This window comes from Tyto alba, unplaced genomic scaffold (assembly GCF_018691265.1).
Source record: "Tyto alba isolate M040663 unplaced genomic scaffold, T.alba_DEE_v4.0 Super-Scaffold_1000006, whole genome shotgun sequence".
NCBI classification, from domain to species: domain Eukaryota; kingdom Metazoa; phylum Chordata; class Aves; order Strigiformes; family Tytonidae; genus Tyto; species Tyto alba.
The window spans coordinates 11,075,583-11,219,761 of NW_024881272.1; the positions used below are offsets into that span (position 1 = coordinate 11,075,583).

At 36.2% G+C, this 144,179-nt stretch overlaps 1 long non-coding RNA gene across 7 annotated transcripts; it reads right to left on the reverse strand.

The window, feature by feature from the left end:
* Positions 1 to 235: 235 nt before the first annotated feature.
* On the reverse strand, positions 236 to 66,014 carry LOC116963498. 7 transcript variants are annotated; one of them, XR_004408212.2, is made up of 10 exons: positions 65,666 to 66,014; positions 34,949 to 35,319; positions 31,016 to 31,092; positions 26,196 to 26,311; positions 23,893 to 24,018; positions 3,632 to 3,767; positions 2,031 to 2,129; positions 1,303 to 1,376; positions 1,148 to 1,219; positions 236 to 1,063 (listed from the first exon to the last, which is right to left on the reverse strand). It is a non-coding gene; the product is annotated as an uncharacterized LOC116963498 (long non-coding RNA). The 7 variants fall into 7 exon arrangements; XR_004408207.2 differs by adding an exon at positions 15,169 to 15,233 and having other exon boundaries at positions 2,031 to 3,767; XR_004408208.2 differs by having other exon boundaries at positions 2,031 to 3,767; positions 35,208 to 35,319.
* Between the last annotated feature and the right edge of the window lie 78,165 nt (positions 66,015 to 144,179).

Here is a 144,179-nt window from a genome sequence, read left to right on the forward strand (position 1 = left end):
ACTCCAGTATTGTTAATAGACCACCACCCTCCCACCCCCATTATGAGGAGGAACAATATGAATGTTGCATGATTACTTAACTTAGAGGTTATGCAGTAGGAATTGCTACCCAGAGTTGCACCATATCTAAAGGCAGAACTTACCTTGGATGGCTGTGATGTGAGAAATGTAGACTGGTCCTTCTGTGTGTCTGACCAGGTTAATAAAGGGTTGTAAGGAAATAAGGACCAAGTTGTGAGGTTTATTTACACTTTTATTTTCTTATTACTATCAGCAATATCAAGAGTGTGACATAGGCACCCAAAGTTTACAGTAATTTTATAATTTAATTACCGTTCCATTATTATTTCTGGATATACTTATATCTGTCATCTTTCAGATCCCTAAAGAAGGCAAATGTAATTTTCTATCTAATAGTACTTATTTAGCTGCTTAAAATCAGTTTCATATAAACTTAATCTTTTATTTTACATAACATTTTATCTGAATCTTGAAGTTTAACTCCCATTTGGTTTTGTCATGACAAGTGTAGAAGAAATTTTTGAACTATTCCACAACAACTGGTTAAAATGAGATTTAAATATTCTTTCCTTTTAGGCTCAGAGCCCTTAGGAGTGGATATACACAAGATTCTCTGTATTCTTATTTATTTCCACATACATACTGAATAAGAATTTTTGTTTTCAATGATGCTGAACCCCTGGAGGATAATATTCCGTGAAGAAGCAGTGATTTTTTTTTTTTTTTTTTTTTTTTTTCTAGTCAGCTGAATTAAACTTAAAAACAAGCAAGCAAAAGGTGGATATTCCCAACTGTTTTTTTTGACCAGAGAAAATGTATCCTATAAGTGTTTGCTTCTCACTACTGCTTTCGGAGCTGATGTTCCTCTCAACGGCAACTGTAAAATGTGGGGCCACAGTTGCATTCATTGTTCAGTGAGCTTGTCCACATAGTTAAACCCACCGACAGCAATGAATGTTGATTGTGACCTTTTTTGTAAAGCTTGGCAGGGTGGGGGAGAAACATCGTGTGGTGGTTAGGTTGCTATCTTCGGTGTTAAGGCCTGAAAGCATGAAGTAAGGAGGAGGATGGTTAGCTGGAGGGTACAATCAACGGTCGATGGTTTTCACTTTAATTACAAACTCACCGACAGCGTTGAATGTTCACTGAAGCAACCACTACAACAGAACTCCATTGACTTGACAGCATCCTCAAATGTCTGAAAGGAGGGGGGAAAAAATCAAATTTCACACAATGATTCTAATCATACAAATGATGTAACTTCAGTAATTTTTCTCTTACCAACATCAACAACCTTCTCTGCCCATCTTATTTCAGCCTTTGTGCAGGGAGCTGGCAGTTTTCCAAACTTCTTTCTATGAAAAGAAAAGATATCTCACTTATTCAGGCTTTAACAATAGATGTTGGGGATCCAGGCACAAGTGGATTAATGTTGTCTGTTATTTCACAAAACTGAACCTCACAGCAAAACAAAACCCAAGATCCCATATATGAATAGAGCTGGACAAGAGATCTGTGAATCAGTGTTGCCAATTATAGATTGCCCAGTTGAGTAAAATTTTTTGCTTACATCGTTCAATTGGATTTGAACTTGATTAGGATTGATGAAAGCTACATTTTCATTTAAGAAGGCTTAATTTCTCAATAACTGTCTTAAAGCTACTTCTGTATAAATTTTCATACATGTAGAACCTGTTATGATAATTTTCAGGAAGAAAAAGGTGAATGTATATGAATACTTAATGACCTAAATTTCTTTTCATATGTCTTTTTTAGGTGGCAGCATACTGTCCATCTCATTATACCATAAAGAGCTTATTTGTAAAAATTTCCACAGTAGCACAACATTTTTCCAATTTTCTCAGCTTTCCAACTCAATTGTCCTCATTTTTAATATAAGTATTAAAACAACCCCAAACACACACATGTAGGGTTGCAATTTTCATGTTATAGGGAAGGGGTTTAGAAGCTGCATCAGAAAGCAAAACATGGTAACCTAGGTATTTTACCTTATTTTCATTTGTGAGCAGAGTTCTCCTGAAGAAGGTGGTCTTGCAGCTCAGCTGGTCTGAATTCTTTTTTGCTAGGTCCACTCTTATCTTGCTGCACTGGAATTGTGACTGATTCATTAGCTTCTATGCTCTGTTGTTTGTCTACCTCGTTCTTTAGTAAAAAATGTCTTATACTCTTTCTCATCCATTTCTGATTAATTTAAAAATATTTATGAATGCTGGGGGTTTTGTTGAATTTCTTTGTACTTGCATAAAGGGAACAAGCACCAAAAGATGTAGGTCATAAGTGTGCTGCCTGTGTCTATTTTGTAAACAAACACCATGACAAGGACTTTGTCCTAGCTGTTTCAACTAATTGCTCTTCATGTAGATGTATTTATTATATGATTTAACTCAACTGTATTTTCTATCAAATATATCTAGAGGACAGAGTCATTAATATAGCCTGTTAGAGAACTAGACAAGAATGGAATAAACTAATTTTCTCCTTTATGGTAGATTAGATGTTCTATGTTTAGGAAGGCCACTGATTATATGAATATATCTGAATTTTAACCAAATGTGGCAGTAAACATTTTTTTCTTTTTTGCTGCTACAGAAGCATGGGATATTTGCTGCCAATATTTTATCTCCAAAGCCTGATATTTTTTTTTTTTTTATTTTTCAATTTTTGTACCAGCTTTTCCATAGTTTAATTCCAGGAATTAATTCCATGAAAGGAGTTCCTTACACCAGCATGAATGATGAGAGAATAAGGTTCTCCAACTCATTAGTCTTCTGTACATCTGCATCTGTTCAACATTGTTCTAGCCAAAGGAATAGACTTTATGGTTTAAAGTTGCTCATATTTAACATCAGCCTTATTATAAACTTTATTTCTGTATACCATTTCTTTCAGTACTTATTCCTATGCTGTTATTCCCTGCTTCCATCTTTCACTTGATATTTCAATATGGGGTCATGCTGGGCTGATACCTGGCAGTTAGGTATAGGGCAAGGAGAGGAGCTATGTAGAACTTGCAGCTGGGTGGACTGCATCTTAGAAGGAATTACTTTCACAGGTGGTTATTATTTCCTCCCCACCCCCCATAATGGAAAAACATCAGTATTTCCTTGGTTACATATCCTCTGTTGAAACAGGCTGAAACTTGTAAGTACAAAAACACAAAAAAGTGTTCCTGAGCTCCAGCCATGATTCCTGATGTGTGCAGGTTATGCAGGGTAAAAATGCTTTCATCTTCTCTCATCTGGTTTTCATTTTTTTTAAAATCCCTTACTGGGCTTAGCTAGCTGTTACACATGCCAGCTTTATTTTAAATTTTATTTCAGATCTGCAGGCTTATGTGAACATTCAGATTGGATGTATGTTTTTTTTTTATTTAAGGTTAGTAGGTCATAAATAAACCAAAGCACTTTCCTTGCTATGAGCAATAGGGTCATGATGTACATGAAATATCGCTTTAAAAAAATTGGAACCTAACATGAATTGACAGAGGTACATGAGGAAGTAGTTCATTGTGTTGCTGTAAAGGCCATAGGGATTTGGACTGCTAGAGCTGCCTGTCTCTAGGAATAGATTAGGTATCTTGTTTGATGACCTGTACTTAATTTAAGTGTCTTCCTTTGCCAGTCCTTCCAGAGGGCAACTGTGTGAATTAGAGCATCTCATCTTCAGTCTTCAGTCCTTTTCCTCCTCTTCATGGCCTGACCTAAATTGAAGATATGGGTGTTGTGCTGCACAAACAGACAATTACTTTAATGCTATGTGAACTGTATCTTCAGTTGTAATTAGTTAGCTTTTCCATTTTGTCCTTGATATATTCAACTTCATTGTATTGGTTAATACTGGCAACTGCTATACAGTACATCATGTTTAACAGCTGCCTTATGTAAAACAATAATAAAAGCTCCCTCTCCGTACTTAGAAATGGTGGCTGGAGCTGTGAAGTACTACTCTGCCCTGCTTATTACCCCACCTCTTCCTTTCTTCCTTCTCCCTCCCCCACATAAATGTTTGATGAAATATAAATAAAAGATGTCAGACAGGTCTGGCTTGCAGGCTACTTCAAACAGCTGTTTTAGTACTTCTAACAACCTTGCTACTTGTACAGCAGTGAGACTGCTTAGGAACAAATACTTAGGTGAATACACAGATCTTGGGTTTGTGAGGTTTCTTATGATTTTAGATAAATTCCCTAATGATGCATTAAAACAGTCTATTCAGATTGTACACTGGTTAAAATAGTATGTTAACATAGTTATATGGTAGATACTCTGCATGGCTTAGAGTATCTTTTTTCTTTCACTGGCATTGAATTACTACTGGAAGGTGGAGTTAAGACTTTTTGAATGCAAATATTCATTTGTAGAAAAGACAACGGAACAATAGTGTTAATACTCATATTGCAGTTATCTCATGGATACAGTTGTTGGCTATTTCCACCTCCCGCTTGCCCTCTCCCACAGTCTGTCAACAGGCTTTCAGTTATACACTTGGGGACAGGAAGAAATGCATTGCATGGATGTATTTTTAATTGTGTTGCAAAAGTGAATTCCAGTGGAAGTGTCTAAAAATGGCACTAACACACTTGGGATCAGATTCTCAGCTAGTGTAAACTGACACAGCTCCACTGAGGTCAGTGGCATCTGCATTTACACCAGCTGGCACCTGGATGCTCATCTGGAAAAAAGTGAAGTAGAATGATCAGTTATCAGTTCTTATCACCTTTTCTATTTTTTGTTGCATGTTCATCTTTTTATTAAACCTTTCTCAAATGACACATTTTCATGTTGTATTGACATTTTACCTGCAATAATTTAGCAGTAATACTAAATCTCAGTAAGTATTGACACTGCTCTGCTCCCACCAAATGGAATTAAATCCAACTGACTGTAGTTATTAGAAATTCAATTTATTCCTGGATGCCTTTGAGTTATATGTTGAAAGTAGTAAACCCTCTGCAGCTTTCAATAAGAAGTCCTTTTTCTGTCAAAATGGAAAGTGTTCATTTCTACTGTCATATTAAAACCTGCAAGAACAGAATCCAATAACCTTCAATGTAGTCTAGGACTCTCACTGTACTCTACAAACACTAACTGTAATTGTTTCTGCGGTGCGTTAGAGTATAGCATCCGCTCCCTCCTAATTACTTATCAGTGATTACAAAGCCAGTGTTTTTCAAGAAATTCAACTAGACAATCACAATGTTTTCACATTGCCTTCAACCTATGGAAACATCTTTGTAAACCTCTGCTGGAAAAAAAAGATGTTTTAGGGAGTATTTCACCATTTACTGGAGTACAGCCATCTCTGGAGAAAAGTAGCAGCTGCATAACATCTTGAAGCACTAGTGCATGCCAGCCTGAGACAGGAGGGAAAATTGTGATTGCCTCATTTAAATTCCACATTCTACAAGGCTGCTTTTTTGTACATTATGGTATAAAGAAATCTAAAGTTATGTAGAATTATCCTAGTTCTTACTCGTGAAATAAGAGGGAGGAAAAATCTTGGCACACTAGAAAACACTTTGAGGTGAAATAATAACCACAAGACTGTTTTTTAAACTAAATCAAAACTTGTTTGACATACATAGCCATCACAAAGCAATCTGCAGTTCACTGAGTCCTATCAGAGTTCTGTTGGCCCAGAAACCAGGACATCTACAAGTATGTTAGTTCATGTGTTTGTAGCTTTTGACTAAGTTTTTAGTAAGTCTGCTGTTGACTGTGCTCTTGAAATTAAACTCATCAGATAATATTACGTGTCTACAACACAGGCTATGAGGTGGGATGCTGATTAGCCAAGTTAATTGAGGAGCAGCAATGATATTAGTTCAATCAAATATTTGATTGCAATGCCAGAAATAATTTGATTGTGGAGTTCAAAACTGTGCTTTGCCCCTTAGAATTTTACCTGATTAATATTTTGTTAAATTTTGATATTAAAGACACTTCCAAAACAAAATTAAATGTAAAAATACCCAAGGCAATATTTGCTTTTTGCTTACTGCTTTAGACTTATTGTACCTCAGTCAATACAAATTGTTACTATTTATCAAATCATAGTTGCATTCATGTGTTCTAAGCAGACTTTTGTATCTGAACCATTGAGCCTGACTACAATTTATTACTTCATCCTGTTAGTACTTTTTGAAATTGTAAGAGCTTTTCCAACAACAGGATTGAAGCACTGGACTTATAAGCTTTGTTTTTTATTTAAACCCAAAGAATTGGTGAATAAATTCCAATACTGCCTGCAGTTTCCCAGCCTTTTGGATGACAATTCTCCACTCTTTGTTACTGGAACATATTACTATTTATGGAAGATATGCACATATTTCAGTGTCCATAAATCATATGCAAACATCTGTTCTTTAGATCAGTAGATGGAGCATGGTAACTGCTTTTTACATTAATATCCATGAAGTAATGCTCACCTACTGACATTATGCTTAAACTTTAATATTTTAGCAAATATTTCAGTAATTTAACTTTTCAGACAGTGTAAGTCAAAACAGTAGACATTGCAAACGCAGTCTGGCATAGTTCTGTGTGGTCTGTACCCAAAAATGTCAAACGGAAGTTGTGTGATAAAGGGGGTAAATACTAAGAGCAACATGATCAACTTGGCTAAAACACAAGAGGTTCTGTTAGTAATTCTCTGTTCTCATTACTGCCTTTGAAGGGAATTTCTTACCCTTACCCTTCCTATAACAGCCTTAAACAAGCATCCTTTTCTTATTTGATGAATCTGGATTCTGTGTAGCAGTTTAAATTTTTGTCTTAGTAGTATGATCTATTTCCCATATAATCCTGCAGGCAAGATTCTAAGGCCAATAACTGTGAAGCTGCACTCAGAAAACATATGGTATGTGTGGAAACCAAGACTGCATACAAGTTAAAATGTAAGATGTGGTAAAGACAGTGTTGCATGATAGGATGGGTGCTGGATTGAAAGGCAGAGGATAAGGGTTTTCTTATTCTGTTTGTCTTCCACCTCAATGTTAGTATTTTTTACATGAGTGTTTTCAGATATAAAGAATCTTCAGGATGTATCCTGTTTAGCATTTGTCAAGCGTTTATTTGGTTGTCATATGAACAGAGACTGTGGATTCATTGGTTGTTTTTCAACATCTCCTTTGTCTTTTTATGGGTATGGAGACTTGATATTTTGAGGCTAGACTTGTAAATGTCAGCATAGCAACTGAATTTTCATGGAATGAAAGTATGTATAAAAACAGAGGGTAAAAATATTCTGTATTTCTAAAAGTCGAGTCCTACTGTAGTTGTGTTAGACAACAAATTGCAGTGTTTTACCTGCAGAAAGTGGGCTGATTACTTTTAACTTGCCTACTAATCCTTGTGATTTTAAAAACCCAAACTGCTTCAGAATGAATGGGGATCCCAATTTTAGGATTTCTGAAGCATTTCAGTACAGTTTCTGTGTTGTATTTTAGGTTCTTCACAGTGACTATATGGCATCCATCCAGAAAAACATTTTTGAGGTCTATTAAAACATTTTGTTTAATTTGTGCTTTTGATTTTTAATTCCTTCTTAGAAGTTACCAGAAAAGGTGCTGTTTGAGTGCAAGTTAGCTTAGGGATTCTCAATGTGGCTATCTCGCTGCTAGAGCAGAGTGCAGTAGCAACTGGCTTTAATATCCCATCCCCCTCTTCTTTCTGAGTTACCATAGGAATGGACTGCGAGAATTACCAAATTCAAATAATTATGGTCCTGCTGCACAAAGTTTCTTTTGATCAAGAGCGAGTCATTTGAACCCTAATGTTTAGTGGGTAATACTTACAGCCTCATAAAAGTGCAGTGATGGCTGATATCTCATAGTGCTTTGAACATGTGAAGTGCTATATAAACAATATAGGGCTATTGCACACAACTCAAGCTATTAGCATTTGAGGCACACTGCCCCAGGCCCTTAGAGGGGAAATCACATCTTCACTGGAAAAGAGGCACCTTTGAGTTCTGTCTGCTTCCAGATGAAGTATAGGGGGTTTTCTAGGTAGCACATAGATATGAAAAAGCATGTTTTTTTCAAAAACTGCATTTATTACATGGTACTGGATGCTAACTAAAGGCAATCAGCACTTAGAACTGTGATTCTGAAAATGTAAGGATGGTAAACCATTGCCTGTTTGCATTATTTCCTTTGCTGTTGTAATTGTGTTTTGGCGTTCTTGTGTTTTCCTTTGTGAAATTTGTGCATGTAAATCTAGTTGTCGTTAACATACCCAGTATTTCTCATGTGTAATTTGAAACAGATGAGAGATTATGTTTCATCTTTGTTCCTAAAAATATCACTATACTTTACAGAAGTTAGACCACAGATGCAATTCGAGAGTCGTTGAACACTCCATGGGTGTCTGTGTGGAAATGTTGGTGAAATCTTGTTCTTAAGATATCAAGATAAATTAAGAAAACAGTAGAGGGGCACTTGCTAAACAGCTGATGTAACATCTGTCTTTTAGATCTGGAGGTACTGCTCAGATAGGAACAAAGTTTTCATAGAATTGGTGGAGTTGATTGATTTGTTTCATTTTGACTCTCCATCACATTCTGTATGCTCTCCTAAATAAAGGCTACTGCCTAGGACCCACAAGATATGCCTATCTTGCAATCACTACAATGTGCAGTCTGGGGTAATAGAAAGGCTCACGGCTATGTTCAGGGAGAAGAGGAAATTCCTTGAAGTCTTTTTATGCCAGTCATTTCTCTAGCTGAAAAACAAAACAGGTTTTGGTCCAAAGTTGGCAAAACATTCTTTTTGCCTTTTGATGGTGAAACTTATTTTCAACAGCAGAGACCATTCTGAAGAACTGCATTTTTCTGCTTGCTTCATTTCTTTTTTGTCTTGAGCTAAGCTTTTAGGCATGCTAAATGATGTAAACAAGTTCTGGATTTTTGTTACTGTTATCTAGGAACAACCATTCAAAACAAATATGCTATTGACTCGACCCTACAAAGCTCTGAACACAGAATAAGCTCAGACTTTGAAGGACTGGGCACACAGTTTAAATATTTAGCATAGCAAAACCCATTGCAGTACAGTTACTTGTACTGGATCCAATGATTTACAGCACAAATGCAAAGCATAGTCCTGTGTATTGAGGGAGCAAATGTCTAGTTCGTTTACTGTTTTCTCTTGTGGGACTTGGTTTGGTTTGTTTTTTGTTTGTTTTTTTTTTTTTTTTTTCTTTAATAAAGACCAACACCCCACCCCCACCCCCCCACCCCACACACACACTTATTTTCTGCCTTGGAAAAGGTATTTTTAAGTAATATATATTCTTCTAAAGAAAAATAGCCCACAGTAAATAGATACAAGATTGCAGTAACTGTTATAAAAGCCTTATCTTTTCTGAAAAATGATGTACCCTTCATGTTTTTAATCTGCCTGTATTTTTGTAGCAGTCTCAACATCCTCCTCCCTGTCCCTGTTGAGCTCAACTGGCCTTTGAAAAGCTCTTTGTGCTCCAGTGACCACTTTAAACTTTCTATTGACAAAATTAAGCTGGACTCTTAATTTATTTTTCCAACAGAAAGTGTGAGTTCAAAGTGATCGTTGGTCCAAAAACCTATGGTGAGAGCGAAGATAATTTTATTGAGAAGGGGGAGTGTGATGTTTGGTCTCCTTTTCTGTCCTTCAATCCCCTTCTGCTAAATTCTTATAACTCTATTGCTTTCTCCCAGAGGTCTGGGAAACTGCAGTTCCTACATCCCTTCCTGAAGTTTCCCTTTTCCAACCCCACAGCAGTGAGATCTCCCTTTTTGCAACTGACTGCTACAGTAAGGAAGGGTAGTCCAGGAAATGATGTTTTTGGGACCTCGACTGAAACTGGTTTGTGAATCCACGTTCTGTCTCAAGACCATGGGAAGGCTGACTGGAAGATTGGCAATGAAGTAAATGAGTGAATGGGATGAAGGAAAGCATATATAGCCAAATCAAGAGGGGGTTATTAAAACACTCCTTTTACTTCATGTATGCTTATATGTGTGTTAAATACATGTAAACACACATGCAGACATAGTTTAATGTGATGGAAGAGAAGGAAATGTTTCTCCTAAGAGTTAAGGGGATCGTATTTGCACATCTGTAACATCCAGAAGGCTCAAACTTAATCAAAATGTATTTCTACACAACTAGGTTTTGCTTTTTTGCAGTACCTAATACATGTAAACACTTAACCTGTAACGAATTAATAGTTTTTGGAGTAAGTGGATGGTATTTTATGCAGTCAGCAGATGGTAAAGATCATTACCATCTCAGTAACCATTCCTAATCAACAAATCATAATCTTGAACAATTGTAGGTGACCTTGGCTATTCTGAGAAATGTTGTTTCTGCATCAATACCTTTTTTGATTTATAAAAACCCTTCTTGTTTAGGTTTTCTTGCTGAGGGTAATCGGGGAGTTTGAGGCTCACACGTTAAAATTTCTGTGCTGCTTAAAGGTGGTCTGTTTGTATTTTTTCTTTAGAAAAATCGGAATGAAACTCCATTTGGTGAGAAGGCTCCATGACTTTAGTCCTATGGTAACTCTATACTCCAAACACCTAATGCAGAGACATTATTCTGGCTTTTAGCAGATAAAGTGAATTTTGTTCTTAGTAAATACGGCCCAGGTGCTAAAAAGCTATAGCTGAAAGTGCTAGGTTAAAAGCACAAGTCAGCTAGGTACATAAATATTACATAGCTATATCTTTAATGGGTTCCTGTCGTAGACTTGCTTTGTTTAAAGATTTCCATAACCCTGCTGATTTATTACGTCTTTTCTAGAAGTATGCTGTTAGCAGGAAACTCGGTTGAAGCACTTTCAATCATGTTGGAGGATCATTATACTTTCACTTGAATAACTAATTAGTTGCAAGAAATTAACCACTGCTGTTTAGCACAAAAACACTTCCAAGAAGGGCTTTCATTTTTGTTGTGGAAAATGACCTCAGGCACTTGAGGAGGTGGGCAGAAGGGCGAAATAATGATCCTGCTGTCTTTTAATATAACTTTTGTTTTCAGTTCAACCTGATAACTAGCAGGCAGCATAGCTGTCTGAATAGAACACTGCACTTGGACTTGGGATAAATATGTTCGAATCTTGCCGGTCCCATGGATCTGATGGCTGACCTCATCCCATTGATTTAAACTGGTTTAAGGTTCCAAATACTGTCCCTAAAGGCTGTGGGAGACAGAGGAAGAAATAAATTAGCGAATAGGATGGAAGGAAGAATATAATATGACCAAATAAAGGATATGGCCTGTTCATGTCTCTGGAACCTATTTTTCTTGTTGTAAAGTGTGGATCACACGTAATTGGCATATGAGGGTCCAGTCTGAATGTCTTGCATAAGAGCTCAATATTATTGTCATATGCTGTTCATAGCACTGCTAATATAATGTAAGACACAGTGAAGTGAGGAAAAAGAATGAAAACAGCTAAAATACTTAGCCATTTGCTCCACCTCTCCTAGGGCAAAAACTGGAAGGAAATTGGAGACAAATGGTTTCTGAGATCTCAATTCTTCTCTAATATATGAAATCCTTTTAATGAGGCAATAATAGTGACAAATACTGGTCATTTTTTTCTATGGAACTGCAATTTCACCCACACTATTTGAAAAATTTACATATAAAATATATTTTTAAAGTATGAAATAAAAAAATAACTTTTGCTGCTTATGCAAATCAATCATCTCCTTGCAGTCTTCTCATTCCTCTATTGCAGAGGCAGTGAATTCTTCAAGTATTTGGTGAAAAATATTGTCCAGTAATGAGGGCAAAGGGGGAGGGGAAGCTTATGGGTATTTCTTGCTCTCACCTTCCTTCTCTCTGCTCACGCTTGCAAAATTAGAAAGTTAAGTCCTCAATATGTGTATCTGAGATGTGGTGATACATAAATGCTGGGAATTATTCAGTGCAAAAAGGGAGTGGGCTACTGTAGTCATGACAAACTCCTCCTGAATATCCAAAATAAGGGTAGCACTACCCCATTCCTATAATATTTTTAACACTTTTTCCCTCTCTTCTGTTCTTTGCCTTCTTTCTAAGGCTTAATCTCAGGCACCTATTTTGGGTTCCTGATGTTAGGATCAGAATTGCATTCAGCTGTTTATATTTGGTTACCTGCATAGTATATGTGTCTTCTGATAATATTCGCACAAACCCAGTACTTGCTGGATGTGGGTTTTTCCTTTGTTTTTGGCTAAGTTTACAACATATTTTATTTGTATATGAGAATACAGGAGAGGAAGGTCATGTCTGACCTTTTTTGTGGGGGAAGTTTGCATATGTGCATGCCAGGAAAACTAACTTTATGTAGAAGAAAAAAGCAGAGCTGCCTTCTAGAAAGAGGGCACGACCAATGACATAACATCTTCAATCAAACTCATGATATCATTTAACTTAAAGAGCTATGGGGCAGACAATTTCAGATTGGGCACGCTGCCACTAAAACAAATTGGCACAAGAGCTTTTTCTGTGATGTGTGTATTTACACATGTCCAAGTCTGCTTCGGGATGGTTGTGCATAAGAGCTCATTAGGAAAAAGGCAGGGAGAAGGGCTTAGTGAAAGTTCTTTACTACTTTCTAGAAAACTACCTACTAGGTTTTCTAAAACAGTACGTTACCCTGAAACTTCATGCAGGGTATTTCAAAAGGACCGAGGGATTATTAAAGACCCCTTCCCTTGACACTCAGTCGAATTTCTACTAAAATTTCCAGTGCTTTTTTGTGCACCACTGAAAAGTTCAATCTGAGTGCTAGAATATCACAGAAATGTGTTAAATTCAATGCAATGTATCTTTCAGATTAATATTACGCAATAGCCTAAGATTATTTAGTTCTGGTACCTTTGGCTCATCCAAACTATGTAGACACACGTTATAGTAATTATGATTGAATAACATGTGACTTAATATAAAACCATTAACAGACATCCAACTTATAGGCTGTTGACAGTTGTCTCAATTTTCCTTTCTGAAAATGGACATGTTCTCTGGTTTGCTCCCATTAACTAATTTTGTTTTACTTGCTCTTCCATTTCAGTCTGTAACTGTTCAATGAACTTAATCTGTCTTCAGATAACAGGTGCTGACTTCGAGTGTAGTTTCGAACTTCAGTTTGGCCTTCTGCCTGCAGTTCAGATTGAGTTCATTTGAGTTCTTACTCAGATCTAAATCCTGAAATTCCTTCCCACTTGGATACTCTTGTTAGTGCCACACCAAATATTGACTTTCTAATGTTCAGACATCAGCTGTTCCTACGCTGTGGAAAATATATGGTCCTTCATAGTCTTGTATAATCAAAAAATGAAAAAAATGTAGTCTAAAAAAACCTAAATATCTAGGGAGAAGAGAATGTAAGACTGCTTTAAAAGAAAAACCTTTGAAATACAATTAAAAGAAATAGGCAGCTATTTGTTTGCTCCCTTGCGTTTACATTTCAGTTATTGGATGAGATTACAAAACACAAATGCTGATCGTGAATGAATCAACAGCAGTATAACCCTTTACTGAGAAAAGGTGTCTATACAGACTGAATATGTTAAGCCAAGACAAGACACTGAGGTACAGGCAGAGAAATACCACTTTAAGTGCATTATAGGGTAAAGCATGTAACTATGTTCCATTTTTTCCATTAGGAAACTTCTATGCAGTGGTTGTATGTAAACATAGCTAATTTTGTATTTCACTATCTGTGTATGCACGCAGTTGAAAAGACCAAGTAAATGAGAAAGGGAGTTGGGTTGGCCATGCATTTGAGAATCCTTGCTTTGCTTTGGCCTATACTGAGTAAACCAAATGCGAAGGAATTAGATGTTGAAGTGTGTTCCAGGTGATTTCAGACAAATGGAAAGAAAGTTTCACTGTGCAAATTGAAAAAAGATTCCAAATTGGAGAGCATGCTTGGTTTTGGCTGGTGTAGTCCAGTAAACTTTTTTTGCTCTTTCCTCTTCTAGTAAGGATATAAATCAACCTTATTTGTAGTCTTTTCTAGCTTCCCAAGGTGTAAGGTCTTTATGCTAATGAGTAAATATGTTTCTGCAGAATTTTATAATGCACAATCATTCAAAATTTGTGCATCACATCAATTGGTTCCATTTTGCTGTTCAGCAACAAAACATGGCTGCTTTTCTCAAATGGTCAGCAATTTTCCATACAGACCTGGTGGTGATGAGTTGGGATGTATATAGTTCAAAACTCCTTGTACACATAGTGAATGAGTATAAATTCACTTTCTTTATAATTACAAAAACTCATTGGAGTTTTACAATTCTGAGTGGAAACAGGGATAGTTTTATGGGTCAAAGAAACCCTGTACTTTGCAGATTATACTGTTCCATGAAATGAGAAGTAACAGTCTTTCTTGAGTTATGGCTTCTTTGTGCCTAATGTGTTTGATATATATTATAGATGCTTGTCAGAGATGCATAGTCAGAAGCTGAATGTTGAACAGGGTGTGCATTCCATTGGCTCTGGCATTCTGCCCAGGTTCCCCCCCCCATCCTTATTTAAAAAAAAAAAAAAAAAAAAAAAAGGAAAAATTCTAAATTGAAATATCTTGGGGCTTAAGACCTACTCTTTCTCATTCCTTCTTGTGATGGTTTGAGCCTTTGTATAGCTCTAGTATTGCCTATTCAATCAGCATCTTTGAAAAGTACCTACCAGGCTGCCAGATTCCTGATGCAGAGAAGCTAGATGGTGCCAGAAATCAGTCACTCCGTGCTAAATATTGCTGCTGGCTCCACTCCCTGTCTTTCAGAGTCTGCAGAAGTCTAATCTTCTGTTCTTTGGTGAGAGGATGGCAGGTTTTAAAAACGCCATCTGAAGTTGCTGTTACATAAGAAGTGTCTTGCCATCTTGCACGAATAAGGAGTTAAACTGGTCTCTGGTCTCAGGTGGTTGCAAGGTCCTATTTTTTTTTCCCCATTGATGTTTTCTATTACATGGAATGTCTTTATGGTCAGCTGCTGTGGTATTTGTCATTCTGTTCTTTACTTGCCAAGACTTAAGCTTAGTGAATTTAGATATTTTTCTATTTTAAACAAAGTGTTTTGCTGCCTATTAAGCCTAAACATCTACATCAAACTGCCTTGCACTGCAAAGAAAATCAACCAGCAGAGTACCTGTAAAGCAGTCCAGCTGCCCCGAGCTTTCACCACCCAGATGATGTTTGTACAGAGCTGGCATACTGAAAATTAAAATGGTGTAGTATCAAAACTAAAATCAGTAAAAGTAATGCTGAAGCTAATGTGCAAACAAATTCTTTCACAACTGTAAATGCATCTTCATGGTATTTCCAGTTTATATAGCATCCAGGGGCCTTTCCAAAAATACCAAATCCATTTGATTGCATAATAAAGAATAGAACGACTTTTCCAATCATGCTTACCATATGCAAATAATTTCTAGGAGGAATTTAAAACAATCATTACAAAATTAGCCTAGTGTGTAAACCCGATCAAGCTGCATTATTTTGCTTAAATGCATTCCACAGCTGGCTTAGGTGCTTGTCTACCACACAGTACCTAAATTCAAAATCTGAATCCTCAAAACACCCTATTTTGTGTTTGTCTCGCGATGGAGGTGTCCATAGTCCCTGGCTACCAAAGTATCTGCCAGATGAACTCCCTGTTGCTTAGGCCAGGCTGGCGCTGAGCACTGCTATGCAGAAGTGCCCTGCTGGCTTCACTTCAGCATGTCTTGCACAACAGGCTAAAAGAGCATGAGGTTCCTTTCCCCTGTGCTTTCGGCTCCTATGAGCAGTCATTGGAGCAATTCCTAAGGATGAGGGAGGTTGGTGTCTCAGTTACCAAGCTGTAGCTGGGAATATTCTCTATTGCAAATTCAATATTTAAATGTTCCTTGCAAGTTGTGAAAACTGATTGAGGAGGCATTTGAGAGCATCGCTCAGAGTAGCTGGTCATAGGTAGCAGGGAGATTTGGGTTCAAAATCCGATTGGTAAAGCAGGTCTTCCATGCCCTGGGTGGGTAAGATATTCCTTGAGGAAGGTGGCAGTGAAAGTGCCTGCTCCTTTGTCAGTTGGGAGAGGAGTGTTTTCAGGGCCAACCTCCAGGAGAGAGTTCCTGGTCATTGTGCTATAAAGGCAGCAACATTAAACCTAGAGTTTCAAGGCTGCAGTTCTAGGCCTGTGACTCCCTATTCCCCCACCTAATTTAGGAGCACTCTCTTCAACCTGCGGACTTCTGAGAGTCCTGTTATATGTGTAGTTCTTTAAGCAATATCTATAGCTGCCTAGATATAAATCTCTATCGGTATTTTGGGTATAGAAGCTTAGATAACTCAATATTTATTATTTCTATAACTTCAGTCCTTTGCTTGCTCTAACTTATCTTCATGGCTTCCCTTACCCCCTGCCCTTCCCAATTAGGAAATGGATGTAATGATTGTGAGTTTTGCTTGACTTTTATTCTTAACTAAGAAGCTAATATATTCATTGCTGGATGTTCTGCTTTCTTTTTAGGCCTAACTTGATTTTGCTCCTTCTGCTGCAGTGACAGCTCCTGGGTGATGTGTGACACAGCACAGCCAAGAAATCTGTATTCGGGATGCATTTTCTCCAGTTGGATAGCTCTCCAGAAAGAGGTTTAGCAGGTAAACCAGACCCACAAAGTCTGTTTCCATTATCAAAGGGTTTAGTGTCAACTGCTAATTCTAGACACATAATGTATGAACCCAGTATATATGCATATCACTTAAAATGTTAACATACGAATTTGAGGGCTTAAGAAGGATCTTCAGAATGCAGATTAGCTTTTAACTCAGCCACACTAAAAGTAAACCTGAGAAGATAAAAGAAAATATTCGTATCTACCAAACTGCAGAGTTTATTTCTATTGGTTAGTCTGCCAGCAAGTAGTTGGATGGCCCAGATGAAAACTGAAGGTTTATTATATCTTACAAGTTCTTGGGAAAGAGCTCTGAGAGAGATTTCTTGGTTTAGGATCTCTAATATGGAGAATTACTAGTGGGAGCAACCTATAACCTTCAAGGCACTTTTTCTCCTGTGTGTGTTTTAAAAAAAAAAAAAGCAAACCCAAAACACCAAAAAAACAAAATCAAAACCTACAAACTTCGATAACTTCTATTTTGATGTTAAGATCCACCTTCAATGTATGTGAGTCTTAAGCCCTGCTTATCTGCAAAGCTGAACCTTAAAAAGTTCTATGCAGTTCTCTTCTACTCTGAGTATGCCAACTAGAGTCTGTCTTTAAAAGGGGGGTTTTATTTTTTAGATGGGGATTTTCTAAGAAGGGGTTTTCTTTTTCAATTGACTTTGGAAGGAGTTAACTGCGTTTTGAGCTTCCTTATCCATGTTCTACCTGATTATGTTGTTAGACTCCGTTATTACTGAAACTTTATGCTGATGTTTTTGGTTTATTATTCAGAAGACCAAGTAGTAAAAAATAATCTAGTTACTTCTCTCTAGATGCCTATGGAGATACTTGGAAAAACTAATTGTAAAAATGTGTTATGGTATGAATCTTGCTGACTTTCATTTGATTTTTTTCATTCGTTAATTTGAGACAATGAAGGAGAACAAATGTTGCTTATGTAAAATGAGACTGGGTGCAGAAACATGGAAAACGTGCCTATTCTTGTGAGAGGTGTGGTGTGCAATAGCTTATGATGCGGTGCAGTTGAAGAGCTGTTATGACTTAAGATGGATCCTGCCTAATACAGGTCTGGTAGAGCTACTGTTTCTGCTAATGTATTTCTTCCTTTCACCTTCCCTGCTGTTTTTACCACCACTGCAGCACTGTCCTACATTTTCATTTCTTGGGGAGGAAGAGTTTATGGGGGAATACTAGTTGGCAACTGAAGCGTGCTTCCAGCTGGACTCTAATGATAACTCAGAAATATGTTGGGATAAGGGAAATAATAGCTTATGATGTGAACTGTGGCAATGTAGATTGCATCACAAGGGTTTATGTGTCTGTGGCTTATGACAAATTGGTAATTATAAACTGAAGATAACTTGGTGCACTGTTTAAATAATTTCTTGTTAAACTTGTCACAGATATTCACTTGAGATGTGATTCTATTTAGGTTTGGCTTTTTCATCATACTGTATTCATATAGTTTCTTAGTCTTCTTATGTTTGGAAAAAAAAAATAATCAGAAAGCTTGTCCTAGATCAGGCAATAGAGGCATTTTTTTTAAGGACCAGAATGCAGGCACAGATGTTTCTATGGGTTTGGGAAGTCTTTCGGGGATTGTTTTTTGTTTCTTTCCTCCTGAAGTATGGCACTCCACATTTTTTTCAAATCAGACTTGGGTATTTAATGAAAAGTGAATATTTTAACTGCCAGGTATGTGATTAAAAATGTGTCAAAATTTACAGTTTAAAAAGAGGTCTCTGGATGAGCTCAGCTAAATAGTTCACAGATTATGCTAATTCATGTTCACTCTAGAGAGAGTATCTATGGCAAATTATCTGATTATAAAAGTAATTATTAAACTGATATGGAAGCTCTCTCTACTGTGGTAGCTTAAATTTTATTCTAATTCATTTGGTTTTCGTATCACTAAATCTACAGTGCTACTTAAAAATCACAGGTTTGGTAGCCCAGCTACAAGTTTCTCTACAGCCCTATGCATTTGAGTGATGATAAGCAGTGAAAAGCCCAGAGTGGACAGATAGTTTCTATTTCATTATCCCCTTCAGGCCCATCACATGTCTCTGGATATAGGTGTTTGCTACTTGACTATGCAAGGCAGTGATTGAATATGTATGGATGGACTTCTGAATACACAAATTAGGTATTTCAGACAGTAGTGCTACTCTTGCATGCAAGTTGAAAAATGGAAGACAAGGAATTTATTTAGAGGAAACAGGCCAAATGGAAGCATGTAAACATGACTACATGTAAGCAGATCTGGATAAAGGGGAATCTTGTGAGACATAAGCATAATAGACTTTTTTGATGGCAAAGAGTGAAAAAGGATTTTACAGCATCAAATATTTCCGTCTGTTTGCTGGACCTCCCAGAGCAAAAACTTTCTATGTAGTTCAGAGGCAAAGGCTTGTTTCCATCAGCACTCCATAAATAATATCTGCTTGAAAATGTACAGACTTAAGTGTTTAATTTTGTGTCTTCCTATACAAGTATTGCAGATTACATGTATCGGAGAAGTAGTATACCTATTTAATTTTGATACATCCTAAATAGAATAATAAATGGTATTTTTCTTGGATTTAAAAAGCAAGAAGATATGAAAATACGTATATAACAAGGTATAAAATGGAATGTATTTAATCATTAATATCCCTGACAATCATGGAAATATATAGTCCATTGAGACTTGTGATTCATAAGAAGGGATACAGAGGGTGCAGATCATTCTCACTTAGTTTTAGTTTGTATTTAAATGTGCAGTCCTCTCCCTATTTGGTCACAATAATCAGTGAATATCTATGAGGTCAACAGGGACGTACCAGTAAGTTTAAAAATGGTCCTGATTTTCCAGTTCAGAGCAGAGATTAAGGGGCATGTATTCTAATGTTTCCCCAGTAAGCTCTTTCATTTTATACCTGAAACACAAATTACAGCCTGCTAGGGGTCAAGCATGAATTAAATCTTTGGCATGTAATAGCATACCTTTCCAGGCAGATGTCTGAAGAGAATACCTAGTATTTTTACCCTTATTTAAGAGCTAGAGACCAAAATCTTTATTGAAGCAACTAAAGGAATCAAACTATTCAGATCTCCAGTTCTTAAGTAATCAGATCTAGCATCTTTTAACAGATACTTTTGCAGGGTTGTCATATTCACTTAAAAACAGTGAGTTGTTTCAGGGGTAGCTTTGGGCTAAACAGTGTGTCTTCTGAGTAGATTTCCAAAAGGGACTAATGTTACTTTACTTTGCTCTCAATTAAGTTTAATGGGAATGTTTATGCTGACATTTAGATTTGAATTTAGGAAAGGCTAATTACTTCTGTGCAAGGACGGTGTTCAGATTAAATCATCAGAACCAAACCATCAGTACTTGGAATGAATCGAATCCAGGCCAACTGTACCAACTTCTGAAGAGACTTTGAGGGAGTTATAGCTAATGATGTTAATTTAAAAGAAACTAAATGTTAGTACGTCATTGATGACTGGTCAGATTAAAATGATGCAAAAACTAAAAGTATTTTCAAAGGATAATCTATGACTAGATTCAGTGATCATTGCTGTCATTTCATGTATGGTTACATAGTGGTCTAGACTAAATTGAGAGCATTTACCAGGAGTTACCACGGGGTAGTATCTGACATACCGCAGCTATTTCTTTTTACAAAGGAGACCATAAGTCATGAAGAACAGTTAAATACTGTAGCTAAAATGTAGATATTCTTCCCCTTTAGTCATTGTCTGATGATTGCCTATATGTGGAGTTGTTATTTAATAAGTGTTTAAAATTTTACCTCAGATTATTACTGACATGTCAGCAGAGGCTGGTATCTCCATTCTTGGTGATTTTTAAAGATTGATTGGAGAAGACCCCCGGCACAAAATAATGCCAGGTTTTGCTCTGGTTTGACCAGGACACTGGACCTAGGTGAAGTATTGAGATCCTTTCTGACCTCACTTACTTCAGGAGTCTCTCTGATTTTGGTTATTCTGAGTATATATTGATGAGGCTTGATAGAACTGCTTCAGAGGTACTTCCATTGGTAAAATTACTTCAGACATCTCAAGATTTTAAGGTAGATCTACTTCTACATGGTTTTTGTCAGCTATTTGAGAATAACTTGTATATCTGAAGGATGCTCTGAGCTTTCTGTTCTAAAGGTCAGGAATAATAAATACATCTTTTTGACTATTGACACTTTAGAAAAAAATTACATTTGGGATCTTCATACGTGTACATATTTTTCTCCAATGCCTGCAGTGTGGTGAGCCTTTTGTTGCAGTTGTTTGACTGTGAGAAGGGATGAGTGAATAGCTGGGGGGAGTTGTGTTTTGCTTTCATTTGGCTATCCAATGCCAAATTGTAGTAGCTCAGGATGATGTTCAAAATGGAGTGTAGGGGGAGATAAAAGACATTACATGGGAGGGAAAAATAAAAGAAATTAAAAAGCTAGGTCACTCTTAAAATACTACTTTCATTTAAGAAAAAATTAAAATAATTTCTACATTTCAAAAGAAAATTGTAGGCTGATTTTTTTTTTTCTATTCACTCCCTTCCTGCCCAGTGGAAGCAAATCTAAAAGTTTAATTAAATTGTTGAATAAGTTCACTTTTCCTATATAGTTTTGGCAAGTTTAGAACATGCTCAAAAGCCTTCATGGATTCCTGGGATTTGGCTCTTCTGAATTGAGACTATGCCTTTAACTTTAACAAGCAAAAATCACTATTCTGCATATGGCAATAGAAATAAGAAATAAGCCAATATAGAAGAAAACTACCTGAGTGTATTTTAATAATGTAATTTGTTTTTTTTCTTAGTGTTAATACTTTCAAACTCTAACTTCACTAACCTGAGGGTCTGAGTGTTCAGACTGATGAACTGAATGTACTTTACATTGCAGAAAATAAGAAATCATGAAATCTTAAATTCTTCCTTAAATAGATAAATCCTTTCATCTTAAGTGGAGCTGGCTGTTGAGGGCTGTAAGGACCAGACCCCCCTGTGCTCTACCCCCCCAAGCAGATTTGTGACTGAAACAGCTTCTTGGGGGGGGGGGGGGGGGGGGGGTTGAGATGAAAAAAAAAAAAGCTTTACATGCAGGCCAAAAATCTCAATTCAGTACCTAGCTCTGTTAGTGACTTCGTATGACTTAGTTTAATTTGTTAGAATAATTTAGAAAAATAAATGTCTCGGATTTTGTCATGCAATCGTTTAGAAATTTTAATACATTATCTCTTAACATGCCATCAATGTGCAAATTGTTATTTAATCAGTATTTGTTATTGTGAATAACTGTATATATGCAGAGATCAACAAATACCTGCTTCTGGAAAACAGTGAAACAGTGTTTCAGTATATCTGGAATATTTTACTGAAAGTCGGAACAAAAAACACCTCCTATTTAAAAAAAAAAAAAAATAAAAAATTCCACCTGATATCGTTTAGAAGTTAATTTGTTTAAAACACATTATTTCTATCTGACTCTCTAACCGTATCCTATGTGTTCATTTTTAATTCTCCATGAATGTTTTTTAATCTGGCTCTGTACTATTTGTGCCTCTAAAATTTCATTGGTGTAAACAGGGGTCTTTGCAGTGTGATAAATGAACTGTTGCAGCTGTCTGAGTAAGAAATTTCAGTGAAGTCTAAAGATGGACTTGTCTCTTGCATCTATTCTTTGGCAGAGAAAGAGGGTAATTGACGAGAAGTACAGTAAATGAAAGAACAGTTAAAACACAGACACACTGACATTATAATACAGTGTCTCATCGGGTGATGTGGTGTTTTGACTACACGGCTGCAGCAGGTCTATAATTTAAATGCCATTAATGGCACAAAAAGCAATAGCATGGAGACAGGAATACTGTAAAATCTCTGGGTCTGTGCTTACAATGCAGATAAAATAGCCCTTTGAACTTGTGATGCCAAATGTTGTCCCAAGTTACCATTCTTTCACAAGGAAAGCAGTTTTTGTTTTTGTGGTGTTTTACTTCTTCCCTTCCTCCTAGCACAGACAGACATTTTCTGTTTGGATCGCTTGGCTTGTGTCACTACAAAGATCCCAGGCAAAGGGAGGCTACTCGTGTTTTGCCTAACTCATGTCCCGTTCACACATTCAGTACAGAATCCGCTATTGTGATTAGTCATGACTATGTTTTCTTTGTCCTCGTTGGCTTTTGAATATACTTCTTTATACTTTTACTATAGTAGTACACAGAACTAATTTCATCAAAAGCTATGGTGTTTAGCTGTAAGAGTTACACATCATCCCGTGACTACATCCTATTTATATCTCATTTGTTTCCTGTTGCCTGTTGTAATGTTCTCTGCCTTTTAGACTTGTTTTCCTTTCCCTTACTTTCCTTTTTTCTTGTTCTGTTTTTATCTCCATTTTAAATTATAACTGACTTTGTTTTGCTTATTCAACTTAACTTGTGGGTAAGCTCATGTTTCTGTACCCTCACAGAAGCCAAATATTTAATGCACCTTAGTGTAATGTATGCTGTAATTGTTTGCCAAATTGGAGTGAGTCTTTCCAGAAACAGTTCCTGATCTTTGAGAACTTTGCAAAATGTGTACAATATGTTAATTGTGAGGCTTTTTTTTAAGCATGTATTTCAAAATAAAAGAAATGCTGTGTAAGTGAAACTTGCTTAAAGCTCTTGACCATTTCTGGCAGGAGACTTGTAATAGTTACATTGTTTCTTCATACTGATAGAATGCAAACAAAAGAATAAAATCTTTGTAGATTGCATTTAGGCTTCCCCCCCACCCCCCACCCCCCCTTTAAACTGGTTCATTGTATATAAGTCTGGTGCTATACCACATATGTACTAGCTGTTTCCAATTTTGGCTAAGTGACTGGGTTCTTTTCAAAATATTCATGCAGTGCTAGCAAAGTTTAATTCCAACTTCTATTCTGTGAATGAAACAAAACTAAATAGTAATTGTTAAAGGGATAGGTATAGGGGCTGAGAAAAGCTGTCCCCGTGGTACAAACATCACATTCTAAGTGTGGTAAATGTGTGTGTATGTATGTCTCTTCTCACTTAAGAATAAATCGTACCTAAAATTCAACATGTATTTCTCTGCTAGAAAATATGACCTGGATATACTTTATACTGAAGGTAAAGAGAAGTGAAGAAAAATAAAGCTACTGCATTAATTTAGAAAAATAGGATCTTGGCAGAACTTATTTATTGAGAATTACCTTTATCTGGTATCTGTCATATGTAGCTACTTCTTTGAAGTGGAGTCCTTGAAAACTGTGATCATCAGAATGGCTTTCTACTGATCCTGTGCATCCACATGACTCAGATTCTTCTAAAATCTAGTACTAGAATGTGAAAAAAGAGATCTTACAACTGCTTCAGTTTTGGAAGGAGTCTTAATCAGAACAGTCAATAAAATGCAAAAAGATACATCAGCTAAGTGAAAGCAATTGTCTGTGTTTATTCCCATCTGAATACTAGTGAAGAGATTTCACTTAAAGCACTATGCATGGCTACTACAATGAGTACTTTTTGATTTTGTCAGGGGGCAGAGGGGGATTCTTCAAAGAAGTGTTTAGTAGCTCTAAATAAAGTTTTTATCAGACAATCCAAGAATTTTAACTAGAAATTATGACTGTGAATTATAAATTCTGGAAGGTTAAGTTTTCTCTACTTAAAACAGCAAATGCAACAGATCTAACCCTGGAGTACGTTGGGCAACTGCACCACTTCTATCATCTCTTGTAGATGTTGTTTTCTTTCTTATCATTATTTGGAAGTGTCATAAATAAAATATCAAAATTCTGGCTCTTGAGGTATAAGTATTGAGGAAACGTGTTTTCCCTATATCTCCTCTTCCTATATTTACTGCTAGTTTCTTCTTTTTCTGCCCTGCCAATGTACTAATATTTCATTGTTGTTACAAGTTGTCTTTCTGATTGATAATGCAACAGAAATCATGCAAAGAGAAATGAGATTATTTTTTTGTATTTTCAGTTCCACTGTACATTTATTTCCTTGCTATCTCAAAGGAATCATTACTTATGAAATCCTTTAGTGTGACTGCACTTTCTCACTATAGTTAGTCACAGTGATTAAGGCAACCTATTATGTACCCACTATTGAAAAAACAGCAGCTCAAATAACTAGAGGCCTCCAACTTCTTGTGCTGAACTTCCCAGATTCAGTATTCTGCAAATACTTGTATGCATGTGTCTGTGCACGTAATGCAGGATTTATCTTGTACTATTTACGTAGATGTGCATCCTCCAAGTGTGAATTTCGGGTAAACTTTTGCTGCTTTAATTTCTACTATGTCTTTCCATGTAAGATAACAATGACAGGAAATGCCTCTACTGTAAATGTATATTTTACATATGTCAATTAGTGAAAATAGTGTTGAAGAGGACTATCTACTTTCAGAATTATTACAATTTTGTTTGTGACTTTGGAAAAAATGATGATTTCCTTGCTCCCTTGTCACAAAAGCTTGGCATGACAGGCTAGGAATTCTTTCTGCTTGATCATGAAAGCCATAGGAAACTAGAATTTACCTAGAACTTAATCACCTATGCTGACATCTCCTTTAAGTTAGTGAAAGTGTATGTAGGAATAGTAAGAGTCAGGAAGAGTTTAAGGGTGTTGTAATAACTGCTCACAAACCAAATTATGAATACCTGTGAGGGATCACAGACTTTGAAAGAAATGTCCAGTGTTTTAATATTATAGGCATAATCTTCATGTCTCCAAGTTGCAACATGTTCTAGTAGGAAACAGGGGAAATGATAGAAAAATTTGCAGCATATTTGCATCACTTTCTGCCACTTAATGTTCTTCATAATGCTCAGAGGGATGTGGCATAAGTACCAGATGATTTTTAAGAACAGAACTTTGAAAATAAAAATATTAGAATGTTTCAGAAATTATTATATGTTTGCCCATGTTAAATTATTAACAGATTTGAAACTATCAGCTTGATTAGCACAGAAGCAGTATTCTGATTTCTTTATCAGCATAATTTGTGCGCTCTCAGAAAATACATACTTCATGGAGATGGACTGGTGCTGATCTCATAACTGTAATATTGTTACTGATACTGCTTCAAAGACTCTGAATGGGAGATGGATTTATGATCTTTCATGTTGCATCTCCTCCTTTTCTGTACTCTGAAAACTATTGTAACAGCATAATTAGCAGGAAAATTAATCAGTGGCTGAAAGAAGTGGAAAAATAAATACAAAGAAAACAAAAAACCTCAGGGATTAACTACCAATTTAGTTAAGAGTTTTTGGAGATGCTAGGATGGTGTGCATGCACTTCACACAGAATAGACAGGTAGTATTTAAGTAGCCTCTAGTGCCTACAGTCCTGTGGGAATCTGTGAAGCCAAATGAGCAGTAATGTAGCAGTTGTGTGATTTACCTGCACAGAAGAGAAAAATGTGTAAAGGTGTGCATGTGCATGGGTGTTAGTAAAAGCCAGAGAGGGCATGACAGCTGTTATGGTAATAAGTTCATCTTACCTGGATTCATTTACTTGCCATGGATCAAGGTTGCAAGTGTTCACTTCCCTGTCATATAACAGAATTCAGCTGAAGAGAAATGAGTAATTTTTCTTGCACTTGTTGCCACAAAGCCTCTGTGAGGAATAACATAAAATCTAAGCATGACTTGATGTAAGTAATAGCTAGCATTTTCCCAAATTGTTTTTAAAATAAAATCAGAACATGAATTAGTGAAAAAACTCTTCTTAGTAGCAGGTTTGGTAAAATCAGTGTTAGGTATAATACTATTTTTCTACTTAAGAAATAAATTTTGAAATTGAAGGGAACTATTCTTCATGCTCAACTGGATTTTAAACATAGAGTGAACATGAACAATTTCTCCATGTCATACAAGCACATTATACACTTAAATAATTTTTCCTAATAAGTGCCTTATGCAAGTAATTCCTTCAGTAACCAAAATTGTTGTTACTTTTCTGCTCAAAGTCCTGAGTAACTTCTGTAACAATTAAGACCCTGAGGAGAGCACTTACTGATAGTCCCAGTTATCCTCACAAGCAGAATTCCAGATGTTCCTGTTTTGTTGTATGGAGTGGTTCTGTAATTGTTTGACAGCAAGGTTATGATTTGGCTATCTGATAATGTTGTATCTGTTGAAATACTTTCACTGTGGTTGTAGTGATGTGTATATACAGTATGAAAGAAACTATATTATAGATTGCAGTCTTTAAATGCATCCATATTGCTCAAGTGAGTGCAAGAAGCACTTGTATTTGAGGATATAGTAATGGAATCTTGAATCCCATGTAAGGGTGTGTGCGTGTGGAATTAGCTGTTGTCTAACGCAGCATATAAGGTAACATAGCCAATGATTTGAACTTGCCATTCATAGAATCATTTAGGTTGGAAAAGACCTTTACAATTGAGGTCCAACTCAGTTAGCATTGCCAAATCCACCACTAAACCATGTCCCTAAGCACCATGTCTACATGTCGTTTTAATATCTCCAGGGATGGTGACTCAACTTCTTCCCTGGGCAGCCTGTTCCAATGCTTGACAACCCTTTTGGTGAAAAAGTTTTTCCTAATATCCAATCTAAACCTCCCCTGCTGCAACTTGAGACCATTTCCTCTTGTTCTATCATTTACTTGGGAAAAGAGACTGACACCCACCTCACTACAACCTCCTCTAAGGTAGTTGTAGAGAGAGACAAAATATCCTCTGAGTCTCCTTTTCTCCAGGATAAACAACCCCTGTTCCCTCAAGTGGTCCTCATAGGGCTTGTTCTCTAGACCTGTCACCATCATGCTACCTGCTTTAGTGATAATTAGAGCAACACCATAGGGTGTGTGTTTGATGACGAGATCAACATGACCTGGCAGTGTGTGCTTGCAGCCCCAAAAGTCAACCATATCTTGGGTTGCATTAAGAGAAGTGTGGCCAGCAGGTTGAAGGAGGGGTTTCTCCCCTTCTGCTCTCATGAGACCCCACCTGCAGTGCTGTGTCCAGCTCTGGGGCCCCCAACATCAGAAGGACATGGACCTGGTGGAGCAGGTCCAGAGGAGGCCATGAGGATGCTCAGGGGGCTGGAACACCTCCCCTGTGAGGCCAGGCTGAGAGAGTTGGGGGTGTTGGAAAGGTCGGGAGGGACTCTTTATCAGGGAGTGGTGGGATAGTACGAGGGGTAATGGTTTTAAACTAAAAGAAGGTATATTTAGATCAGATATGAGGAAGAAATTCTTCCCTGTGAAGGTGGTGAGGCACTGGCCCAGGGTGCCCAGAGCAGCTGTGGCTGCCCCCTCCCTGGCAGGGTTCCAGGCCAGGTTGGAGGGGGCTTGGAGCAACCTGGTCGGGTGGAAGGTGTCCCTGCCCGTGGCAGGGGTTTGGAACTAGATGGTCTTTAGGGTCTCTTCCAACTCAAAAAATTCCATGATTTTATGATTATATTGCATATATAGAGGGGAAGAAGAAAGACCCATTTATGGAATTGTTTCTAGATGTTCAGCTCTGGTGTTTCTCTCACTGTTTCAATGAGGCTGTTTTTATAGGACACTAAAAGCTTAACAAAGCTTGGATTCATTAAAACTAAAGAATGTGAGAAAAACTTCAGTTGTGGTTATCCCCATCTTTTTGGTATTCTTTAAAAATATATTAACGACTGAATGTGTATGTGTTCAAATTTCTTGAACGTGTTCACGACTGAGATGGGGGCGGATTCTGGATTACTTCCACAGTTATTGAATTAAATGCTGTGGATATTCTGAGAGTTATCTTGGTTTAAATCACTACAGATCATTTAAATGATTTTAAATGCAATAGCAAGAAGTTGATCAAGGGCAGAAAACATCTCAGGTACGAGCTGTAACTGCCACTTGTGGCAGAAGAATTACCACCAAACATTAATTTATTTTCTATTCCCAAATGCTGTGTGGCCACTTTGCCTAATCTGTTTAGCCTGAAATTTTTTTTTTTTTTTTTTTTTTTACAAGATGTAGCAAAACAGGGCCTTGATTTCTGGTGATGATGATGTATTATTGTAATATAAAATTGCAGTCAAGATATAGTATACTGTTGACAGTTACAGCTCTTTTAGGATGAGAAAAATGGAGATGATGATTCTCAGATCCCTAGAATCCTACGTTGTTAGTGAAAGACTGGAGGGACTAACATGGGCTTAGGAGTATGGAGAAAAGGATCTTCTCTCCCTTCTGGGCATGTAGACTTCACTATTCACTTTGCTTTGTGGTCTAGGTTTATTACTAAATGCTCAAGCAAGCCTGGAGGCATTTCCTAAATGAGGCTGCAACTGTATAGCTTTTAAACACAATTAGTCCTGTTTTCTGCATACTGCATCAATTATAATGGAGTTTACTTGGCTATGTGAGAAAGGAAGGTGTGGGGGTTCATGAAACCAGACCCCTTCTTTCCCCACAGTGTGGTGGAACAGCTGCATCTTAATGTGGCCCTTTGGCAGCAGCATGTACTGCTTCAGATTCTTAAAAGGGGGGCTGCTGGAAAAAAAAAAAAAAAAAAGTAAAATCATTTCAACAGCAGAGAAATGATAGTTTACACCACCTGATGTAAGACTCCTTCACAGTAGAAAAAATACTGAACTGGGCTGTGCTTTGTGTAATACTGACATGATAGTTTGGTCCAGTATGTTTCTTCCACACAGCAATCTTCTGAGGCTTGTTGTCTTCTGTATAACATAGACTTGAGAGAAAGCAGTCCTATCACAACTATTACTAATACTAAAAAAAAAGTGCCTGAAGAAAATTGCTCTTCACAGGAATAAGAACAAATTAAAATGTATTTAACAAAGCAGTAAAACTGATATGTTACCATTTAAAAAAGTAACAACAATGAAGACAAAACACCTAAGAACCACCTTAAGGAAAACCCCCTTTGTTAGGTTACAAGCACAAGGAAACTGTTGGCCTGTTTTGAACAGCAGTGTTTTTATAACATGCTTTTGTTGGATCACAACCTTCTCTCTTTTCTCTGCTTGATCTAAAAGTCCAACTGTGTTAATTTAACAAATTAGTATAATGCATTAAGCTTGTAATATGATTAAAGGTATTACTAGAACTTTATAGAAAGAATGTTTTTTTCTCATTCTGTTAGGAGTTTTCCCCTGCAATTGCAGATGTATACAAAACTGTAACTATATCTGGTTGAAAATTTAATTGATTTTTTTATTTTCCCCCTGTGGGGAAAATGGAAGATGTTTTGAAGAATTATACTTTTCAGTGGACATTTCTGGGAAGGCCTTTTGCATGAGGAAAAGAAAAAAGACCCATTGCTATCCCAGAATGGTTGATAGCCTGGTGGTTTTGGTGTGCCTCTGGAATGTCAGAGCTCTGTTATTGTTGGAGAAGGGCCTGGAAACCTGGGTTTCCGATACTCTGTGTAAAATGATCAGACTCTGTCTTGGTTATCAGACTACTATCCATCTGGAAAGTGATGATGCTGCCTAGTTTTTCTCCTCCTCTTTTTTTTGCTATAACCTCCTTTCCCCAAATGAAAATGAGAATAATATAGACATACCTGTCTTTAACACAGAATAAAAAATTGCAAAATCTCTTTTTCTCTGAGAAATAGATGTTCTTTTCTAATCAGTCTTAACAATGGATTTATGCATTACTGTTCATGTTGTCTACTAAAGAAAAAACTAGAATACTGATATAGAGCTTGTCCTTAGCGGTGAAAAGAAACAACTGTACATATATGGAGAGAAAGGTACTATAGCTGTGGCTGGAGCAATGGAAAATTCTTGCATTTATTCCACTGAGTCTTGCAAAGAATCATCTTCCTGTCTGTACACTTGTATATGTACTTAATATTTTGCTTTATTTATTCATAGTGAAAACTAGAACTAATGATGATGTGAGGGCTGCTTAAAAAAAAAAAAAAAAAAAGGGGGGAAAAAAAAATAAAGAAAACAGGAAAAAACATGTGAGGAAAAAAATCCTGTTCATAAAGCCAAAGTGACTCTTTATGGAAGAACAGAAAATAACCAATTTGATATATCTGAACCTCTCTTTTCCAGTCATACAAAAGCATGCGAAAACTTAGTTTAATTTTATTGTTGACTATTACAGCATCTCTTTTGAAGTATAAATTCTAACAAATCAGTAAAGCGTATTTCAAAAAGTTCAGCATGCATGCTAAGATATTACAGGTTATTTTATGTACTTGAACACAGGTATGTCTGATTTGCTTTAAAGCTTCTATCAGTGGGGAAAGAAAGGTGATGGTTGGATCATGCTCCCATAGGATGCACCTCATTTTCAGTACTTAAATATGTTTTTGGGTGTACTTCTGAATCATTACTTTACCAAAAGAAACAGACGTTGTTATCCATCTCCAGATGGGTTTCTACCTTGTTCAAGGGTTGGTGTTTTTCTTCTTTATTCTTTAAAAAAAGATAATTTTTAATTAGTCTGCTTTCCAGATAAGCTCCTCTTCATTTTTAGTTCAAGGGAATGAGATGACATAACACTGAGGTATATTTGATCTTTTTGAAATATTTCAGTCTTTAAAAACTTAGTGCTGTAACTTTCTCTTGAAAGGCTGCTGTGATATTCAGATGTTTGTTGGCTGGACTTGAAAGTATGCTTTGGATACTGTTTAGAAAAATCTAGTGCCCCATAAGTGCAATACACGATAAAAGGAAGTAATGCTCAAGACCTATTGTGTGTGGATTGCTGCAAACTGCTTTTTCTCCTAATGCTTTCAACTTGCTGACCTGGATAAAAGGTTATTTCTACATTTTATTCATTATCCATGTGTAATGCTTTATTTCAGGTCCTTTTTGGTTTTGCTTTGACCTGTTTTTACAGTTTTTAGTGCTGCCTGTTTAACACATGTGCAGTGAACAGCTGCACTACTGAGTGCCTGCAGATGTTGTGAGCCAGTATGATTTTTATAACTACCTCTATGATGTTCAGTCATGGAAGCCTTGATTTAGGAAAAAGAAATCATATTCAGTCATGGATGTCTTTTAAATGTCCTGACCTAGACCTAGAAAAAAACAGTATGGTATTTTCTGGCACTCTGTACTGAGCTGTCTGGGATGGTTTTCTTCTGAGGCTCCTAAACACATCAGATAAAGTTTGGAGCCATCCAGTAATTGCATGTTCCAAGTTCCTTTTCATATCTACAGCAATCCTGTTAATGTTACCTCTTTTAAAGCTCTTTGTTAGTAAATATCATCAGATAAAAGGCTACACACTCTGGATTTCTGCTCTGTAAAAGTCCGTTAAATAAACACAGTATTACCAGCTGACTGATTTCTGAGCTCAGTTTTACTGAGGGTTTTAGTGGGCTGTTAACAACTACAGCTATGGCTTTTTTGACTTCCTGATTTGGGTGGAATTTTGCTTATCAGATCACCTCTGTTTTCCTGATTACTTCACGTATGAACTTGGCCTAAAGGACAGCCATGTCTAACTACATTTGCTTTATTAGGAGTTCAGAATACTTTCTAAAATTATTTTCAGATCAATGGGAATTCCACTGTTGAAATAGTGGCCATGACTCTACTATTTTGTACCTGTACTTTGGTATAAGAGTTTAATATATTTAAAATTCATAATTGAGTTTCAAGATGAATTTCAGAAAGACAAACCTTAACCAGACCCGTATTGGTGTGCCTTATCTGGGAATTAAGTTGAATGTTAGTACTGTACCATAGTGTGTATATCTGGAGGGGGGAATTGAATGGTATTGGCAGTCTTTCACATGGGTGTGCTATGCAGTTGTTTGCAGGACTTAGTATCTTTGCATAGGTTTCAGCTGGGTTTCTTCTCCTTCCCCTGGAAAAGTGTTTTCTGTGGTGTGTCCTAGACCTCTTTCATTTCTCCCATCTCTACCATCAAATCACTGTATCATAAGTATATATGCAGGACTTTTTTTTCTTTTGATGGCAGTTGCTAAATATTGCTGCCAAGTTTGTCGAGTCAGAAATATAATCAACTCTCTACACAGAGTTTTTTAGAGCCTGAGATTGAGAAGAAAATAACAAAATTGGCACTGCTGGTGTAGTTGCAATGAAGTGTTTTCTAGGGGAAAGAATAGTCACAATAAAGCTAAGACTTGTCAGTCCTATTCTCTGTGCTGGTGCACAGCACTTTTTTTTTTTTTTTTTTTTTTTGTCCCTTCCTTGTGCCCTACGAAAAAACCTTGGCTGCAGGCCTCTCCAGTTTTGGGGAATTAGAAATATAAAGATTTAATATTCACTCTTTAAAAGTAATTTTCTAGCTGTTTTCCTTGCTAAGGTAGAATGGAAACCATAAGTTAATGATAAATGTCAACTAACTGCTAGACTTGAAAGAACCAACAGCTGGCTTCTGCCTATGAAGCATAGAAACTGCGTGGGAGGAGATGTGAAGAACCTCCTCAGATACCCACTCTAACAGAGGGACTGGGGGGGGGGGGGGAGACTACTGAATATGGGACTTAATCTTTAGCATTCTTTTGCTGTTCTCTCATATTCTTAGATTTGCAATAAAATTCAAAATGGCAATCAATTTGTTTCAGATAAATGTATCGGACAAAGGCCTTGTGCCACTTAATTTTCATTTCATGTAAGAATTGGGGCACTTAATTTGCCTGTATCAATTTTATGTCTGTAAAAGATTTATGGTATGAATCTCAAATATTTTTGAAATTTATTTAATGAATAATTGTTTGCAAAGAGCTTGAGTGTGTCTCAAATCAGATGCAACGTTTCAATTCAGCAATGTTATTAACAACATGGTCAGGGTAGTGCTGAAATAGCAGCACTTAAAAAATGCATCTACCACAAATCTAAAATGAGGGGTTTGTTTTGAGTACAAATAAACATAGGGGAAATAGATTGGCTGATATTCATTCATGATGTATAAACTGAGATCAAAAATATTCCACAGGTTTATGCTAATATAAATTGAGACAAATTCTAGGTTGGCAACACTGATCTAAAAGCTGTCTAGGCAAGGCAACTAACATTTCTTCTTCTAATAGGAAGTCCATACCTGCTGTTGAGGAAAGACAAAGGGTTGTTTTGGAGCATTTTTGTTGGTTTTTAAGTAATTTATTTTTACACTAATTCACAGTTCCTTCATTAGGTTTCTGATATGGAATACAATATACAGCCTCATTAGTCATAGCACAGTGACTTTAAACATTTTTTTAAAGATTCAGGGTAAACAGACTAGAAAATGAAGAAAGAAGTCTTTCCTGAAAATAATGACAAGCCACTTAATCAGTGTATCTGAAAAATGTGGTGGCAATCTGTCTGGTTTGTAATCGGAGAACTTTCTGTATCTAGATGCTGATTTTACTGGGCAGATGAAACAGCTCTCAAGGAATGGTAAATATTGCTCGGTATGAGAAGATTGTTTTTACATGTTTGATGAACAACTCTTATATACAAAAAAAAAAAAAGTGTAGAACTGCAACTCTGTTATTTCACCTGCTTTTCTTTTAGAAGTGTCTTTTATTGTTTACTGACAACTCCCACTATGGAGCACTTGTCCACAGTCCCAGGAATTACTATTAACTCCCCAAGATGGGGGTGGGAAATTAGAACTGGTGAGCAAGGGCTGGAAGGGTACCAGCTGGAGGATATTTGTGACAGATAAGAATAACAGGAAGAGAGAGAGAGAGAAAAAATGGTCAGCACTTTTGGCTTTTTAAAAGTGGGGTGCAGATGACTTGCTGTTATGTTTTTGCAATGTCTTGTTTCCAGACTGCTGGCTTAGTCAGCTACATCTTTAATTTGCTCAGTCTATAACAGCTGCTTCTGCTGGTACCACAGAAAGTGAAATTATAGTTTCCAAGCTTTCATTTCATCCCTCTTACCTATAATCCTCAAGTTCCAGTCTGTCTGACCACTTGACTAGGCTTTTTTAATTAGCAGGTCTTTTTGGGGGCCCTTAAATATGTTTTACATACACAGAAAAACTAAAGAGCCTTGGAAACTCTTGATGAGATGAAAAACATCCTGCTGGGAATATAAAATGGTGCATCGTGCCTAGAATAATTTCCATAATTGAGATTTTCATGTGCTGTGTTAGAAGAAATGACTTAGCTGGGGTCTTTTTCTTATGAAGAGAAAAAAAAAATATTTAGTCATTTAAAAATTTGTCTGTTTAATTCAGTCTCTGCACTGTTTTGTTGATTCCTCTGAAGAAGACTAATGGGTTTGGCATGAAATACACAGAAAGCCTGAGATGATAAACAGCATTCAAATATTTCTGTGCAATCTGTGGTTCTGAGGTACTTACTTGATTTGTCCAAATGAGGCAGGTGGAGTTCCGTAATGATCTTTTCATTGTACCTGAGGCCACTGTGCTGCCTGATCGTTTGGCTGAGGTGATACATTGTTAATGAAGTGCTAATAAACAGCATGATTTGGGAAGGTACACTATTCTGTAGAAAGCAGTGGCTCTCACTGCTGCAAGTATCTCAATGTAATCGAAGAAAACAGCTTGTTTTAATCATTTGCTAATTGTATGGCACAACCAACTAATCTCTGGGATGTACCTTGGAGACCTGATAACATGTTCCATCGACTTCTGCGGAATCAACACAGATGATGTTGGTCAAATTGCCCTCAGTTCACTTCATTTTCTGGTCTGTAGCTCTGATGATTTGTCTAGAAGACAAAGAAATAAAGGATTTTGTGTGATAGTTTAGGATATGCTCAACAGATTAGCCAATAATTGGTCTTCACATTACTCAAGGAAAAATTGTTAGTGCCACTATAAAGGTCTGAGTGTTTTTATACTGATTGTACTAATTATTTTCTTTGGATTTTCAGGTAAAATAGGTTGTGCCTCAAGTTAGCTCTGAGTGAAATTAGGTTATACAGAATACTAAACTGAGACACAGTACTGTGAATAAACCTTATATTTTCAATAATTTAAACACTATGAATACATAGGTCCATGGTATTTTGTTTCATGCTGTTCTAGTTTGCTGTTCTTATGAGATTATTCAGACATATAGAATGATAAAAATTTGCCAGAAAATTAGTTCTGTGTTTATTTTTCAGTGCTACAGATAAGTGTTGATAAGATCCTTCTCTGAAAACTCAAATATTAAACACTCATACACTGGTCTTTTTTCATAATGTAGTTTTGAATTCATTTTCTGTTTTAAAAATAATCCCACTTAACTACTCAAATACAGATCTAGGTAGTAGCCCGATCTTTATTGATGTACCATCTAACAATCCTGATGAAATCTGCAAAAATCCTGCAGTTTTTCAGTAGCTCTGAAACTTGTTCCAACCTTAGCTGGCAATGTTCAAAGGCACCCAAGGAACTATATAAATGACTGTCACCTGTGCCTGAAGTACAGTTGGTTAGGTGATGGGATTCCCCATTTCAGGACTGAAATGCCAGGGTTCAAGTGTTGAATATTTGAGTTGTTTGTTAAAGCCACTTTATTAAATTGGACTCATGTAAATAAGTCTAGTATCAAGTAAGTATGGTATATTAAATCTAAAAATAAATCTTTTCAAATCTATACTTTTCAATGGTCTAGTGATTACTTTTTGAAGAGCAAAATACTGCAAAATACTGTAATTCTACAACATATGCTTAAAAAGACTGGTCTGTAGTATTAACATTAATGCAGTTTTATGGAAGACATTTTGAGAATTTTGGATCCATCTTGTTTAGTTGCACCTTCTCCATTACGATTAATGGAGGAACATGAAAGTTTGAATTCTTCAAATAGCTTTGAAAAATCTCTCATTCGTTATTTGTCTATTTTACAGAACATGAAAAAAACCCCTGTCACCCCTCAGGGAATTAAAGCACAGTGCTTTAATTACATAATTCCCATTAATGCGAATAAATTTTATGCTAAAGACCTATGCTGTACCAGTGCCAACGAAAACATAAGTCTTCTTCCTTTTCAAACCCTGTGCCACATATTGCCTGGACATGAGGTCATTAAAGTGAAATTGGTTGAAACGACAGGTATTAGACAAAGATGCAATATTTCATTTTGACTTTCAATGACTTTTATAGGTTGAAATAATTCTAGGATTTGATCTTCAAGTAATTTTTAAAAGCATTCAAATACGAATGGTGTTAGCCGAGCAGAGGGAGGGAACAGGCCACTATATATGTGAAATCAAGTGATTATATTTTTCAACTGCTGCAAAGTTTCTATAATTTGATATGACTTGAGTTTTCTCTCAAAAGATTCCTTTGTAATGGGAGTCTAAAGAATGAGTTTACCAGCTGTATAAGAGAAAGCATGTTTTTAACTATTCATAAATCTTGTTTTATTTCATTTTCTGCTGTGTATATCTCACCTAGTTGATAATTGCAGCCCTTCTTTCTTTTTTCTTTTTTTTTTTTTAGCTCTGCTGTTAGTAGTCCTTTCAGAATTTGACCCCAGAACTAAGTCTCCTTCTCTTGGGTTATTTCTGGAAATCAGGCAATCAAATCACTCTTGATCTGTATTAAACTGCATTAGTTAAACTTTCTACAGGTGGAGTACAGGAACAAGTTGGGATCCACGTCTAAGAATTTGAAGGAAAAAAGAATGTATCAAAGGATCAAACTGGTAGATGCAGGCTTTTTCACATCTCTATATTGAGCCAACATTTAGGATCCCTTTATGCTAATGAAATGAAAATATGATGGTGGTTTGGTCTGGTTGAGAATGGAGACCGATTGGGAATAGTTGTGCACCAGGAGGATAGCATTTTATCAGAGCAGATCAGGGCATTGTGTGTCAGCAGGAACATGAGATGAGGAGGTGATGAGTGATGGTTGAATGGTAAAATGCATTTAAAAAACAAAAAAGGATTTAGATACTCTCTGACTATGAAAATTTAAAAAATGCCTAGATTTATCAAGTGAGAAGATAGTGGGATCGGCCAAAGAGATATGAAGAATAAATTCAGTGAAAAATAAATGTAAACTTGTAACTAAATGTATAATGTCAAGGTTTGTTCTCATCTTCCCTGTCCTTAACCTCAGATGTAATAAGAATAGGGTTGTTTCTCAGTATAATCTTTGTTTATTCATATATTGTTCTAGGCTATCCCAGTCCCTGTATAATGATCAGTGGTGATATCCTGAAGTGGTTTTATTAGTTAGTCAAAGGATTACAAGCCCTTTCTTCCTCAAGGCTATCAAGAGAGCATCCTTCAGTAGCAGACAGAAGGAGAGAGCAAGGCCTGTGAGGCAGTATGTGGGTTCAGAGTGAGAACTGTGCTACATCTTCATGGCCTGGGTCTGGGTGGGTGAGAAGATGCCCCAGTGTGTGGCTGGGCTGCAGGGAGTGGGAGGAGAGAATGGAGAGCTGTGCTCAGTGCCTGCTCTGCATTCTGCTGGGCAGGGGCCCCTGGGAGCCCTCTTGCAGAGAGCTCTCAGTGGTTGTATTTTACCCTCAATCACAAACCTGTCAATTCAGGGCACTAATCGCTATTTTTAGTGTTTTCATTACACAATGTTTTCTATGTTCTGTTTACACTGCATTAGTGTTTCTGATGAAAGACTGGAAGACTTGGGCTGAATTTGGGTGACTCTGCCACCAGATATGTAGAAACAGCCTCACACAAAAGAAAAAAGGGCTATTACAAGCAGAGGGTTTGTAAGAATGATGAGCAGTAATTACCAGAGCTAGGAGCATTTTGAAAACCTTACTGATGACTAAGCCTGCATTTTACACCTTTACTTCCCAAATTCCCAGTCTGATAGGATCTCATGTTATTTTTAACAGTAACTACCTTTGCCATTGAGTCCTAATGGATTGGAACCATGTTTAAAATAACTGATAGTTTCTCATCTTATATGATGTTATTTTTAATATCCTCTGTATCTTTAAATTATTGAGAAACTTGAATTGACCCAAATCTTCCCACCATCAGTTGCATTTTTCCCCAACTTTCTGACTAGTTTCAAAGAGAAATCATGTTCTTGCCTTTTCTTCTGCTCTGCTTGCTTGTGTTCACCTCGCTGCTGATCTCCTTGCTCACAGGCAGACCCATTCCAGCTCACTGATGAGTGCCAGTCATGATAGTGTAAGAAGCCAAAAGTAGTAAACTTGCTATGAAAAGCTTGCAAACTTGGAAGTGCTTAGGTGCCAGGGTTTTAAACTCATTGCAACTTTATTAATGATACCCTGGGGGAAGAATCTTTTAATAGTAAACAGATTGAAACAGATTTGAGCTAAAAAAGCTGTATTTGCTTTGTTTTGGTCGCATGTGTACTACAGCATTATCAGGAGATGATTTAGAGCAACCGCGGTGAACTCTTAGCTTGGATCATGTTGAACTGAAGGTTCTTCATGACTGAAAATGTTTTTCCTGCTTTGTGGGAGCTTCACCCCTCCCATCCCCTGTAGTACTTTGCAGTTTAAAGAGAGCTGTGTGTTAAACAGCATTTGTTGAGCTTACTGAATAATCAAATATGATTTCCTTTTTTTTTTTTTTTTCTGAAACATTTATTCCTGCTCTGCTTTTGAAATGACACACGTGCCAGCGTGCTATTCTTCTCCCTGGTAGTTTCTGCATGAAATCTATTTTCCTTGAGAAAATGGAATCTTTGTGTCTTTGTCTCCTCGCTAGCTTTCAGGCATGTTTTGGCAGGAGCTCCGACTGTCGAGGCACTGGAGAGGAGGGGCCTTGCACTCATTTGTCAGCTTTTCTTGCATCTGTAATTTTTGTCCACTCAGCAGTACTGCAGGGGCTTAAAAAAGGGGGAGAGCTTGTAGCTGTTGAAAGTCAAACTCTTGAAATAATTGCCAGACTGTAACAGTTTGGGGAAGGCGGGGGGGGGGGTGAGGGGGAGAACTAGAAATGTTTTGGCTAAAACCAGCTTTAGGTTTAATGTTATAGTAACTCTCCATTTCATGTAATTACATGCCTTATCTCCATATATCTGTACAGGCAATGGTACTGTGTTTATAGGTTTGTTTATGGCATGTTGATAAACTTTTTTTAATGGTGATGAAATTTATTTCACTGGTGTTCAAGATCTGGTTGCTTCCAACCAACAACTTAATTTGAAGCATTTAAAGTCTTCTCTAACTTTTGTCCTAGTCCTCCACTACAGTCTTCCTTTGCAGGCCATGTGCTTTCATCTCCTTGTGTAATGTAACCAAACAGAAATTTTTTAATTTTTATTTTTTTTTAGAAGACATATCCCTTCGTACTAAAGAAAGCGGTTTTCTTCTTCAGCTTTTTATGGAATATTAACGTTGATCTCTCCTCATTTCAGTAGGCTATTTAAGCTCAGGGCTCATACTGTGAGCTGTTAATTAATCAGTGTGACAGATGAAGAAAGTATCCAACTATGAAAGAAAACCTTAATTCAGTGACTAACAATAAGGATGTGAGCCCGAGTGATTTAAAGGATTTTTTTTTTTTTTGTGAATGTGTGATAAGGAGACTTAAGCTGTTTGAGGTAACAATGTTGTTTTCACTCAGTTTGTGTCTCTGCACAAACATTAAAGGGCTCATCAATATTTTGTCTTGAAAAGTCTAGACAGGAGTTAAAAGAGCCTCTCCTACAGTTTGAAGAGATCCTGTTTGCCATAATTAATAACAGGAAGCAAGTAAATAAGGCTTTACTGACAAATGAAACTGCAACAGTAAGGTGTACCCAGAAACATTAGCTCCTAGCTGAGAAATGTAGCTGAGGTCTGTTGGTTTTAATGTACAGGAGAAGATTGATGTCAAAGTGCATTAGAGCTTTGTTCAAGTCTAATTCAGTTATGTGATAGCAGACTAAAAGTCCAAAAGTAATGATAATGTATTTTAATCATTGAGAGTGATTCCTGACCTTTGTTTACATCTTTGTTATAGTCCAAGAACTCTTCCCCCATCATTATTTGAAACTCTTTGAACTCAGAAGATTTTCATGTTTATTTAAAAGCTACCAGAAGGCATTTCAGACATTTCCTGGAACAAACTGTATATATGTATTTTAAGAAGATAAGAAATGAAAGGAAACTTGAGGAAAAGCTTTTAATTTTCTTCCTTTTTGAAGATTGTGTTTTCCCTTCAAAAATGCCTTTCCAGAAGTAGTTGGAAACCCTTCCCTCCCCCTCCCCAGTTCCTCCTGTTAAAATGAGTTAAACAACAAAAGGGGAGTTAGATCCTCATCTCTTCTGTACCAGTGTAAAACCAGAGCAGTGCTATTTATCTCACTGAGCTGTTAAGGTCATTTCAGTAACTCCACATTGCGATGGCAAAACTTCAGTCTTGCTCTTGCCTGCCATACTTACAACTTTCTTTGGTTTATGTGTTACATTTAGGGAAGGGGGGAGGGAGGTTGAAGTAGGATGAAAAAGAGGAGGTTTCTGTGTGTGTGTGGTTGGGGGGGCGGTTGTTTTACTAGGGAGCAGCAGTGACTGAATGCAATATTCAGAAGCACTGGAAAACACATTTAACTCTGTGTTTGTGCTGGACCTTAAGTCTGAGCTTGTTGAATTACAGGGTTGGTCTGGCATGTTGACTATATGATACAACTGTGTAATACAGACTATATGTCATCTTAGTGCTGACCTTGAAAAGACAAGAAAAGTGAATTTGTTTCACTGATTCTTAGATACACTAGACAGTAAATTCCTACTTTAGCGATTTAATTTAGTTAACTACTAGAATTATTTTTTTTTTTTTCCCCTGTAGAAAGCCCAACAGCTCATCTAGTAAAAATGACAAGATAGGCCAAAATAAGCCTGTTTGTCAAGCTAATGTTTTTCCTTTCCTGTACATTTTAGAAGATTAACAGCTGTTGCTGTACAGGAACATGGTGATGAATACTAAATAGTCTGTCCATAAGGCATTTTGGAAGGAATTCAGTAAATTCAAAGAAGATATCCCAATATTGTATCCCGTTACTTCGTTCATTTTTTCCACTGACTGTAGCTAATACTGTGAAAGCAACAGACTATATCCAAAGAGAAGACACAATATTTAAAATACCTTGTCAGGTTAAAACATTTACTGGCAGATATTCTTTTACTGTTGACTGATTAAATAAGAGGTTTGAGCATATATACCTAACTTTAAGCACAGGCTTTTATCATTCAACTCAATGAGATTATATATTTCCATGGTTCATAATTGGACTTCTGTTATTTTCTAAATGCATTTCCCTCCCCTGCAAGGTACTGAGCTCTGTCACCTTGAATCATACATGCCAGAATCCAGCTGGATTTACAGCTTTTAAATGAGACAGGTTATGGAATATGGTGCTACTTGACACAAGTGCTTGTATTCTTACTGCAAATAAATATTTCAGATGTCACTTCAAATTACTGTAGTAATAGGAAAAAGTCAGAGACAATTGTTGAAGGTGTGATTTCAGAGTAACTCTAAGGTTTATGTCAAGTTTTTTCCCTACCTCAGAACTGTAATAACTACTGAATTCATGGGGGAAGTTTATTGTGGACAAAGTGCATTTTCTTTACCCCCATAAAAGTTACATTACACAGCAAAGCTTTGAAGAAAACTGAATTTTTCATTTACCTGGGACCTTGGAAAATCAAGTGTTTACATGCTGTACATAATAGATCCAGGGTTAAAAATTTCTCTAATGAAAAAGAAAATACACAAGATTTTTTAATAAACAATTTGAGTATCTTCAATATAAGAGAATTTTCATATCAAGCCTAATCTTTGTGTTCAACTATAGATGTGTGTTTTGCATAACTAAGGGGGAAATTTTAATGTGTAGGGTGGTTCTTTTGGAAAGAAAGGTAATCCATCAGCAGACAGTTTGAATTCTTTGAATTGTCAGATTGTACATTACTGGTATTCTGTGGATGAGTACATGTAGACTGATTAAATACATATTTCAGTGAGGTTAACAAGTACAGTAAATAGTAGAATAGTGTAAAATAAGGTTCCTGATACAAACATAGTTTAATCTAAACGATGTTAATATGAAAGACTAGTCGTAACAGAACCGGGTATTGGTAGCAGAATACCATATAGGTACTTAGTTTCCAAGTGAAATTATCTTGATAAGTAGCAGTTTCCAGGATATTATCTAGATTTCCTGTTTATTTTAAGTAGTATTGGAATTATCATCTTGTGCCTTTATCCAGAAGGATAAAGACTTTTTTATAGAGTATTAGTCAAAGCCCAGTCTCTTAAAGTTGCTAGGCTCAAAATGATTGTAGGTACCCTGATATAAGGTACCACACCTTTTAACACAGTATTTCGTTTTGTCCTCTAGGATTTTTAATTCCTTTGAGCATATTTTCCTTTGTATGTGTTTAATTGGACCCGATGCATTTCTTCTCCACCATCTTTATATATTTTTGATTCTCTAATGTATTCGGGGTAAAGTGAAGTTTATTTCTGATTCAGCAGTAGGCTCCTTATAAGAACCTTTACTAGAATAAAGTGAAGGAAACTGCATTTGCATTCAACTTCAAATATTAACGTTTCTAATTACATTCCAGACCATTATTTAAGTATTCTAAGGGTTATTTTTATTGTGCTTCACTTTAAGGTTGGAACTCTTTTATAAATCCCTTTAATTCACAGAAGCTGGGAAGCTCTGCTTATTTCTTTTAAGCAATGACCTAATTTTGGCACACAATTAAAAGAAGGTATTCCCATTCATCCTCCTTTTAAATGAAATAATGATTGTTTAAGTGAAAATACTATAAATTACTGTGAATGTATGAAAGTGGATGCATGCAGATGGATTACAACTTAAAGAATTTGCCTGCAATGTTACTTCTACCATGACTAATATTGGCCAGCTCTTGGGAAGTTCATCCTACTGTGTGCAGGAGCTCTCTAGGCTGCCAGTAAACAGTGCAAAAGAAAAAATGTTCTAGGCTACCAGCAGGTAATAAAAACTATGGATTTGCTAATAAAATATGTGAGTTCAGGTATTTAATTTTCAAAAGTGTTCACTTTAAAGATTCAATTAAAAAAGAAAAAGCTTTAAACTTTTGGGGTTTTGTTTGTAAAATATGGAATGGAAGATACCTGCTAAGGTTAATATTGTTAAATATATAGTTTAAACAACTATTTAAAAAAAAAAAAAAAGTAAAATTTTTTGTGATACCCATTTCAACCATCAAACTGACATGCAAAACTGTCAATCAGGAGGAAGTAATAACATGTAGTAAGGAGTTGGGGGTTTTTTGGCAGCAGAGCAGTAAGGGAATACTTGCTGCTATTATTATTTCTTGATCTCCTAGTTTAAGCTCAGACTCATCAAATATGTTTGATGTTCTTACTCCTTTAAACACAACTACCTGAATTTTTTTGAAAAGCTGTGAGATGGGAATATGTGATGATGAAACTGGATTTTTGTTCGTTTGCTTAAATGTTCTTGAAGTTTTTTATAACTACCTTGGGATGTGTCTGTACAGAAGCTTTATTTCTCCCAGGTAACCTAAATAAAATGTGACCAGTTAAATGAGTGGATTGTTTTCTTTCTATAGTAAAGCACCTAGAGAGACAGAATAAAGGTCTAGGATACTTTCCTCTTACACAGCTTTTTTTTTTCCTGAATGGGGATAATTTTCCATTCTCACAAACAGAAAATTATATTCTCTTTTGTAAGTAGCCAGCACTCTTTCTTTTTTCTGAAAGTTCCTATCTGTGTCAAGTATACAAGCTAATAAAAGATGTAGTAGAAGCCTTAATTTATGATACAGGAAGGGAGTTTTGTTAAATAAGAAATCTAGACTTTTACATTTTTTTTTGCCAAGCTCTGTACAGTATTTTTTCCTTGAGTAAAGTTAGTATATAACATGGGACTGTTATGGCAAACTTCTTCCTTGAGCTCATAAATCATATTATTCAACAATAAATTTTTAGTAAATAATTTTCTTCACTGTATGCCAAATAACTTTTGGGGGCATTCAGTGAGTTTTGCTTTTGAGTAGTATAGTATATAATACCTTAATTTTACTAATCAAATTAGCATATATAGAAATTACCATGTAAACGTTCCATGCCTTCAAGTTGGGACATGAAATAATTTTCAGTGTTTTTTCTCCATCCTGTTTTACTTCCAGAACTTAAATCTGTTCTTCACCTGCAATAAGGTCATAGTTGGGAGGGGAACAAAAACCTACGGAGGCATACATTGTTGTACACTGAATTTTGTTTGGTTGAAAAAATTTGGCTTTTGGTTCTGTTCCTCTATCACAAGTTGCCCCAATAACAGTGGCAGAACAGCGTGTGCCCTAACAAATGTTACTGCTGCTGCAGATACTATAGCCTGTTGCAGTGATGTTGGCTCAAGAGGTTTTAACAGATATTTTTAATACTTTTAACTGGGGAAAAAAAAAAAAAAAGTAATTCTGTATCCAGCTAAAACATTGTACCTCAAGACACTGAGTTTTGACATTGCAGAAGAGTGCTATTACTCTGCATTTTGCACGTTTCTAGACAAAATTCCTCTCTGCAAATACAAGTGGTACTTAGCAAACTAAAATCTGCTCTGTATTCATTTTGCTACTTTGATTGACTGTTAATAACATTTTTCTTCTTAAATGTGTAATTAGATATCTTTTTAGTGATTATTTCTTTAAAATTTTTATACAGGTCCTTCTGCCTTAAAATCCATAGAGAACCTTCTGTATAAATCTCCATCATAAAAAAAAATGAACAGCGTAAATTACCAGAATTCTTTGAAGTATGTATAAAAAGTAGAGTGTATTCAAGTTTTACTGATTGTTTTTTAATATATTTTTAATCTAGAGATGATTAACTTTGAGACTCCCATCAAATTAAATTTGAGCCAAGAAGAAATTTTAGTCAATCTCCACCTTATATTCCCAAACACAGTGCAATATTCTTGGCTTGAACTTGATTGAGGAAGACACATTTTTAAGTATTTGCATAGGTCTTAATCATAGAAACATTTCTAATTTAATGGGGTTTTGTCATTGTAAAGAAATAACTGTCTTCTGTTGGACAATATTATTTTTTATGATACTTCAATGAACAACCAGCTTTTATCTTGTGAGGCAACTTTGTAGTGTTAAAAAACAATGAAAGCGAGTCCAGTACATGATTCGCAGCGAGAAACTCCTTTTATGGGATTTGTCTTAAATATTAAGATAGCTCAGAACACATACAGGTTTCGTACATATCAGATCTTACCAGTCTTTTTTTTCATTCCACACCTCAAACAGATCAGTCTTTACAGATCCTCTCGAGCATTCCCCATTTTTTTTCTCCCAAGTGTATACCTAGCCCTCTTAAAAGATTTAAAATGGAAGCTGAAGGCTGTGGTAATAGCTAGGCTATTCTGCTGAATTCCTGTGAAATCTGGTGTCTTGCTCTGTGAGAAGTCACCTGCAATGCCTGAGATCCAAACAGCACAATTCCATGACTCAGAAAATGGCAGCCTGCCATAATTTTGTTAATGGTTGAAAATGCTTTTCAACAGGAGTGGCATCTCTTAAGCCTTGTTATCTATAATACTGTGATGAAGGTTTCAAAGACCTAGTAAAATGTTATTGAGTGTTCTTTGTCAGCTACGTATTTGCTTGGCTCTGGTCATGGGCAGAGCCTGAGAAGACCGTCATCTTGTTTGGTTTGTTCCAGGTATTGCCTGTTTTGTGACAGCAGTCTTCTGGCAGCAAAATAACTATTTTAAATGCAGAGCTGACTCTTATTCCTTTTCCTCTTCCCCCTCCCCCCAAAATTGCACTAATAAAAGTCTAAAAGTCATCATTCCCCTCCCTTGTATGAATTTGCATACCTCTAAACAATTGCAATTTTCTTTTAAAATACCGAAAAAGTAGATTTGGGTCTGGGATGTGATGTAGTTCTATTATTAAAATTAACTATTTCATCTGGAGGACTTGTTAGAGCATTTTTATATTTTATTAAATGGTTTTACTGGATATTTAATTTGAAAAGTTCATGTAAGTAGTTGTACTTATTCAAAATGGACTAAAAGCATTTTAATAGGAATTATGGAGTAGGTACTGTTGTATATAAGATTTATTGCAAAAGTTCCCCAGAAACTGGGCATTTAGTTTTATCTTGCACTGTTGACTATGCCAAGCAACTTTGAGGTACTTCTGTCCCAGTATATGAAACACTAAACTTAGTAGGAGGCCATGTTGTTGTTATGCTCGTATGAGGGTGAGATAAAGTAACGTGACTCGCTATGTTGAATACATGTGACCACCGAATGCTAGGTTGCTAATTTATATGAAGTCCTTCACATATAAAAATGAATCACTGTAAACCATTCATTGCTATTTTTTTCAGCTGACAAACTGATAAATATTTCATGACCACAGGTAAGCAGAAAACTCCCCTTTTCTAGCCTACGAAATTTTGAGTTCAAAACTAGTTCAGTTCTACATTAAATTTCAGCGAAATTTAGGAATAGTGAAGAGATTTGTCTAAAATAATCCATTTGCTGCTGAATGGGAAACAGCTATTTTGCAGTCACTGTGTCTGTTTTTGACTATAAATACCTTTTTAATCCTTAGAAATGTTTTCTGAAGTTTTCTTTAAAAATGGTACAACCCCACATGAAGTTTAACTTCATGAATCACCATCTTCCAGCTTGACAGAAAAGCTGATATTCAAAGACTGCACTACTTATGAATTAGGAGTCAAATATGAAGTGAAATCTTCTTACGTTTTTGGTGAGAAGTGGCACTTCACCCTTGAGGCAAACAAATTCACTTCAACCTACATGACACATCATATCACATTACTAACAAGTGCACTGGCAAGGCTATAAAATGAAATGCCACTTTTTGTTAAGATAAAAGTAGGACACATTTTTTTCTATTTCTGAAAGTTCTATTACTTCATATAGTTGCTTTTGCAAATGAAAAATGGCAATGGTCCTATACAGAAGTGGTCTATGAATTACAGAAAAGCAGCTTATGCTGAGTAGTGTGGCACAAGAAGATGCCAAGCATTTCATGAGGAGAGAATACAGCACAGTCATGCAGAGATTAGAGCCTACAGAATTTAGTTATGCTAAGTCTCTCATTCTTAACTAGAGAGGAGGATGAATAAAATATAATTATGGTTATATTTTTATTTTAGCAAGCTTAAGGAATACGGTGACCTTGCAGATGGTCAAGATACACTACCTGGACAAAAATACAGATAGGAAGAGAACATATGGGGGTTTTTTAGTTTTGTTAACTTCATATGTTTTTATCAGTATTCTGATCTGGATTACTACTGCCAGGTTTTGAGGGTGACATACAACTGTATGTATGATATACCATACAGAATTTCCTAGGTTTCTTTGGTATTATATAGCAGTGTGCAAAATAATCCCAATTTGCTTTTATAGTAGAATGAATAAAGGGAAATACCTTCCCACAGCCTGGCAGTCAGGGAATGAGCAAAGATGAGTTTCATATTACATCATTCTCAATCTGGCACAGGAGTCCAGATGAACCTTGGTCTCCTGGCTTCACCAGTAACTTGCTCTTTCATTCCCCAAGATGGGGAAAAGGAAGCTTTATAAGAGTGTTTCAATCAATACTAATAGGTTTTATTTATTAGCTATTTTAATGAAATTCTGGTGTCTGTTGGAATTGTGCTCTACATATGGATAAAAGCAACTAAAAGGCTCACCCATAGAGGTAATGGAGTGAATGAAGAGAATTTTGTTCGTTCTTATATAGTTTGATAAATTGCTTTGTTATAACACTTTTGTTGTTGTTGTTTTAATACCTTTGACATGATTTTCAAGAGTTTGAATAAGTGGAAGAAGAAAAACAAAATAAGACTTAAAAACAAGAAATAAGATGCAGAGAAGAATGTAACTCTAGCTCACAAAAGCTTTTGCTTATAATAATAAAGACTGGAGTTGTAATTAACTTTTTTTGGAGTGTTTTTCACTCCAGCTGCATGAGACAATACTCTGACTTGTAGTTAATACATAGACATATCTACTTATTTTCCTTTGCATTGCAGCATGTGTACTTCCCTAATTGGCAGCTTGCCATTTATATGTGGAAAACAAGATTGTATTAACAAGAGGGAGAGGCTGAGATTTCAAATGTCTGCAGTGCACAAATATCGTAGTTACATGAACAAAGGGAGAAGAGATTTAAGTTTTCATTTAGTTATTTGGATCATAACACACTTAGAGCCTCCTTAAGGCTAGCCATTAGTTACAAATAATCAAAGTCCAAGTTAGAACTCAGATTGCCCATACAATACTTCATATTAGGACCACATGTTAGTTTCAGTTAATGGTGGTAGCTATTTGTAGATATCCATCAAGAGTCAATACATTCAATAAAGCCACTTATTTTTCTCTTAATGCTGAAACTTAAACTGTTGAGATAATCCTCCCCTGCAATGCAGAATAGAATTGTGAAGGCACTCTATTTTAAGTAGTTAAACATCATAGGTAGGAGCAAGATGACTGAATATAGCGTTCTAGAAAAGTACTCCTTACCTCATGCAGGAACTAAAAACTTATATACCACACTTTGTCACAAATCAGAGATCAACTGATGTAGTAACAAGAGTTCTCTCACATACTGTATTACTGCCCTTTTAAATGGATGTATTGCTAATTTTCTTGAGGATCATTTGGCATCGAGTTTGCCTCAGCTAAGTAGGCTAGCGTGGTCTAACTTGGAGTAAAGTATTTGAATGAATTCTGTCTCCTTTGGGAACTCTTGCTACCTCTTCAAGTTTTTCTTGCTACATCTGAGAATAAACCCATCACGAATACAACCAGCTGTAACTCTAAATGTTGTATGAAGTGAAACATTTCCACTATAAAAAGTCGTTCAAAATACTTATATGGAACCAACTAGATTTAACCAACTGCCTAAATTCTAGAAGACAGAAATTTTTAGGTTCTTGCCAAGCAAGGATCTTGCACGCTTTTCATGTCGTAAGGCCACAGAAACATAAAATCTTTTAAAAGTGCTTTCAGGCAGACTCAGTTTAGGACTTCAGTTTCCTGAAGTCCCTCTTTCTGTCTAGTGCATAAGTGCCTGTAATAATTCAGGTGTTAGAGATGATGGAGAAAGGTACATAACATTCTCTATGTTAATAATTACAGAAAAGTATTGTGTATTTTAGGGAATCTGTGCCTGTCAACATAAGGAACTGAATGAATAGGTTTTAAGTACTCAAAAGCAATGCCTTTCTAGATAGAGTACTTGAATTAGACAAACAGACTGTGAAGACTTTGTGACACAGGCTGTCTGCTATAGCTTGCATAAATCTGCTGAATGAGTACTCAACCAGAATTACTTGAGAAGGGCTGATAGAAGTTAATGCCAAGTGAAACAAACAATTCTCTCTTAGTTCTTTAGAACCAAGGTGCTAATCAATGAACATAGTCACTAATATACTAATGATTACTCATTCAATATGATAGGATTAGTAGGACACTATTAAAACCAGCAAAGTTGGATCATCTCTATTCCAATCTTGGATTTTATAGTTCTTATAATGAATTACTGAGTTCAGTAGCTTCCCTGCTGTAATCATCTAGAGGTGACACTGAATCCTTATAATCCACTGGTTTAACAGTCTTTATGATCTCTATAAGTTTAAATAAAATCTCCAACTGATACAACTAACCTTCAACCCAGCTTTGCTGTGAACTTATCCAGCTCCTTCCCCAAGGAACTCATTTGCTTCCACAAAGTAAACTGGAGAACATTTCTTTCTCCTTTGCCCCTTCTGTTTCCAAATACAGTAGTCCTGATCCTCTAGATAAGTTTCGTCAACTGAAACAACAGAGCGGGTAAGCTTATTTTCCAGACAGTGCAAAGTGATCTTTTAAGCATCACCAGTAGCCTCTTAAATACTTTTGATTTAGGTGTTGGTGTCAAAATCCTGATGTCATGCAATCCACTTTACTCTTCATGTCCACTTTTATCTATCTAACTTCACCCTGTGAGCTGGCTGGTAATTATGGTGACACTAAAGAAAGGATACATTTCAACAGGGTTCAGAAAAAGTTGGATGATGTAACTTAATCTCCTTTATCAGTCTCTATAGAATTCTCTTTGTCTTTTCTCATCAGCCAAATCTATAATGTCTTGTTACACAGCTATGACTCTGGCTTCACAGTTCTGAGGATAAAGTAGGCCCTCTCCCTGGTACAGTTCCAGGGATTTTTGATAAAGAAATCAGATCTTTTAGAATCTTAACTCCAAAAATAAAATGAGAGTTGAGAATCAGAAATCTGATTTTTACATGACATAACACAGGTTGTGTAAATTTTTAAAGCACATTTTCCCTACTCCATTCAACTAAAAAGATGTTTCTCTCCCACATCTCTGTATGTACTTCCACATCTTCATGCGCTAGCTGGTAAAACCATTCACTTTCCCCAGTCCTCAAATGAAGCAATCTAATTTGATTAGGCCTCTTAAAGGACAACTAGTAAATACTTAAATACCTTCTTACATTTGAAGTTTCTATGACCCTCTTTCAGTCTGAAATCAGTTTTATTAACTCTTCATAATAAGCCACTTATTGAATATTTGCTTCTACTAAGGATTCTTTAATAAATATAGAAAATACCTGTCTTAAGATCAGTGTCACAGGACAGCGGGTCAATCATCCTTATGAAGAAATAAGTGTAAAAAGTGTTTGAATAAGAAATGTTATTAACTGAAATTTAAATTTTTATTCAAGAGGATAGAGAGAAATGAGATATTCTTTCAGCATCACTGAGGCAGGTTAGTGCTGGTCTGTTGAATAAAACACTCACAATTTGTTTTGAAGAGAGACTTTGTAGATTTTGTTAATCTCAGTGAAAGGTAGAGTTACCAGCTCTAGAAGGCAAAGGTGCCCAACTTCCATTTACATCCTAGCAAACTTTTATGTTTGTTTTTAAGCAATCTGGAAGTAATTCGAGGATGAAATTAATGAGTATTTTTGTGAAAAAATCTGTCTTAATGTTGATTTTCACTGCCATGTTTAGGAAACGTGTTCTTGATTTAAGAAAGGTATTATAAGTAAGAATGGGAACGGCACTGTGTGAGGGAGACATTATTTGCTTGTTCTGAATAGGATAAAATGTGAGACTTTTCTAAGGCTATAGGAAATAAGCATTCAGTACATAAAATGTTTTGACTTTTAACTAAAAGGCTGAGTTTTACAGTGCCACCATCTTTTAAAGATTAAATCCACATGGCACTATATGGAATACAATATCCATTGTTCATACTTCTTGAATGACTTGGAATCATGTGTTAACATGATGAAACCAGATGACCAGATGGGATGTTCAAACACTAAACTCCATTCAGTGCTAGCCAGATGTCTTTCCTGGAGGATGGGGGAGGGATCCTCCAAATAGCAATTTCAGAAAAGATATTAACTGTCAAATTTTGAGCAATTGATTCAAGCGATAAATGTTTTATTGGTTATTCAGTAATTCCTTATCTGCTTTTAGGTAAGCTTGATCCTATCTCATCTTAGGTGCTGGTTTCAGATGTGGATTTATCATCTGAATCCAAAATGTTTGTTTATCTCCCCCAACTTACTCATTTAAGTAAAAGTAAAATTAACTTGGCAATTATGCTGGAGGTACAGGGCTTGCTTTTGTGGCTCAACTAGCATCTTAGGAAAAAACAAATAGAAAAAGACTGTAGTAGAGGACAAGGTAGGTAAGTCAAAAGCAAGCTACATTATGTAGCACTAAATTAAAAAAAAAAAAAAATTCCTAAATGGTTAGCAGTCACTCAGGTGGTATCTCTAAATTAGATTAACAAATGTTTCTATAATGAGCCAGTTATATGCATAACTATGTTTGCAGAAAATGCATGGCTATCTTCCTGTGCCATAAAAAACAAACCAAAACAAAAAATCTTCAGTTATGCTATCTTTGACCCTTACACAAATTCCACTACAGTGGAATTGCAGCAGTGTGGAGAGACTGTAAATATGTTTAGACAGCTGGTACAGTCTGAGGCCTTCTTAAGAAAATGGAAAACAATACAGAAGGTCTTCATTCAGAAATATTCTCATATAATGAAGAATGCCCAGTATCTTTCAATGCATAATGCCTTTTTCAGTGAATCTTATTGCTTGTCACGAAATAAAGTATGAGTTTTCAAACAGAACAATTGAGAAGTAGGTCTCCCCCACATTTCTCTTTTATGCTATGTTAACCTCACTTATTTTACATTTGTGCTGTAGAAGAAATGCCAGCCAAGATAAGTTTCTAAATTTAAAAATACTGGATGACAAATCTTTGGCAATGAGGAACGCACAATTCTAGTCTTCGTTACGCTTGACACCTCCTGTTGTAGAGAGCTAAGGAAAAAAGGAGCAGGAAGCTCATTAAGATCTTGTAGCCAAAGGCCACAACCTCCTTTCCTATAAAAGTCTCAAATTTTCTTGACTGTCTGCTCTCCCTTTGCAATGTCCAAAAAATGCAGTGAATCCTGAGGGCATCCACCAGGAAATCATTGCTGTCTGTTCTGTCTAAATCCCAAAGAAAGGAAGAAAAGGACAGGACTTAAGCACTGCATAGTGTGTTACCCAGCAGAGAGTCTTTGGAGAACAGACTAGAGAGCTAGGTCTCAATACAATAAAAAGTTTCTGAATTCACCAAGTCCCTCTGGTGAACTCAACGGCCTTGATGTTCTCATAACCTGCATATGCAAGGCACCAGTTTTCTTTCACCAGGAGTGTGTTGGAAACACATGGAGTCCTAATCCATTGAAGCCTGCTGGCATGATGTTAAAGGTGATCCCCTGTGCTAGCTGCTACAAAACAACATGCATGGGTTATGGGTGTGTTGGCATCTCCCTCGGGGAACCAAGTTAAACACTTATGCAACCAAGAAATACATTAATGAACTTGATACACGTTCAAGTGCTAGTGTTGACCTGTTTTTTAAATTTCAGGAATTTTTGATTTATAGAAAATTTAAACCAGTCTTTCAAAAAAACATTCTTAATTCCTCTTTGAAAAGGATATGAGATTTTTCATCTTTTTAAGTAACTCAGGTTTCACTTTCTTCATTAATGTAACTGATAGATTTTATTTTTTTTTTAATGGAAAAGATCTTGAGTTACCCAAATTTTGCCAATGAGCCTGAAAAATTAATCTAGAATACTGGTACTTGATAGAGTAGTCATGATGAATGACTCTCTAAATGAAGTTATGTAAACTTCACTCCCTGAATAGATGTACAAAACTGGCAGAGGTTATTGGTTAGAGGGATCTTTTTTCCTATTTTTTTATGATGTGTTTTGTAGAATTCAAATGTGGATTTAACCGTAAAATAAGGGTAAAACTTAATAAATACCACTAAAAGTGCATGAGTCACCAGTGAGGTGAAGAAATAGGAAGCTTTGATTTAGGAGAAAAAAAAAAAAAAACCAAAACAACAACAACAAAAAAAAAAAAAAAAAACAAAAAACCAAACAAACAAAAAAAAAAACCAAACAAAATTAATCCCACAGATTGAAGTAAGGATGTCCCATCTTCTGACCTACTGAAATTTCATGAGACAGTGCTTCCTTGACAGTACTGTTCTGTTTTGAGGAACCTTGTCTCTAATTTTACAAGTAGGAAAACTATGAAAGAGAGACTAATCAGATTGAAAGCTGGTTATTTATTTGAGGTTTCCACTAATAATGAAAATTTAATTTGAAGTCCTAATCTTTCTTGTGTCAATTTAATAGAAATATTTATGCACCTTTGAAAGTGATCTGCCCACAAAAAGGTACTATTCTATTTGCTTTTAAGTAAAATAAAAAAAGCCTCATCCTATCTATAGTAACTTTTCATATTTATTGCAACCAGTTCCAATTTTTTACATTTTTACATTTTACTCTTTGCAGAGGAATACAGCTATTCAGGCAGAGTGGTTTAAGAGAAGCAGGTGGGATGAGACACGGGTAAGAAGCAGCTCACCAGTGAATGGATTTCACAGGAGAAATATGTCTCTAGTTTTAGAATTTTGTAAACTGATGGTCTGGAGCACACCTGAGCTCTGATCCTAGCAGTGCACAAAACTTGGAAGGAAGAATTTCTTCTCTTCCATGTCTATAATATATTAGGATGCTGTTTACTGGAAAAAAAATGTGTTTTAAGCATTATGCAAGACTGAAGTATTATATAACCCCCTCCAAGGCAGTGGTGTTGGAACTTAGATGATGCTTAAACTTCCTTCCAACCCAAACCATTTGATGATTCTGTAAGAATTACAGGAGTCACCTCTTTCCTTGTTTGTTTTGTTGTTTGGGTTTTTTTTGTTTGTTTGGGTTAGTTTTGGTTTTGTTTTTTGTGTTGTTTTTTGTTTTTGTTTTTTTTTATGGCTTGTTTCAACTGACAGGGAAAAGAACTTCAATCCCAAACACAATTCAAAGATGGCTTGCTTGTATTTCCTTTCTTCAGGTAAAATGTGTAGTGAAGGCATTAGGAATGATTGGAAGTTAGAGGATGAGGGAAATACGTATTTGCAGAAAAAAACAGGTTCAATGGACAGTTTCCTCTATTATTGAATGTAGAAGGAACTGATAATTCATAAGGGTAAATGGATTAAGACACAAGAATAGTGTGCTATTTCTTTCTGCAGATTTGGTATGGTGTGTAACAATTGTAACAAATAAGTTCATAATTTACAGAGAATAAGCTTTATGTGAGTCTTTTCTGAAAGACATGATTTTGATGTCCCAAAATAGCAGAACACTAAATGAATTTATATTTTTGGTTATCTAATTTTCTCTCTGCTTAAGTTAGAAACCTGACTAATTTCAGTTTTATTCCATTTTATACTTGCAAATCATTGTAAAATCAGTCATTTTACAAGCATTACAAGACCTTCATCTCATATTGCAGTCCTGAAAATGATTCATAGTATCCACCTAAAGCAAGACAAATGAAACCACTTTTTCAAGACAAAGCATTCTGAAGTTCTATAAGTGTAAATATCCAAATGGCTGCTTCCACCGATACAAAGCAACCTCAAAAGTGGTGATCTTGATGAGACAGGAGGAGAAAACAGTGTGAAAAATTACTTCATTCTGTTTAGTTCAAGTCCAACTCTTCAGTGCTATATGTTTCCTTCACAGAAACAATGTCTGTTTTCAGTCTACAGTAGTTGAATTCTCAGCCGTGCAAAAAATACAATTATGACAAGTATACTTGACCTCCAGTGAAATTAAGGAGAGTACCACCTGCACTAAATATGTCTTGTAAACAGTGTCGGGAGCTAAGGCATACAGTCTGACTAGAAATCAAATCCAGTTGCATAGCTTTCTACAATAACAACATTTCAGGTTGCTTTAAAGTTTTGACTTCTAATTGTACCCTACTCTTAAACAAGGAGTGTTGATGAGTTGTTAGCAGCTGCACTGTGAACAGGAGCACTCTTTGTGCTGAGATAAAGCTGCCTAGCTCTAGAAATAGTCTGTCATGAAGTAAACAATTTTTTTTTTTTTTTACTTGATTCTCTTGTAGTCCAAATGTTACAAATGAAATCGAAGAACATAAGAAAACAGAAAACTGTTTCAGGGCACTTCTCAGAATATTTTGATCCCTTGACCTATGCCTACTCCTAGAATATACTGGTATAAAGATCCATATTTTGTTTTAAAGAAAAATATCCTCCTCCAAAACCCAACTCCTTAACTCCCTAGATAACAAAGATGTCCTAAATTAATTGATAAAATAGGTGTCATAGGGAAACAACAAAATATTCTTTCAGGAAGACACAGTATCCTACAGGCTGCTTGTCATATCTGAAAGCCAATCCAGTAAAATAAATGCTTTAGACCAGATCCAAACACATCTCTGTCATGGAAGTTCCCTAAATGTACACCCTCATCAGACTTCTTTTTATGCCAGTCTCACCTTGAAGTATACCTAGAAGAAGCCATCTTTGGTTATTTTGGCTACATAGTTCTGACTAGTAAGGTTCTCCATAAAGAGTACTTGATAATATTCACCTCTTCTCAAACCAATCCTTTTCCTCTTCGCCTTCAGATTAATGAACATTTTGCAGCATAGCTCAGTGAAGAAGGAATGTGGCGGAAGTCAGTTATTTAAAGCTTTTAAATCTCTAAATCATAATTTCTAATTTTTTTAGGTGTAGTTAGCTGGAATAGATCACACAGTGCAGGAAACATGTACTGGACAGTCTTGTATTTCCAGTAAGCTTTATATGACTGATAAAGCCATCAGTCCTGTAGCATAATATGAATGGGGAAAATGGATTCCTTGCCCACAGTGGCAGAAAACACCCATGGTGGGTTTTTCAGGCGGCACACGAAATCTGTAATGGTCTCAAAGATTATGGTACCCAGCTTAATCTTTCTCCCCAGCAAAGGTCAATTGCAAGCCCTCAAATCTTATCAACCATTTACTAAATATAAGGCACAGATGAATAAACATTACATATATGTGTGCTGTTGTTTATATTAGCTGCATCTCTGACAATTGTAGAATTTATAGCATTTCATTTAATATTCTTTTTACTACACTTCTTATTTCTGTAAATCAAAATTGTAATTATTCTGACTGTATGTAGTTTAGGTCTTTTTATTATTACTCTGTAAAAGTATTGTGACTTTCTTTAAAAAACTATATCAGTCCCAATATATTTAATAACTGTACAAGAAATCAATTTATTTCTGAGGAAAACCAGCTGAAGTGCCTTGGCTGTTTTGTAGCAAAGGGTTCTGTTTTTGTCTCGCATTTCCATAGCAAAGAGAATTAATTTGAGAGATCAATAGCGTTGCTGGCATATGTTGCATACTCCTGCTATAATTCACAGTGCTGGGGAGTATGTGACATGAGTTTAAACTTAATCTTGTTCCTTGTTGTATAGAATTATGCAAATGGAATAACCTCACAAAAAAAGCTTTTTTTATTATTATTATTATTAATTTAATGCAGTAATAACTAATAAGGGAAAATGTGGAAAACAAATTATTGTGTGTACTTAGGATAAAAAAAAAAAGTGCTATGACTTGATATTGGGTGTGTGTAAGGGTTGTTTTTGTGTAAAATGCATGGTGCACTTTGCAGCATGTGAAACCTGCACAAACTTTCCAATAATGTTAAAGCACTTGCAGAAATGTTGCACCTGGAGCAGGGAGGAGTGAAGAGGGCAAAGGTCAGCATTAGGCATTAAGACACTGACTAAACAGACTTTACACTCGGTGAAAAGTCCAGACAACCCCTGCAGTGTCATCTTACAACTCTGGTTTTCTTCTTTTCAGGACATAGTAATCCATAAATACACTCAAGTCACCAGCAGCTTAGCTCTTCCCCCCCTTCTCCCCCTTTTTAACTCTCCTTTCATTTTTAATTCTTACATAAAGATCTGAAATTTTAACCCTTTCTGTGTCTTCTAATCGACCATGGGAAATGCTTTTCTTCACTGTTGTCATTCACCATACTTATATTTTTAAATTATTTTTGCAAATTATTCTCTTAGAAAAGTGGTTTCAAATTAACTAAAGGATAATGATCGAGAACAGTAGCACAAATTCAGTGGATGGTTAAGACATTGTGGGAAATGATCAAATTTTTATTTAAAAAAAAAAAGACAGCAAACTCTGTAAACAACTCAAATGTATCCTTTTTTCTGCAGATTCTTAACCAGAGACTTTATATAAAATATCCCATGGGATGTAGTATAAAATTCAGTTTTACAACTTATTCTGAGGTTACTTGTTTCAGTTTCAACTGGGATGCTGCAAGAAAATAATAATCTGGCTTCCCATTGTTTTTTTTTTTTTTAAATCAAACAAAAAAACCCTCATCAATTTCTCTAAACTGGAAAAATGTTAGAGGTATAACAAAGAGGTTTTTGTACTTTTATCATACAATTAAGTCTTTCAGTTTTGCATCTATTACACTTAGTAGCTGAAATCATGAGACCAAACTGACTTTAATCATTTTATCTGATCCCATTATCCACATCCCATGGCTTAAGAGACTGGATAGACTCCTAATATAGTCTGGAGCCTTGACAGTAAAGATAGGCTGGTGAAATACAGCCCATCAATTTCATGTAACCATGCTCATTTTGCTGACTTCCTCTCCTCGTTCTGAGCAGTGCGTGAGGCCCTACTTCCATGCAGGATATTTCCCCCTTGCCTGCTTCTCACTACCCCAACCCTTCTGCCAGCCTACTGAGATGACCAGCAGATCTGCCACATAGGCTTTTTTCTTAATTCATTTTTACAGCTTCTGAACAGCACTTACACTAGATAGTTGAAAGCTTGAGTATTTCTTTCATACTGTGCGTGAATATTGATTAATAGGAACATTGAACAGAAAATGTTGTGTTTTTCTTTTTGCACAGAGATCCCTCATATTTGCTCGTGGTGGGAAAAAGTTTTCAGTTCCATGTGTGTGACACTATCATTTCAATTAGTCACAAAATGGCGGCCTGAAAAAATCTGTGAAATCTCATGATTGCTTCAGGCCCACAGACTTCTGTTCCTGTGCAGTGATTTTTAGAGTTGCTGCCCAAGGGTTTCTAAGTCGGTCTGTTCAATGGTGGGAAACAGAGAGTTTTCAGGAGAAACAGAAAGGTGAAACTGAGAGCACAATTTAATGAATGCCAATGAAGGGGGCAGAACCCAGTAAAGGTATTTACTTCTCATGGCAAAGGCTTCTGCAGAAATTAAAGACCTATTTCAGCACAATGTTTTACACAAGGATGGGTTGAGCTTTGAGCATGGAAGTGGGTCACTAGATTGCCTTCAGGTGTTAGAAGAATATATGCTCAACAGCATTACAAGATCAGATCCTTGGCACACAAATACTGGAGGTCTAGAGCTCAGATTGGGCAGTCCTGGTCATGCAGTGCAGCATTTTGTTGCAGTTAGTTTCACCGGTACCACGGGACGGTGTTAAATAAGGCATTACTCTACAGGATTCATTTAATTGTTAGGTCTTTTATTACAGCACTTTATGTTGAATATAGAGCTTCATTACAGATGGAATAGTATCTCCCATTTATTATGTATTCTGACATTTTTTTGCATGTTAGCAAAAAATAAAAAATGTATGTTCAAGTACATAAAAAACTTAAGAAAATTAAGCTAGAACGGAGTTACATGAACCTCTTGAGAAACAGGCTTTGTATCTCATCTAGTTATAGAAATACCACACCAAAAATGACCTGATTCAATAACAACAAAAAAGACTATTGTTCTGTCTGGAATTTTATATTCTTTTCAATCATCTGAGGTGTCTCCAGTACCCTTTGCTGTGGTATCTCAATGCAGATCTTGCAATAATAATGACAAATACAAAACTTGAATCCTGCTAATGTGACGTAGATGAGAAGCCAGGCAGTTAAATGATTTGCCCAGGGCTACAAAGCATCTTGCTGGAGAGCTGAAACCAGACCGTTTACCATGTCTGCCTGGCCAGTCCCAAAGTCTGTGCTTTGTTTTATGTTCTCAGGCATGTTTCTTCACGCACATGTTACTTGGACTGCATGCTTGACATATAGTAAAAGCCATGCTGCCCACTGCATTTTCTCCTGAATTTTCACCTTACATTTAAGAAGTGATTGGGGTTTTATTGAAAACCTGAATCAACTGAAGAAAAGAAGGCGATTTTATTGAAACCATTTTCATAATAATTTTTCAGAAATTATTTTCCAGAGCTGTTTGGTTGTTTCTTTAATCAGGTTTACAGTGATAATCTGAAATCATCAACAACTCAAGCATAATGTTAAACTAAACTGGGAATAATAGAGGGAATTTGTACAAAATAGTACAGGAACAATAAATCTGTTGCTAATTTTTTTCCTTGTGTAACAACAAAAAAACACCAACAAAACAAAAAAAAAACAAGACAAAAAACAAAACAAAACGCCACAAACAAAACCAACCAAACATGCTCTGTACTGCTTTCAATTGGTCTTTCCCCACCCCCCGCCATTTCTTCTAAAGGATTCATTTTACCCACGTATCTTATCCATGGGCTACATAATGTATGGGTAGGACCTCATGCATCTTTTGCATACCCTACTTGTTAAATCTCGATAAATATTGTTATATTACTCCACAGATATCTCACTAAATCCAAATAAAATAGTAGGTAAGACTGTAATGATGTCATCTGTGTGCATATTTCTGTAGATAATGTTTGTGTGTGATATATACAGTATTTACAATCTGTACTTTGCATGTAGATCACACAGACACGAGACTGTGATCACCAACCCCCATTGTGTGGGTGGGGTATGTGTGTGTAAAATTTATGTAGGCAAATTAATAGCATTTGAAGATTACAGACATTCTAAGGGTGAGCATTTTGGACAGTGGAAAGTTATATTTTTCTGACATTCTTTTTTAATTTGAAAAGTACCATATCCTTCACATTTTCTGATTTCATTAGAAAAGGCAAAGCAGTTCATGCTTTAATTCACCCACACCTTTTTTTTTTTTTTTTGTTCACTCTTTGCTTGAGGGTTTATATTTTTTTATTAATATTTGGCAATTAAATGACGATGAGTACCTGTTTGTCTGGTATGTGATAGACGTGTATTCCTTGCACGCATTTGTAAAAGAGGAACTTGAAATGATTTTTGCCTGAATGCAACTACGTTTGCTGTACAAATAATATAAATTAAATATTCTTAATTATTTTAGCTCATGCTAGAAAAGATTCAGGACAAAGGGGAGATTGATGTAGTGTGCCTTACAATGGCCCTACTGATTTCTCTACTGGCCCTTCCTCTGCACATGGTCAATTAGAATTGAAAATCCTGTGCTGATTTCATTCGCTGGAATTTTTAAGCAGGTCAGGAAGAAAGATGTTATTGAAAGGAAAAGTCTCATCTAAATAAGAAAAGAACACGTGGCCATCTGGTCTAACTGTACCATGCTGAAAGTCATTTTGGCTCAGCCGTAGTTTGAGCTTTGCAACAGTTTGCCAAAATATCAAACAGAAATCTGTTTACATTAAAACACTCTGTGCTTTTTATCTATAAAAACCCAACGAGCAGTTCTCTTCCTATCTGTAATACGTGAGCTCATTTGACCCTGTTACCTTATTGAGACTGCCTATGTTTCTGGTAAGCTCTCAAGTTACTTTTGCTGTGTAAAGGTATAAGTGAAACAACTAATCTTTTCAAAGTTTTGGAAGTAATCCTGAGCACTTTATTCTTATGACTGAAACTTGTGCTTCTGCTTGAACTAGGAAAGGCTCAAACAATCAGATGCAGCAGAGGAAGCATGGAGGGGGAAGAGGTGAGAGGAGAGTTCAAAAAAAGAAATTAGAACTTATAGTTTGTGTGAGTAGCACCATGGAGTTTGCACAACCAATTGGAGGCCACAAGCTAAGAGATGAGCTGTAACAGACATCAGATTTTTAAGGAATGGAGTCACAAATATGCATGAGCTTGGATGATTGCTTTGTTTCAACATCAACTATTTAAAAGTTTAAAGAAGTCAGCAAAAAACCACAGGTCTGAATTTTACACATTTAGGTAAATAGACTCTTTGTGCAAAAAGCTAAAACACATAGCTCCAAGTCTCAGGTGCCTGGACAACAGCAGCTGGGGGATAATGCCATATTTGCAAAAAGGCTGGGCATTTGTATCTCCTACCTACTTTAATCAGAGCTGCTAAACACTCTGCATTCACAGAAACCAAGAAACCTTACTGGGAGTTGAACTAAACATGGAGACAAGGGCCCTGTATTCATATGCTCGGGTTTAATGCTTAACTCTTATGTGCCTAGACATTACTTGAGCATTGACAGACAATATGTAAATTGCTGGTTGAAATATCCCTTCTAATACTACAAGGTAGTGGGTAAATCACTTCTGAAGTTTAGAGGAGTTGTGTAGGATTTCAGTCTCTAGGAAATGGATAAAAATATGATTGCTTATTGTCATTACTTTAAGAAAACAAAAGTCAGCACTTCCAAATGTAGCTGTGGGCGTTATTTTGAAATACATTTGTGAAGCATAAGTGACAAGTTTTATTTTTTCAAGCATAATATGCCAGGAAAAGTGAAAAGGAAATCCACATGTTAATATTAGTGAACTTGTGTATATAGATACAGATGTATTTTGCAAGTGTGGACTTCTCTATATGACCATTGTGTTGAATCTGCTTGTATATTTCATATAAGGTATATGAAACATTCCTTCAGAAAAGTGTTAAATCCCTTGGTTTAAAAAAAAACAAAACAGGAATGCTAATTTGACCACAGCTCTCAATTAATTCACTTAATTTCTCTGAAATGTCTTTTCTAGAATCTTTACCTTGCCTGTGGATATTGTTGCCACTACATGCAACCTTTTGTTTGTATGTCTCTGCTGCTATTTGGAAAATAAGTTTTTTTAAAGACTAAATTTATGGGATATTTATGCTGTGTTCCTTTTTTAATAGTGTTTATTAACAATATTAAATAAAAAAGCTAAAAAAAAAATCCGATCTTTCTATTAAGATACCTGTTATTACGACTAAAATATAGTTTAAGCCTTTTCAGGAAGCAAATTAAAAGCAGTGTATGGGTGTTTAAAAACATATTTTAAGTCTTTTTCACACAAAGTCCTTACTGAAAAGCAAAAAATATTCATCATCTGTATTGTACCATAATTTGTACCAGAAGACAATGCAGTTCTAAAGAACTTTTAGAAAACAGGTTTGCGCTGAGTGGGTTTAAAAATTAAATAGAATAAATGCTTTGAATCTCCCTTTTCCCTGTATGTCTCTGCTAACCCCACCCATAGCCACACCAAACGGAGAGCAACTATTTTGGGGAGTACTGCATTCCCAAGCCCAACTTTCTGGCACGATGACACTGGGCCAGTCGTCGCTCCTTTGGGCTGTGGCAACAGGAAGGCCAGGGGCGGCAAGGCCAGCTAACTAGTCCCTTGCCATGCACCCCTTCTTTGGTTTGAAGCCAACCTACTTGCAAAGCATTTCGCTACTGCCTTGTATAAAACTGCCACAAAACTGTCTAGGAGATCTCGCTAATCTCTCTAAACCCAAACATGTCCAAGTGTTCCAGTTGGACTGCCTTTCACATGTAGGTCTTTGCACACTAGCTGTTTGCCTTTATGTAGTATATTGTATGCATATACAAAATCTTTGCATAGTATTCGGGAGCTATACGGCAATTAGAGTAATGCATGAACTTTACATAAAATACTGCATTGACTGTAAAGCTAGAGTAGAAACCACTGTGAAATAGGAAACAGCGGATGCCCCTAGTTACACTCTGTTGGAAAGTGTGTGCACATATGCGCATGTTTTTTACAATAACATGCATTTACAAAGTTTCTTATTTCGTATTTTTTGCGAATCACAATGAAGTTGAAACTGAGCCTGGCCGACATAAGGAGGAAAGGCTTGTGTTTGTCTTTAATCTTTCTGCAGCACGGCTCAGACTTCTGTCTGATCTGCACATAGCAGAGCAAGGGGCTTGCCGTGCATTGCGTGCAGGCTCCTTGATTGTGGTGGGGAAAAAAAAAATCTGGCTGGAATCCAGACAGGCGAGCGCAGTGCTCTGTTGATCATTGTGTCTAGCCTTCAGGTGTCTCAGCTCACAGTGGGCGGTGGTTGGGGGAGGGGGAGATAACAGGAGGGCAGACAAAGAATAAAATGGTGTATTTAAAAAAAAAAAAAATCATATGTAAAAAATTCATGTAAAATCTTTTTTTTTAAAAAATGCTTTTTTTAACGTTCCTTTCCCCACAGTGGGAGCAAGCAAACATCTGTCCAGGAAGATTTATTTAAGCTATAATTAGTAGCGTCTGGAGTCTTTCAACAATTTCTCCTTATTGCACTTAATTTTTTTTTTTTTTTTAAGAAGTCTGCTCATCTTTCACTTAGAAACTGTTTTCACTTCATGCTTTATTAGAGAACTAGTCCAGCCAGGACTGAGTCAGATTTCTATTGTCTTTGCTTTTTCCCTTCTGAGCATAGTTTTCAGAATCTAACTTTTGGGGGGGGGGGGGGGGGATAGGAAGGAGCATGCAGGCAGCGGGGAAGGATCTTATTAAAGCTCTTATGAACATGTGGAGGTAAGGAGAAAAAAAAGAAAAAAAAAAAAAGCAACCAAAATACAAATTAGTGCTTCTTCTTATACAGTTATCCATTTGAGTTCAATTTCTTTTCCGGAGAAGAAATAAAAGCTCTGCTTTGTCTGTTGCTTCTGTTTGAGAACTCTCATAAATCTTGCCCAGAAAGCAACTTGGGCTTAAGGAGATCTGGACAGCAAAGCTCTGGGAAGCAATTGCAATGTCTCTTGCTACGGATATTCTCTTCTTTCTGCCCCCTCCGTCCCCACTGCCCCCTCCACCCCAACCTTCTGACGTTATGCTGTGAAAAGCCCCACAGCCTTTCCCACCCCACCAGGAATCTGAGTGAATACAAGCTGCAATTTAGAGGTAGTTAAAGTCACTTATCAAAAAGCCTCCCCTTGTGCTAAGTGAGTCCAGATATTATACTAGTTGTGTGTTTTCAGTCCAGCCATAACCCTTTTCTAACACTCCCCCCCCCGTTGGCTCGCCTCTCCCCCTCCCCCCGTGAAAGGGGTGGGATGGGAACCTTGCTCGACTTCATTGTTCCAAATGTAAGAGCTATTTGCCCCAAAGTGTCTTCACTGTCTTTCATAGCTAATTATAATAACTGTCAGATGTCTGGAAAGTCTGGGCTGCCCTTGCTGGCGGAGTTAAAGTTTGCCTTTATTTTCTCCCCTTGGGGACAGATCAGGCCTGATTAGACACAGAGTACAAATAAAAGTGAACAACATACGTGTGTAGGGCTTTTTGTCTTTGTTTTTCTTTATGAACAAAGCAGCACGCTGGCTATGTCAGGAAGCAGTGTGGCATGCAGCATGCATGCAGGCACTGCCCTGGAGGATAACTCTTTTTTTTTTTTCCTTTCTTCTTTTTCTTTTTTTCTTTATTGAAGCGAGCAAGAAATATTTCTGAATTTGAATAGCCCTTTAGATATCTGTTCATCTCGTAGGGAAAAGTAACCATTAATTTAATGTATGTAGCATTTTGACAATTTTAAGAGATTTGCTTTTCTGGGTGAAAATAAAAATAAATAGACCCTGTACTCACAGTTTTGTTGTGCTGTGCAGGTCGCTGTCTCCTCCTGCAGAGACAAGGAGGGTCGGAGGATGTCAAGGGTGCAGAATCCCAGTTTAAATCAGGAGAAATGTACAACTGTGCTTCCTGAAGTCGCCTGGAAGTCAGCCACTTGTGCTCAGACATCCCATTGCTGCTCTGCATGCTATACTATCTGCAGTTCTGAATTGAACTAAATACTGCCCATGTGAAAGACAGGGGAAACACAGTCATGTGGGACACACAAATCCACTCTATTGGCTCCGAAGGCACAACTTCAGCATTCTTGCATTTCCACCATTGGTTAACAGTTCAAGCTGCAAGAGTCTAGGTCCTCCTAGTGAGTCCGTTTTCCCTTTATGTGTGGAAGAATGACTGTAGGATTTTACAGTGACAGGATTAGTTAAGAAAGGGACTGAAGTCATCTCTTTGACTGAAGCTGGTGGGTGGGGATTGGAAGCTGTGCTTTTCTCAAGTCGACGTTTTTCCTTTTTCTGCCTGCGTTCTGTGTGTCAGGAAACGCTTGCAGTTACTTGGGCAGCACAGAGAAACTGAAGTGACTTTCTTTGGGTTCAGGGATAGGGACTTGACTTTTAGAGTAATGCATAGTTACAGACCGTACAATTATTTTTATGGGAATAACTATATTCTGGCTGGCTAAAATGCAGTTATTTTGTCTTTTCTAGAATTTTTTAAGCCCAGAAAAGACTATATCAGGATCCACCTAACTAGAGCTTTTGTGTCACATAAGCCAGACGAATTCAGCAGTTCCAAATCCTAGACTAATAATTCAAGTGACAACAGAAAATAGATTTTATATAACTATTGGATCTAGTCATAATAATATTTTGAAAGAAGCAACACATTTTATATAATATATAATTGCTGATATTTGGTCATTTTTAAAATAATGAAACTATAAAAATTAAGTAGAAGGGAAGAAGATTGACTATTCCCTATTTTGGTGTTCTGTCATTTGCCTGATCTAGTTATGCCAGCATAAGCAGTAATTTGAAACGGTACGCGGTCATGTGCGGCATACTTCTCCAATTAACCCTTGTTAAAAAGACCTTTCCCAAATCCCACATGCATGTTTTCCTAGAACCACAGAAAGTAGAGGTATGACAGATTTGTCAGGGTTTGTGTCCATCCTCCTCTCTGGGCAGGTTTATTTCCTCTTCTGTGTTTCCAGGGCATTGTCTAGTGTAGCTCTAAATACTCTGGACATGTGGCTCCTGTTGGTGGACTGTTGAATTTAGGGCCTAATTTAGCAGTTGAAGGGCTTAACTATACTTGGAAATTTACCAGAATATTTATTCTGGAATAGTAAATTCATTATGTGCCTGTGGTGCATGCAAGGCCAAGCACAGAGAGACTGTACTGCTAGCATTTGTATTTCATACAAGCTCGTATTCAGCAACTTACGCCTGGCTCTGGTTGTCAGGACATCTTTTTGTTTCTACCAGTCAAGCTTGTTCAGACCACCTTAAAACAATGCTTCTTCCTCTTTAGAATTCACCCTCTTAAGCTATTTATAGAATTTTATCATCACCTCACTGACCACCCTTGTCATCACTTAGCTGAACACCATATTCCAGGTGTAGCTGCGTAAGATATGGGAACATTCCTCTGTAGCCTGTGACCTGGTATTGCTGCAGCAAATCAATATGTGTTTGCTTTATATGTGAACAGGAAAAATATATATCTTAAAAATATAATTACACAGCTGACAAACAGGATTTCAAAGAAAATGAATATACTACATGTTCTACTCTGAGTTAAGAAGGCGGCCTTACAGGCCTTCTTTGCCTGTAAGTGCTAAGAAGATGAGGAACATTTATTTTTCTTTAGCGGGCTCACTTTTAAAGTTTAGTAATAATATATAAAAAGGGGGTTTGGTTTTGTTGTTCGGTTTTTTAATCTTTATGAAGAAAGGTAATTGTCTGGTTTGAATAAAATAAGGCTACAGCAGTAGCATCAAAACTTTCTCTCTTCACTCCAAAAACGTTTTAAACTCCACTGGGCTTTCCACATCTGGACTCCAGAACACTGAAGGGAGAGAACTGAAAACCCTGGGAGACATTTTCTTTTTTTCGCAGCACTGGTGGTCTTCATAATTTTGGTTACTTTTTTTGTTGTTGTTTAATTCAATTAAACTGGGAAGAAATACTAATAAAAGAAACCTTACTCCAGAGAGCAGTAAACTCTTTGGTTTTAAGACCAGTACATGGTCGTGTCTTAAATACATCTTTTTCATGAATGTCAGTTTCTGATTTTAAAATGCTGAAAAGCTATTTAAAGAGAGGGAATAAACATCTGAGTTCATTTAGTATTGTTTAGCTCTTTCCTCAAACAAATCATGAATGAATTTCAGGAAAATTTAGGAAATCTGGAGCAATGATTGAGCCATGAATCAAAGACTTAGGTGATACAAGCAGACATTTTTGTGATCCTTATAGTGGTTCAGAGACCAAATTAATACTTAGCATCACTGTTGTCTGTATAGAGAGAAGTAAGTGCATCTTTACATGTATTCATGTATTGCAATGGACATCTTATTTGCCATAACAACTCTGTTGAAAAGAAAAAACGAAGACTTAGGCTACATCATGTTCACTCTCCTTGAATAACAAACTACTGCTTTCTCCATTATTGGTTGCTAGCAAAGAATTCATAACCGTAAGGGACAAAGAGTGAGCGCATCATAAAATTACCGCAGTGTGGAAAATAACATTCCTTTGCAAATTCTATCTTGACGCGTAAGACAGGAAACAAGATGATGCTGTACGAACAGGGCTGTCGGAGTCTGGAGACCTTGCTGTTACCGCTGTGTGGTTCACTGTGTCTCCATCCATTGACAGAATAGACTTTTATTTCTGGTTTTGGGTTAAGATTTTTTGGGTTTGGGGCTTTTTTCCATGATCTAGCAAAGACTGGTAAAGACGCTTTAGCTCCTACCTAATAAAGGTCCTGTTACTAAGAATTTTTACTGTCCCCTGGCCAGGAACTCTAGGAAACAAAAGGGATGACTGAAGTTAGTTAGAAACGGTAGTCACTAAAATAGCTCTTCTTCGTTCTTTGGTATTTTTAGAGAGCATTGTAGCCTGAGGGGGAAAAAGTAAGATGGCCTTAATCCTCTCTTATGGGGTGCATTCGCAAACAACTTTACAAAACAGCTAAATATTTGCTCTTTGTGTAAATCTAAGCTAAATAACTATTTGGGGGGAAGAGGAGATTGGCTCCATGGCTTCTTTTTAGGAACACATGTTACATTTAGAAAGGCAAATATCCAAAAAATCAGATAAATTTCTTTCAGAAACACTTACAGTAAAGGCACACAGGCAGTTTGTGTGTTGATGTGTTATACTACATAAATGGATACTTCTGAAAACATTTTGACTGCTTCCTTAGAAAATCAAATGCAATTCTATTGTGTGTATGATGTAGATTTCATGTTGCCCAGCACTTTAAACTTACCATTTTTCTTTCTGTGGAAAATAATTGAATTTTACTGTATAGACTGTATTTGCTTGAAACTTTGCCAGAGAATTCTTGCTGTTCTATACACCTTTGCTTTTTATATTTCAGCAGTAGGTGGTATCTGCTAAAGTTTAAATCTTATATTAGTCACTGCTAGTAAAATCCCTCAATGTTGGAAATGTATAAGAAAATAAGAAATCAGTCAAAAACCCCAGGAGATACTGGAGAAGCTGGAAAAAGCCAGAGAAGAAGTAAAGTCACTGAAAATCTCTGAGGGTGGGCAGGTGGACAAAGGGCACCCAAAAAGCCATTTCACAGAGAAGAATTACCAGAGCCTGGAAACTTGCACATCACTTGCCTTGTGTGTGTGTATTCTAGAAATGGTTTTATTCCCTAGTTAAGAAAAGACTTAAGCTAACACAAGGAGTTTTTCAAATGTATCTGGTACAGGAGGGCTGTGAACGAAGGTTTGTTCTCATCTCCTGCACCAGGAGGGGTGAAGCCAGCTGAAATGCTGTCTGAGCAAGTCATCTGTGCTGTACATGAACCACCTGGCCAGGTTGCAGTATCTACCATTTACCTAAAGAAAAATCAACAGTAAAACAGTTAATATCGAGCTGATTTTGTGGGGCTTTTTGGGTTTATGTTTTGTTTTGTTTGTGTGTTTTTTTTTTTTTTTCCAACTGAGTCTTTCTCATTCCTCGGTCTCCTCTATTTACGTAGATAAAGTGAATGAAACCACATGAGATAACTGCAAAGATTTTCAGCAGGCAGAGAGGAAGCTGGTATCCCATTACTAGTGAAAGTCAGAAGAAATTGTTCCTGTTTTCTCTGCAGGCCATATTTCTCTTTAGGGTCAAGTTTTGGTGGATAGTTTAGATAATCTGGCTGCAATTTAACCACTACAAAAACCATCTCATATTCAGTAGGTTCTTTCCCTATATGTACTGAAATTCACGCATACTTTGAGCTACTAGTTGTCTTGTATTTATAAACCTGATTTTGGTTACAGGACTGTTGGTAAGAAATTCAGATCTGATCAATTTATTCAGATGAACTGATAACATTAGCTTAAAATCCCGGTTTTACTAATTGATTTGAAAATTTTTACATGTTTATACAAATGAAAATTAAAATAATCTGTTAACAACTGTATTTGTAGGTGAAAATTCCTAGACAAATGTAATGCAAACAGTGGATCGGTAACTGAAATATAGTTTAGATGAAATGGAGTGCTACAAATGTTTTAAAGCTTGGCTATATTTAGTGTGGCATAGAATTATGATGTCCAGAAAGATTCCATCAACAAAACTAGAACCAGCCATGCTTTTAAGATTATATGCCTCAAATTTAAAATATATAAAATCCCGTGCAACCATTAAGGTACCATTGAAATGAAAGATACTTGAACAATTTTTATACTGCTTCTGCATATTCTAGAAAGTCTGATTTCTTTTAAATGATTTTTTTTTTTTCCTTGGGTTATTTCCTTAATTTTTGTTGAATCTTCCTATTTTTATTTCTTTTTTTTTGGTCACTTGTTCCCATAACTCCTTTCAGTATAAACAAATTATTGTCCCTGAAGTACACAGGCCTGAAACTCAGCTGGCTCAATTTTCACCAATAAAATGGAGGACTTTGTAGGGGCAGTCTGACTTGGTGACCATAACAGGTCTTTTTCCTTCAGACTACATTAAACAAGGTTACATGGCTGCTTCTGGTTTCAGGTAAATTCTTTCAACTCCAATGTAACACATAATAATATGTAAATATAGATATTTTCTAGATTATCTATTAAACTAATGTTTCCTTCTAGAAGTCTGCAACTGGCACTTTATATTCTATTTTTTTTCTGCTGTAAGATACTCTATTGGTTTCAAAATATGAAACCAAACACAATTTTATGCAAGCTAGTATTTAGTAAAGAATGATAGTATTTAGTTCATGTTTCAAGTGTAGAAGTGTTGTGATTGAGAAGTGATATGTGGTCTAATTTTGAAATTTTTTTATTGAATATGTCATTTCCTGGGATAAATCATCTCTCTTTTCACAGAGGGAATAGATGAATGTTTAAGTATTTCACACTACATGTAACAAAATTAAAAAGTTAATTCCCTCCACTGTCCCATCCCTACAGCACTATCTGCAACTACTACAGAGGTGCAGTATTATTGGTGAGATTAAAGCCTCGTAAGGAAACAAGTCATTAGCAGTTGCAAGTTCTTTTTCAGTAAAAATATATTAAAATTAAAATATATTAAAGCTTTTTTTAAAAGTAATGTATTGTTTGGGGGACTGATATAATCTTGGAGATTATTTTTCTTAATAATTTTGATCTAAAGAGATCTTCCCTTTTTTGATTCATTATTCTTGTCTGATATCTCAGTCTTTTAGGGATTAAGACAGTAGGTAGCTTGCCCCATTTCTGTTCCAATTTTGGGTGGTCCTAAACCAAGATAGTTTCATAAGGATTTTGTTTTTTTTTAAAACCATCTGCCCTCCACATTTTAATACTTAATGAAATAATTTATTTTGTTCTTTTCTTAAGGGAAGTCAGTACTGAATAAGAACAGTACTAGTGCCATGGTTTTCCTTGTAGGAAGCCAGACCTGTTACTTAAGGATGTGCATTTTTTCTCTGGTAGCTTATGAAAATTTAAATTAAAATAATTTAATAATTTAAGCAGCATAGTTTAGCAACTGAATGTTGAAGAACGGAGGAGTTTGAAATTGCTAGCAAAACACTAGACATTTCAGAGAATGTAGTTTAATGCTGCCTTCAGGCAGTGATCCGTGCTAGGTGCATGCAGGGTAAAGATGCTTTCAGGAATAGATTATTATATAGTTGAATAGAACCGCTACTCTCCTAATGACATTTTATCTTTAATTATATATTGTACTATATATTCTATATTGATTAATGAATTTCTTACTAAAGACCAAATAATTCCTTTACCAAGAGGGTTTTGATCTTGGTTAAAGAACAAGGTGTGGGCAGAGGGGGGAAGTCAATGCAAACTGCACTTGTTCAAATAATTGCAGTCACTAAAGTATGTTCACATATTTGTCTGATCCTTGTAAAGGAATAAAATCCTACCCTGAGCCTTCCTAAATGTCCTCCTACTTTGAGTAATCTCTATTGTGTGTGGGGGTTTTTGTTTGGTTGGTTGTTTTGTTTTGTTTTTTTTAATAGAGCCATCGTGATAATGTCTAAATATCCTGTTACTGTGTCCCTTGTTCTGTTTCTTTTGTTCCTTCCCATTGTTTAATTGTGGACCTCATTTGTAGCATATCACAATCTAAACTGGAGTTTTCTTACTTGAGGGACCTTGACCGAGATCCTTACCTTAATGAAATCAAGGAGGAGAGTGGGTTTCAGTGTCTTAAGTGGCACCAGGTTTTCACCCCTGCCTTTATTCAGGACACCTCTGGACAGAGGATACAACTAAGAATGAAGTGCTTGAGTATTAAGCCAATTATGTCTTTTAATTAGGACATGTATAGAGAACTTTTAAAGTGAAGAAAGGGTGAAATCTGCTGAATAAATTATTCACAGTAAATAGTCCACCCAGCTCTAGTTCTGACAGAGACGAAGCTGCAGTGGCATCAAAGTGTCTGCTCTTACAGGGTGTTGCTCTGACACAGATGTCAAAAGACAAATCAACATGAGGTGAACAGATGAGTCCTATTCCCTGCCTTGCTCAGCTGGAGAAATCGCTAAGGGTGGTCAAATAGGCTCCAATGATGCTCTTAGAGGATCCTTTAACTGTAAAAGATAAATAAAACCGGCCAGGAGGTAACTTCTGTAATTCCTTAAATCTGCTTTGCAGATATTACAAAGGATAGACTACAAATAGCTTGGGAGCTTTTTACCATAGCGTGGAGGGAGGGAAATCAGTAAGACCTTGTGACTGCTTCCACTAAGGCTGAGAAGAGATATGAAAATTTAAAACAGTTTTTCTACTGGCGAAATGGGTGTTGCTAAAATAGGAGTTTAGCTGTGGTTCATTTTGTCAGTACTAAATTTACCTCCATGTTCTTTGCTGACTTTTGAGACTAGATAACAGTGATGGAAATTACTGAAGATGTTATGAATAAATAGTGATTCACACCCTGTTCTGGAGACAATGTTCTGACCATTCATGTTTTTGCAAAATGCCATGAAAATCATAGTTTCCTTTGGGTTTCTATTACCCCATGCAATTCCTGTGCCTCCTGCTGAGTAACTCTATCTTCTTAGCCCATTTTCCGTAAAATCAAGTGCTTAATCAGGGAATACCAAAACCATTGAACAAAAGGCGGTTTAAGTGCTTCCTCAGGACAGTCATGTAGGAAAGGGCCTCGTTCATATTATTCATCATTCATGTAGGACTTTGGTAGAACTATTTAAGCGTATGCTGTGAAAACAGTCCTGTCTACGTGCTGAACCTGATGTGGCAGCTGGGTGACATGGAGTCGGACAGCAATAGCTCCAGGTCTGTAGCTACAGAGAGGAAATCAGAGAATTCAGATCGGATGGCTCTCTAGCCATCAAGCTGTCATTCATGCATTTAAAAAAAGCTAATTTTGGCTGAAATAATCTTTACAGCACCAGATTTTCCTTTGGGTAATAAACCAGATTGTTATAAAAAAATAGATTTTCACTTGTTTCTTAAAAAAAAAAAAAATAGAAAAATGAAAACGAGTACTATTCCATATTTTTTGTCTCTTCTTCTGTGAGACCTTTACAGTCTGTCCTGAATGTAACATTTCAAGCCATAATTTAAAATCAGTGGGTTTTTGTATCAGATTTTCAGCATTCTTTTAGTGCTATTTTAGAAACCCTGGGCAATGAAGTTGAAATACAGTTTACAGTCCTCTGACCCAGTGAAAATCCTTGTTTTGCAGTCATGCATTTTCACAGAGTAAATATGATAATTAATGTATACAATATTTTGGTTAAATTTCTGTATCTTTCTAATTCCAGCATGCTACAAATTTCTATAAATGAATATCTTAAACAGAAGTAGAATTATACTAAACATTAATTTTATCATATTGTTAAAAACTGTACATCATAGACAGACAATTCATGTAGAAATATGTGCTTGTTCCTTTGAGAGAGGTGAATAGATAAACTGTCCAAGGTACAGGGAAATAGAGCATGGATAATGCGGGTTTGAGATATTCTGTTGCTTAAGTGATGCATTAAATCAATATTCTGCAAAGCTTTTTCTTGTTAAGTTATTTACTTGGCTGCTGTCACAATCACAATTCACCATTTAGGTCATCATCTTTTCAAAAAAATATATTTTCTTGTGGCCTAATTTAACTTTATCAAAATACTTCAATTCCTCAAATAATGAAACTTCATCAAAGGCTGAAATTATATCACTGTTTTAATGCCAATATTTACACTGAAATTCCTTACTTGGTTAATAGTCTAAGGAAAGAATTTACTTTCAAGTGAATTACTAGTTTATCTGCACGAAAGTCTATTGATACAAATTAATAGCAGAGTGATGTTAATAATTTTAATAAAGAGGGGGAAATTCTTTAAGAAAGTTTGGGAAAGAGAATACTGAAAAGAAAAACAAGTGTTCTTTCTTCAGCTATTTTCATTTTAACATATATCTGCATAAATGGAATCTCACAAGTTGCTTCTTCTCAGCAGTCAAAATAACCATTCAAAAATAATTATGGAGATAATCAGTGCCTTGTTGTAACAGGAGCCGAAGGTGTGCACTGAGTACCTCAGGGAAACCTTCATCCTCCTATCGTTCAAATGGCTGAGTAAGAGCTGAAGAACTTAAGCACCCTGGAGGTATTTTGTTTGTCAAAAAAAAAAAAAAAGGCATATCCTGGATCATGAATCACTTCTGTTGTGCTAAGATTTTACTGAGCTTCAGATAACAAAATTGTTTTAAACAAAGCAATTTATACAATTATTTTTTTTCCTTTAATCAAGATTTAAAAGGGTAAGATCACTCACTTCCCTTTGTAAACTGTCTTAATGGTCCATCATCTATACAGTGCTGTCTGTGAGATACTGTTTACATAACATGTAATTAGTCACAGTGTCTATACAGGCGTGTGGCTAAGTCTGCACTTTAGTTATAGATGGTTTTGTATTTTTTTAAGAGAATTTTTGAAGGAATTATAATTATATTTGACAGTCACAGGGCTGTTCTGGCTTTTTTTTCTAAGCAGTTTCTTTTAATTTTGAGCTAGATTAAGAAACAGTGTTTCCAAAGAGAATTACCTCATCCTTTTTACATTATTTTAGAAATATGAGTGTTCAAATAGTGATGAAAACAGTCAAGTAAATGGAGGGGGTTTGGATGAAGGAGATTGCAAAGGTTAGGACTGATTACTTAAGAAGGCAGAAGAATTAAAATGGGTCATGAGGGAAAAAAAAAGATGAAAAGTACTGAAGCTTATAGAGGAGAAAGATTGAGAATGGCTATGTTCCTTGACTCTCTCGCAAGGTATGAGAGAGGTCTTCAACCTAACCTGAAGATGGAAAAATCAAATTCTTTTGCTAGGAAAGGAAATGGTTTTTTATACAATGTGTGGTAAAATTGTGGAACTCACTGGCAAGATTACTGAGGTTAGACCTGTTTCTTAATTATTATTATATGGACTGTTTTGATGCCCTTCCATTTTTTTCTTCATAGTTTCTCCCAGTTCCATCAAATTTTATTAATCTATTTCTTTGATGCCTTTTCTCATTCACCTTTTCCAGTTTGTGAGAAGTGAATTCAAAACAAAACATCTATTGTCTTGTTATCTATTTTTCTTCAAATTGCAGAACCTTTTAAAGAAAATACACAGATAGGGCAGTGTAGTTATATTTCACCAGTACTCAAAGGCTGTTACATGGTCATTTAGAATATAAGCATGATTTGCTGACATGCTATGAAAAAATAAGGTGGATCTTGTTAATGTTGCTTAGATAAGAATGTTTTTCGCATGTATCATTTCCCTAAAGGAAGCTACCATTTTTTATTCTTGATATCAGGTGAAAAGAGAAACAAATCTATTCTTGAAATCTGATAAATATAATTTCAACTATGTAAGCCATTGCACTCAGTGAAGGTAATGGTGAAAGAAATTAAAATTGTCTGGAGTTAATTACACTGGTTTTCAGATTAATAAGGTAATGAATAAATATTTATATAAATATTACCTACTGAATAAATGATAGCAAGACCTTCTTCAATTATTTTTTTTCTGCCAATAGGAAAAATTTTTATACCTTTTACAATCCGACAATGATTTTTTGAAGTATTTTATTATTTTGACTAAGGACTGCTGTATACAATGAAACACGTAGTATGAATATCAGAAGCGATGGAAACTCCATGTCCTGCCGAGACTGCATGAAGCAATAGGCTTTGTAATCAAAGTAGTTGTAGAGTAGGTAGTATGGTTACTCAGAGGATACCAGCAAACTGCATCCTATCTCAAACCAAAAGCTTTTAGTTTGTTCTTAGTGGGCTAAGAGCATAAGAGGATGCTGTTGCTGACATGGAACAAAATACACCAAGAAAAAAATGATAGAACAACTGAACTGATTAGAACAAGAAGTTCCAACAAACCAAAAATTCACTAAATCAAAAAATGTAAAGTGCTGACCCCTGTTGACTTCAACAAGTTGTTAATTAGTAGAGGATTAACACCCTTTTCATGTGGTGGCAATCACTAGAAAATAATGTGCATGCATCAAAGAACTTTAGGGTCTTAAAAAAAGATTAAACACAAAGATTCCATGGATTATAAAAGTGGAATCTGAAAGGGCCACTACACTGTCCAGTTTGAGATTTTGAACAAATGATCGATACCTTAGAAAATAAAATATTTTGGAAAGAATGAAGACTGAAATAGAAATATAATTAAAAAAAAAAAAATCTATTGCATTAATTTCCAAATTGTGTCTTCAACATTAACACTTTACAGAAAGAGTTATTAGAGAAAAATTGAGGCACATTTTAAAATATTGCAAATTTATTATAAGGTAGTCAGTAATGAAATATTTTTTTCTGAAATTAATTTTCCCAAAGGGTTTTAGATGGTTTCAAACTTCTTTTAAATTACTATGGACGCAAGGTTATTCAGTAGTTTACATTAAACCGTGACCTGAGAGGAATACTGTAAAACAGGCAAACAAACCAAACCCCAAATTCCCCTATTCTTTCCATTATGAATACTTTTTGGGCTTGCAAAGGTTGATGAGGGTTGAATTGTGTTTTGAGTCAGAGGACCTGTGAGGAGTATTAGCAACCCACAGCATTTTGGATGTTTGCCTGCCTCAGGGATGCTGTGCTACTGTGACCTGCTGGTGCGGGGCGGGGGGCAGCGGAGGGAGGGGAGGGGGATGCCATTGGCCGGGTGGGCACAGCCTCCGCGGGCCCCACCGCTCTGCAGCTCCCGGCTATGTCAGGGGTCGGGTGGGTAGTGCTCAGGAGCCCCTCGGTACAGCTTGACGTGAGTGAGAACAAACTGGGAAGCCCCAGTCAGCATTAGCTGGGACATTGGCTGGATCCCAGCATTTGAAAGCTTAAATCACAATGCATTTTTGTTTTGGCTGACAAGGATCGAAACCACACCAGCAAACAAAAGCAGAAATAAGGCATTTTTGAGACTTTTGCAATGACCGCAACTTTGTAAATGTGGTTCTAATAGTTTTGAATGCAATGCAATTTCAGTCAGAGATGTATGGCTTTCTCTAAAAGGGTTGGTTGCTTCTTAATTCTGAAAATGTGGCTAATATTCGAAATGTACCTGCTGCAAAGCAGAATTTATTTCTGTTCAGGATGCACACAAACCTTTATAATTTATTTCTGTAGTAGGTTCATAAATTTTATTCTGATTTGGACCCCTGAGGCCACATGGGTGTTGGAGAGCTGCCTGTGCACCATGCTGGTTTGCAGATGACCAACAGGGTGCAGATGGAAGGCTGTGTCCCTCCTGGGTTGCTCTGTAGCACAACCTGTGCTGGGGGTGAAGCTGCACACCTCAGCTAAGTGGAGAATGGGAAGAAACTGAAACCCTGTCAGTATAGCTGAGAAGTGTGTGGCTTTCACTGTTCTTATAGTTGCCAACATCAGAAACTTCTGCAGGTCAGCTGTTCACTTGGGAAATTTATTCACAGCCCTGGCCTCACCCAAGCTTGTGATTTATGGTATGAAGCAGTGGGTTGGTAAGCACTCTTCTCTTGTTGTAAAGACCCTCTTTAATTTCACTATGCAGACAAATCTCAGAGGCATTAAAAAAATTAAGCTCTTAGTTTGTCTAATCACTTGTAGGTAGTGAGTTCTGTAGGTTAGTTATGTTGTAAAAATCTCTCTCTCTTTGTAACCAAAAGAGGTAACTTCTGTAACTTCAGTTTATCGGAAGTACAGTATTTCTGCTTTTATAGGATGCTAAATGCCTATTAGAACATTTCTTGATGTTTATTTCTACTTCACTCGTTTAGTTTCATCTTACTCAAGTCCTTTTTTATTTGTTCTTTCTGTGTTATGAATTTGCCATATTTAAGTCTTTATGATGGACAGATTATGGAGTAATTTGTATCATGAAGGGGAAGTAATGGTGATTCTGGCTGTGATTTTTCAGTGCTGCATTCATAGTTGCACTCATCAGAAGGAACTCATGCTTTGACTTTTGTATTTAAGGTCAGTCTTGCAGGGCTGGCAACTGAGAAAATTATTTTTCAGATAAACTGAGTGAATTGGACCTGGAAGTTTCAGAAAGATAACAAACAGGAAGCTGGGCAACTTTTAGACTAATTTCTCAACAGACCCACATTTGAAGCACAAAGACATTCTCTCTGTTGTGAATTTTACCTCCTTGTACTTGTGGTAGATTTTGTTTTTCCAGGAGGATTTTACATTATTAATTATACTTTGATGCTGACTAGGACATGTTCTATTGGTATGCTTGGTTTGTCTCTCACCTATTCAACTGTTGAATAAGCATTTGAAGCCTCTTATCAATGCATAGGCCTGCAAAAATCTACTATTTAATGTTGGCCAGTTAATTCCCTGATTTTTGAAACATAACCTGATTCAGCTTCTGATGCTATATGTTAACAGGTGAAAAGAAAATTAAAAGATCCAATCTTAAGAGGAAATTAGCATAATGGGCTGTAATCATATATAACCATATATGAAAAAAGGTATTGATAGCTTAAGTAACAAATATATAAATAGGCATTAATTTAATTATTATTTCAGGTAAGTAGGAAGTTAATACAGAAAGTGTTCATATATGTCAACCAAGATCATGACTGTGTTTGGTTCTCTATTTGTTTCAGGATTCTGATGAAATACTGCCTGTCAGTTATCTCTCTTCCTAATTAGATAAATGTTTCCATCTAAATTCTTGGAGGACTTTAAATTGTGCTTCCAGAAAAGCTCACATAAGCAACTTTGACATTTGCTTTCTGCAAGTGTTCATGCCAGCAGAGCTGATTACTTGAATACTGTTGGAAAGCAACTAAATTCAAGTATTTATGAAAGGTGTTGCTCCTTCGGATCTAGGAACTGAGCTTAGAGAGATACGTTGTGCTAGACCTTCAGCTGCACAACTGTACTACTGTTTTCCAGCAAAATCTGTATTACAGCATACCAGATTAAGCATCTAATTTTTATCTTAGACAATGGTTCTGTAAATACCTTAAGCTATTCCAGTTATGCCTCACTGAAAGACATCATTGCCTTTTCCAGTAGAAATATGTAACTGGGATGGGAGAGGTGGCACTTTTCCTTTTACTAGCATGGTTTTAGATTGGTGTAAATCAACCATGAGCTACACCCTAAAGTACGATAGAGAGTAAAGGCAAGAACAAAACCAGATAAATTATTTTTCAACTCTTAAGTATAGATTAATATTTCACCAGATATCTCATAATTTTCTCAGGACTTGATAAAATTAGATTATTTTCACTCTTTAAAGGGCACATCTTTTGCTGACAAAAATAAAACTCTGAAGCACTGTCTAAAATTACTCAATGTCTGAATTTTTAAAATATTCATGTTCCTGGAACTAAATCCCTATTTCAGTACTTCTTGTTTGTTTGCAACCCTTTCTGTTGACAAACTCAAATGAAGTTTGCTGAAGTAACTAAAATCCACAGACACCAAGACATGCATTACTTGGAATTGCTTAGAATAAAGATGGTGGCCACAAACGTACTCATAGGTTCTGCTGGCATTCCTTTTCCCTTGAGCATTAGAACAGACATGGCAGTTGTCTGAAATAATGTGCGCTGAGGAGATATGAAATGCTTTCCATATCCAGTAAGAATACAGAGTAAAAGCATTAATACATGTATGGTAAATGATTCTGTGAAATCCTGAATCTCTCTTGTAAAGCTGTCCTGCAGAATTCAATATTGAAGTTAGTGTGAAATGTAGATTCAGTTTAATTACATGACTAAGGTTTTTTCTTGAAGACACTGGTTTTCATAATTGTGCATTTTCTTTCCCTGTGAAGGAGTATGGAGGGAATGAAGGAGATGACTTCCTTGTTTTTCAGAAGTTGAATTTGTCATGGAAAGCTTAGTGAATCAACAGAAATAAAAGTGTGAGGAAGACATTGCTGCATAATAATCCTACTCTTCCACTGCTCCTGCTAATTCCAAACTTAGCCCCTGTTTATCACATGGTGGGAGCTATTCTCATTATTATTTTCCTTAATGCTGTTCGTGTTCAAAGCTAGGTTAGCACTGCACATCCCATTTATCACAAACTCAGTATGGAAAAGCCATATGGTGATCAAGGCTAGGAATTATGCCCCAAGTTTCACACTAAATGCACTTATATGGTCTTATGGCTACTTACACTTGGTGCCCATCTGTTAGGATGGCAGGGGGCCCACTGCTAAGTTGGCCAGACAATTGCCCTTGAGGATAGTTGCCAGACAATGTTTGAGCTCCAGTGGGCAACACAGCAATGGCAAAACCATTGTATTTGCTAAAAGGGCCTCCTTATACCAACAGTGGCTTCTTACACATGGTTATAATTTCTACCTCACATAGCAAATGTATGAAATAAAAATGTGACAATTATGATTTCTGTCCCCTGCAGTGGTACAGGTTATATTTCAGTGAGCAGATGTAAAAATCATCAAGAAGAAATGTTTCAAGTCAGACTGCAATAGATTAAAATTACGAATGTTCAGTATACAGGAGATTTCAAATCAAATAGGAAACTAGAAAACAGATTGGTGTAATACATCTGTGGCAAAACTAACTATTCAAGTTCTTAATATGCTTTAGGAATTTAGCGCTCATCTTCAGAGAGAAAAGATTGTATGATTCAAGTTGGTTATACATCATTCAGAAGGTGGGATGATTTTTGTTAATTTCAAACAACCAAATGTATTTTCCTTTACTATAAAGCTAAGGAGTGAAAATAATATTTTGAAAAAGAAACTAAAAAAAAAAATCCTTAAAGCTTTGCAATCTAAACCAAATTGAAGACAGTGTCTAAAAATAAAGGTAGGGAGAGGAAGATAATAAGGCTTAAAGGTATAAATGATATAGCAAATTAATTTTGCAGGATATAAAAGCAGAGATTAAGAAAAGAGGAAAAAGGAATTGGGCAGCATCGGGGGAGGTATTGGAAGCAGGGAGTAGTGAAAAAATCAAGTTTGTTTATTTCCATTAAAAAAAAAAATTGTACATTTCAGTCAAAGTCTTAGGTATAGACTAGGAATTGACTACATTGAAGATAAAAGCAGACAGTCATGACTCCAGGAAGGAGAAAGAAAACATAAGCAGGAAAAACATTCAGTCTAAGAAAGAAAAATAAGCTTTCATGTGAAGGGAAGCTGGGAAAAAAAAAAAAAAAAAAAAAAAACATGAAATTGAAAGCAGGTGGTAACAACTGAAGTTCAGCTCTTCCATTGAGTTGCGTGAATATGGCCTTCGTAGTTCTGAAGCCCTGATTGCTTAAGTGTGGTTGAGAAGAACAAAAATTCTGCTGCTCTCAAAGTACTTTCTGGGTCTGGACAGCTCTTTTGCATCTAAAAGGTCTACTCTGTCAGAATATCATCTTTGCCTATACAGATGATGATTTATTTATCACGTTAATAACACTACTTTATGGATCTGTAGCTTTCCAAGGGGCTTTATATTCTCATTTGAAAAATCAAATTAAGCAGAAGTACATGTTACTGAAAAATACCAATAACTTGACATTAAAACTCCTCACAGAAGTATAGCAGTTTTGATGGAGATTGTATTGGAAAAGATCTTTGTGTGCAGATGGACAAAACTAATTAAGAACACAATTTGGTGGTCAGAACAGTTGCTTATGATGGAGAATGTTGCATGCCAGGTCTTGTTGTACCTCATTCATTCCAGGAAATATTGATTTTCTACATGTCAGTCAAGTGCCCTGGCACTCCAGATTTTCTAGAAGAAATGGTCACCTTCTCCATAGCTTTGTTTTCATTTTTAAGGGAGCACTGGAACAGAATATTTTTAAAAACATAAAAACTTCCAGGGTCACAGGACGAAGGAGCAATTTTCTGTGAAGCTTTAATGAGGAAAAGGAGATTACTGACTCTAGGATGTGGTGTCCCACCTAAGAAGGGTCCAATAGGTGAAACTGGTTGTAGAGCCATTGTCAAAACTCCCACTGGATAACAAGGAGGAAGGTCTAATTTTTGCTATGAAGATTTCAGTAACCAACTTGACCGTTCTGAAAGGGGACACCATCCCCTGTTAAACTACTTGGCTAAAGTAATGCTTGAATCAATTCTGGTTAGTGAATCTGGTCACTTTTCTGCCCTGTTTCTAACATTCATTTAATAAATACATATTTTCTAAAATAAACACGCAAGACACTCGCTCGATATTGTATGCTCCAGGAGAAGAGGTCAAACATGCTAAATGATAACGGAACCACAGATGCAAACCAGTAATTTTTCTTGGAATCATATTTTTGTAAGGACCGTTCACTCTGTAAATAATTTTGGTCATTTTGTGTTGGCTTTATGGTATTCTGTAGCAATCATAAGATTAAGAGGTTAAAAATGAGGTTCTGTATTCTTTAATATGTCTTTTGGCTGTGTAACATCCATAAAGAGAAATTATCTAGATTCATATTGACTTCCGTAGGAGGCTTTTCAGATGTGAACAGAAATGTGAATTTAATTTTGAGTTTGGCCCAACTTCTAAGATTAATCACACAAGCACCCAGCTATGCAGTTCATTCTGGACCTGAACCCTAGTAAGAACTTTTGTCTTTTAAATTTCCCTGAAATAATTGAAACACAGTACCTATTAGTATCCAGATGTAATTTAAGCAAAATACTTTCAGTTTTAACAGATGGGCCTTTCAAAACCAACTATATGAAACTACTTTATTTTGAGTGTTTTGTTCCTAGAGGGACAGCTTTTTATTTAATCATCATAGCCCTTATTTGCATATTGTGTTACATTTGTTTCATGACCACATTAATTAGGAGGAAAGACTATCTTGCTGTACATGACATTCCAGTTCCTGAATGAACAAGGAAGTAAGCTTCAGGCAAGTTGCATTAATTTGGTCTGTATAGAAATTAATAACAAGTGTACTTCAAACTTTCCAATCAAAAATAATAATTTGAATATTTATGCATTAGAAAAGGCCATTCCTGACCAGTGGCCAAGAGATTATTTTGTTGGCTTATCCACAGGAAAATATTTTATGTCGATAATCCATTACATGAGTGATTTTTGAAACATAAACAGAGCACACTCTTCCTACAAAAGCTGGATAACAAATTCGTTTCCTAGATGCTCGATTATTGACCTGAAAGGCTACACTTGATCTGGGAAAGGAAATGTCAAATGTCCATTTTAGAGGAGTTGTAGATGTAACAAATGTACTTCCTAATGAAAATCCCAAATGTTGGGCTGTGGATCATGTAATGACCAAAAGAAGTTAAGGAGGAATGTTGATGTAATTAATGAATTTTGAGGCTGGAAGAGACTATACCAAAATTAATCCAGTATGTTGCTACTGAAAATGCTTCCAAAACTATCTTTTGGAAAGATCTCCAATCTTGAAGTGAGAATATCATGAAGGATTCACTCTTACAGTTACTACACTAAGAAAGTACAACACTACTGGGAGATGTGCTAACACTTCAGTGCCATTGTCATGGTTTTGGGCCCAGCTGGCAACAAAGCACCACACTGCCATGGTGGAATGGGGAGGTGAATCAGAAGAAAAAAGTAAAATCTTTTGGGTTGAGATAAGAACAGTTTAATAGGACAAGAGGAGAGGAGAAATAATAACAACAATAATACTAATAAAAATATAAAGCAAGTGATGCACAATGCAAAAGCTTACCACCTGGAACTGGATGCCCAGACCATTCCGAGCTGCAATCCCTCCTCCTCTGGCCAGATCCCCCAGCTTATATGCTGAGCATGGTACCAAATACTCCCTTGGCTAGTTTGGGTCAGCTATCTTGGCTGTGCCTCCTCCCAGCTTCTTGTGAAAATTAACTCTATCCCATCTGAACCCAGGACAGCCATCCTTGAAGAGCATGGTCAGACTGGTAATGGAAAGGTTAGAAAAAAATCTGCTTGGAACTGGAAGAGAAATTTCATTACATATACCTAATTTCTGGGAGGTGGACTTCTAGAATTTTTATCAGGCACTCCTGATAAGCAAAGCATGCTCAGAGAGCATAGCTTCAACTAGAAGCCTCAAGTACTATAGGAAGCCATGTTGACACAAATATTTTTCTTTGAAGATATTTCAGTCTTGTGCTTTCCATTGGAGAAAAAAATCCTTTTAAACTCCACCTTTCCTGAAGTGCTTTATATTTGCAGACTGCATTCCTTTTAAGATCAAGAACTATAGTTGGCATTTCACCTGTGGCTTTCAGATTTTTTGGCTGGAACTAGGACTAACTATCCTGCCCTAAACTTTACAAGGTGGTTCTTTCTTAGAAACTTTAAAAAAATCTCATCTTTAAAGTCATTGTGGTTAGTGTGTTAAAATAAATAAATAAATACATTGGATTTAGAAGTTATTTTTTAATCATAGTTCTGATTTTGGCATGGGGAAATTTGGTAGCATCTGTCTTTCTATGATTTTATTTATAATATCATATTTTTGCCATTCACTTTTACAGATTATTTCATTTTGACTTTTCATTTATATTTTCTTTTTTCCCTGTGTTTTGCTTCAATTTGTTTTCCTACCAGTTCAGTAATTCTAGTCCTATTTCCAGCTGAACCTGAATGTTTTGACTTTCAGATGTACTACAAGGGATCTCCTAGATTCTCAAAGAGAATGAACTGAGGCATGGAGAAAAGGACAACAACTTTTTACACTCCTCGGTGTATGTTCTCCTTATCCTAATTGAAGACAAAATGTCCAAAACCTGATTATGATGATAATAACTTTAAAAACTATATCCCCTTTCATCTTCATTACAATAATTATCTCTCAAAGTAAACAAGACAAATAATCATTCGAAGTAGTAGAGTTTAGGTTTATTTGGCAATAATGGTCCATCTTATGCACTTGATTTTACCTAAGCAATCAGAAAGAAGGGCATTGGGTTATGGCAGCTCAAATGAGGGCAAAGTGTGATCTGTGGCTTGAAATATTTCCTGGGCAGCCCACAGAGAAGCCTCAGACATTTACAGCCATCTGCTTCAGCACTGAAATCAATGATACTGTAGCTGCTTCTGGAACAGTTGCATGAATTCCATTCATTTTACCTATATGCATATAACTCTTTTCTTTATTTCAACTTTCCTAATACTTTTATTGCAGATAATTAAACAGCTAACAAATCCAGACTGATAAAACAATTGTATTGGATTTTGCCCCTAGTCTGTCTAGGTCTCTATTTAATCTTAGAAAATTAAATATATTGCAGTAGCCATTATGTTGTTAATGCAAGCAAATGATGTTTAAGGGAGCTGGGGTACCCTAGCAAATCTCTTTTTATTCGGCAGCTTTTTTCTTGCTTGCATTTTGTTAATTTTTGAGTGCTGCATATGAAGCTAGGAAAGCAGTAAAGTCTTTGAAAAGCATGAAATAAATTCTGTTCAGTGAGTGGGTAATTGTTCAAGGTCATCTGTTCGTTGTCTTTGTCTTGACTGTTTGAATTAGTAGCTAATAATGGGGCTGAACTGTGAATGAATTATTATCCATAGGGCATATTTTGGGGAGTGTCAGGAAATATTACAGGGTAATTAAGGTTATCCAATAGCAAGGCTGTGTTACCAGCAGATGTCTAGTAATTACTATGTTTAAAAAGTGTGGGGATTAAACTAAGATTATAGCTTTTATATTGTCTGCCTTTACAAGTCATATTTGGAATTTATTCAGTTTATTCTGCTGCCCTTTTCCTTTTGTTCTGATGCTGTCACTTAAATTCAAACTTAAACACAGGCCTTTCCTGGTGAATTAAAATAAACATCAGCAGATGGTATGCAGTTCATGTGTATACAAAATAGCAGTGGGGTTATTGAGGACTACAAAGATAACTGCATTGATAAATACTTATTGTTACTGTTTATTTGTTAACAAGTTCTGATTCCATTCTAGGAATTGAATCTTGAACATTAGGCCTTTTAGATCCTAAAGTAGTGCAAAGATGAGGTTTTTGAAATATTTTTCAAAAATATGTGACAATATTTAATACAATAGGAGAGATCATTTGTTCATTTAATTTTGATTTGAGTTGGTCATCTTCAGTCAAAACCAAAAGTTGTGAGTTCAAAGTTCTGCTGTTATTATGATCCTAAACTGGCTTAGTACTACCGGAGGCCATGGAAGGGGAAGCATTTGTTTAGTCCCCGATCCAGTAAATTTGATTTTAGCAGATGGGCTGAAGAGAGATAACGTAATGGACAAGTATCTGTGGCATCTGGAATGTCTGGATTTTAGCACAGATGACTGGCACTTGGGTAGAAGGGGACAGCACAGAAGCTGTCTGTGCAAAGAAGTAAGCCTTAGAGGTAATGAGAAACCTCTCAGTAGAAAAGGGTGATGACTAGCAAGAAAATGTCAGGACATTGAGAGTTTACAGCTGTAATAGAGGAAAAGTGGGAGGCCTGAAAAATAGAGAAGAGGTACAAAATGAACATGGCAGGAAAGGGAAATCTAGACAACAGTGAGTGAAGGCTTTTGAGCAAGTTTTTATGTGCTTTCTGATACCTCTTCAAAAAGGAGCACACTGGTAGCTTGTTTTTTCCTTAACAATAATTATAAAACACAATTGAAATAAAAAATTCATTTTGCAAATTGTACATAGCTTCCTGAAGTCTAAAACTTTTTGATTCTGCCCTTCCACACTTTTGCATCTGTTTTCATCTGACTAGCATGGTAAGCTTTTTATTTATTTATTTTGCATGCTGCTGGCAGTGCAAGAGGGATTATGCAGAAGCACTATGGATTTGAAAGTCTAGCTACCATGTTAGCTATTGTTATTGGTATGTGGCTAGCAGCAGGTGAATTAGTCTAAGCAAATGCTGCTAGTTGTTGTAGTCCAAGCCTCTGCTCATTCTAGCTGGCTTCTGTAGCCATCTTATGCCAATCACAATGATACCTATTAACGCACATTCCATAAATTCAGAAACTATTTTAGTCACACTAAAAGGCATTCATTAACATTGCATTGACAGCTTCTTTGGCTTTAAAACTAGTGTGGTACATGTTATGTGTTTACAACTAAAGATTGTGCTAATTTTAAAATACTAATTATGTACTTGCATGCATGAGCAAAGAAAAATAATCAACAATAACCTGACATGCCAACGTGGGTAAAGTAAGTGGCTTACTGCAGACATGCAGTGTTAGGATGAAACTTTGTGATGAACAGTCCAGGATGTGTAATACACAGTAATTGCCTTAATTACATGTGGGATTTTATTAAAGTCAAAGGCATTTTTCATGACCTAAAATTAAGGACCACCTCAAGTTTTTTACTTGACTAAAATATTCTTACAAAATTCTCACTGGAATAAATTCAGAATTTAAGCCAAAATATGCTCAGAATCAAAACTAGATCTTATAATTATTTAAAATTGACTGTAATCCAAACTGATTTTGTTTGGCATTAAATTTAAAAAAAAACCCTAAGTTATGGCTTTTCACTTATTAACCCCTCTTGGAATTAATGCTCGACTTCTGGTGTAGAGGAAAAGCAGAGAACATGGAAGGGGAGGAACAAGGAAGGGCAGAAACAACCAGGAGAATATTTGAGGTTTGTGCAGTTAAAGGTGAAATACAAGGCATTTCTGAATGTCTCTGCCATTGTTATGAATTTCAGGCCATATATATTACAAAGGGTTTTCATCTGTTTAGGCTTCCTGAATTTAAAAAATGCAGGCTCCTCATCAAATCAATTAAGAACTTCAATAGCTATTAGTCCCTTCAGTGAAATACTGTAATGCCTCTTGTTTGAATTCCAAGTCATTGATATCCATATGTTAACATGATAAATGGCAAAAGCTGATGTAAAATGCTCCTAGCTTTATAAAAGACATCCATCTTTCTTGGTTGTCCAGTTATTACCACACAGATGCCAGAGCCTGTTTAAACTTAATGAGAGTATTTTTACTGACCTCATTGTACTTTGGATCCAAATAGAAAACTACTCAACTTTTCTTTTAGCAAGTTACGAGTTTTGTTTAAAGAAAGTAGGGTTGACATTTTGTTTGATGGAATTAGTTAAAATACAGCAGTGGGGAATGAGAAAGTTCAAACACCTAATCTTACCTTTTGATCTGATTGTAAATTAACAGCCACTGAATTAGCAAAAGCCACTGTAGTTTTTATAGCATCATTTTTGTATGGTTGGAAAAGGAGCTTAATGGAAAATCTATATTTTACCCTAAAGCTTTTCTTTCAGTTTGTAATGAAAAGAAACACCAATGATCATGCTTTCCTATGCTAACTGAGTTTATTGTTGCAGCAATAATGCTTTTACTGAAATCTCAACACTACCAAGCATAAGGAAAGGCAGTAAGTACACAGGGCACCGCATTACTCCCTTGAGTGTGCCAGTAATGACCTTAGTTACCTCAGAGAAGAAAAGCAGTCTCTGCGAGTTCATAAGCCTCTCTTTATACAAGGAAGAGGGTAAAACCAGAGTGTTTATTAATAATGAAGGAATAGCCACTGTGATGAAGATTTGTCATGTGTGAGACCTAGACAGATCTAGTAAAGTTGGAAAAAACAACCATAGTCATGGTCTGATTCCAGGACATTCACAGATTTCCTTAATCTTAATCAAGGTGTAGCAAAGCCATGCTTTTCCTTACTTTTGGAAAATTGTCCATGTGCTTCTCTAAAACAGGGAATTTCCCACAGGTCAGATGTTGAATAACCTTCAACAAATTTAAGAAGAAAAAAAACGTCCACCCTTGTGGTGGGAGACCTTGTTGGAGATCTCAGAAACAGACCAAAAACACTAAAGCAGGCTCCACAGTAAAAGTTAGATGAACCTAACAATGTACATTACAGACTGTGCAGAACATCTGTGTTTTAAATTGTATATATATTTTTGTATTGGTATGAGACATGACTTTTTACATTGATGCCGTTACACTGAAGTAGACTGTAAAGAGGTTTTGAATTTATTGTCCTTTTTCCCAGCCAAAAGGGAATAAAGAATACAGAAGGATATGCAGAGTCAATACTTTGCCTTATGACTTAAAGAAGGAAGGATGACCATTTGTTTAGTCCCACCACTACATCTGAGTCTCAAGTGTAGTGAAAGATTGATATAAAAGATATTAAAAAATAAGATTCAGGAATTAGGGTTGCTAGTAGACAAAAAAAGGCTTTTGAATATTGCTATTTTTGCAACATTGGTTAGAGGTAAAAACTTGGGAGTACTTTGAACACTTTGTGGCTTTGTTTTAATCCTCAGAATGTAAATATTTTAAAGCTGTAATTTTGGGTGCATGATTACTAATGACTTTCTTTAATTTAAACCTTAGATATTTCTAAAATTATCTTGACAGACATAAAATTAGCCATGTATGGAAATTGCTGAAACAGAATCTGCATGTGCTCAACTTTGGAAATAAGTAGGATTGCTCACACATAAGAGACTAAACATGTGTTGGCATATTTGCATGACCAGAGTTGTAGAGATAGGGAAGTTGCACTGAAGTCCTTAATTTGACACGTCAAGGTTTTTAGGATTGTGTAGCATGTCTGTACTGGGAGAACATCTGTCCTAAATCGATGTCTGTACACTGGCCCACGTGGTGCAGGCCAGCCTCTATCCTGGCAAGTGCAGTCCGCTCCCCTGCAGTTGAGTGTGCCCAGCCAGGTAGCACACTATCCGGCTGTCTTCCAGCAAGCTGGCATTGCTAGTGACCTGTGAATTGGTAATAAGATGGTTCAAGAGGTAGTCTGACTTCACTGTCAAGGAAAACGTGAAAGAATAGCTGACTTGCTGTAAGAAAACAATGACTTTTTTTGAAAAGTAAATATTTTTAGACTTTTGATTTAAAAAGACACTTGTAGTTTGAAACAGTCCATAATCAAAATGAAGTTGTAATAAAGGTTAGTTAATTTGCAAATTAAATAAAGTATTTTGTTACAATTTGGCTTAAATCTATTATTGCTTAAAAGGTTTTGATTTGGCCAGTCAACAGAGACACCTGTTTTTCAGAGTTCTATTATCAATTTCATTGCATGGAATTTGAGTCTGTAACTTTTCCTCTGAGATGTGAATTGTGAAAACTGTACAGCATATGTGACAATTCCTCATCTGAGTCAAAAACCTTGTGAACTCCAAGGCAAAACATCTTCGTGTGAAAGCCTGTAACTTTAACTGCTTTTACTTTCAACACCTTACAGATTACTAAAGCTTAAATCTGATGTATATTAAGCATTCTTGTGGACATTTGTTTTTTGTCAATCAAGAATGCACACTCTAACATAAATTCTTAAAAGTGGGGAAACAGTTTGCTGCAATTTCTTGAAATCCCTTTTCTACTTATGTATCTATAAAAATAACCAGCCTAAAGGTTGCTTTATTTTGTAACTTCAAATGTAAGTTGTTATAGTTGGGAGAAGAAATAATGTGATGTTTATTTTTGATTTACAGTACTTCATCTGGCTCTGGATTTAACAAGGAGGATGGCTGGTGTTTATTTTTAACATGTTAAATCAAAAAGGAAACACAAATGGTCATTTCTTGAAACATGATTTGCTGAACTCTTAAAAAAAAAGGGCAATTTAGAAGGGTATCCTGTGACAGGAAATGACAAGCTACCTTCACCAGGGTATAGGCTGGACTGCGGTGCTTGGATCAGTATATAGTTGTTGACTTAGGAGAGAGACGCTTGCGCAGAAAAAGCAATACTTTGTTCAAGTCACCGGACAGTCTGAGGATTTGAGGAGGAGGCAGGGAGGGGTTGAGGGTTTACTCTAAAAAGGCCAGAGTCATCAGACTTTAAAATAGCATGTGTGGCCTTGTTCAGTGAAAATAAAGAGTAATGTGGCTATAAAAAGCAAAGTAAACTACCAGTTGACTGCCTCTTTTATGCCATACACATCTCTGAAGCTTAAATTTGTTATTTTAGAAAAACATATGGTAGATTTGAAAAGAAAACCCAGGTTGTTTGGCTTCAGTTTTTTATTATGTGAACCAAAAAGCTATCTTGCACTGAAGAAGCAGAAATCCTTACCTTTAATGTAGTTATATTAATGAACAAGTGCACTATCTTTTTACATTCCATTAGTAATATTATTTAGTATTTAAGTGCAGTTTGTAAACATAAATGTGACTGTCATATTAACTTGTAACTGTAAGAAGGAATTTCAGTGCTTCACAAAAGTGTGAAGAACTAAATGTTCATAGTGCAAATCTTTCTAGTTGTTAAAATTATCTTATGCATCCAGTTTTCAAATAAATACAATTTATTTTTTGTGTAGTTATGTCTGTCATATATAAGCAAAGTGCAAAATCACTAGTGCACCTTTGATTTTATAGGATTATTGAAAGAAAATGAAATAAAAATATAAATAAATATAAATTGTAAAGGCTTTAATAGGAAAATTAATGTAAGCATCTTATCTTCAATGTGTTACCCCTGTAATGAAAGAGAAGTATCATACAAGCTAGAGACACCTCTGAATTTCCTGGAACTTAAAATGTGCTTAAAATGTGGTTATCTCATTTTACTAACTTTTTTAGAATTTTCTGCTCCTAACCTTTTATCCAAATCCTGTCTAACATGATGAGGATTCTTTTGTTTTCTTTCTGTCTTAGCAGCAATGGAGCTCAGATGTGTGAAGCCACAATTATTAAAATGCTACCTCAGTGTATACTAGAGGGCAGATGTAGAAATTAGAAAAATCCAGGAAATTTTTAAAGCATTTTTAAAAGATCTAAATTTATTCATCCAGTGTTGAAAGCACACTTGTTGCTCTATTTTGGTTCAACTCAAATCTGTTAGGTTATTTAGAAGTATCAGGACTTCAAATCTTTCAAACTCTTTCCTTGCACTGACTTACCTGGAAACTGGCTATCTTTGCAAGTTCCTTTCTTTGGGTTCTTTGGACATTTCACCCGTCCATTTGGATCTCTAATGAGCTTTCACAATTAGGAACATTAATCAATATTCTTCAAGCTATACAATTTAATTACCCTTGATTTCCTTTAGAAAGGGAACCAACTATTAGAGACATAATTTTTTTGGACATGGGATTTTTTTTTTACAGTTGAAATCATTAATGATTATTGCAGGTCCAGGCAATTTGATCCTGTCATGAGGTTGTCCCATTTTTATGCCTCTGTATCCTTTCTTCAATATAATGAAAATTACAAGTCCAGGGGTTCCTGTTCTTTATCCCTTTTTTCCCACTACAGATAAACTACAACCCTCTCTCCATTCTTCTAAGTGTTATCCTCCCTACCAAAAGTGTTTTCTAAGGCTCAGAAAATTGTTTACCAAAATATATTGATTATCTGGGAAGCATTAGAATTGTTTGGGAGCAATATCTTGTCTGTCTGAATTAACCATCTGGTATTCTGTGCAAGCAATTGGTGTGTACTCCTGAAATTAGGATGGTCAGCTAATCTATGTGGTGATGCTTCTGTTCTTCAAGTGAATAAATGCTTGTGTTGGAAATATTTTTGTCTGAACTTGAATACTTTCCTTGAACACTTACACATGTGTGTTTGAACTTACCTTCTACAATTATTTGTGCTTATAAGGCTTGTAGACTCTTTCATGGAACTGATTGTGAAGGGGACATGGACACAGTCTAGGAAGATTAATTTTTTAAAAAACACCATCATGTGTTGAGTTATTGAGAACATTCAAATGAATTAATTCCTCTCAAGTAGTCACATCTAAAGTGAATATTTGGAAAGGGTAGTTACAATTAATTTATAGAGTTGAGATAACACTATTTGTTTTTCTTTTCAGTTATGTAATTTGCTGACTACTCTTAATGTCTCCTTTCCTCCTCTTCTACAGAATCTTGCTTTTGTATTGCAGTTTTTTATTCCTTTGTGGTTTTTTTTTTTAAGTATTTTAATAAGAACTGACAGCTTTTAATGATTTAATGAATACACACTGTTAAAAGGCAATGGTGTCATAGCCATGGTATAAAACGTTTGGGTGATCTTACACTTTTAAGTTCAATTTTACTCATTCGTGGGACTTTTTTCTGCTAAAAATATTTTTTATCATAATACTGTCATAGTTTATTCTGATTATGTTATTCTGTGGTTTTCTATTTCAAAGAAAACATGACATTTAAGAAAATCTTAATGAAGTGAATGTAAAATAACTTGCAAAAACACGTTCACCTGAAGAATGTAGCTGGAAAAGTGCGCAATGATATAAAAATGCAGGAATGAGAGATACTGCTTCTTTTGGAGACTGAGGCACTGGGAAATTCCTCAGATAATATTATTTTATGAGACAGTGTTTGGATGCTGGTTTGATGCAATGTGATCATCTGAAGAATTCATGTCTGAAGGAAATATATACATCAGTGATTTAGTTTACAATATCTGCCTTATGGCATCAAATCAATTAGGCTAAATGTCTCATCTAGGAAGCTGGTAAATAAACATACAGGTGTTCCTCCCAGAGTGCAGATTTATAAGGAAATATTTTTATTATCGAAAGTCTGTTTCTAGTGTCTTTGACTGTGACATGAGATAGCGAGTCGCATTTCAGAGCTTGAAGGTCTGAGGGTTTTTCTCACTGGAGTTCAGATGCGGAAAGCATTGTGGTATCAGTGCTCCTGGCGTGGGAGGTATGGCAGACCCGTGTGTGCTTGAGGTGCTGAGAAGGAGAAAATCTCACTGAACATGGATGGGTGGTGGGAGTGAAGAAGCAATAGTCCTTGAACTGGGGAGACAGAGGAGAAGAAAGAGGAGCTGGCCCAAGGAATTAGAATATTGTCAACTATTTTATATGAGGCTAGGTATAATGACATAGAATGACTATGCCTTGCTCAGTAAGTCAGGCCAAAATGAGAGCAAAATCCAACATTTAATAGGTGATAGTCTCCATCTGTGTTTGTGTAGTTTCACAAAAATAAAACAGAATATCTTGTTTTCTCCAGTAAGTGATCTGTGATAACCTTTTCCTGCCTTTCCCTCTATTATTAAAAAAGGAGGCAAGAGAAGTTTTTAGAGATCTGTGAGCTAATAAACCTCTGGTTATTGCAAGCTAGAAGAATATAATAGAAAAAACTAACTCTGTGTGACTGCCTGGTACTTACACACTTCACTAGCATCTGTTGACAGCCAATGTTGGAGTGAGGCCTGATACCACAACACTTTGGCTTCTTCTAGTAGGGTCATTTTACCTGCTTATAAACAGACCTGGCCCAGACTAAAATGAGATGGCTGGTACATTAGGGAAGTTGTTTTCTCCAGCTTAGTTCTGGAAGGGATCTTCCAGCTCATAACATTTAGCCAGATGCTGTTCCAGGTCTAGAGGGCTGGGAAAGGTGAACTTTTTCAATAACTGAAAAAGAGGACAAAAGAAGCTTGTACCCTTGGGGGATTTCCCAAAACAAAACAGAACACTGAAGATGAGAGGAAAAGATGATGACTTCATCGAGCTGTCAGCGGTGGTGATTTCCACTGCAGGGCTGGGCACACAAGCTAATGAAGCAAGAGAGAGAAAAAGCTAAAACCACCACCACCAAAACCTAGAATGCCTTTCACATTTCAGTAAAGGATGTGAAAAGATTTCTACCCATCCAGAGGTCATTCTCCAGCATGGAGGATGTCGAAAAAAGGCACTGTGTAGTGCACCTTTTTTCTGTTTTTTCCTGGGCCAATGTCCCTTTTGTTTTGGAATCTTTTAGGAGGCCTGTCAGACTCTCTGCTTTTACAGTTTCATGAACTTAGAGGCATCGCTGAACCAGACAGCCCATAGTGCTAGAGCTCTAGAAGTTTTGCTTTGTGCCTGCCAAGCGTTTAAGTCCCTCCCTGTGGGCAGAGTGACAGACTTTTCTCTGAGAGCATGCCAGAAAGGGGAAGAAAGAGGCAGCTGCCTGGCTATAGCAAGGGAAGGTCAGGAGGATATGGAGTGGCAGAAAGTAACCCAAGCTCACAGGTGGTTGTCTAGTGTCCCATGGGAACTTCTCTGTTAAGGATGGATAACAAGAGAAACCAACTTCATATTTGTTAGACAAGGTGGGATCTGTGGTTCACCAAATGTTACGCAAAAAATGATGAATCATAGATGATGTGTGTATTTTGACATTTTCTCACCTATAAATACTATTTTTAACTCACGAGACACAAACTTTGTTTTATTCTAACACTAGAGGGTCCTTTCTGGCTTTATGATCTGTCTTACAGACTCGATAAGCTCTCCCTCAGGACCCAGTAAGATGGTATTAGCCAACAGTGCTAACATCAAAGGTGCTTTATTGAATACGATCAAGGAACCTCTAATGTCAATACAAGGGGCGTTCATTTTGCAGCTGGTTGGCAGCCAGCCAGTTGCCATGCAGTTATGGAGCTCCTTAATGATGAAGTGGCTTTGAAAGTGTGGTGAAAAAGGCTGATGGTAGGCAGTAGATCTCAGCTCTAGACTAGGCAGGAAAGGGATTGCTTGTGTAATACAAAGGTAATATTTTTTGGTTTATGTTTAAAAGGGGGGAAAAGGGGAAAAAAAAAAAAAAAAGGAAGAAAAAAAAAAAAGAGCATCTATATATTTTGTCAGCTGTATACACCAACCTGGTGACCAGTGAGAATTAGTGAAATGTTACCAGTGACCTCTTGTCTCGCCAAAGATGAATAAATTGAGGTAAAAAAATTAATGTAAAATATACAGTAGAATAGCAGAAACTCTTGTGACCCTCCTTATTAGGAATTTTGTGCCTCTGGATTTGAGTCCTTCTTGTGGTGGCATCCAGTAACATGAGACATTTCAGTCCTGACTTGATTCATACAGTGAGGGCTGAAGGTAGCAGCTGCCAGTGTGAATGACCAGAGGTTGAAGTCTTCAAACGTAAATTATGCATTCAGAGGAAGCTTAATGGCAAGTTATTTTGTGATTTGTCACATTTATATCCTAGTGGAGATTAGGCTTATGAGATGTGTTATCACCTGTACCTCTAACAGCTGCAAACCTTGTTTATGGATGTTCTTTCTAGTACCGTTTGGACAAATAACCTTAAAACTGCAGTGGTTTTGTCAGGCATCTTCTAGTGGTGTTGAAGGTATGGAGCTGTCTGCAGGCTGTTTTGGTGAGACAGCTGAAAGAAAAACACTAAATTTTTCTCTCGGCCATGAGATTTTGGAGAAGTGGAACAGGAGTTGGTGTATCAGCCATCTATAGAAAGACAAAATACAGATGGAGGCATTCAATATCTACAGTACAGACAGATTATTTTTACCCAATTTTCTGTGTGAATAGATGTTAATCAGGTTATTGTGTTGTCATCTTGGATTATGTATGTTAATTTTCTTTACTTTTAAAAAAATGTGTGAATCTCAGCCTCTGCTAATCCTCCATCATCTATACAAAAGCAAATATATGAATAGTAAAGTCCAGCCTTCCCTCTACCCCACTTTCTTAGTCCAAAACCAAAAAAACACCAGTTAAGACTTTAAGCTACTCCTAAGTGAATGAAATAAGACTCCATTGGTTTGGCATATTATCAGCTGATGCTATTGTTACCTATGAAAGCAGGGATAAATTGTGAATAACAGTGCATGGGAGCAGTGAATGAGATCTGAAAGGAGTGTCAGTTAAAGCTCCTCATCTTATTGCAGTTGCTGGCACAGAAATGAGAAAGGGTTGATTTACATTCTTAATGGTTTTGTATGAATATTGTTTAAACTTAATATTACAAAACTAGTTTACAGAAAGTCTGGAAATGCAGAATGAAAGCTAGATTCTCTGCTCTGACAAAGTGCATTGTGGCATATCATTGGTGAGATAGAGAGAGGAAAGGGTACATTTTTTTCTGCATACATTTTCTCATGGAGGGAAAGAGTGATAGCTAAAAAGCTGGTGTTTAGCATTTGTGATGACAAATGTATGTATACCTATGGATGAGAAATTTCTAAACAAGCTCTTAGCAATGTATAAAAACAAACAATCAAATACTTATGGTCTAATAAGAGCATATATTTACTTAAAATGTTGAATGTGGGTGTTGAAGCCTGATTCTTATTTTGTTGCAATCGTATGGTTTCTACAACGAAAAGACAAGCTATTTCTAATTTTAGTGGTTTATGGGTTCATTATTTTAAAAATGAAACTAAAATGTATAAAATGGCTGTTTCTAGACAAGTGTAGTTACATGAGCAGTTTAAGTCAAATGTCGTGGTAATTTTAAGATTTTTGAAAGAAAAATAGTCTTCATAATCTTTACGGTCTTTTAAAACTGATGAAAGTTCTCATTAAATGAAAAATATTATAAAATGAAATTTCTAATTAAAACAAAAGATTTAAATAAGTTCTTAATGTCTAAATTAAAACTCTAAATTGAATTTAGGTCATATCCATAGCTTCAGTTAATGCAAAAATATAAAACTGGCAAACATTAAATAAGTAACTGCTTTTTAAGAGTAGTAAATGCAGAAAATCAGAGATTTTTGCAATAGAAAAATTCTTTATTAGTTTTACTAAACATCTCATTTGAATTTCTTGCATAAAAACTATGAGATATTTTATGAATTAGAAAATTAAAAAGAAAACAAACCATAGGATGAATTTGTCTCATGTTTTAACACAAGCATTTTAGTAGCTGAACAATCTTGATATCCTACTAAAAAAAAATATAATTATGCATTCGAAGTAAAAGTAAAAGTGTTTTCATTAAAAGCTATAAAGCATTGCTGATAATCATCTTCAGATTTTTGCATGATAAAAACTCCAGTGGAAAATACAAACCTGGATTTCGGAATTTTTCTTTGAGATACCCTCCTAAATAAGTAGAGGGCAGTGAGGCCCTGGCCCAGGGTGCCCAGAGCAGCTGTGGCTGCCCCCTCCCTGGCAGGGTTCCAGGCCAGGTTGGACGGGGCTGGGAGCAACCTGGGCTGGGGGAAGGTGTCCCTGCCCGTGGCAGGGGGGTTGGAACTGGATGAGCCTTAAAGGTCCCTTCCAACCCAAACCACTCTATGATTCTATGAAATAAAAATAGCCAGTCACCTATTTAATGTTGTTGTCTTTTCATATTTTTTTTTTTTGAGAGAGATTCTGGGTACTGGTTTTTTGTTTTTGTTTTTTTTTTTTTTTTTTCCCTCCTACAGTGAGTTCTTTAGTCTTTTTTCTCTAATTCTCCCAAACCACTATCCAACACACTTTCTCTGCTGCTGCTGTAGCAGCCAAGCAAGCCTAAATGGTTCTCATTCTTAGAGCATAAAATGCATTCTAAGTATTAAATTAATTGTGAATTTCCACTTAGATTTGAACTGTTCACCTAACTTTTGGTCTTGTCTTCTTTCTTTATAAATTCCATTCTTTGTGTTTCCTGTATTTCTGTAGTACAGAACCTCTTGCAAAAATTTAATAAATTTGAATCCATGCTTTAGCCAGACAAACTGAATTTGCTACATCTCATCCTAATGTTAAAATATATTGTTTTAAAACTTTCGCTGCATTTTACATGAAAAAAAAAAAATCACGTGAATTAACACATTCAGTAATATTAGTAACATAACTGTGTTATCAATCTTATTATTAATGCATTTGTGATGTTTTTTTGTTGGAGGGAGAAGAGATACTGACTGTTGTGTTTGAAGCATGACACAAACATTCTATAATCAAGTGATGTTAATAAACATGGTCTGAGTAAAGTGCCCTTTTTCCTCTTTGAGTCTGTAAGAGCCACAGAGACCAGCGCTGATAGTGGTCCTGGCTGCCACACAAACTGTAGCTGAGCTTCTGGGCAGGGCATGATTTTTAGTGTCAGAGCACTGGGCTATTTGGATGTAGATTCATGGATCAGATGATTCTCTATAAACCCTGATCATTCATTTTGCTGTCTTGTTCATGAATGCCTCAGAACTGATCATTCTGGATAATAAGAATTTCTTCTTAATATAAATTTAGTCCACTCTTCTGTATGATTAATTTGACTGAGTGAAATCTGCAGACAGTATCCTTACTACTCAGTAAATACTTGTTTAGCACTTTCCAACTTTAGTCCTTACTAAATATCTACTTAACATTCTCTTAGTGTTGTCAACAATCTGTGTTCTATGAGATTGGGGGATATCAGCAGTGACTTCATATTATATTTTTTTTTTGGAATTAGATATTGATTGACTGATTTTATAAAGGCATTTCTGTGACATTTTTTCACCACTCTCAGTCTGTGTGTTTTGATTTAAATAAAAGCACTTCTCTTTTGAGGGGGGAGGGGAAGGGAGTAATCTTTAGCATTCTATATGGAAACTGGTTTGTATTTTTGTTAAAGGCAGGTCTAAAAACAGGTGACAGTTTAGAATTTCTGAATCATTTAATCATCTTTTACCCTAAACGAAGTTTGGGCATGCTCCATGAAACAGCGGTCTATATGAATGGTTACCAGACTGTGTCATGTACACACTCTTCTGCTGCAGCTGTCCTTCTTATTTTCTTTATAACAAATAAGTAAACTAGATATGTGAGTAAGAACATACAATATTTTTAATAATTTGGAGATATGTTGGTATTAAAACACACTGATTTGCTGGGTTGTTATGATACTCTTAATTACTATCTAAGGAAACACCAGCTAGTTAAATATTTCACTGCAATTTTGAATAAATGGATGGGTAAAAGTTTTACTCTAATAAAGGTGAAATATACTTTTGTTAATGCAGCATGAGTTTAAGAAATCAGTTGAGTGATCTCCAGACTCCTCCGGAAAATTAAGCAAACATTAAATTTCCCAGAAAAGTCAATAGATAGTGATTCTTGGAGAAAACAGAGTTTTCATGTGTTTTGTTATTTTTAAGAAAGATTTACTTTTTAAAGTTTCTTCTAATTCAAAAGAATATGTGATAATTCAGAACAGTGGACCTTGTTGTATTAGCTATTAATATTATAACAGTTCTATTGCATGGATAATGGTCACTTTTTCTTGCTGTGAAGTTTTCAGTAAATACCATTGTAGTCTTAGCATGGGAAAGAGTATATACTGATCATTTCGGTCACATCTGCTGCCTGCACACATTCAGGACTGTTTTAATTTATTTTCTTTAGACAAGAGTTGTACACCTAATTTCCAGTTCTTTGAGATATTATCTACTTTAACAGCCTAGTGTGCAGATATTTGTAAACCTTCTCCCAAACGAGTCTTTTTTTTCGGAAAGGTGGAAGTGGTAAGAAACGGTTAAACCAGTGGTTAAGAAGGTAGGTGTCTGTGGGTATTGATGGGAAATAGTCGTTAGAGGAAAGCTGCATCACCGCACAGGAAGAAGCATAAAACTCTTGAAAGCATTTTCTCCAGCTGTTGCGGAAGAACAATTTAGACAGTAGAACTTGAAAGCAACAGATCTTATACCTCATTTCTAGCTGAGAGAGAGTCCTTCCAGCAAAAGGACTGATTAGCTGCACTCTTTTAACAGCTCTCACAAAGGCACAGCATTTTCACAGAAAAAATAGGTTTGACAGTAGAGAAACAATAAATTGCAAATAAGTAATCAAATTTATACAGGATGGCCTTTAAGCTTTGCAAAGAAAATCACAAAATATGGAAGAAAAATAGTGCATCTTTGATTTTTTTAAACAGAATATGGCTCCATAATTTATCACCAACCTGTTTGACAATAAATAACAGCCAGTGAAACTTCTACAAGAATTACATTTAAAACCATTTATTACTGTAACAAACTCCCCTTCACCCAATCATATGATTTCTTTACTATTTCAGCTATTCCATTTTGTGTTAAGGGCTGGGCAAGTTTTCCCCATGACTTCAAGTCATTCAGTTATCTGCAAGAGCTGTGAGCTGACAGCTCGGAGTTCCTCTTTCTTCCCTTGCTCTCCCTAGTCTGTCTCAAAAACTAGAGAGACTATTTTTCCCACATAAATGTGCAGGGCTGTGCCATTAAGTGACTTCAACACTTAGTTCACATGACATATTGTTGGTAGCTATACTGCTTCTAAAAGATTGCCCACTAGCACCCTTGGAATAAATATTTGCAACTTTTCTTTGAAGTATGTATTTGGAGACAAAGCAGACCAGCATGCGCTTTAAGCCAATATTTTTCTTTCAAGTAAGATTTAAGGGAAGAAGTATGATAGTTTATAAGAGTAGTTCATGATTCACTTACTGATGGCTCATTTTATAGTCCTACTTCTGTTACTGACCTGTTACATCATCATAGGCAACATATTTCATCTCTGCTCTTGTCATTTCCCCAAGGCAAGGGTGGTCACTATTTTTTTTTAGTTTGTATATTTTGAAGCAGCATTTAGTAAATTGTGTCTTGTGTAGCGAATGTGTGTTTGTGAATGTATGATGCCATGACTTGCAGTCTTATCTTTGGTCATAATTTTTTAGAATTTAAAAAGACTTTTTCCAATAACATCTTAGTGTGACATTCTTCTATAAAAAAACAGCCTGTTTTTCCTCCACTCCCAAGCAGAAGCCATGTCCCATTGTTCTCGGGGACACCCAAATCCAAGTGTCTCTCAAGCACACAGGAGATCTCTCCAGTGACAGCAAACTGAGCTGCTCTTGGGGTGGCATGTTTGTAGAGACATTCTGAAGCAAAAACACAATGCAAAAATATTCTCCAGAAACTAGTTAACTATCCTCTAAGGTTTATAGCAGTCTCAAATATTAAACAGAACTGGATTTTTATTCATGCTCCTTCCACAGTGCAAACTTCATGTTTCTCTATGCATTGTGTATTTCCATAACTTAATTTATAATAATTTGTTTTGAGATACTTGTGATAGCCTGTATCGATGCATGTTTCTAATTTAACAAGTATAGATTTTATCTAGGAATAATCTGCATGCTAGGAGTAATCTGCATAATTTCATATGATAAAGGATGACAAAGAAGGTAGAAAGACATGATAGTTCACATGTATTGAGAGGTGCAAAGTCACAAACTATGTTGCATTCAGGAGTTAGGGGGCCTAACTGAGAAAGGGAAACCTAATGATGGCAGACAGGATTATTTTGGCCATCTTTGGAATTCAGGATCTCAAGGCAAGAATAGACAAGAGCCTTACAGGGAATTTTGATTGCAAATAATCTATAATTTTACTATAGATTACTTTGGCTATTCCCCAACTATGGTCATAGTAAGTGATGCACATGTGACTTTTAGACAATATTGCTTTTACAGGGATTGGTCTTGGTGGAGGGGTGGCAGTAGGAGGGAGACAGACCATGGTGCAGTCATTGAGAAAAAAACTCCTAAAGGGTGATAGTGATCCAAAAAACTTTGTCATGACTAGGCAAAACTGAACACCTGTATGTCAACTGAATAGAAGGACCCCAGTTTGAGAGAGAGGACAGAGTATAGTCCACAGTTCTCCATGATATGTAGCCTCTGCAAGAATATTCTTAGGAAAAACACTAATTTTCTATTATGCAGGCAACCCCAGAACTCTAAAAATACATAGATGAATCGTTTGGTATGCATTAGCTTGACTTCAACATCCTGACCCAGAAATACTCTCTCTCATACTGACAATCTGCATTCTGTGTGAAGTAAAATAGTGATGGGGGTAGTATACACCTACTGTAGTACAGATGTTGCTATTTGATACCAGGAACTGAATCGACTGTGCTGTCTTTACTGGAAATCCTAGTTAATGTTTTGCTTGTGTTAAGATTTCCATGTGCTGATCCTCTTGGGCAACACCTCAAAGAACTTGTATTTCATTGCTAAAAAATTTCAGTCTCTTTGAAAATCATTAAGATTTGAATTTTTGAGGTTGGTTTTGTGTTTTGTTTTGGTGTTTTTTTTTTTTTTTTTTCTTTAAGTTCCACCAATCACTACATCAGAGCAATACATAAAACAAGGGGTTTAACTTCTTTGGGCAGATATCCAAAAGGTATGTGGTCTGAAACATGGGAAACAAGGCATGACTCTTCTGTGCCACAGATACCTATGTAATTTTGAAAAAGTCATGTAATGTTTCTGTTCCTCACATCTCCACTAAAGAAAGGGAAATTGTGGTATTTCTCTACTTGGAAATATCACCTTACAGAGGCTACTGTATTTATGGTTGTATGTAAAATATCTTTGGTTGTCTTGTTTGCCAGACACCCTGTTCTCACATATCATACCAGTATTATAACTTTAGAGAAGAGAGCCCTGTCAAGAACTACACCTAAGTGGGCGCATCAGGTGCTACTTCTGTTCTCAAGGGGCCATCTGAGAAATATTTTACAGGCAATGAATTGCTGTGCTGTTAATGTTTCAACTCTTCTAATTCAACCACTAAAAGAAAATAAGTACCAAGATTTTTGCCACTTACTTTCACAGTGGGGTTGGGATTAAAGATGTTGCCCTTCTGTATCTATATACTTCATACATGAGCACGATGGTACACTAGAGATGTATATTCTTACAAGAGCAGATGGTATCTGTCCATAGCTCAGGCAGCCTGTGAAAGCCAAAAAACTTCTGAAACTCTTCCAAGAATAATGACTTGTTCCCCAAGACAAACTTATTCAGGATGCAGTTACCAGACAGAATTCAACATTCTCTATTAAGAGAAGCTGTTTGAGCAAAGGCAGTTATTACATGCTATGACATTTTGAAAATGAAATTGATGGATTCTTCTCACGTCTGGAGCAGACACTAATGGAAACTCTGGTGAATGTGCTGAGACCATTTGAACAAGCCACTAGAGAGCTAACTGCTGAAACAGCATAGTTAAGCCAAGTCATACCACCAGTTCTGTGATTATTGATGCATGACTCCTCTCTTCCCCACCACCCCTGAAGTCATCCAACAAGGAATTTTATTTGTTGCCAAAACATTTAGGGGAGAGAAAAAAGATGGTGCAGGCTATTTAAACCATTTTTCAGGTTTAGGGAAAAAAAAAAAAATCTCCATTTTTCTGGATTTTTGTTTCTAAATCCCTTTCTTTGAAAACATTAGTGGACAGTTTGTGTCAGAGAGGTAATAAGACTGTTAAGTGACCAAGGATATCTGAAGAGTTATGGAACATTCAAATTCCTTTGGCTACCACTATTTCTGTAAATTCTTTCTGAAACATGGTTCAAGGGGATGAGCAGACAAAATTTTATTTGATAAATCAGGCAAAAGAAAGAGTCACTCTTGCTGTCCTTCGTCTTCGTTAACTAGTAGATCCCACCTTAAAGCAAAAATCAGATACTCATCTGCTGGGATTTCAAATAAGCCATCTGGCTAACTAATGTGATAATTAAGTGTCTTGAATTCCGTCCTACTAGTTTGTCATTTAAAACAACAATGACAACACTTCAGTAGTTGGAACTTTTTTTTTTTTTAATTCTGTGCAGGTCATGTTTAAATCTTTGAGTCTAAGTAGCAGGGCTGTCACACAGACTATACAGTTTGAACTGCTGATACTCATTTGTTAAAGTCTCAAATAGCATTAAAGAACTGGTTAATTAGACTTTAAACAGGAAAAAATAACATAAAAAGGCCTGCTTTGGAAAGTTTTATTTCTGTACATATATTTATTATTCCTTAATTTCACTGAATGGATAAGTTAGAGTTTTCTTCTTGTATCATTTGAAAACTGTTCATAAACTGTCTGCGCAAGTACAATTTGTTTTGTGGCTGTTCCCTGTTCATGCTTGGATCTATTGGAAAGTACATACACCTCACTAAAATTCTGAATGCTTCCAGTACAAAGGGTGAAATTTTGAAGGACTGAATTTCTTTTAACACTATATAAATATTGTGGAGTAATAATGTTGTAGAGCATTGACTAAAAGTTGGGCCAGCTCTGTTCTAGAAAACGAGTCTGCAATATTGTGCTGTCACCAATTTCACTAGTGTGTCCTCTTACACAGACCCCTTTGAACACAGGACAAATCCTTCCTTACAGTACCCTGATGGAGCAGTTGAAGAGTTGATGAGCAACTGAAAAGTGCTGGCATCCACCAATAATTCTAATAAACTCAGTGGGGAAACTTGTGATACAGTGTTACTCAAAAAATAATCTCTTCATGTCTTCTACTGATTTTTCATTGATACAAACAGAGTTTGATTATTCTGGAAATCTCATAACCTATACATAGACTTAGTAAAGTGTTAGCTAGTGTGTGTTTCTGTCTGTGTAAGATCTATGGACGGTTTCCTTTTAGCTGACACATTTTAGGGAATAAAATGAAACAGGTATCTGATATAAAAATCAGAATTATATATGTGCTGGCTTGTAATTATCTACTGTTAGTCACCAGAGTATTTCGGATTGTTACTGTTGCAAGGAGGTGTACACAACTATCAGACATAGCTAAGGAAAGAAAGAGTATCTAAAAAGGTTATCAGCATCTATATTTAAACCAATGACAGAGCAAGCTGCTGTAAGTTAGTCTTGCTTTGAGCAGGGAGTTGGACCAGATGATCTTCAGAGCTCCTTTCCAAACTAAACCATTCTATGTCAGAAGTATTTTAACTGAACATTCGCCTGTCCAAAAGTCTTGGTTATTTGAAACCAGAACTCATTGGGGGAAGCTCTTGACTTGGGTGAAAGTTATGCTGGAAATGAGAGGAGGAACAGAGGAGCCCAGAAGACCCAGGTATTTGGGCTAATTACCTGACATGTGGTGACACAAGTTAAGGTCCAAGCTTTGATCCAGAAAATAAGTGAACCGCTTCTCTTAATCTTCCTGTATTTTTAATTGATTGTGAAAGGTCTGTTTTATTTTGATGTGTAATAAAACCAAATTATAGAACATCAAAAAATGTTGTGAACCTGGTAGTTCCTGGTTTCTTGCCAACCGTACTCAACTGGACCTAGTTAGGGGAAAACATTAGACCTTAAGTAGTCCTATTTTTTTTTTCCTTTTCCTTCTTGACTATAATAGAGGATTGCTTAATGGTATTTCTTGCAAATTATGTCATTCTAATTAGGAATGTCTATTAATTATTTCAACATACTTTATTAAGAAATACATATGTATGTATTGTTTTGCAACTATTTTAGGAAGATTAGTTCTTATAATTCACTCAAAGCTGGGCAGAGGAGGGAGGTAGTCCAAAAAGCATATAAGAAATATTGTAGCCATCTACCCAGTTTACAGTCTGAACCAAAATTATAAAAAGCTATCAGAAGAATTTCAATAATAAGGGTAAATATTTTTCTTTTCTGTGGATGAATATCCATATGGTAAGAAAAGGTAGGAAAATCTCATGTTTCATTCTTCAGACATCATAAAGTAGAAGAAGAATAGATAGGACAAAGTAAATTTAATCCAAATATTTTTCTAGTGAAAAGTCAAATGTTTAAACCTTCCACATTATAATTGAATGCCCAAACCAAAGATGTCTGTAGAATCATCTCCTTCTGTAGCCCAATGAATATTTAAGGCCAAGAGACATAAGTAGTTCACTGCTTGACTCTCAACAAAGGAGAACAATGATGTCATTTGGCATTGGATAAACTGAAGGAGCAGCAGGCTGCCAGAAAAATAGCTGCACTTATTACTGGTGCAGTGAATGTAACTCTGAATAAATGTTGACGAGACAGTGTCTCTCAGAAGTAAGATGGAACCAAATTAGGACACATTATCTAGGAAAAACACCATGTTACAATTTACAGTCTAGTTCTAAACTGAATAGTTATCATATGGAGCTAATAGTAAATTTGCTCTTCTGTGGAGCAGGTCTGGGATTTAACATCTTGAGATTGGTTTGATCTGAAACATATGTGTTTTCTTTCATTGCACATGTGTGTTCTGCATTTCCCTTTTTCCAAGGGTTAGGATCAGCATGATAATATGCTGTGACGAGAGAAATACAGAGTTTATTGTTGTGATATAGCTACAGAAACAATACGAGACCTACAATTAAATATGTGTGTTTCCTTTTCTGGGCTTTATTTTGTGGTGCAGGCTAGTGTTTCTTTTAGAAGATTAGAAAGTGAAATTTTCCCCTATTGGGCATGGTACGTGTCTGTGCACTCCCCACCCTCCCCCCTAAAAAAGTTTTAGTAACTTAACTGAATATTTACTAAAATTTGCAACAAAAGTTGAAACAGTCTGGAATGATAAACCCTCAACATGTTTCTGTCTTCTACCATGAGAATTCTGTGAAGGAGGATTCTGTCACAAAGCTTGGGATCACTTAGATTTTTCTGGGTCTATGTGTCTGGATCTATTTAAATCTAGCATTGTAAGACAAAAGACTCAAAGACTTTTTCAAATAAAAGGATAATTTATAGCCTTAGTTTACCAAAGTGGAATCAAAATATATATTTAACTCAAAAAACATTTCATGTAAATTATTCATTTTCTTTCAACACTAGTATATAAGTATATCCCACAATATTTTGTTTTGTTATGTAGAGCTATACTACAGTATAGTACAAAATAAAAGTCCTTGTCATAACAATGTGGTATATGCAATTCTAGCAGATTTGTTTGTTCAATACAATTTTCCTTCTAGTCAGAAAACCCTGAACTGCCATGATGAAACTGCTTTTTCTGGCAAAAGAAGTTCCCTTGATCCAGTGCTACATCCCCACAAGGGATTTTCTTTTGTCTTGTTTGGTCATAAGGTTATCTTACTGTGAGAAACTAGTTCAGTATGGCAAATGAAGTCTCAGCTGAAGACTGATTATGTAGCACAGTGCCTCTTCCTAATGTGTTGTTTCCTTTTGCTAGACCCTCTGCTTTTAAATAAGTGAAGATGGAAAGTACATTTGATTTATACATAGCCTGAAAAGGACAATCCAGAAAAGAGACCTACTGACTTTACTAACAAGCATCAAACATTTTTATGTATTTTAGCCATTGCATTTGCATGGAGACTCCTCTTTACCCTAGTAAGAATTTGAGGGAATTTGATGGATATATTTGAGCATGCTTACTGATGCTGGGAAGTAATGACAGAAATTATCTAAAACAAACCATCTATTTGACCTAATCTACAGTTTTCTTCAGTCTTCACAAGTCTGCAAACATAAAATTCTCTTTGATGATAACAGTCACATAACAAGTCTGGGAAGGGCGTTAGAGTCTACCGTATAATTAATATCAGACATAAAGTCTCTGTCCTGCTACTCTAAATGGAACAGTAAAGAGTTGCGGGGGAAAAAAAAATATATATATATATAAATATCATCCTGCATAAACTGAATGAAGGAAAAGTTTCAATTCCTGGTTAAAACAGAAGAATAAAGGTTATGGGAAGACACTAGGCAGTGACCTGCTATACTGCATGGGAGGGTGCACCTTGTACTTTGATCAGTGTTGACCCAATACACAGTGAGGCAGAAGGGCAATCATGCAGCCTCACCTTCACTAGAATGTGAAATATTTAATGGGAGAAACACGCAACACTACCAACTCTTCCCTCATCCTTTATTTTCCAGGTTTTACAGGTTATCATGGCAGGGTTTTGATTCTAGCTTGTACAAATCAGGCTAGACAGGTAGATCAAACTTGTTTTCCCTGCATGGAAAATGGGGGGAAGAGCATATTTGGCTATAGTAGTCATGAAGAAGTCTAAGTTTTTGCTCTGTCCTTTGCATAAACAATTCCAAAAGCAATCTCCTTAGTTACACGTCAGGGTATGGATTAGGTAGCAGCTGACCCTTATGCATTGCTCAGGTTTCCTCACCCACTAGATAATGAGATGTTTAAAAGCTGTGCGGCTTCAAATTTTTAAGGAATGGAATAATCTTTTTTTTTTTTTTCTTTTCCTCTTGCCCTGAAAATTCTGTGTGTGTTTTTTTGTTTGGTTTTTTTTTTTTTTTTTTTTGTTTGTTTGTTTGTTTGGTTTTTTTTTTTTCTCGAAATGAATATTGGCCTCAAGGATATTCTTTTCTGAAACTTTTTGGCATCTAAAAAGGAAATCCTTATGCAGCCTGCATTGCTGTGTAGCAGACATGGCCTCTGCTGAAAAAATAGTACGTGAAGTGTACATTGTTTATCAGTAGCTTATGTATAGGGATTAATTTGGTCTCTGTGATCACCCCTAAGTGCTATTTGCCAAATAAAAGTGATTTGTTCTTTGCTCTGAAACAGTTAGTTCTTAAGCAGAGGAAAAGGTTCATTACAACACAGTTTCAAAATCTACACTCAGAAACTTTTCCGAAGCATTCTTAATATACAAAATTTCACAGACCACTAGCAAAGCTGTGGTTTAATCTTTTGTAATGGTGCTACCCAAATTGGATTTCTTTGGCCACTGCATTGCATGAAGTGTGAACATATAGTTTTATTATTCACTGGACAAGTATTTGAATTTTATTAAGCCAATGGTATTTGCAGTACAGAAATGCATGTAATAAAGATGGAGAGAAAGTTATGGGTATGTATACAAAGGGTGCAGGTAGCAAGAAAATGTTGGTTCAGTATCATTTCTTCTGACTGACTATTAAAATGTACAAGCTTATTTTTTTTTGTCATTATATTGCCATGTGACTTGAAAACATTCAGTGATAGAAGATGACTAACTTTGTGTTATTACATGTACAACTATGTTTGTCAACCTCTTTGTTCTCTGAAATGAAACAAACAGGAAGCTGCATGTCTGGTCTACTGATGATGTGTGTCTATTTACCACAAATAGGAAAGTCTGCAATATAGTTTGTATGTTTCCACCTCCTGTATTCAGGTTCTATATCCAAACTACCCCTCCTTTTAGAGAGCAGTGTAAATCTATCCTATACAAATATTTCATGTATATTGGTATGAGAAAAGCAACAAAAATTAATCTTAGTTATTCTGAGTAAACACTATGTTTTAGCAAAAGAAAACAATCAGAGACAAGAAACATAAACAGGGAGACTAGAATAATGCTTTAATATCCATATGGTTTATCTTGCTGAGAAGCTAGGGAAAGCTTGATTTCTGTCATCCATTTACAAGTATTTTAAACCTTTCTAACCTCAAAACTTTTCTAACTTTAAAACCTTTTTAACTTTTCAACTATTGAAAACTTACATCACAGGGAACTGCCTTGGCAGAGAATGAATAATTTATGTGCTGGGACTCCATCTTCAGTTTCTGTACTTCTGTAAGATATATGTGTGATGTTATGAAATGTAGCTCTTCCTTTTTAAAAGGTTGTTTTACATTGGTTAATAAGGCATTTTAAGCCATTGTTTTTAAGCCATCTGTTTAAATAGAATGTTATTTGAGGTTTGTTTTTTAAGCTTGATTTTGCTTGTGACTTGTCTCTGAAGAGAACTGCTGTGCAGGAGGAAAAAAAAATGAAAGTGGGTCTATAGATGGTACTGCCAAGACAAAACAAAACAAAAAAAAAACCAGCAACAAAAAATTGAGAACTTTTTTTTTTTTTGTCTTGTAACTAGAGCAGGTTCATGATTTACAGGTTAGAAACCTGGGCATGAGAAGGACCAACGGGGTTTTTAGACTGACAATTGTGTAACAAGCAGCTAATCCAGGCAGGCCCAGGGGACATTTGCTGTTCCTCCTCCCAGAGTCTGCACAGCGCTTCTAATACCCTGTAACAAGCTTAAACCCATGATAAAAGATCTATAGTCACAGTTACAGTGTGCCACAGGAAGAAGGCAGGAGACCTCAGAAGCTTTATTGGTATCACAGGACACCACAGTAGCAGGGAACTTGCTAAGTTAAATTTCCAGGTGAGCCTCAGGTGCAAGGCAGGGTCTGTGCTAGCAGGGGAGACCCACAGCCCAGGCACTTCTGCCAGGCAGCCCTGTGGGGAAACGCCTTCCTGGCTGCAGTCTGGCAATCTGCAAGTGCTTGAGCCAAGCACCACATAAACTTCAGAGATTTTTCTATCAGTCAAAGTTTTCCGTTCCTATTTCCAGCTACAGCTATGTTTTCTCAGCAAAATAGCCCAGAAGTTAGCTAATATGTCACGTTGGGGAAAGTGGTGGGGGAGAGTAGGTGATGGAAAGAAAAGCTGCTAGATCCTGCAGCAGTGAGTTTGCTGAAGCAAGGGGGAACACAAGCTTAACACAAATGTCCTTTTGAACCATCTTGTCACCACTCTCACAGGGCATACTAAAAAACTGTGCAGTTTTAGAGAGATACTCTGTGTTTACAGTTAGGTCAGATACATGAGACTCTATGGATTTTGGTCACTGTGGCCGTGAGGTGTGGGAATAGAAAGAAATGTAGAAAACGGTACTTCTCCTGTGTTTTGGTGAAGATCAAAGCCAGTCCACATCTAACATTAGCAGCTGGCTTCTGTTATGGTAGAATGAAACAAAAACAGAATTTAAGAACACTTATATTGTTAGGACAGTCTCCTCATTAAACATTTCCTAAAATATTCTTGTAATAAAAAGCTAAAAATAAATATTAACTGCAAATTTGAGATATTTAAATATTTTCCTTTGTGAATATTTTTGAGAGCAGCCTGTTTCTGAATAAATAATAATTGGCCAAATCAATTATTAAGGTATCTATTAATCATACATATGTTAATAATTTCAGCTTATTTCAATTGATACTCTACTTCATTGTAACTAGTATATATTAGCATGGCTTTGGTCTTTCTAAGCTACTCTGAAATTTAAGGAAACATGGTAAGGTCATGTATTAGGCCTTTATTAACAACACCTTTGTGGCATTAACACTGAAGTTGAGCACCTTTTTATACCTGATGCTTTTCATGCTTATTTTTCTGTTTCACCTTAACACATGGTAACGAGAATGTGATGGGACTGCACAGTCCAGCTCTCCCCACAAAGCCCGTTCTTCTCCTCTCACTGTTACTTGCACAGGCCTGAGCAAAACTACTGTATTATGTTTTACTCCTTTCTCCTCAAAATCCAGGTAATTTGTACTTACCCTTAAAAAGTTTGATATATCTTTTATTGTTAAATCAAAACCTGTTTATTAACTGATGTGTGTTTACTAGATGTCTGTCTCTAGATACCTAGTTCTCATTACTTCAGATATTTAACTTGAGTGATCGGTGAATTCCTATGAATGATTTAAAGAATTTGATATAAGCTGAAATAAGTTAAATGCCTAATTTTAGGCATAGATAATTGAGTAACTCACTTCCTTTCTGTTTAAGATGCTCAAAGAGGCTTAATTTCAGTTTGTGATGGATATTTTGCTGTTTTATCCAATTCTCTTAATCCCAACCTTATATAAACCATAGCACTGGTGTATTTTTAAGCAGAAGACTGAGACAGGAGTTTCCATGTGTATACTCAGTGAACATGATTTGGCAGCCTGAAAACTTTGAATCAGACTTACTAGTAATATTCCTGGGGTCTGAAGGGGATACAGCATCCTGCAGAAATGTGAAGGGGAAACATTCCTAACACACTGTCTGACAGAGAATGATGGAGTTGCTAGATAAAGGAGTTGCTCTTTTATTCAAATCAGTTGAGGTCTCTATTTCAGTGTGGCGGTTCCTAGGCATTAATCCTCTTGGCTCCCATATGAATTGCTATATAACTCAATGGTTTTACACTCAGACAGGAATATTTTTATCCCTATCTTAAACAATTAACCTTTCAGTGGCACTGGAAAGGAACAGTAGTACCATTCTGTGATCCTTCTCTTAAATAATATTATGTCCTCTCGACACCAGCTCACAAACTACATAAACCCAAGAACCCAAAAGGTCAGCTCTGAATCCAGACTTTCCCACTGTGAGAAGCTCTCTCCATCTTGGATTTCAGTTGCCCCACACTATATGCAAAGGCTAAATACTAAGATTTTAAAGGAACCGAGCTCGAACATCACCCAACTCTAGTTGTACAATAGTCTGTGACTGCTTTCCTGTTCTAAAGATAGTGATTCTTGAGCTTTGACAGAAATAGCTTTGGAACAGTTATAGCTAGCATAGATCTAGTGTGGTTCAGTGCATTTTATAGGATTTATACATGTTGCCTTATTTGAAGCTGTGTCATCCAAGATGTGACTTACCCAAACAAATTCTTTTTTGAACAGCAGAATCCAGTTTTATGGACCCTGTAAATCCAGTGGATTTACATCTTGCATCACTAAACTCCTTCTGCCCTTACCTCCTGTTTCCCTTCACTTTCCCTGCTTCTTATATTATCATCTCTGGTCCCTTTGTTATGCTGCCAGGTATCCCCATGTTTCTGAAACTTGCTGGTCTGAAAATAATTCTGCAGAATTATTAATATACTTGGTAACCATGGGTGTAATGTAAATGATAGTATAGCTTTACTTCTTCAAAATTTGAAAAGCACATAAATACAAACCAAACCTGATATACTTAAAATTTTTGTAGGGTTTTTAATTGTTTTTTCCCCACAACCTTTGACGGGGTTGCAATGCATCCAGATCTTAAAATTATAGTGGCTCTGAGTAAATGAATTGGAGCTGTGAAGGCTGAGAATATTGCAAACCTAAGTAGCACATAGTTCTGTCCAGAACCTAACAGCAGTGACTGATTTAAGTAAAATGCCTATCTTCTTGCTGGGGGTGGTATTAGAGCACATAACTTCTCTCCCTTTATTGGAAGGAATGAGGAAACTTTGACATACAAGTGCTGATAATTTTTCAGGCTCAGTAAACTTTTACAAAGCTTTTTATACACTTTAATATAGCCATAAAACTATGGAAGTTTATACCATATCTTAAGTTTGTATACTGTATCTTAGGTTTGAGTGATGCCCTGGAAACCCTCCAGCTTTCTTCAGTGCATTGACTTTGTTTGGTTTTTTGTGCATGAAGACTTTTTCAATATGCCTTATAGTAGACTTTTTGATCCCTGAGGTTTTTGTCCACTATAACTTAAAATCAGGTAGGTTATTTTTTTCTCTTCCCTGTCTAACCCTATTCATTTCACGTATGAACCAAGACACCATTTTATTCAAAGGTGGTAAATGTTAGCAATGTCAGTTAAGACTATAGGAGCAGCAAAAATGAGATCAGTTGAATAATATCAGGAATAAATTTAGCCATAGACTTTTATGAAAAAAGAAAAAAAGGCATCTTTATATGGAAAGATTCTTTACTAGCACTACATTAAGAAAAAAGTGGCTTTATTCTTGTGTTCTCTCTTTTCCCCTTAAGGATTTTTGATTATAATTTTATCCTCCAATACCTAAATTTAGTTTTGAATCAAGTACAGTAGCTCAATAGAACGCCACGCATAAAGATCCACATTGAATTTCACATGACAGGATTTATGTTTGCTGAAGGCTTAGGGGCTATAGTTTTATCAATCATCTCACATTTTGCTTGAACGCAGTTTGATGCATGTCTAGGAAATTTGTGTTTTGCTCACACAGGAGATGATTCAAGTCTACAGCTGTCGCAAACAGTATGCAGGACCTAATTCATGAATAAGCTGTCAGTTACTATGTTCCTACAATAAAAGCAAATTAGAATCACAAAAAGAAATTGGTATGAAACATAAGTTGAGTGTTTAAAAAAAATAATCTAATTAGTATTAAATTTAGATGAAGATTCATCTTAAAAATTAGATACATGTTCCCACCTCAACTTGTATCATTGCAGTTGGATCTCTGTAAAGCACACCTCACTTATGAATGTAGAATTCTACACATGAAGAGTATTATATACCCTTAAAAATACAATAATTCATCTACAATGCTGTGAAAATAGCTATAATGAGAAAAACCTATATTTGCCTAATCAGGCTGTTCTCCCAGCATTTATGTCATCAAACTACTATGTAAGAAAAGTACTAAGAAACATCATGTAAGGAAATTACCTTTTCATAGATAAAATATGAATTCCTCAAGAATTTAAGAAACAACCCAGCAAACCTCTCTGAGTGTCTGATGTTGTGTCCTAAGGCTGGGGTAAAAATATCAAGCACAGAATGTTCATTATAGTGGATTTGATTATTTCACCCTTGTGCATGCAGGACTCTGCCCATTGGGCCATAATACAGTATTATGCATTTATTTACAGAAGTTTACTGACACAACACTTAGATGGTCAAATGACATTTCTAGTCTTTTTCCAAGAATGAAAATAAGCATGTAGTGCTTATTGGTATTGAAGTGATGATGTACTGAAGTATTTTTAAATTGTATGTGTTAGTACCCAGACAGTAGAAAATATTATATGTATCATTCAGATAAATATGAACCAGGTTTAGAGATATGCACATAATATAAAACTAGTTAAGCTAGTGCTTGCTGAAAAGTAAGAACTGGTAATTTGATATCCAAAAATATTGTATGGGATTAGACACCCAGTATTTTTACTGAAGTTAATAAACTATAAAAAAAATACTGGAAGGAGCATATTTATTTAGTATTAGTATTTCTGATTGTGCATTTTGGAGCTTTCTAACTGGAAAGTTGTCCCACAAAAAAAACATTTCTGTTCATCTGATCTTGTATGTTCATTTTCATTTATGCTTATCTAGGATGGTACTTTTGGCTGACTGTGTGTGTGCATGTCATTATGCTTTATTTCTAAATCTTAATTTCTAATCTAGATTCACAGCATCAGGATGAATACTGTTCCCTATTTCCCTTCTTTCTATGTCACTTGAATAAAAATCTTTACCCTTAGTTTACACTTTGAGAAAACTCACTTTTCCTGAAAGCCTCTTCCAGCTAGAGCTTCAGAGGTACAAAGGCTCCTCATTACGTGAACACACCTTTCTCTTTTAAGCTCAAATTCTGTTTGACATCCCAGTGAGACTACAAATATGCATACAGTAACACACATGCTTAGGTTGCTGCTGGCTCAAATCTCAAGGGATGTATGTACCCCAGGTTATACCAACTGTTGGGTAAGAACAGTTAAATACTAATCTGATAATTATTAGTGCAACATAAGAATTACAGTGCAAGATCGTCGGGCTGGTAGAAACAGGTGCAGTTCATAATGATCTATTTTTTGTATGGGAAAGCTCCATCTGTAGCCATTCCTGAGTATCATGTGTTGTATAGGGATTATTGTGTGGCATAGTTATTTAAAATCATAAACTACTGCATTGAAAATTAAATTAAATTCGAACAAGCTTGAGTATTTCAGAAATGAATATTTCCATTCTGCATGTGAACTACCTGTCATCACATGAAGCCAGCATACTATTTGTTAAAGTCCACTAGCATGGAAGCTGTATGCTGTGAAACATCCATCAAATAAGATCTTTAGTAAACAGAATATCATTGCTGCAAACAAGACCAAGGAATTGTTTCAGACAATTAAAGCTGCACCACACAATAGATCATTCGTGTATGTAACTTCACTTCCAGTTCAGTTGTCTCTGTGTACAGATCACTCAAGTGCTCTTATCTAGATTTCTCCAAGCTTGTTCTGACAAGTTTGAATAGTGGTGGTTTGTTCTGAAGCAGTCAGTCCTTCTAACAATGCAAAGAATTAGTCTTTTGTCAGTGCATACCAAGTGCAACAAAGGCGCCGTTCTGCACAGCCTGATTTGGTGGCTGTTTTTCAGTAGAACTGATGACTACATTTCCAAATTGTGAAAACTTAACACTGCTAGCGTGGCTGGAGCTTCATTTTTTTCTTATGTGCTCAGTGCCAGAAAAGCTCACAGCTTAAGTTGTTGCTATTTTGGAAGAGTTCATTTTATTATTATAGTTGTTGGCTTTTAGAGACTACATGCCTTACTTTCTGGGTATTCATAGTCATACTTGTTTTTATTTGGCATTTAGGGGAAATGTCATACCATTTCCTGAAACTTTCTGAAATATTTAACAACCACTTCTGGTCACAGTTTATTCTTAATTCTCAAAACCTGTCTAATGTTTTAGTATTCAAAGAGAGAAATACGGGGAAGTGACAGTTAACTATAGTAATAGTTACTGAGATTTATTTTGGTTTATTCTATTTTAATCAGTTTTGGCGTAATACTTATTTACATTTTTTAAAGTTACATGGATACATATTTTTATATCTAAATTGAAATTATAATTTTTAATACTTTATATTGCTATTATCATACTGATATGTGTTCCTACACCAGAAATTGACCCTACTTAATTTTTGTTATGTAAACATTGAGTGATTTTACTTACAGATATATGATATTTTCTCTGTTCCTGGAAGTCTTCAACCCTTCTGAGAGATCTTGCTATAGCTCTTGAAAGTCTATTAGGTATAACACTCATGTGGGGTAACTCTTTATGGAATAATGTGTGTTTAAAAAAAAGTGAATAGTGATAATGGCCCACTGTAGTCTTTAAATTAATAATTCCTTCAATGATTGGAAGATGTGGAATGTAAAAATATTATACAGGAAAGCAGAAAGGCAATGCAGTTGTGTAGGAAAGAAGAATAAATCAGTTATGTTGGAACCATTTTCAGTTAGAAAATGCATTTTAACTGTGAGTCAGTATTTTTATTTCACATTTATGTCATAATTTCATTTTTACTTGTATTATATTCATATTTCAAGTATAGCTTCTACTCTTGCTAAAAACATAGTTTCAATAATATATTAAAATACAGTGTATCAAAATTTCTTTCCTGAGCAGAATTCTAAAATTGTGATTTATCAGAATTTGTCTTCAGTATGAATAAGAATGAAGGGTCAGAATTCACCTAATAGAGAGAAAACTTTTCTTTCCCTTTCTAGAAATGGAAATAAGGAAAAAAAATCTTTTTATCAAATGATCTTTCTATTATTGGACATTTAAGTATCTTTTAGACCGAAATAAGTTAATATATTTTTAGATGGAAATGAGTAATTTTAAAATGTTCAATGGGCCTTTATTTTATGAGACTTCTTTTCTTAAAAAGAAGAGTATAGTGGGAAATACTCATATGTTCTGAGTCTGTATACTCTGTGTGTGTATCTAGGACTGTAGAGAAGTATAACTGGAAGAGATATGAAATATAATTTGAAATTTTAAATACATCTCATCTATCAGACAGAGGCTAACAAAGACCAAGCTTTGTTAATAATTTGAGGATGGAAGCCACCAAGGAACCTAAATAGGGAGATGGACTCCTAAACTCTAACTGCAAGTGTAGAATGGATTCCAGGTAGAGAATGATATGCTTGCAGTAAGGACATCACTGGTTTTTTGTTTTTTTGTTTTTTTTTTTTTAAATGAGGTTGGGTTTTGGAGCAGAAGATAGATCGATGTTCACAGTCCCCAGAATTATATCTCAACTTTGTAGTTGGTGTCAGTGATTCAGCAGTGATGACAGTGAGCTGGTTTGAAAGATGGACAAGGAGTATCTGGTTTCCCTTCACACTTATTACTAGGAAGCACCATTTGTGACCTCCAATGCCTACATCCACTGTGTGTCTCTGAAGAGAGAATGTGATGTAGTTACCTTTGCACCAGTAAACACTTAATAATTTCAAACATCTTCTTTGCTCTATTACTGTAACTGTTGTCCCCAGAATGGTCTTTCTGAGCTCAGTCCTCAGGTGCTTAACATTATATTGCTTGTATTTTATTCCAGAATTGGATTGAAAAATAAAAACTATATATTGGAACTTCTCCAAATTCTTTTCAGTACACCAGAAAATTATAATGAAAGTGCATGCAGACCTTGTGAAGAGCAACATTTCTAAGCTTCTTTTCTTTTAGTGTCAATATTTCAGTTAATCAAATGGATTTGAAGTTAATTCTTCCCTTTGGTGAATGGACACGATTAACCCTCAGAGATACCTCTTCCGCTACCTACTTCATAGAACACTACCTCAGAAACTTTGAATGTAACCTTCACAACTAAGAGAATTAGAAACTTCTTGTCTTTAACTGAAGTTTTGATTTTGGCTCACCAAAAGCTTTTCTGTGAACTAGCCCAGTTTTACTTTTGATTCGATGAGATATTTAAGTTACATGTAGATGTGGAGTTGACAGGAGGAGTACTTAGTATTTGAAGATATACAGAGGTTATAATAGCCTCCTTGTTCCACCCCTTCAGTGGAAGCTCTAAAATCAGTGCTAATTTAAACAGATAAATATTCCCCTGTCTAAAGCAGTCATCTTTTCCCTAGCACTGAACAAAGAACTTCATTAGAACATGGAAAATGGGATTGCATAAACTCTGCTCCTTTCCTGTTAAACTTCTTCCTAAGAGAGATTTCTTCCAAAACATTCATCTTTCTCTTCTGTGGAGTTGCATGCACGGTCAGGAAGGACCTTGTGAGCTTAGTGACCTCAGTGTGAGCCCAGATGCAGTACAAAGGTGTCAGCCTCACCACTGCATCTCATTGCTTTAATGTAAAGACCTTGCCATGTCCCAGAGCTGAAGTGGCTGGGCAGATGCTTGGGAGCACAAACAATGGTGATTGGTGTGAGGGCTTCTAGAGGCTGCAGACTTTGAGTAATTAGAGACAAACAAAGGGAGCATGGGCTACCTGTGCATTTCCTGAAGTTTGATTTTATATGCATACAAGTTTTCCTCTTAATGACAGGGCGATGGGGGCGTCAAGGAGAGGGTGTTTAGCAGTGCTGTAGTATCTTTTTGCCCAGGCATATGGCAAGTAGCTTCCAAATAGATCTGTTCTTTCCTTTGATGTGACTGCACTGAACACAAAGGACAGATAAAAGGGCCTCTACAGTTTATTATAAAATTACTAAGCAAAATTAGAAACCCTCAGGATATTCACAGATCCTTCAAAATTTGTCAAGTGTGTTTAACTGTTCCTGACTCCCTTTACAATAGTGTAAGCGGCAAGGAAATTTAGGGCCTCCCTTCTCCTCTTACATGACAAAAGTGGTGCACTCTGCTCTGAGCACCGTATGACTGCAGCACAACAGGATTACATCGTCTAGTTTGTTTCCTTTATGTAGACACAAAGCATGCTCCTTTTTGCTGCATTGCATTTTTGTTCCTTGTGCCTTCTCTCTGACTTTCACATCTACTTTAGTGAACTATTTTAGGTCAATACAGAGTTTGCTGGCTGGTCAGTTATCAATTAAAAAGTTGTTTAAACATAGTTTCAGAGAGGATTTCTTGGTGGAAAGGTTCAATCACAGTTACAGGAGGTGGTATTTGGTGAAAACAGGCAGAGAAATCCTTAGCATGTCTAGGCAACCAGAACAATTCCCAAAGAGAGGAAGAAAATAGACCACTGATTTTCTATGGTAAATTTAGTATCAAACACCAGGTCCTTCCCTCCCTAAGTTAAAATGTGATCATTGACTTCCACTTATTTAATTTAGCCTGTCTTCACATGGTGAATGTAATAGTGCTTTCTGAAAGACTGTTTATCATTAACCAACAACGTTTAGTGAAGAGGCTGTATTGTGTGGAGTATCAAAGGTAGAAAGACGTTTTCCCACTTGAAAACTTGTGCACATAACCCACCGTCATGAATGGTAGTTACATGCTCAAGGCACGTGGGGAGGAGTACAGGAGACACCTATTAGTCCTCTTCATGAGCACGCAGGTTCAAGTCATACTACCGGATTTATGTTGGCACTGTGTTTGTCTTGAGGTATCTGTGCATCAAGACAAGGGTCTATATTTATGATATATGAATGATGAAAACATATTGTAATTAGTTGAAATGGCAGTATGTAATTTGTATTATATAGTACAGTAATTTGTGTTATGAAAGATAATAAATAATGTCATTGTTTTGTTCTTCAGACTTTGTAATAACTGGAATGTAATCCTGGCACTTGATTTTTTATTTTTTTTTCCATGATTGGCACTCTATTTAGAATAAGCTGAATCAAAATCTTTGACCTACCTTGCTCCCTTAGTTTATCAGATTGCAGCACTACTAATGGAGAAGTTAAATTGGAGAGAGAATAATGGAATTGCTCAGCCACTTACAAGGCTGTTTGTCATAGTGGTTGCAAGATTATATGATGCATTTTATTAGAATTAGAGTTTATATGCAATCTGACAAAGTATAAGAAGTGAGAACACAAACATTTATCTAAATATCTTCCATAATAGTCTTGTACAATGTAAACACATCATATGGCCAAGCTTTTAACTGAAGTGACCATTGCTAATTCCCCAATCCTATATATCTTCCCTCACTTAAAAATGCATCTGTCATTTTCATCTTACTATAAAAATCCATGATTCCCAAAAATGTTTCTGTCCTGTAAACACAGTCCATATGTGTTGACTGGTTAAGGAACAATATGTGACAGGAAGCATGACATTTCAGTTAAATAATGTGAGCATATTAATTATCTACAAGAAAAGTCAAAACTCTGGAGTGTGCGTCTGCTAACATTTCATCTTGTTTTCTTTTTTTCTCTCATTTTTCTTAGCATTTAGTTGATTCTTGCATTTTGTTTTAATGAGACTTACTGAAATTTGGTTGCAGCAAATCAATTGGTTTTAATATGGAAAATATTTTTCTAATGGAATAGAAATTTTATGATGAAAACCCAGACTCTTGCTTTGTGGTTGTGGCTAAGACATTTGATTTTAATAAGGCAAATTCACAGTTATTTTTTAAATGCAAGGTTATTCCTGGTCATATTTTTAATTGCAGTGTTTCTAGTACACAATTTATGTAGGCTGCTTTGTTTTCTTCCTCCATTTAGAATAGTAATATAAGAGCAGATATTGAAGGAAGTCTCTAGCCAAGAATTACATAAAGCTATATAATTTAGCTCTTTTATTATGTGATAAAGTTTTTATCCATTCCAGAAAGACTTGGTTAACTCCTCAAGAAGCAGTGACCGATCTGAACAGGTCTGTTTCTGGTGATATTTGGGTCCTCTCCAACATATGAGGAAATATAAAAACTTCTTGTTATGCCTATATACAGTCCACAAGCTGTTGCAGAGGGCTGTCCTGTTCTTCTGCAATGTCAATGGCCACTTCATGGGCGCAGACACCAAAGGAGGAAGGCAGGGAGCTGTTTCTATCCCAACAGGAGAGCTATTGGATGAGGATCAGGTTAACAACCTAAACTAGTTGTACTGGGCTAAGAAAGTGGGGAAACACACCCTAAGAGATAGAGATGATGACTACATGGAGTGATAGATAACAAGATAGAAAAAATATTAACTAAAAAAGGCAAATTTTTCCTATGTCCCAAGAGCTTAACTAACCATATACTAAGAAACATAATGCCAGTACTTCCTGGCTGTGCAGTTAGATCATGCCAATAGCCACACGTGCTGTAGTGCTGGGAGCAGTTTTTACTATACAGGTGTAGGACATCTTGACACCTGTGTAACTGCACAGCAAAAATAATTACTCATTTGTCATATGGAAAATTTTCCATTTATACTGAATTTTGTACAGTTTTGCAGTAAAAAGCAGGTTCTTGACTCTGATTGTACAGGGATAAAAGAGATATTGCTGTCAGGGCTATGCATGTTGTCTTTATTCAGTTTGTGACTTAAAAAGATGGCTTTAATTTGACTTAAAGAAAGAGGGATCGCTGTGGCAAAGCTCACCTTTGCCTTCTAGATGTGAGGTGGGAAAGTCCCTTCATTGCTCCAACTGTTTTTGGAGAGTCTTGATACTTTTATTTCAGTCCACTGCTGACTTCACAAGGACACAGAACAGAAGGAGGGATAGCTTTCGCTAGTTCATTTGCTGGTGGTTTGGGTGTATGTTTGCTTATACTGTAATAAAACACGTCTTGCCTCAAGACAGTTCAAGTTAAGGGTTGGAAATGATACAGATTTCTGACAGATAATCACATTTCTGAAACCTCATACAGAAAACTGTATTGGAAATTTTGCATGGGTATCATCTCTGTGTATTATTTCCTATATTTCTTTGGTTCAAAGATACTCCATCATGGTCAGTGAGGAATGTTGATATTTATCAGGATGACATTGATAATAACACAGATAAAATGGTATCTAGTGACTTTGTGCTTTGGGAATACAAACTCCTTGGATAGACTTCTGCTGTGTTGTATCCATTTTCCTTATTACATGTTGTCATCACAAAATACTGTACTGTTGCATCTTATTCAGACAGAGTCACAGGAACATTGCATCTTGGCCTCTGGTTTCAGTATGTTTTTAATTGAATTTGTAGCTTTGGGACTCTGTTATAAACCTATCAGCAGAATTTTACAACAAGCTTTTAACTATCAGTTATGTGATTTTGTTGCCTGTTAGTGAATACAGTAAATTAAATCCAAAGGTGTTGAGAATGAATACAACCAATCACATCCCAGGGCCCTGAAGACCTGCTAGCTAGTGCTGATGGTACAAATCTCACACCATGGGTACACAAAGTAAAGGAGTTGTCCTGGGTCGTAATAAGGATCTACACACCATGTTTGGAGGTGGCAGATACTCAGTTGTTTGAAAGGAAAGGTGTTTACTTACAGAGGAGGAGAAAAAAAAAGGCTAGACTATTGATTTATTCTTAGTTTCTATGTATTTTGTACATACTTAGTTACATATTGGGTCTATGTGGATGATTTACAAGATGACTAAGAATAAGGAGTTAAAAAAATAAATCTGCAATTACAGTATTTAAAAAGGGTTTGAAATACTGTTAGCACTTGAAAGGTGGCATCTCCTGAAGATGCAGTGATTTGATATTTCTCTTTAAAAAGCCTCTTATTGAATGTAAGCTGCAATCTGGTTTCTCCAATGGAAATATTTTAGTATTATTTATTTTGACAGATGAATTTATTTCGGTGTCATTGAAATATATTTGTTTGGAATATCACTGTTCAGTTATATGTGGACAATAGGGAATATTTAGACAGCACCTTTGAATTTAAAAAGTGTTAATTTGAATGTGTTTATTGTCAGATACCTCATGTATTAGACACAACAACAACAGAGTTAATTTTGCAGACAAATAGGTAAAAAGATTGAAAAAAAAAAAATCACTCCCTTTCATGCTAAATCTACTTAATAATAGTTTTTTTCTTATTATTCTTACAGCCCCTCAAGCAAATCAGGCTAGGATTCTGTCTGATGTGCATTTATTTGTATTTAAGACATTAACCTGTCTAAGAAGTGAATATGATAGAGGATCATATTTCAAAACTATGAATGTATTCCAGCTTTGTGAATCAAAGACCTTCTGACAGAGCTTTTACTTGTCAAAATAAAATATGTATTTTAACATTTCTATCTGCATACTCTGATGTATATCCTCTTCCAACCCATATTTAAAATGTCAATTGCCTAACACAAATTGAGAACATCCATATAAAAAAAGACTTTGACTACGTGTTTGGAATTGTTATGTGGTTTTTACTTTAAAAATGCATACGTTAAAAAGAGGACTCAACAGTTTTACTTCAGTGTTGATATTAAAAATAACAAGTATTTCTTAAATAATGAAAACTTCACTAATTCTTTTATTTTAACCGTAGCAAACTTTACTGCTCTGTTGACAAGTTCATGTTTTACCAGCATTGCACTTCTCTCCTGTTTAGGGTTCTGTATGAGAAAATTATACCAAAGATAATTTTAACAGGGTGATCACAGGTCATGGATAGCCACACAACTATGTCATGTTGCATTGTATTCCAAAGACTTTATGAAACAGCATTATGACTGCAAATTTTCTCAATACCAGATGATTTTTTTTTAAACAAATGACTGTTATTATCTTGAGTTAGAGTATTTTGTGCTCTCATGAATCTCTTGTGTTCAACTACAGACCTTTGAGGAGATTTATTCCTTCTAAAGAAATATTCTGTTGGCTCTTCTTTCAGAAGGTCACAGATACATATAGAGCAAACTGAGCAGAGAGGCATAGGAGAAAATTCAGAGCATTTTGAATTAAATACCAATACCATATTAGTATTCATTTCAGCCAACCTGCAAATCTCACTAATTTGGTCGAAAGGACATAGACAAATTTAGCAGCAACGGCACTGGGGAGGACCCTTTTGGATAAAGGAAAAAGTCCTTAAAATCCTAAAACACTTTGCCAGAACTTGAATATAGATGAATCAGATCATTACTTTTCTCTATAAAATTTATCTTTTTACCAACCTGAGAGTGTATTTCTTATTTGTCAAAATGACAGCAGTGGGGTCAGCTCTCTGTAACATGACAAAGCACAAAGGGATATACAATCTTCACTCAGAAATCTGGCAGTAGGCAGCATCAGACAGGAATTAGAGTGTTCCCCTGCCAAAGAGGACTGGCGTTAAGGGGGGTACCATTACTCAGATCAGTATCTCCTCACCCACCTAACACTGAAAGCAAGCCTGCCACAGAGCGCCTCTGAGGGTGCCGCTTGCAGAATTCACTGTTCCAATACTCCAAAGAGTACTTTTTGTCAGGATACCATGTTTTGCTTATTCGCTGAAGAATATATTTGATCAAAGATCTCAGGGCTTATGTGTCTCGATACCTTTGTCATTGATTATACGATGTCTGTATTTTCTAGGTCACTTACATATTATGCTTATATATGAGCTTGTCAAAGAAATGTATTCACTAATGTATGTTTAATGTGAATGCATCCAAACTATTATTCAAACAATGAATATTTCTTAGTCCTTAATATGTTCCATTCAACTCCATTTGAAAATGAACATCTCTGATTTTGATATTATCCTTAATCCTGAAAATCATAGGCAGAAATAATAGGTTAAAAAACCCATAACATTTACAGTTGAGCCTTATACTCTGATGCAGGTTTTTCACTAATTAACCCATTTTAGTTATTTTGTATCCCAAGATGCTCTATATTCATCGTTTATATGCTCTATTTAACTCTTTTCAGGCAGAAGACAATATGAATATATACAAACAAGCTCTTGCATATGTTACCCTAGTGAATTGCTCATTGTTTGATGAAAGTGCTATCTGGAAAGAGATTATTGTAACTGAATAGAAAATTCTTGTTCTCTTGGTTAAAAAAAAAAAAAAAAAAAAAAAAGCATATTTTCCAGGACATGGTGTTCCTAGAAGTGACAGACTGAATCCTGAATCTATACAAAATAGAAAATACATACTGAATTTCCCATTTTTTAAAAAAAGAGATTTTCAAAATTGTCATAGGGCTAATACCTGTGATACAGTGTGAAATGTTGTAACACTCCTAAATAAGATCCTGCAAAAACATTAATGAAGCATCTCTATTGTCTTCACATAATCTCTCAATGCATTTATATGTTTGGAAAGCTGGTTTACCAAAAATATTTGAACCTGAAATGTGTGATTCATATACCAACAAACTGATTTTGTAAGTAGATGTTATTTCTTTTGCATAATTCAGTACGATTAACTTGAAGAATTTTTATTGGAATTACCTGCATGTTTCAAACAAAATAGTGTTCCTATAGGAATTTTTCTGTTCACACTTGGAGAATAGAATGTTACTGTAATGATTTTAACAGTGCTAACTGTCTCTGACAACCAATGTTTGCCCCAGTTCTTCATAAAGTGAATAACATTTTTAGTGCTCAAGAGGTTTGAATACCTTGTTATCAAGGAACTGGTGTACACGTGCTTAATATAGATTTCAAAATCTCAGCCTACATATGTAATAATGCACAGTTTCACCTTAGATGAAACACATTATTAAGTGAGTATATTGTAATCTCCAAACCTTTGGGTTTTCTTTTTACTGAGATGGTTATCTGTGATTTTTTTTTTTTTTTTCTGGCACGGGTTTCTTGTGACTAGATGGACAAACTATGAGTTCTCTCAGTACTTAATGCCTAACAGTCAGATAAGTCAGAAAAAGGGGCAAGGGAAGAGTTCATAGTGCTTATGGAAATCATGGACTTGTATGTTATAACGTTTCACGAAATATATTTTAAAAATCCGAAGTCATGCAATAATAAACTCCATTCAGTAATGCACCAAAAATACCATCCACTTTGAGTATTATGCTGGCTTTTTTTTTTTTTTTTTTTTTGTTCAGTAACATGAGATGTTACATAGTGCTTATGGTACCACATTGATTTTTCACCTGATGAACATTTCCTGAAGTCGCTAGTATTAAATTTAGAGATGATACATATGCAGGATGATTGATTTGAGGATTGAGAAGTTTTAAATGGAGGAGAATTAAATCAAGTGGAATATGCAAGTTTGGTTTCTGATTTTTCTATTCGAACTACAGAAGGGTTTAGGCTATGTGCAAAATTATGCTCACTCCTCTTTCTTTGTACTGTATGAGGTGAAAATACTATTGTTACATAGTTTATTGCACTGAAAATTATAATTATGATTAGATTTCTGTTTACATCGAATCTTATCTTAAAGCTCCTGTTAGGAATAACCAGACAGATTTACTTTACTAAAATGGCAGTGCAAGAAATAAATCAAGTAAAATACGAATCAATGCCTATAAACAGGTGGGTGAGAATCACAAAACAACTTTATTCAAAAATATTTATTGAGGATGGATATTTAGAAGGAAGAAACCTGTGGCTGGAACAGAAATTAAAATAATTCCCAAAGCAAGCACAGACATGAAACTTCAAAAGAGAAATTTGAGATGGGCTAGAAAAGGGAGAAAGAAAAGTTTCTGTTTGAGGCAGGTAATTATCTTCTAGGATTTTACCTCACATTGTATGAATGCTCTCGTACCCAATTTAGTTAGGAGCACAAGTCCTTCATTACTAAACTCTTTCTGTTTCTGTACATGGATTACATATTCTGAGACAACATCATGTAGTGAAAGTTTTAATATATTGTTTCACAACTTCACATTAATTTTCTAAATTTAATAATCATCATTGAATTAATATCTATGTCAGATTATTTTAAAATAAATTTCTCTCTCTAATATTGTCAGTAATATCTGATTAAACTGCATCCTGAACTCTGTGGTACAAATTCTGGAAGGATAGTAGTTCTTTGGGAGAATTCAGCTTCAAACTAGAAATAAGTCATTTATTACAGAAGTCACACTAGTACGAGAAATTCTTTCCTCCTCTGGCATTTCTTCCTTTTACCTTCATGCATTTTATATTACCAACCTGCATTTTTTTCCAGGATCCAAATTTTGCCAGTATGTTAGAATGTGTTTATCTTGCTGAAATTTGTTACATTCTCAAGTTTTATTGTAATTGACAGTTCAGAGTAGCGCTGTCCCTTGAGTTTTGCATTTTATTTTCTGCTGAAATGTTTACTACCTTGTTCTGATAATCTGCCAGTGAAAGCACAACAAAAAAAAAAAGAAAGGGTGATGGCCTCATTTCAGAAAATCTGCAAGGAGACCAAAGATTGGAAGGACAGACATTGGAGTAAGGATTGTTCATAACTGATTTATGAGCAAAGGCAAGAGATGCCTTCCTTCATGGATAATATTAGCCATTAAATGTGAGAAAGTCAAGTCTTCTATTTTCCCAGGAATGCTCAGAGCGGGGTTCATAGAGGGAACCATAATTCCTAAATGAGATTCATCATACAGATCAATAACTTGGGTGAAATTTGACTGCTTAAAGCTCAGCACAGCATTTCAGGCTGGATGACCCCAAATAAGAATTTACCGGCTTAGCATTCATTAGCATTGAAGTTTCAAACTTTGGGCTTTGAGCAAAGCTAATTATATATTGCACTATGTTATACAACTTGCATAACTGATCATAAAGGGAAAATATATTGGACATGGACAGATCAAATCATTTTTCCTGGGCAGGCATTCTCACAGCTTGATTTTTGAGAGCTGCAGTTAGCTAGGGTTTGGTGCATAGAACAGTAGTGGAAGACAGCTGAAAAGGACTGGCAGTTCCCAGGTGCTCCATAAGGTTTATTTCCCTGGCCTCACCCTGGATGAGAGATTTGAGCCTTATGTAAAACTGGGCCTTATGCAAGGACTTTGACTCTTCTGTATTCACTGAAAGTCCCTGGAGAAAGCTGCAGGTATTCCTCTGTTTTTTAAAATTTTTTATTCAAAATATTTAGAGCCAAAAAACTGAATTCCAGAGAAGCAGCAACTGCTTAGATCCATCCTTATTTCACAGGGAGCATTCAACATCTTTAAGAACTGATGCTTTCCTAGATGGATTTGGCATTGTCAGCTTGCTTTCACTGTTATTTTCTGACTGTTTCATCTACATTTTTCCTCTAGTTGTCATTGGTGTCAAAAGAGAAATATGACAACTGATTCAAAGGTCAGAGATGACATTTCAGATTTGATGAGTCAGTGACAATAGAGCTTGGAGAAGTAGCCCTTGGCAAGTTTAAAAGAAGTGACAGTTTTGATGGTGAAATGGTTACAGACAGCTGTGAAGGAGGGTTCTTTCTATATAGAAAGATAAATAACGACCCAAAACTTCTATTAGTGATACATGCAAAAGATTTCATTAGGGACAGGATTGGTCCTTACTTTTCATACCCTGAAAAGCAATGAGGGGTTGACTATTACGGCTGCTTATATGAATGGGTCATGGTCACCAGCAGGTGGTAGAAAGCAGGTCCCCTAGGACTGAACCTCACCCCTTATATGATACAAAAGGATAGAGCCTTTCCCAGACATATCCCTTGTCTTGCCCAAATATATCCCTAGTGCAAGTAGTCCTGGCACAACTGGGAGACAAGCTGCTACTTATGGCACCAGAATTTTTTTTTTTTTTCTCCCTGAAGCAAGGAAGACACCAGAGAATAAAAGTGAAACGTAAACCTATGTTAATAAGGACATGACATTTAAATGATGAGACCGCTATTAATTGTCTTCCTCCTCAAACTGAAGGTACATCTTAAAGTGAAAGTAATGAGCTGCACTGAGTCACACATCAATGTTTCCTATGTTATGGGTCCTCAGCTGGCAAAACTATGTGCACTACTCCATACCCTGGCCTCTTCATTCATCATTTAATCACTGGAAAAGCTAGAGGAGGAATCAATATAAAACCACATTTCTTACAGGGGAAATCACTGACTGTTACTCACGTTGATTTTCACTAGAATTTACCAAAAACATCCACATCAGATTTCTTTCCTCTTGACTCAAATGTAGAGTCTAAAACAGAAGGAATCTGATAATTTTAGTAAAAACTTTCCTGCTTTATGCTTTGATTCTTGCCTCAAGTAGGAAACTGGTCATGGAAAAAGTAGGTCACTGAAATAATTGCTGTACTGAAAATAATATAGCCTGACAGTTCTGGGGTTGAGCTACTGTATGTCCGTTGGGCTGTACCAGATTTGGAGTCTGTGTATTACCATCAAGATGGAAGTCTCTAGTATCTAACATTAATTGTGTACTTGTGCCTAATCTCCTATAATAGGTGCTTTCTTGTCAGCTAGGTGATATTTATTTTCATTTTCAAAGCTATCTGACAACTATATTTAAAAAAAAAGCCAAAAATTTTATAATTGTTCTTACAAGTACTATATTTTTATTTTATTATTCTGTGTGTATATATATTTCCCTTCTGATCTTCTTCACCTCTGTTGTCCAGCTTTATCTAGTTATTTAGCACTTAAGTCCTCTAATTGTTGCACAAACTTTTAAGATTTGTTTCTTCTTTAATAACATTGCAATTCACTTATATAATGGATGTTTACATTGAATAGAAAAAAAAGATAAAGGCAAGGGAAAGTGGAAAAGGGGATCTAAAGGACAACTGAAGGTCAGTTTGGAAAGTCTTGATGTTGCTTTAATTCTCAACTGTTGCCTTATCTTATATACATGTGTACCATGGGACAAAGATTTGACTGTGTGAAATATGTTTTCCTGCATTTTGTGATCTTGTGTCAAATATGTGCCATAAAAAAAAAAAAAAATCATAACTCAAAGGAATGTTTTAAACCTGCTAGTAAATATACTCCTTTCTAAATCATTTACATCGAGCAAAGTAAAGGTAAGAAAAGGGTTATGCCTTCCAGTAAAGATACGTAAATCAAGAGAAGAAGTCTCTACAGAACAGATGAATGAGGTCCAAATCATAGGTTTTACTGAGGACAATATTAGAAAAATAAAACATGATTGTAGTTTTAGAGAAAATGCTATTGCTTCTTATGTTTCACAATTCTATTTTTAGACAGCCAAAAGCTCTAGTGTGTTAAAAAGCCATTCCTCGTGAATTATACATTTGTTCTTTTTCATTTGGCTACAGTGCCTTTGTCATACGAGTGCTCAAGATACTGAAGATGTATGTATGTTATGTCAAGATTTTTTGTTGGCAGTATGCACAGTTGTCTGTTCATGTTTTTTGACTTGTTTTGTATATTTATATATTGACTGGATTATTCACTTCCTTTGTGACAATGATTTTTTTTTTCTTTTGGTATTTTCAGATAGGTCTAGTACATTGTTTCTTCCTAGAATTTTTTTTTTTTAATTAAGAATTTAGGAAGGTGGGTATCAATGTTTAAAATATCCCCTTTATGTTTTAAGGAATAGTAGGACAAAAGTGTTCGTCAGTTAGCCTCCTGGCTGCCCTTACACCTTACGGAGAGATAAGAGAGACTGCTCAGTTTGTTGTCAGTGTTGGACTAAACACACTGGGCACCTCTTGACCAGACCATGTTGTAAAATATTTTAAACAACCGTCTTAACTCTCATTTCCATGAACAAGGATACAGCCTGCTTATGCATGTTGGGAATAATTTATTTTCTACTTGGTGTTTTATTTTTGAGATTGTATTACCAAAGTTGTACATAATTTTCATGGTATGAAGATGCATACTGTAAGCCACAGCTGTCCATCAGCAAGCCAGTACCTCCTTCTGCCAGTCCCAAAACCTCCACCAAACTGTCCTGAATGTTTGGTATATTAAATAAATACAGAGTCAAATAACCTCTAAAACTGCATATGTAATCAATTTCTCATTTTGGTATATTTAATTGGTGGCATAATTCAGCTTGAAAGGATGGCTGCGCAGTGGTTAGTGTCATAGTCTAGGGCATGGGCTCCATTTTTTGTTTTACCATGGATGACTTGTGTCACATTTGGTCAATAATTTAGTTTCTCTGTCTTCTCCATTTGTAAAATGAGCATGAATGCCCTATTTCACGAAAATATTCTGAAGGTAAATAGATCATCTTTTGTGAAACATTTGGGCACACTCCTCAAGTTAGATAAGAATCTATCAGAGATCAATGAATTGCATAAAACAAGACATTTTCTGCCATTTAGGGGACAAATGAAGATATTTGTTTCTCTTTCTCACAATAACATTACTCTAGCATTGAAGGAAAGGCACCATCTTACTCAAAGTGCTTCCCCTGACCTCTGCTTCCTTTTCTTCTTTGCTATTTCCATCATGCCAGATGCCAAAGATTCCTTTTCACAGTTCTTCACAGTCACTTGTCACCTGTAACCCTGAGTATTTTGCCTCTGCCTTTCTCTGCCGTGGAAAAGCTACAGGTTAAAAATAAATAAAGTAGGTTTTCTGCTTTTCAAAAGCTCAGTTAATTCTCAGTAGTTCTACTCTATCAAGTCAAAAGAGGTGAAATTCCTCTTAGACCAGAGGTTTTCTGGTTTTTGTTTTTTTTTAATTTTGTTGTGTGTGGGTTTTGTTGTTGGGATTTTTTTAAATTTTATTTTATTTAGTAGACAAAATAATATTTCAACATCTTATATTAGCTGCATCTAACTTTATGGTTCATCATGATACAAGTTTGCAGATCCAAATCTGCAGAACTTATTCAAAATGAACACCAACTGAAATTACTTCTTACCTTGATTAAAACTGATATTTCTGGTTTTCTGTATTTTAAATGTTAAAATCTTTACCATGGTGTTCTGTGGTATGACATAAGTTTAAATCATGGGAGTTTGTATGGTATGATTATGAGTAATATTCAGCAGAACGAGTTAATACAAATTAACAGTCTCATAGCTGATGGAGGAATTTTACCCATATTACAGTACTTCTGGTTTTCTTCTGTCAAAATACCTGTCTCTGATTCATGGCAATTATGAGCACTCAAAAGTTGTAAATTACTATTATTTTGACACATTTTTCTGTGCTTCCTTCTTTTTAATTCTGTGGTTATTTTAAGTATCTAGTCTTATTTTTTTCTGAATGATACTTTTTTTTTTGTACTCATATTTGCCATATTGCTAAAATCTGGTGTAGAATTGCTTTGGATGTTGCATGAGCTTTAGAAGGAAAATCAACTGAAATGGGGGTGGCTGTTTCCCTGCTGCTCAGGGGCAGACAGGGCTAGGTGCAGGGGCTATAGGTTACCCCTCTGCTCCAGGGCAGGGAGCTCGTGCGTGTGTGGGTCACAGGAACAGGAGATGCTGTATTCCTCTTCCTGGCCCTAACCACCATGGGGGCTGCACCACAACCTGACCTTGAAATGCCAAATTAAGCATGATATTGCCAAGTACAGCTGTTACTTGCATGCAAACACCAATACAGAGTATGTCACAGAGTCTGTTGGATGGGGGAAAAGGACCCTCTACCTTCTTCAGCCTTAGGAATCCCTAAGGACTGCTAAAATTATATTACTGCTACTATTAGTAGAAAGAAACTTTTTACATGTTTTATACCCTGAGAGAATAAATGTAAAAATACAAATGACTCTAGGAGATGGGTAGAAGTTCTTGCAGCTTCTTACTTTACTGAAAAATTTTACATTATACATATAACATTAGGAAAGTGTGACCTTGATCTGTCTTTATTTTCTTTGTAATAAATTGAGGATCATTTTAAAGTATGTTCAGTTACTCACAGCAGTTTTAAAATGACAGAAGATCTGTAATTAAAAAGGTGATAACAGGGCAAATTGTAATGATATTTTAGAACGTACTTGTGGCAAATACTGGTAGGACATAGCTGGTCTAAATATAGGAACTAATGTAGGAAGTTTCCATGCTTTATGTCAATGACATTACGGCACTGCAAAGAGTTCATAAAAATAAATCACAATTTCACCTCTTTCAAATCATCAGCATGTATGGTTTGTGTTTATACTACATAGTTCAAGTTTGGACTTCTTGTTTTGACTTTTAAAGCAATATTATCTTTATTCATTTTTTCAGATGTGCTCATGAAGTAGAATTTCCCTTAAACTGAAATTTTGAGTGATGATGACTATTGTGAACATGTACCAGAGCTCAATTTTTACATGATATACTATGCATCTTCTTCTGTGTATGGCCTGAAATAGGGGGGCAAAGGGGAAAAAAAAAAGTACAAAAATAAGCTGAACATGTTGTCGTTTTACACTGGGAAACTGACCTGAAATACCTCCCAACATGTATCAGGATTACGATAAATCTTGTATAGTATAAAGTATAAAGCTAAAGTATTTTCTCTATCATGTACTTTACTTTGAAAAACTTAAAGCATTCAACTCAAAAAGCTGATTAAAAAGGTCAGTCAGAGTATTGTATTTTATCAGTAATCTGGACAGGTGAGAAATGGAAGATAGATGGTATGTGGATAGTGCTAAAGTAATTAAATAGATGAACTAGACTATTTCTGTAAAGTGGGAGACAGAGATTTGGAATCAGAAAAACAATGAATGCTGCAGTATACCACTGACAGCTCTTTATCTCAGTGCCTATGATTTTGTGTTCTCCTAAGTCATGCCACCATAATTAACTTTGCAAGTATTTATAGGATATTTTTAGCCAAAATAGAAAACATTGTATTTCTTTTCCACTACCAATCTGTGGAAGTAGTGGGTCACATGGCTTTCGCAGCAATGTTCAAGCAGTAGTATCAGAAAACTCTTTCCAAAAAACAAACTGTCCCCCAGGCCCATCACTAAATTTGTCAAACATTGACTGGTCTGTTTGCACTATTACCGCTGCAGATCAAGGGTCAGCATGACAACAGGAAGAAACTTGTCATTCGAAAATGGGCTCGAAAGGGTAGAGAAGGTGAGGCTGTGCGGAGGGAGGTGAGCAGGACGACTGTGCTCCAAGATGCTGCAGTGCGAGGGAGTGAAGCTAATCCTTCCTGATGTGGTGGCTGGGGGCTGAGGGAAGCCGTGACCTTTCAGCAGGGGCAGGACTGCCCTCCCCCACAACGGTATATGTGTGAAGGTAGGTGTCTGAAAACAGCCCTGAAGAAGCAAAGAAAAACTGAGGGCTCCGTTCACCCCTACAGTTATGTTTTTAAGTACCTATATTCAGTTACACGAGAACTAGACACTTCCAGAGACAGCATGTTGGTGCTGGGTTTCCTACAGCTTCGTGTCAGTCCAGTTACCAGCCAAACACAGAGGAACTAGCATTTTCCAAAATGATACAGTTATCTGTACTGTATGGGTCTGAAAGGGCTGCAATAGTGAAGGAGCAGTGGGGGAAGGTATGTGTGTATTAACACTGCAGGAACATCTGCAATTTCCAGGACAGACACAAGTAAGATGTGCAATGAGTTGGCTGCAGTGGCTGAGAAAGACTGACAGTGTTATAGTGTGTTGCTGCCTCTAACAAATGATACCTAGTGTAACAGCAGTTGCAAAGATCATCCCCAATAGGTAATTTTTAGGCAGTTTAGAGTTGCTTAAAGTTAATCTTAGTAGCTCATGCAGGTTTTAGTAGTTGCTTTGCTGGAACGAACCCAATATTGCATTAATTTTCTTTAACTCTAGAAGGCCCATCTTGTCTTCAGTAGGTAAACAGGACAACAAGACAGCAAAATTCCTCTTTTTCTTTCTTTTTTTTTTTTTTTTTTAACTTGGAAAAGGTTATCACAGAGAAATTTCAAAACCGCTGATCATGTTTGACTGTCAGCTTTATAAGCAAACTGGTATTCTGTAATACTTATAAATAAAAACAAGTGAAGTCAGAACACTAGTCACATGCTGGAGATGGCATTTTAAAGTCAACTTAAAAAACACTTTGACTTGAGTTAGATCTTGTTTACATTTATCTTTGCTATGGAGGTATTTAATTAAAAAAAAATAATATCATTGTAAAGAATGCAGTAAATACAGTGAAAAGGCAGTCGATATGTAACTTCACTAATAATTGTAGACTGCAGACTTGATCAAAGTGTTACTGCAATTTTTCTGCATGTGCCTTACCAGGTAGAGCAGATGTGACATACCAGCCTGTTCTGGCAAGTTTGTATTACTCTTGCCAGCATGGTAAAGACAGAGTAAATCCAATTTACTGAGCTTCATAGGGGTGAAGTTGAAGGAAATGCCAAACATGGCTTCATGCATTCAATCCAGAATTGAGTTCCTCTTAATCCTACAGTATGCTGGATCTGTGCAAAAAGTCCCTCTGTCATGATAATTGAATAATCCAAGACTGAAAAAGCAAGTTGCATTAGACTTTCAAAGTAACCCAGAAGGTTTTAGACACTGTCTCAAGACCTCTTTGACAGTTTTCCTAACTAAGGTTAAAAAAAAAAAAAAAAAATTACATCATTTAGAAGCAAAGCTGTTAAGAAGTGGGACAGTTATTTAGGTAGCATCACTTATGTGATGTCCCAAGTGCATTGCAGAGGTATTTTCTCTCTCAGTTTCTGGAAAAAGAAATGTACAAGTCACTAGAGAATATAAAGCTTTTTTTTTTTTTTTTTTTTTTTTGCTAAGAAACAAGAGAAATTAGGAGGGTGATTCACAAAAGGGTCTGAATATAGGTTTCTAAGATCATAATAAATGTAAAGCTGCAGGATTCATTGACAAAGATATAAGGACATGGTTCCCTCTCATTTTACGAGCATGTTCCATGTAATGCCAGCACAATTCCTAGCTGAAAGTCAACATTCTTTCCTGGACCAAAGATTAGATTAATGGTTGTCCTGGAATGATCGGTGCATTGCAGTCTGGCACATACTGAGAACACCACAATTAGCTAGCATTTAAATAAAATTGTGTTACAGAAATGCAACACTTAAAATAGGCAGGTTGGATGTTTGCTAAGGTATTTGTTGCTTTGTCCGTCTGCTTGAAAATAATCAGCTATGTTAAATTTACAGCGGGCACCTTTCCTCTCATTCTTTGCTGGTTAGCTAGCAATGCAGAAATAATTTATAGATGTATGGGCAGCATCTTTTATACTAAAATTATTTACCCATCTACTAGGACCTTAGGGAAAATCACTAAAATGGAGGACACGGAGATAAACTAAATTAAGTAAATCAAGGACTAGACATGAACTTCATAAAGTACATGCAGTTATATTTCTGTCGTAGAAAAGTCTCAGTTTTATTCTCATTGTTTTAAGCAGTGAATGAAAATACGACAACACTCTAAATGATGAATTCTCTGTGACTTTATGTACAGGACTATATTATTTTCCCTAATTAACAACAACAAAACAAAAGAGAGAGAGGAGCATTTGATTAAGTCTTCTCGACAAAGAGCAAGAGTGGAGGTTAGCCTAGGGTATCTCAAATTTAGGTTGTGACCAGCAGTAGAATTGCTAAGAGGTTCAGGGGTGTGACTAAATGGACAAACTGGAGAAAGCTCATTTTCCTCTGGTTAGAGGAATGAGCAGTGGGGAGGATTGCTGTTGATGAAAGTCCACCAGGCAGGCACAGCCAGCCCTCTCCTACCCCTTGGTGCCTCCTGTCTGGGGGTGTCCCCAGTAGCTGCAGGTGGTTCTCACCCTCCTGCTGGCGTTGTGTGGGGATAGCTGCGCAAAACCAGGAACAGGGCTGATACTTTGTGTTTTGGTATCCTGGAGTTTTCTTTGAGCCAAGAGCTCTAGAATATACGTGCTCGTGATGACTGCAATTGGCTTCAACTGCAGGGTCCTGGTACATTGAGATTTGCAAAATGACACAAGATGCTGTGATGTAAGATACTAAGATTGTAGCATGTAAATGAAGAGAGAGATGGGGACTGGAAATAGGGGAATGTCTTTCTGAAAGATTCTTAAATGTTTCTTCCCTGACTCCTGAAACCCATGAAGGGAGAGAGTGCAGATACATTATCGTTTAAACAGTTTTAAATAACAATATTAATGTTATGAATGAGGGATTTTAAGAAGAAAATAGGACAAAAAGCCAAACATTAATTTCCTTTTTCTTTCATCACTTTCCTGGAAGGCATTATGTCAGCTTTTCTTTGCTGCACTCTGACTTTAATACCTCTGCTGGGTGAGGGCTTCAGAAATCAGCCTAGAGTTGCAGGATGTGGGAGGAGGGTGGCCACAGAAGTGGCATCAGGGCTCCATGTGTGGCACAACTGCAGAGCCTGTCAGCTGCTTAGCTGTGAGACTAAAGCGTGTAACTGGCACAGCACCCATTCAGTAGGATCAGTCCCTCTGACCGCATGGGGCTGGTGAGCATCTGCTGCTGTGCCAGAATGAGGAGCTGCAGCTTCCTCCAAAGAACCTCGGTACAGCTTGTGTAGTCCATCGGACAAACTATTGTTGGTTCTGTAAAATCAATTAGAAAGCAGAGGCAAGGTGAGAACTGGTTGAGAGAGAATTTGATGCTTTTTTGAGGGAAAGAGGAATCAAAGGAATAATTAAAAATGGGTATTAAACCCACACAAAATGGGAAGCAGCTTGACAGTACACAGGGGATGGTTTTGCAACTTGATAATTCAAGTTGATATTTAAATGTCTTATAAGTATTGAAGGGGTTAAAGATCATAATGACCAGAGCATTTAAACCTATACAATTGCATGAAAGCCCTGTAAGAGCAACAAGAAACTGCACTCAAATGCCAAAACTGCAACTATAGCCTAATTTGAAATGCTGGTTAGAAGCTATGGGTCTGTGGTTTGCATGCCTATTATCTGGGCATTGGTAATTTTCTCTCATTCTGTGCTGTGAAAATAGGTAATAAATGGGTTATTTTCTTAGCAATCTTTAAGTTCAGTTATTGGGATGCTGGAGGTGGACAGTTCTTGGAGGAAGTCTGTCAGCCCCAGAATTTGTTTCCCTGTTGGTTTGTCAGAGCTATTCTTTTGACCTTCAAGGTGCAGAACAGGGCTCATATATTCACTCAAGCTTTTGCCTGAGGAGAGGAGACTGAGGGAAATCAAGCCTGTTCTTGGATCACAGTCTATTTGGCTTGACGTTGTCAGTAAGCATTATAGATCACTGTAAATGTTTACTTAGCCTGTTGGCAAAGCACACTTTATAGGATGAAGGATATATAAAAGCAGTGTGGATATGTGTAAAGAGGGAGACAGTTAAATGGCACCATGGCAGAACAAAGAAATGAAACAAATGAAATACATTTCACGGTAATCCACCTCAGTGCATCTGCACTGAGGTGGACATTGGCAACTATTTTCCAGGGTTTTGCAGACTAAAATATGTCTACTAAAATGGAAGATTGTAGGTGTTATTTAAATTGCATTTTACATCTGTATGAAAATACGTATTTCTATTTAAAATATGACACTGAAAGTTGCATGATAAAAGTGGTATTTACAGAAGGTTGATCTGTTCCTCCTTAGTATGTAGACTACATTAAGAGTAAAAGCTGAGCGTGAACATGAGGAAAATCCTGGAGCCAAGGTGCAGTGGGTCTCTGTTCTTCCAGGCTATTAATGGTGTGCCCCCGCTCACAGGCAGTAGAGCTCCTGAAACCTTTGCATGGCAAGGCTGACTCCAGCTTTCCTGCACAAAAGTGCTCCATCAGTGTTGCAAACACAGCTATCAAGAGTGCAAGATCTATCAGTTAAGAAGCTTTTGGCAATGTTATGTAGGATAAAAAAAGGTCTGTCCATGAGCAAGTCCATTTTCTCACATGGATGGGCATTCACGTTTTAAAAGTTTGAAACAAGTAGCTTTTACAGATGTGGTAGGTGGTCATGTTTCTAATTCTCAAATTATGTTCAAATTTCAAGCTGTCTGGAATGTTTTGCCTGAAAACTTTTTGCCAAAAAAAGTTGGAGTTTAAATCAAAACCAGAAGTGTTGTCTGGTAAAAGCAGTAATTCATCTTTTTAGATGGGAGTTTTCTTTTAATTGTAACTTTTGTTCTGTTTCTGCTTGTAAATGAAATAGCAAACAGCTAGAGCAAAGTAAACCAAAAATTTCCTGGGAAAATAATATATTTTTAAAAAAATACTCCCATTTTTGATCAGGAGAAGGAGTTGCATTGTCTGGCAAACTTCCTACAAATGTTTTATAAACCTGAAAGGGGGTATTTTGGAATTAATGAAGAAAAATAGTTTTTTCTGCTTTTACAAAATACATTCAAAAAGGATCTTCTTATTCCATTGTCTTTTCACTGATATAAGCACAGCAAAGGCAATATCGATCCATTGCTGTTCTTCACCCAGAGTAGCAAGCCACTCTGAACTCATCACAATGGGCATAAAGTCTTACTGAATCTGAATGGCAATACCTTACACCATCTTTGTACAGATGCCTACATAACACAGTGTTGCGTTGTATTAGAAATGCATTTTTGCAGTCACTGTGGCACATGAGAAACCTCTGGCTTGTCCCATCCAAGTCAAAGCAGTTACAGCTGTGTGATTGCAGCTAGCACGAAGTGATGCAAATGTTTCTTTCCATTTACTATCACTCAGTGTAAAAATAGAGCACAGTTGGATCAGACTACTGGCTAGACCATCTGAGTGTGGATTTAGGGAATGAGATTTTGTGAGTTTGGGTGGGGTTTTTTTTTAATAATTCCTAGAGACTATAAAAATCAGCTTAAATGTCAAATTTCTGAGAAATTATTTCTATGAATAAATCTGATCAATGTAAACGTTGCACCCATCCCCCATCCAACACACTTTGTGAAAAACCTCATCTCTGAACATGCCTTCAAATGTTCTGAAAGTGCAGGTCTGAACACCCCAGTAATTACTACCATATAATATTGTTTAAAAAATAATAATTTGCCATGAAATTCTGTAGGCAATGTGTTAGGGAAGGAATTAGGAAATACAGTGAGTACGAAATAGACTATCTTAGGCTATTATAACCAACCTAAATTTTTTAAATGGCTGTCCAGTTTATCGCTCCTGCAGCTGTATCAGGCCTTGTAATGGGATTAGCCTCTTCCTTAAAAAGCAAATTTTTTTTTTTTTCCAGAGCATAAGTTTCTGGCAGGGAATTATATTCCATTTATCCCCCCCAAAGACCTGATGCACTTTATTAAATGCAAAGAAGGGGCACCCATAAAGACCGAGTCGGTGTGTGAACTTATTTCATCATGGAGAGCGGTATACAGTGGCTGCATTGTATGACAGGCTGGTCCTCATTTTGTTTAGATACAAATTCTGTTACTGGGTTAACTTTATGGCTCAGTATTGGTCTGGATGAATGCTACAGAAATCCTGTTTCCTCATAAAAGGGGGAGAAGGAATTCACTGTTAAAAAAAAAATATCTTATGCTTTGCCTGATCTGACCTGAATAAGGGCATAAACTGACCACAAGTGCCCAGTAAACTGCAAGTGTTAAGATGCCCCCAAAAGGATGGAAGTCCTGAATTTCAGCTTTTTGGTGATCTCAGCTGTTGAACGACTGCCACACGCTCTGTAAATTGGAGCATCCTGATTATAGAGCATCCTTACACAGTTGGCACCCAGAATCGGGGAATCAGAAATCTACTGATACTAGTAATGAAAAAAGTAGAAGGGGAGACAGGCTATGTGAGTAAGCAAGAGTTGCTGAAGCTGTTCAGGGTATCTCCAGAGAGATATGTCCTGTCTAGCTAATGGTAATGTATCTAAGATTCAGTTAACTTAGTCTAGTAAATAATTTATTTATTTGAGAAAGTCAATTCAATACATCTGTGATTGCTAACCGTACCATGGTTTGCATCCTGGGTGCATGGAAAGCATGCAGCACTCAGTGGATACACTGCATGCTCCCTCAGTGAATGCCGTGGTCTTTCCTGTGCTTCCGAAGAGATCTGCCAGGGTCACTGAGAACAGTACTGCCATTGCTCTTAGTGATTTATTTTGCTCCTGATTTAAGTGGGATTATGAATTGAGGTTAAATTGTACGTCTCTTTAATCCCTATTGCGGGTAGTTTCAGGACAGATATGCCTGTGTCAGGAATCCTTAGCAGAGTCCCTGTTTAGTGAGGATGAGAGGAGAGGAGGCTGTGCCCCACAACCTGCTCCAAAGACAAATTGAGAAGCGTTGAGTGGGCTTGTTCCCTGGGACGACCTGGCTAATCCTCTGTAGGTGTGGCACAGTTTTTCCTGACAGGCCAGCATGTCTTTGGGAGGCTGTCCTACAGCATGATTAGCAAAAAACATGGAGTTATGCCATTTTTCAGTGTTTCTGCCCCAAGTTTTAGCAGAATTTGAAGCAAATGCCTAATAATATGATTTATAATTCCTATATTATAATTCCTTATGTATTAATAAATAATATATATAAATGCATATGTGTGTATAAGTCTGTATATATGTATATATGCATACATACACACAAATGTAGGTATGTGTTGCTGCTGTTATGGTCACTCTGATTCCAGGTGTAACATTACTGAGGGTGAGAGTCTGGATGTCAGGAGCTGGTGTGACTGTGGCATGACCCTGACTGGCAGAAGTCAGAGTGTGACTGAGGCAGATGATTTCATGGGGCAAGGCAGCGTGAGGCAGCACTGGACAATAGCAAAAGAGGCTACAACATAATCATCTATTACTCTTGCTCCTTTCTGTTAACTGTTGAAACCTGGCATAGAATGTGCTTTGAAAGTTCTTTTGTGTTTGTTGAATACAGCAGTATGCAGCATCTTATGCATTAAGCATGACAATCTGGTTTTCAGATAGATGCTGTCCTGGGTTTATAAGTCCCAATCTTCCTTATTCCCCACACGTACACGCAGAAAACACTGCTTTGGAGTGAGATAGACCCCACTGATGTATGGTTTATCTTTTTTTTTTTTCCTTTCTTTTTTCTCCTTGTCATGTGGTTGATTCTTGTGTAAAATGGGCGTATTGAGTGAATATGATGCTGAATATGCCTCAGGTCATCTAGAAGAAGAATGTATTTGCTAAGACATTAAACTATAACTTCCATGAGTAATGTTTGCATTGAGGTGCATTACTTGCAGTAGAAAAAGGACTGATAACATAGATTTCCACAACTCCTGGGAGTTCATTTTATGACCTGTCTTTCTACGAGCTAGGAAGTGTTTGTCTTGTGTCCATGTATGATTTTAAATGAAAAAAACATACTCTCTGCTATACTCCAGCCATATAAACAGAAACACAGACTTGTGTTCAGCACAAAATTGAACTCCAGCCAACTCTACCTCTCAACACTGTCTTAAAACCAGCTCAGATCTGGTTTTACATTTCCATATTAGACTTGTGTTTGGATTGCACATGCCTAAAAACAAATGGAAGGGAAAAGAAAAAGCAACACTTTAAGGTTAGGCCTTTCGGTTAACTAGTAAGAAAGTAGGTGGCACCTAGCCAGGGGAAAGACATCCACAGGAGTCTCCTGCTGGAAAAAGATTAAAAGTTGGGAGTAAGAGAATTTGGACGATCAGTCTGAATAGGAAGCAAATAAAGTACAGTGGATGGCAGGACAGGGGAAGTAATACTGTGAAAATTAAAATTCTCCAAGAGGTATCTCTAAAGAACTAATGTTGTTGTAGTAGAAATGCAGGAGCTATGAAGAAAATTTCTGCTCATAGTGAAAGTAGCCACACACATTGCTTGAGTTGTGCCTAGTTGCTGCTGAACCGGCCCATCCTCCTGAGTTTCCTGAGCCAGACAGCAGCTCTAGGAGGAGAGAGAATTTCGGTGTGACAAATTCAGTCAATCAACTATTCAGCAGACATGAGTCAGAGTCATGGTAGGCTCCCTCCAACTTTTTGATAAATTATAATGTATTCTGGGAAGTTCTGTTGGCCTGGCCCACTGAGC